This window comes from Macaca mulatta, chromosome 6, assembly GCF_049350105.2.
Source record: "Macaca mulatta isolate MMU2019108-1 chromosome 6, T2T-MMU8v2.0, whole genome shotgun sequence".
NCBI lineage: Eukaryota > Metazoa > Chordata > Mammalia > Primates > Cercopithecidae > Macaca > Macaca mulatta.
Window position 1 is genome coordinate 169,103,774 of NC_133411.1, and position 143,441 is coordinate 169,247,214.

Genomic DNA, 143,441 nt, shown 5'->3' on the forward strand with positions numbered 1-143,441 from the left:
AAGGTCCTAGCTCTTTCTTCACTGACTTACTGTTTCTTACCTTAAAAAATAATTGCAGATGGAAATCAGTTGTGTTTGGCAGAAGACTAAAAATCATTGATTCAGACAGTTTCTGGGGTATATTAAGTGTTCTTAGATTAGTTGAGCCTCTCACTTTGTCCCAATTACAAAAATAGTGGAACAAACAACATAAAACAACAAAACAAAACACAATGGAGTAAAACCTCCCTTGAAGGCCCAGGTCAGTATCTAAGCCCACTAAGACTTAAGATAATCGGGTCTGCCTCTTCAGTGGGTTTGATGATGGCTGGAGGACAGGCGCCCTCTGCTTCCTGCACTACTTTCATCTTTTTGCCCTAGGGCTTTTTATGGAGTGACAATAGCTCCGCCCATAGGAGCTCACAGTCTAGAATCGTTTTAATTCACACACACCCACAGTGCACACTTGTATATTTAAAAGATAGGGAAGAAGCTGTGTGGGTGGCTCATGCCTGTAATCCCAGCACTTTGGGAGGCCGAGGCGGGTGGATCACTTGAGGCCAGGAGCTGGAGACCAGCCTGGCCAACATGGTGAAACCCTGTCTCTGCTAAAAGTACAAAAATTAGCTGGGCATGGTGGCACGCATCGATACTCCCAGCTACCGGAGGTTGACGCAGAATTGCTTGAACCTGGGAGGTGGAGGTTGCAGTGAGCCAAGATTGGACCACTGTACTCCAGCCTGGGCAACAGAGTGAGACCCTGTCTCAAAATAAAAAATAAAAAAAAGGAAGAAATAAAAGATTTGGAATCAGTCTTTAGCAACTTTAATACTTCTTGATTTTTTGCCTAGTTTATTTCATGAGGAGGTCAGCTCATTTGCTCCCATTTGAACCATGCTGCCTCTGAAACTTAATTACATCCAGGAAGGACACTTGTATGCTAGTTGATCCATGGTCAGTTGTGTAATAGGTCTGTTTCTATACGCACATGTAACCCAAATGTCAAATATAAATTGGGTTAGGTGGGAAAAATAATTTAAAAAGTTGGAAAAAGTTCTATTACGTTGACATGCTTAAATATTGGTATATTAAGTATTCTTTCATCAGCATTTCATATTTACTGGCAAATACAGGTACTTTCTGTATACTTTGAGGTAATTCTGTTAAATTCATATAGATGTCAGAAAATACTTTTCAAAATAAACTCGACTAGGTGTAGTGGCTTATACCTGTAATCTCAGCACTTTGGGAGGCCATGGCAGTCAGATTGCTTGAGCTCCGGAGTCTGAGATCAGCCTGGGCAACGTGGTGAAACCTCATCTCTACAAAAAATACCAAAATTAGCTGGGTATGGTGGCAGGTGCCTGTAGTCCCAGCTTCTCAGGAGGCTGAGGTGGGAGGATCCCTTGAGCTCAGAAGGTCAAGGCTGCAGTGAGCTGTGGTTGTGCCACTGCACTCTGGCCTGGGCCACAGAGCGAGACCCTGTCTCAAAATAATAATAATAATAATAATAATAATAATAATAATAATAATAATAAAATTTAAAAAACAAAATAAACTGGGGAGTTATAAAAATACAACTGAGATATAAAAAACAAAGAAATCATAAACCTGAATGACCAAGAAGCTGGCCAAAAGTGCAGATTCCGGGTCCCCACCCCTCCTAGAGAAGGCTCCAGGTCATTCTGCAGCTTGCTTAGGCTTGAAAACCTCTGAATTTAACCCGATGCCAGCCCTGGGAGGAACTTTAAGGCTGTCCTTTGTGCTTTGTAAAGCTTTCATAGCCATCCTCCAGCATGGGAACGAACACAATCTTACATGGAGCACCCAAGGGTGGAAGACAGACAAGTGGCACAGCCTCCCCACCACCCCCAAGAGCTTAGACCCATCCACCAACTTGACCATCTCCATAGTAACAGATGGAGAAATGGAAGCCCAAAGAGGGAGGGATTTGTCCAAAGTGAAGTGGTGCTCTTGGTAAACCCAAGACTTACCTTGTCTCTGAATCCCCAAAACCTAGAGCTTACTGCCTCACCTGGCCTTGCACAAGGCAGGTGGTGAGCACTGCCCTCAGCCCCTGCCTTGGCGGTGTCAAACACACTCCTGGGTCTGGGCTGCAGCCTCAGGCCCTGAGCTCATCTTCCCTTTCCTCCCTTGTCTAATCCAAGGCATCTGCACTTAGCAAATGTCTCAGTCCCACTGTGACACTGGCTCTCTAGGGTGGTTCTGCTGGAAGCTGGGTAGGTAGAGGGCAAGACAGAAGTCTCGAGTGAGACTCCCTTCAAGGAGGAGTGCGAATCTGACATTTTTCATAATAGCTGATGCTATATCCCATCCATTCTACATTTACATATTTTGACATTTAACGCTTCTGAAATAAGAATGCAATATATAATCAATGGTATCTTGAAAACTGCCTAATGATTTAGTTTTCTAAAAAGTCTTAGTGCATAAAATAACAGTGCATCTTACAAAAAGCTGGTCTTATGCTTGAAGAAACATAGTAATTGTCTCCTTTTTTGGAGGTACTGGCCTTGATGTACATTACGTTACTTAATCCTCTTGAGAACCCTATGAGGCAAGGTCTGTTATCACTCCCATTTTAACAGGTGAGAAGACGGAGGCTCAGAGAGAGGTTGGGTCAGCTGCCTTCCAGCGGCTGGTGAGTTGTGCCATTGTTAACTTTATGTGGCAGCTCGGCTAGGCTATGGTGTCTGTTGTCTGGCCAAGTACTAGTCTAGGTGTTGCTGTGAAGGTATTTTTTTAGATGTGATTAACATTTACAATCAGGTGACTTCAAGAAAAGCCTCCATAATGTGGGTGGGCCTCATCCAATTGATAAAAGGTCGTAAGAGCAAAGATTGCGGTCTGCTGGAGAATAAATTTTGTCCCAAGACTGTAACACAGAAATCAACGAGCCTGAGTTTCCCGCCTGTGGGCCTGCCCTACAGATTCTGAACTCTACTGCAACATCAACTCTTACCTGAATTTCCATCCCCCAAATTTCTGGCATGCCCCAGAAATTTTAGACCACAGCCTCCGCAACCATAGCCAATTCCTTAAAATCAATCTCTCTCCATATATATCCTATTGGTTTCTTTGGAAAAACCCTGAGATGGTGTTGGAGCTGGGGTGTCAAGCCTTACACACCCCTCCGCTGGCCTCTGTGTGCCTAGGGAGGCCCAGCTCCCACTCAGAGGGCAGGACTCAGCTCCCGAGGTCTTGCTGCTGCCCCCAACATTCCACCCCCTAGCATAGGGAGATGCCCACCAGGGCTGATCTGAGAGAGGGAAGGAGGGGCCGGCCCAAGAGGGGATGCCTAGGACAAGAGGCGAGAGACCAAGAGCAGGTGACGTGTTTATTGTGGGACACCTCTTTCTGGGTGCCGCGCTGGCCGTGAGGGAACCCTCACGATCCCCAGGCCCCAGAACAGACAGACACAAGAACTTGAATCCAAACTGCTTGCACATAAATAGAAGGGAGGTTGGCAAAGGAAAAAAAGAAAAACAACAAACAAACGTGCAGTCTCCTATGCTAGTGTGACACGGTGGCAGAGTCTTATCCACACCCCGTCTCTTTTCTTACTGTCTCCACGCTGAGATTTTCATTTGCTCTGGAAAGATTCACCATCTTCAGATCTGACTCAGCAGCATGCAGCTGTCTTCCTGGCGGCCCCAGGCACAGTCTCCAGGACTGGCAAGGGGCTAAGAAAACCAAGACAGGTATTCCTCAAACAAAACAAAAATTGCTTCCCCGGTCCTTTGCATCTCCCAGTTCTGATGGGTGAACGATGCGTCCTCCAACCCCAAACTAAACCAAAGAACATGCTAAGCACAAGCTGCGAGTCAGAATAAAAAACATATTGCACGTGGTTACAAGAGTCTTCCTGAGAGCCCCCTCACTGCAGATCCCTAAATACTGGCTTTTGATCCAACCAGTCACTTGCCTATCAACGGTGGTATAATATGCCATGTACATCCCACACCCCAAATCCAGTGGGACTAAGCAAATCTTCCACATTGCTATCCTTTGCTATCAGCCACACTCAAAGCCGAGACTGGGTTAAACTCATGCACTGTTAAGTATGTGGTGGAGAGAGGTGGGAATTGTTTAAATCTTTGTCTTCCTTTCAACGAGCTTCTCCCTCCCTGGGTAGTCATTAAAGTTCTAGAGGTGAACACAGCCTCCAAGACGTGGAATCTTCTGGAACCGAGAGCTGGGAAAGTGGTTCTCTCCAACCATATGCTTTCCAAAAGGAAGCTCTGTGGTTACCTGCCGGTCCGTCACAAGTTGGGTTCAAACTTGGGTTCCAACTTAACAGCCCTCATGTGGGACAGGCAGTGTGGCGATTAAATTTGTTTTTTTCTCCAAAGGAATTTTCAAGTATCACCAAATCCCTGATACAATGTGTAAACAAGACATCTTACGAAACAGAAAGCAAGACCACTTTGGGAAGCAGCAGCACATGAAATTATCTAAAAGGCTGAAAATGGTTTTAGGTTCAAAAACAAAGGCAAGACAGCCACCCACTGTGCCTTGCAAGGCAAATGCTCAGGCATACACACAAACTCAGGCCCCTCTGCACGGAGCCAGAGAAAGAAAAGCACCCAATACGGCATCCTCCGGGGCTCCTGAGAACACGCCAGGCTGCCCCTCCTTTTTCAGCGGTGTAGCTGCCATCAGCAGAGTAGAGAAGTCTTTAATGCTAAAAACTGGACGTCCTTGAGATCAGGGGTCTGTGTCCAGTTCCCACTCTCCTGGCCTCTTACCAAGTCTTTCTTGATTCACTGGCCCCTGCGTGGGGGGATGGCCACCAAGCCATCCTTTTGTACCCCAGTCACACGTGGCAGATGTTTCTCAGAGGAATGCTCTCGGGTGAGGTATGTTATTGAATGTTTTGCTCTGGGTCAGGTTTATTTAAAAGGAGCACAGACCCTCCACATTCCAAGGCTCTTCAGGGATGGCCTCCTGCTGCCTCACTTGGTTGAGCTCTCCTCTTCAGTGTCCTCTTCCTCTGCCCAGATCTCCAAGGCTTCCTCGTGAGGTCTGGAGGTCGCCTATCTGTCAAAGCAGCCAGTGGGGAACATGTGGCTCCCACTGAAGTAGCTGCTTCCGTAGGTGGTGGCGAGGCAGTGCCTGGGCTCAGCTGCAATGGCCATCTGCATGCTAAGGGACGCAGGGATGGGCACGGGACACATATCCAGGGGCTGGAGAGGGAGGTACGGGGTGTGGAGGGATGAGCCTGTGCTCCCCGAGAGCAGGCTCCCCGAACGGTGGGCCTGCAAGGAGTCCCGGTAGGCCAAGCATAGGTCCTGCACGGGGGTCTGGAACTGTGCCAGGGTGGTCGCTGGCTGGCCGAGGGCCGGGTAGGCTGGTGGCTGGAACAGCACTTGGGTGGGGGTGGGGGGTGTGCCGGGCACCATCGCCAAGGCCTGGCTCTTGACGGCTACGGCATCCTTGAGGACGTTGTCATACACTCTGAAACAAGAAGACCTGGGTGAGAACTGGAGACCAAAAGCCACCAGATACCTGTGTGTGCCTCTACCTGCCTTGCTAAGTGGGACTGGAAGAGATGCTGTGTGCCCTGTGTCCACCAGGCCTTACCTGGCTGTGCTCACTGTGTGTGGCACCGCTCCAGCTGTTCACCAACTAGATTCAGGCCTTGGCTCTCAGCTTGGATCTGTTTCCTACAGAAAGCTTCTTCTGGCCCCTCCAGACTAGACTGGCTGTCCCCGCAGCCCCACGCTGACTCTCTCCACAGTCAATACCCCAGAGAGTAACCTGCTCCAGCGGGTAACTTCTAGTTACCTGGCTGCCAGGAGGATCACGCCTGCTTGTGCTCACCAATGCATTCCCTGCGCCTGGCACTGGAGTGTTCCTGGGGCCTGAATGAACCCAATCTCTGCTTTCCAGGCAATTCTGGGCCAGCTCCGTCCCGAGCAGGGTCACTCCTTAGCTAGCTGATACCAACCAAATTGACCCGAGGCCTAGGATTTTTCACCTGAAAAGGGGGCTGGAACAGAGACTTTTGCCATCTCAAAAAAAGCTTCTCATATAGCTTTTTGGGAAAACAAAAAAATTAGAGGCTTATATAAGGCATGCACCGACACTCAGACCAGGCTTTGGGGACCTTCTCAAAAACACAAATTTTAAAACAAGGTCTAGGGAGTAGGACTGACTTTTCAGAGGAATGAGAGAAAGGCAGCCGCCAGCAAAGCTTCCCACATCGGGGAAGGCTCTCTTCAGGGGTCTAAGGGCTTCTGCTCTGCCCACACGGCCCACCCGTCAGTCAGGCCAGCATCCAGGATACGCGGTGCCTGGCAGGTGGAAGGGGAACTGGACAGTGTGTGCCTACTGGGAACGGCTCTGTCCTGTCTGCCTTGCTCCCTGCAGTGACTGGGGCACGTTTGCCTCCAATGTCAGTTTCAGGGTGTTGGGCCCATGATGCCTTTAAATATCTTCTCTGACACACTGAACATTTCCTCCCCGAGATTCCCTGTGGCGCTTAGAGGAAGTCACTCGGAGCTTACCTGGCTAAGAGGTCAGCTTTGTGACCATGTCCGAGGAAAGTAGCTTATAATGGAAGTCCTTCAATGTGATTATCTATAAGATTACACTGGGACTTAGATCAAATAGCCTAGACATTTAAAGGTGCAAGCAACCCTCTTCTCCCTTGATGCCTGACTTTAAAGATGTAAACCCAGCCGGGCGCGGTGGCTCACACCTGTAATCTCAGCACTTTGGGAGGCCGAGATGGGTGGATCATGAGGTCAGGAGTTCAAGACCAGCCTGACCAACATGGTGAAACCCCATCTCTACTAAAAATACAAAAATTAGCTGGGCGTGGTGGCGCACGCCTGTAATCCCAGCTACTCAGGAGGCTGAGGCAAGAGAATCACTTGAACCTGGGTGGCGGAGGTTGCAGCGAGCCGAGATCGTGCCATTGCGTGCCAGCCTGGGCAACAGAGTGAGACTCTGTCTCTAAATAAATAAATAGCAAACCTGAAGCTATCCAAAATAGGAAGAACTAGTTCTTGAAACCCCACTTCCACCAGGAGTCACCATGGCCCACTTTCCCTGAGACCCTGTAGCTGGAAGAACCACCACAAGCTTCAGACTCAGGAAACTGCCTGTGGCCTGAGGCAGGCCTCAAGGCAAGAGGAACCTCACTATTTCAGAAACACAGGATTCAGGGGAGAAACTTACACCAGCAGGATTTCAATACACGTGCTGAGGTGTTCCAGGGAATAGCTTGAGATCCTCTGCAGGTCTCTGGTCCAGTAGGGAGAAAGCTGCAGGCAAATCCTGGAGGCCCCAACACAGGCTGCAGCGACCACAGAAGGCTGGAATTTGTAGAATACGTGATCTGAAAGAAAGCCATGGAGGGAGTCAGCATCCAAATCCTCCCCTTGAAATCCCAGGCCCACCCTGAGAATGGATGGACAAATGAATCATTTTCAAGGCTGTTCATCGCCACCCTATAAATAGGATGGAAAATTAGAAACTGTGAAGTTCCATTTTTGAATCTTAACGTTGGCTCTTGGTTTGGGATTTCTTTTTTGTTGAGACAGGGTCTCACTCTGTCGCCTAGGCTGGAGTGCAGTGGCGAGATCACGGCTCACTGCAGCCTCAACTTCCTGGGCCCAAGAGATCCTACTACCTCAACCTCTTGAGTAGCTGAGACTACAGGTGGGCACAAACACATCTGGCTAATTTTTGTATTTTTTTGAGAGATAGGGTTTCAGCACGTAGTCCAGGCTGGTGTTGAACTCCTGAGTCCAAGCAATCCTCCTGCTTCAGCCTCCCAAAGTGCTGGGATTACAGGTGTGAGCCACCAAACTCCCAAAGTGCTGGGATTACAGGCGTGTGACCAGTCTGGGATTTCTGACAGCAGCCTGGAATAGTGTTTTCAAAATACTGTCCAAGGCTCCCAGGGAGGAGCAAAGAGCTTGCTGATATTCTACAAACAGAACTGCAAAACATTTGTCCGAAATTTCTTTGGTTATTATGAGAGAATGACACACTATTTCAAAGGCTTCTGTTTTGGGGTATGACTAAAAGCTACTTATTAATTGTAACAATGCCTGGCCCATAGTAGGCACTCAGTGAAAATCTAGTGAATGAATGGTTGTAAGACTTTGATATTTATAACTAAAATTGGCACTTAGGTTGGCTGAGGAATCTTAACATCCAACTAAGATATCTGGCCACAAGGCAAAGCTGGTACTAAATATGTGCAAAGGCAAACAGTTGAAATTTCTACAGTTTTCCTGAATACCACTGGATTTTCAGTTTATTACTATGTTATCTTAAATTGTTCATGATTTCTGCTTGGAGCAGTGGCTCACACCTGTAATCCCAGCACTTTGGGAGGCCAAGGCAGGCGGATCACGAGGTCAGGAGTTTGAGATCAGACTGGCCAACATGGTGAAACCCCGTCTCTACTAGATACAAAAAATTAGCCAGGCGTGGTGGCGGGCGCCTGTAATCCCAGCTACTTGGGAGGCTGAGGCAGGAGAATGGCTTGAACCTGGGAGGCGGAGGTTGCAGTGAGCTGAGATCGTGTCATTGCACTCCAGGCTGGGTGATAGGGCACAACTTCATCTCAAAAAAAAAATTTTTTTTGTCATGATTTTCAATTACTTCCACTTTTGCCTTTTAAAGATCAGTTCATAGGGCAGCTAAACAACAACAACAAATTTAAAAAATAAGGTTATCAGTCAGGGTGGTAATACGGTGATAGAAACAATCATTCAGTCAGACTCCCCAGGTTCAAATCCTAGCAATGAGCAGGGCATGGTAGCTCTCGCCTGTAATCCCAGGAGTTTGAGACCAGCCTGAGCAACATGGTGAGATCCTGCCTCTAAAAAATTTTTAAAAATCGGCTGGGCACGGTGGTTCACACCTGTAATCCCAGCACTTTGGGAGGCCGAGGCGGACGGATCATGAGGTCAAGAGATCAAGATCATCCTGGCTAACACGGTGAAACCCCGACTCTACTAAAAATACAAAAAATTACCTGGGTGTGGTGGCACATGCCTGTAATCCCAGCTACTCGGAAGGCTGAGGCAGGAGAATCGCTTGAACCTGGGAGGCAGAGGTTGCAGTGAGCCAAGATTGTGCCACTGCACTCCAGCCTGGGCGATGGAGCAAGACTCCGCCTCCCCCCCAAAAAAAAAAAAAAAAATTAAAAAAATCCTAGCAATAACCTTGGGTAAGTTACAGCATCAGTTTTCTCTTTTGTAAAATATGATTAATGGAGGTGATTTTGGTGTGGGGTTGCTGTGAGGTTCAAATGAGATAATGTGTGCAAAGCACTGAAGCAAGACACTTGGCACGCAGTAAATGCTCAGTTAATGCTTGGGATCACAATCACTGATTTTTTTTTTTTTTTTTTTTTTTTTGAGACGTTTCGCTCTGTCGCCCAGGCTGGAGTGCAGTGGTGGGATCTCGGCTCACTGCAAGCTCCGCCTCCCAGGTTCACACCATTCTCCTGCCTCAGCCTCCCAAGTAGCTGGGACTACAGGCGCCTGCCACCTCGCCTGGCTAGTTTTTTGTATTTTTTAAATAGAGACAGGGTTTCACCATGTTAGCCAGGATGGTCTTGATCTCCTGACCTCATGATCCGCCCGTCTTGGCCTCCCAAAGTGCTGGGATTACAGGCTTGAGTTTTTTTCTTTTTTAGATGGAGTCTTATTCTTGTTGCCCAGGCTGGAGTTCAATGGCACAATCTTGGCTCATTGCAACCTCCACCTCCCGGGTTCAAGTGATTCTCCTGCCTCAGCCTCCCAAGTAGCTGGGACTATAGGCGCCCACCACCATGCCTGGCTAATTTTTGTATTTTAGTAGAGATGGGGTTTCACTATGTTGGCCAGGCTGGTCTTGAACTCCTGACCTCAGGTGATCTGTTTGCCTCAGCCTCCCAAATTGCTGGAATTATAGGCGTGAGCCACCATGCCCAGTCCAATCATTGATCTGGATACTCATGCCCATTTTAGTTTGTGGTAGGTTATGGGATGGTTGTATCAGCAGTATTTTTTTTTTTTTTTAAGATGGAGTCTCACTGGTCAAAATGGCTGGCACGAAGGCTGTTGCAGCATCAGGCAAGTGGCTGGATGGTATTCGAAAATGGTATTACAATGCCGCAGGATTCAATAAACTGGGGTTAACAAGAGATGACACAATATATGAAAATGAAGATGTAAAAGAAGCCATAAGGCGGCTTCCTGAGAACGTTATAATGACAGGATGTTTCACATGTAGAGAGCACTGGACCTGACCATGAAGCATCAGATCTTGCCTAAAGAGCAGTGGACCAAATATGAAGAGAAAAATTTCTACCTTGAACTGTATCTGAAAGAGGTTACTTGGGAAAGAAAAGAAAGAGAAGAATGGGCAAAGAGGTAATCATGTAATTGAAGTCTGTGGATGCAGCTCTTATGAAGATGGTTAAACTTGAAACAATCTTAAGAATTATTTGGTCTGCAGATACTTTCCTTTAAATAAATGTCTATTGTAAAAAACAAACAAACAAAAAAGATGGAGTCTCGCTCTGTCGCCAGGCTGGAGTACAGTGGCGCGATCTCCGCTCACTGCAATCTCCCCCTACTGCAATCTCCGCCTCCTGAGTTCAAGCAATTCCCCTGCCTAGCCTCCCAAATAGCTGGGAATACAGGCACGCACCACCACACCTGGTTAATTTTTTGTATTTTAGTAGAGACGGAGTTTCCCCACGTTGGCCAGGATGGTCTCGATCTTCTGACCTTGTGATCCGCCTGCCTCGGCCTCCCATTACAGGAGTGAGCTACCGCACCTGGCTATATCAGCAGTGTTTTTGACCCAGTTAACATCTAGATTCTAAAACACTGGGAAGAGCGAGTTTCAAGTAAGTTTCAAGTAACAGGGTAACTTTTATTGCTACATACTATCTACATGATGGCAGTATTTGAGAATAACCGATCTGCAAAATCTGTGCTATGTAATTCATTTGCAATGTTCCCGGTTACTGTAAGAAAAATTACCAGGTGATCTGTAAGCTTCTAGATTTCCAGCTGCCTGTACATAAGTTGCTATTTCTCTTTTACGTGTTACTGGTAACACACTGGGCTAATCCTTGCCCTTTCTTTGCTTGTCGCCTGCAAAGTAAGAGTGATCTGGGTGCACAGGCCCCAGTGAGAGGCCTGATCTGGATAGACATGCGTTTGAGAGCTGCCTGACCTTGACCCCTGGGTGGGTGGGGAAGGGGTGGGAGGTTCTGCCTTTGGGTCCCAGCTGTCACCTTGCAGGGTGACCTCTAGGAAGTAATGGGCATACTCCTTGAGGCACTCTTTGGTCTTGCGGGGGCAGGTGGTGGGCCAGGTGTGGCAGTGGTGGTCCTTCTGGCTGACGGAGGCCAAGAGGTAGTAGTCCAGGAAGTGGGCAGGCGTGGGCAGGCAGAGGTTCCAGCTGAAGGCCTCCAGGAGCAGCAGCTCTGTGCCGAGCAGCTCCTTCTTGGTGAGGGTGAAGTTCTGGCTGCTCAGGATCCTCGTGCTGTTTATTTGCTCCAACTTGGGGACATGGTCTTCCCGATCCTCGAACTTACCTGTGGGGGAGCAGGGGAAGCAGGGGTTACTGGAAGACATTTACCTGTACCCAGAAAGCTAACGGCCCACCTTACAGTGCCTGGACAGTGCTGGCAAAGAAGACAGAAAGCAGACAGGCCGGACTGAGGAGGAATAAGAGCACTCATTCCAGATCTGTCAAACCTAGGCTTGAATGTGCAAGCCATCACTTCCCACTGGGGGATCACGGCTAGGTGTCTCAGCCTCTCTGTGACTCAGCTTCCTTGTCTGTAAGATGGAACCTATACTTCCTAAGGCTTCTGTTAGAGTCAATGGGAAAATGCACACCAAATGCTCAGACCAGCCTCTGGAACACAGAAAGCAGGTGACAGTGGTCGGCAGCAGCTGAGGGCTGGGGAATAAGGTGCTCTCTCTGCTCTCCATCTGGCCCTAACCAATCCAACCTCCCGGCTAGAGTCAGCGTGGCCGCGCAAACCCGGCCCTGCCCCTCCACGGGTAGAAAAGCTCTCCAATGGCTTCCTGCTATCCTTGCTGTTGAATTCGAACTGTGTAAACAGGGTCTTAGTTTGGGTTCCCTCTGGTTTCCAGGTCTTGGAAGGTGAGCCCAGGAGAGCTCGGTAGGTGGGGGAAGAGAACAGGAAAGGGAAGAAAGCCCAAAAGGACACAAGGGAGTCACTACTGTGGACAATCCGAGCTTAATCCTACTGAGGAATTCTGAGAAACAGCCTAAGACAGGCCTCAGGTTATCCCACCCATGGGTTAAAGAGCAGAGGCATTTACATAGCAACCCCTGGCAGTCATCAGTTATGGATGCTCTGAGGGGACAATGTGGGGTCCTTGTGCCCTGAGGGTCGAGTCAGGGGCTGGTGAGGGGCATGACAGCTTCCACTGTGTGAGGCTCTGCAGAGTGTGGGCCTCTCCAGCCTCAATGTTCCTCACTCTGGGGAAACCACGCCACAGGTGGCCGTGGATCCCGTCCCTGGCAGTTCTTGCCTATAAGCCTTCATTGACACAGCCCCCCGGGCCCGGAGCACCCTTCCCCATCTCCTCCTCACTCAGCCAACCCTGACATGTCCTTCACCTCGAGTCCCCGCCTCTCACAAGTCATCCTCCACACCAGCCCCCTATACTGTACGACTCCCACATCAGGTGGTGAGGCCTTCAAGGGCCTGGCCTTGGTCTGATCACCCGTGACCCAAAGCCAGCCTCATAGGGTGTGGAGCTGCCACTAAGCAAATGCCAAAAGAGGCAGTGGGGCGACCCAGCTGACCTCAAAGCACACCTCAGTGCTCACGAAGGGAACAGCAAACAACACACGCACGCACCTGCTCCCAGCTGCAGGCGCCTGTGACCCAGTTCCCATCTCTCATGCTGCTTAGGGGAGATAAGGAAGGAACCACCACAGCAGATACAACACACTCCTGAGGATGGCTCAAAAGACGTCACCGCAGAATCAATCAACCGTGTCTCGGCAGGCCAGGGTTGCTCCCTTCTCGGCAAACCTTGCAGCAGCCCACTCAGTGGGTAACGATGACCTGACACAAAGCTCTGGTCTTTGATGCAGAGGAGTGGAAATGTATAAGACAGTGAAGGGCAGAGGCACTACCAGCCCCGCACCATGCAGTTTACAGCAAGCCCACATTCCATCTGGAGCCCAGTCGCTCAGCCTGCAATGGTGCTGTGTCCGAAGTACACACTTTCTTGTCTTGCACACAAGAGCTACTCAGGCAGGCCAATGCGAGGTCAAAGCTGCCCAAAGGGGAAGAGCCTCCTGCATGGCTGGAAATCCCAGGGTTGAGGCTCTGGCCGACTGGCTCCATTGGCTTCAGCAGCGCTGCCCGTCCCCACCCCCCAACACTCCCTCTCCAAGCACAGGATCCAGCCACGTGGGACTCCGACCCCTCCCCGACCCCTCCCCGGGCTGGGAATGCTCTTCCCCTCACCTCCCTTATCTGTGTCCTCCAGAGCTCAGTTTAGAGACCTCCAGGTATTAAAGGGACTTCTACACTCAGATTACTTGCTCAACATCCAAGTATTTTTTTTTTTTTTTTTTTTTTTTTTGAGACGGAGTCTCGCTCTGTCGCCCAGGCTGGAGTGCAGTGGCCGGATCTCAGCTCACTGCAAGCTCTGCCTCCCGGGTTTTTACGCCATTCTCCTGCCTCAGCCTCCCGAGTAGCCGGGACTACAGGCGCCCGCCACCTCGCCCGGCTAGTTTTTTGTATTTTTTAGTAGAGACGGGGTTTCACCGTGTTAGCCAGGATGGTCTCGAACTCCTGACCTCGTGATCCGCCCGTCTCGGCCTCCCAAAGTGCTGGGATTACAGGCTTGAGCCACCGCGCCCGGCCAACATCCAAGTATTAATATTAATGGCTGGCATCTGATTCTAAGCCTCGTAAGAACGGGAACTGAGTCCGACCCATTTGCTGCTGTGCCGGCAGTTCTCAGCACATGCCTGGCACATAGTAGGTACGCAATAAATATTTGTTAAATGAATGAATAGTCCTCTCAGGAAAGAGATATTTTAGGCCATTTGAATTTTTCTCTGATGATCTTGTATTTCCCAGTTTTTCCTCCAATGATCATGTATTCTTTGTGCAGTTTTTAAAAGGAAGAATTTTATTTATTTATTTTTTCCAACAGCTTCCCTGAATCTTGTGCCGAGCCAGTCTTGGTTGCATGCACTCAATAGAAACGAGCTCTCTTTCCCTCCCCAGAGCAGGGTGGCGAGGTGCAGGTGCACTGTACTGGGGTGGCACTAAGACCCTTGCACAGCACTGCTGGCAGCCAGCAATCTCTCAGAACTGGCAGATGTGCTCAGTCAGATTAGTTTCCTCCTCCCCTCCCCGCTTTTCAAACCTTTCAGAGCTCTGCTACCCGGCCCAAGAGGATTATCCTCCAATGGAAGGCACCAAGGATTACTGCAGAATCTGATTTCACCTGCTCCCTCTGCTTCCTGGGGGCGCACCACACGGCAGGCCACAGCCAGGCAGAGCTGGGTCTGAATCCTCAGGAGTTTGCTCTGGACCCACAAGCACTAAACTCCACAGGCTGTTTATTTGCTTATGATGTAGGACCACGTCCCACGTGAAGACAAAACGGTGCTGCAGAACGGAAAGTGCTTCACAAGCCCCCAGTACACAGAATGGGCTGTGCTTCCAGCTGGCCACGCACTGGCTCCTGGCAGGAACCTTCTAGGTAGGTTCTTTACGATCCTCAGAGGCTCAGAGAAGAAGCTGATGGGAGAACTCAGCTTTTACACCCAGAAGCAGACTTCAGAGCCCCTGCTTTAACCGCTGGCCAGGCCAAGCCCAGGTGAGCGACTATCCCGTAGCACAACACATTTTGCAGCCAGAAAAGATTTTATGAGTTTCCTGATGCTGCACGTGCCTGGCAGACATTTCCTCCCCTCCTCCCAGGACTGTGAGTGGGGCTGGCTCGTTGTCCCCAGCGCTGCCACCGCCAAGCACTGTTACTCAGCTGCTTTCTCCTTATCAACAAACTGCACAGGCAACAGATGCCTAGAAGACTTTACGCGAGTCCCCTGGGAGAGGCTGGGAACAGAATTCTGAGTCTTTCTAAGCCAGACAATAGCCACAGATTCTCCGACTCCTTTGATGCACTTTTGATTTTGAAATTTTTCAAATCAGAGAAAAGACGAAAGAGAACAATGAACACATAAAACCCTTCACCAGACTCTGCCCTTGCTGACCCTGATCCGTGTGTGCTCTGTCTAGGTGTATTCTGTCTGTAAATACTGGTTTTGTTGGACCATTTCTAGTCAAGTTGCAGACATGACATGCCGCCCCCGAACACTTCAGCATCTGTTCCTGAGGTCATTTTCCTACAAATCGTAATGCTTATTAGCATTTCTAAGACATGAACATTAATGCAATCACATTTTCTAACATTCAGTCCACATCTGACTTTCTCCAGGGGTCCTAAAAATGCCTTTTATAACCTTTGTTTTGTGTTTTTGGATCCAGAATCCAAACTAGGTTCACACACGGAGTCTATTATCGCTGAAGTCCCCTTGTTTCGTTTGTTTTCCATGACACTGACTCTGGGAGAATCTAGGCCAGTTGTCTTGTAAAATGCTCCACATTCTGGATCTGTCTGATTGTTTCCTCACAATTAGATGCAAGTCAAACAGTACAGGCAAGAAAATGACAGAGACTATTCTGTCCTCACCCACTGGACCACAGCAGGAGTCCTAGGCAACGTCACTTTGTACCAGCCTACGGTAGATCACTTGATTAAGGTGGTGACACAAGACTGCTCCAGTTCAAGGTACCAGCTTCCCTGGGAAATTAATAAGTAATCTGTGAGGGGACACTTTGTGAATATCCTGTTTCTCAACAACCTTTGGCTCAATGGCTTTACATCCATGGATGATCCTTTTCTGAATAAATTATTATACTGGGGGTTGGGGGTTGAAAAGGAAGTTTTAAAAATCCTATCATTCCATCTACATTTTTCTTTTTTGATGTTCACATTGTCCTAAATTGGAACAGCAGGAGCCCTATCAACCTCCTTCTTTTTTTGAGACAGGGTCTCACTCCTGTCGCACAGGCTGGAGTGCAAGTGGCTCAATCTCGGCTCACCGTATCTTCAACTTCCTAGACTCAGGTGACCCTCCCACCTCAGCCTCCTGAGTAGCTAGGTATACAGGCACACGCCACCATGCCTGGCCAATTTTTGTATTTTTAGTAGAGCCCGGACTGGTCGAATTCCTGGGCTCAAGTGATCTGCCCGCCCCGGCCTCCCAAAGTGTTGGGATTACAGGCATTAGCCACTGCGCCTGGTCACTATCAACATACTTAAAAGATTAAAAAGCATTCTAAACCTACAGAAGCACTTCCTCTGGCTCTCGGAGGCCAGGCAGATGCACGTGTACCCTTAGTGTTGGTGGTGCTGGTGGTGCCTGTAAGTGGTGCCTCTTATGTGCCTTCCTTTCTGCACCTGGCTGGCTGATTCCTGACACCACTTCCTGAGGCTGGCACACAGAGCTCCTGGGCAATTCGTGGCAGGTGAGGATGATCATGCGTCCATCCATGTGGCCTACATGCTTAACCACAGATGAGGCCGTGGTGGCAAAATGCTATGGATCCAGCTTATAGACCGGCTTTTTTTTTTTTTTGAATTAGAAAAAACTTGTGAGAACACATAAATATACAGTTTACCATTTTTCACTGTACAGTTCAGTGGCATTATACGGACATTCACAATGATGGGCAGCCATCACCACCATCCCTCTCCAGAAAGTTTTTCATCTTGCTGAAACTCTGTCCCCATTAAACAAGTCCTTAGCAACCACATTCTACTTTCTTTCTCTATGAAGGTGACCACTCTGAAGACTGGCTTATCTTCCACCTACTGTCCTGGCAATCAAGCCTCAAGGTAGACCAAACCGGATTCCTGACTTTTCTGAATTAGGGCCAAGATGAGCAATATTTTTAATTGCTTAAAAAGCCATTTTATTGGCCGGGTACGGTGGCTCAAGCCTGTAATCCCAGCACTTTGGGAAGCCGAGATGGGTGGATCACGAGGTCAGGAGATCGAGACCATCCTGGCTAACAGAGTGAAACCCTGTCTCTACTAAAAAATACAAAAAACTAGCTGGGCGAGGTGGCGGGCGCCTGTAGTCCCAGCTACTCGGGAGGCTGAAGCAGGAGAATGGCGTGAACCCAGGAGGCGGAGCTTGCAGTGAGCTGAGATTCGGCCACTGCACTCCAGCCTGGGCGACAGAGCAAGACTCCATCTCAAAAAAAAAAAAAAGCCATTTTATTTTAGAAAATTTTAAATATACATAAAGAGACAGAGAAACGTTATTATAATGAAGTCCTTTGAATGTTATTACCCAGTTCCAACAATCATTAACATTTACACTGCCTTTAAAAAAAACCGAAAACTTAAACAAAAAGATAACCAGCACAGAACAAGATTCTGTAAAAATTCAGCATTGCCTCATTCCTGTGGCCCAGCCCCGAGTGTGGCCCACCCCCAACTAGACAGACTGTGTTCTGCACTGTGCCCCATGAATCCCCCCAAAAGTCCTTCACGCCTCGCAAGATGCCTACTGACGGACCCATTCAGGGCTACCTGGTGCACCGCACATTCAGGTGCTTAACCCAGGCTCAGGGATGAGGCCAAAGTTTCCTGGCTAAAGAGAAACAGGTTTTAAAGCCACAGCTGGCTACTTTTCTTCCCTAAAGAAATGCAACGCCAGCCAGGCATGGTGGCTCACACCTATAATCCCAGCACTTTGGGAGGCCAAAGTGGGTGGATCACGAGGTCAGAATTTCAAGACCAGCCTGTCCAATACAGTGAAACCCCATGTCTACTAAAAAAATTAAAAAAATTACCCAGGTGTGGTGGCGTGTGTCCCAGCTACTCGGGAGGCTGAGGCAGAATCGCTTGAACCTGGGCGGCAAAGGTTGCAGTAAGCCAAGACCGCGCCACTGCACTCCAGTCTGGGCAACAGAGTGAGACTCCATCTCAAAAGAGAAAGAGAGAGAGAGAGAGAGAGAGAGAAAGAGAGAGAGAGAGACAGAAAGAAAGAAAGAAAGAAAGAAAGAAAGAAAGAAAGAAAGAAAGAAAGAAAGAAAGAAAGAAAGAGAAAGAAAGAAAAGAAAGAAAATAAAAAAGAAAAGAAAAGAAACGCCATGCCCCAGCCTGGCCAACATGGTAAAACACTGTCTCTACTAAAATACAAAAATCAGCTGGGTGTGGTGGTGCATGCCTGTAATCCCAGCTACTCAGGAGGCTGAGGCAGAACTGCTTGAACCCCGGAGGCAGAGGTTGCCATGAGCCAAGATCGCACCACTGCATTCTAGCCTGGGCTACAGAGCGAGACTCTGTCTGGTGGGGCGGGGCGGGGGGAAAGAAATGCAATGCCTTTAAAAACAGGCAAAGTTATTCTTCCACAAGAATGGCCGCTCTCCTATTAAAAAAATCTCTTCCTCATTTTATCCCAGAATGAGAACTATAATTTTATCAGAAGTTGAGACCCCATAGCTATCCCACGCCCCTCCAGCAGCCGCCAGCCTACCCTGCAGGTGCTGGTGATAAAGGAAAGATGGGGCTGACGGCTCAGAGGGATCAAGAACCGCCCAGTGGTGTCCAGGCCTTGCCTTTTCCCAGGTGGGGCCTGACATCTATCTTCCCAGGTGCCTGTGGGGAGTGCTATGCAGTCAGGTGGCAAGGACAGAAGAGGAAAGAGAAAGTTCTGGCTGAAAGGGCTTTTTCCCAGCTTTGCAGCCTTTGCTGGCAACGGAGCATCCCGGGAGTGGAAGCCCAGGCAGGGCCAGGCTCAATAGAGACCTTTCTGATGCTAATGCTTTTCCCCCTCAGATTCTTCCTTCCTGGAGGGGAGAAAAGTAGTCCCAGAAAAGGGAGAACTTCTACCAGCTTTATTTATGGCCTTGGAGCCGGTGTGACGAGGGACAGCCAGGATTCTGGGGGAAGTCCCCACCAGAAACAGGCAGGAATGTCCTGGGGCAGGGGCAGGGCAGGGGCTCAAGTGCCAGTTTCCCATCCTCACTCCTGGTATCATTTGTGTGATCTTGGGCAATCACCTGGAAACCCACACCTCACAGGGCACTAGGGAGGGCGCAAGAAGTGTCCCAGGTAACAGGATGGGCATGTGGGAGGTGCTCTATAAATGGTAGCAGCTGCTCTATTATTTATTGAACATGGTATTCTTTGCACTCCAGACCCCGGATCTTCTCAAGTCCTGTTAGCTAAACATATTTTCTTACAGGTTCTGAAAGGAGCTGAAAAAAGCCCAACAAAAGGCTCCCCTACCCTTACCCAACTCCACAGTCCAGGCTGTGCTGGAATGCATGGAGTGGGCTAGAGTCGTTACAGCTTCCTTTCCCCAGGACTGTGACCTTGAACTCTGACCTCCTGCTGGTGATTTCCAGGCTCACCGTCAGGGAGGAAGAAAGGGGAGTGAGTGTTGCATCCAAGGCCTTTCCCAGATGTCCCCCCTCCCCAGGGTGGGACTTTTCTCAGGTCAACCAGTTGGGTAGCAAGAGGCAGAGAATCCACTGGGTAGCAAGAGGCAGAGAATCCACACACCAGGATGTGATCTCTGGGAGGGCGGAGAGCTTTGTTCGGCACTTGGTTCGCTGCTGCACCCCAGGCCCGACACACAGCAGGCATCAAATGTGCTGGCAGCCCCTGGACCACACCTCTATTTACTGTAGGGTTGGGTGGGCTACGGGGTCCCTGAACTGTTCTTGCTATGCCCTTAACAGATGCTCTCAGTTGATTCTGGCAACAACCCTGGGAGGTTGGGGGTGTTTCCCACATGGAAACAGAAGCTCAGAAAGGTCGAGTTACCTCAATCTCCCAGCTGGTAAAGGACAAAGCAGCATTTAAAAGTCTGTCTGTCTGCTCCATGAGGGTAGGGACCAAATCTGTCTTGTAGAACACCACAGATCCTGTTCACCTAGCACAGCCTCTAGCATAAAATTAATAACAAATAGCTTTTGTGTATTTTAAAAAATGAATGAATAAATGATTCCAAAGTCCCGAGCTTTCTACATTATAGGCAGGAAATCTTATATACAGTCACATATGCAATCCTACAAGCTCCATAATGAGTGTATCTATCTAGGTGGAGGAACTCCTATGGATGTGGGTGTCAGGCTAGTTTCAGCTTCACCCCATCTAACCCTGTTCTCCACAAATACTCTTAATTTTTAAGATTTTAAAAAAATTGTTTACTTGTTGAAGAGATAGCGTCTCACTATGTTGCCCAGGCTGGTCTTGAACTCCTGGGCTCCAGCGATCTTCCTACTTGAGCTTCCCAAAGTGCTGGGATTACAGGCATGCACCACGACGTCTGGCCCTTCCACAAATCCTCTTGACTTCAATCTCCCCTTTGCTTATGCTACTTGGAAATTTAATTCCAGAGACTTTCCACTAAAGAGCTATATGATCAACAGGACTTACTGTTTTCTTCTAATGATAGCATTTAAGTCAAAGGAGTGGCTCTCTTTTTTTTTTTTTTTTTTTTCGAGATGGAGTCTCGCTCTGTCACCCAGGCTGGAGTACAGTGGCGCAATCTCAACTCACTGCAAGCTCCTCCTTCCGGGTTCACACCATTCTCCTGCCTCAGCCTCTCAAGTAGCTGGGACTACAGGCACCCACCACCACGCCCGGCTAATTTTTTGTATTTTTAGTAGAAACGGGGTTTCACCGTGTTAGCCAGGATGATCTCGATCTCCTGACCTCGTGATCTGCCCGCCTCGGCCTCTCAAAGTGCTGGGATTACAGGCGTGAGCCACCGCGCCTGGCCAGGAGTGGCTCTCTAACAGGAAACTTTTTGTACTGTAGGTGCTCCCCAGCCTGACCTTTTTTTAAAAAACAAAAACCCTCTTTGACTTCTTGCAGTTATTGAAAGCAAGAAAGGTGCTTCCTACTCTTTGCAATAAAAGGCACTGCTCATACGCTCAGCAGATAAGTGTCTTTCTGAGAAACCAGGGGAGACAGATTTTGAGCAATTGATGGAGAGGGTGTGAAACTACTCTGAGGACGCCACGCTCTGGCAGGCTATTTTTACTGCGTAAGGCAGTGCAGCGGGCCGGGCACACACTCTGATGACTGTCCTGGATTCTATAGCGTGGCAGCCACTTACTAGCCATATGGTCTGGGATAAGTCACAACTTCTTGGTCCTGTGCTTCCTCATCTGTGAAATGGAAAGAAGACAAGTAGATAGAATTGTGGTGAGGGTGACATGGTGGCTTAGTGTGCTCAGAACAGTGCTCTTTATAAACTTGTGCTCAATTCGGACCCAGCCCTGAAATGACAGTCACAGATACAATGACGGTGGTTTGGTTTCTGGATGAGATTTGGTGTGGGGGAGAGAGAAAGCCAGGGACAAAGCTAGAAATCCTGCATCTGTAAGACAGTGCTTCAGTGGTGCTCAAGGAAGGGAGAAAGCTGTGGGGACCACAAGGGTTGGAGGCCAGGTAGCCTCCCCTTCCCACTCTGCTCTTAAGGACCTGCTGTAGCTGCATCCAAGATTTCTAGCCCCTTTCTGATCTTGTAGTTAGGAAACATCCCGGAGAAACAGGCCTCCAACACCAGCCATTCCTGGGCGTCCAAGGTCCGCTGGGTAGACCTGGCGTGAAGGTGGCTCTGGGTACCCTGCCTGGCTGAGCTGCCTTCCTCCCTCAGGAAATAAAGAAAAAGCTCTCTTCCTCTCCTTCCTCTCTCAAGAGCAGGGCTGCATCTCCAGTCTCTGGCACAGAGTAGGCCTTGATAAATAATCAAGGAATGGATGGAAGGACGGGTGGATGAAAGAATGAAAGCAAGCCCATTTCTAACAGGCTGAATCAATTCCTGGGCCCAATTTTAAAAAAACAGAGACCATGGTGAGGTTGTGGGTGGCTGTTTTCTTTAGAAGGAAATTGTGAAAATGCCTCCCAGGTCAGAGGTGGCATTCAGCCAGCTGGGTCACCCACAGGCTTCCCTTCTTGCTGGGAGGACTTCCCTGTGTCAGGAAGGAGAAACTGCTGTGATGACGTCACACTGCAGCCTCAGGCAATCCCTGGTTCCTTTGTGCTCCGCTTTACACGCAGGGCCTGCGGGGCGGGGGCCATTTGTAACGTGTATAGCTGGCATCTGGGGACGGCGTCCCACAAGTGCTTCTGTCCTCGTATGGAGGATAGGGGTTATGCAGCTCTCTCCTGCCACGAAGGTTTTGGTGTCACTGCTTTAAAGAAAGCTCACTCCTAACTAACCAGGGGCTACCTCTGGTCCAGGGGGCTGCTGTGCTGACTGTGTGGGCCCTGGGGACCCTGATCCTTTGTTTTGACCCCTGCGGGGAGCAGGGGGAAGGAAGAGGAGAGACCATCTTGGGTACCGCCCTTGAGGTTCAGAGGGGAGACGCTTCCAGATACAAGAGCTGGTCCTGAGGGCTGATGTTTCAATCGCCGTCAGCACAAATGCTGCTCTGCTGGCTCAGAAGGAAGCGTGCCCAGGAGTCTCCCAGCAATCTCTCCGTGTTCTGACCTGAGTCTTCCTGGCACAGCCAAGGAAGGACGTGGTCTGGCTGTACAACAAGGGCCATAGTTGTACAGTGGCTCAGAGCCACTGAGTCAACCCCAAGGTGACAACCTGGGTCCCCATTACTAGCTACATCCTAGCTGTATGCTTTTAGGGAAGTGTCCTAACTGACTGGGCCTCGGATTCTTCCTCTGATATTTGGGGAAAATACAACTACAGCCTACCTTATAGAATTGTTTTGAGGATTCAATTGGTAAATCTGTGTAAAAAATTCAGAACACTGTGTGACATATAGGCTGGGCACAGTGACTCATGCCTCTAATACCAGCACTTTGGGAGGCCAGGGCAGGCAGATCACTTGAGGCCAGGAGTTCAAGACCAGCCTGACCAATATGTTGAAACCCTGTCTCTCCTAAAAATACAAAAATTAGCTGGGTGTGGTGGTGGATGCCTGTAGTTCCAGCTACTCGGGAGGCTAAGACAGAAGAATTGTTGGAACCTGGGAGGCGGAGGTTGCGGTGAACCGAGACTGTGCCACTGCACTCCAGCCTGGGCGACAGAGTGAGACAGTGTCTCAAAAAAAAAAAAAAAAAAAAAAAAAAAAAAAAAAAAAAGCAGGGCCAGGTGGTGTGCATGCGCCTGTGGTCCCAGGTACTGGGAGGCTGAGGTGCAAGGAGCTGTGATCATGCTACTGCACTCCAGCCTGAGTGACAGAGTGAGATCCTGCCTCAAAAAGATAAAAATAAACACTCAAGAAACATTAACTATCCCATCACCACTGAGGCTAGGATTTACCCTCTGCCCCCAGGTTCCGATTACAGAAAAGAGGAATGTAGTGAGATTACAAGTGATTTTTATTTTGTTATTTTCAGTTTTTCCCATCTTCTGGTTTTCTACAGGAACAAATGTTACTCTCCTGCTGATAAAAAAACACCTTAAACTCCTCAGAAGGCAAGACCCTGCTGCTGGGAATCTAGAAGCCAGAGCTAGCAGAATAACTGCCAGAGAACGTTCCAGAACGTAGGTCTGCTCCAGTCCAAGAATATCTCAGCATGAACCTGTTGTACAAGAACCTACAAGTCGGGAGGTGTCAGACTTCCCTAGAAAAGTCCCAGAAACCTCACCATGTCGGTGACAAAGAAGAGACTTTTCCTGTCTAGACACCTCAATGCTTGTAATTAAAATTAAGATTTCAGAGGTGGAGGGAGGCAACACACACTCCTTGAAGGAAATCTCAAAAATCGAGGCAAATGCTCCACACATAAAAATAATCTCTAATCTCAGCACCATGGGATAGAACAGGTCGACGTATCTCTTTGGAGTCTGAAACGGATTTCAAAACCAAACAAAGGTGCCCTGCCGGTGCTAGCTATCACAACCGACAAAACTGATAGGTAAATGCCTGGGTGGTGAGGGGTGGGCTGCTGTGATCAGGGGCTCCTGAACACCGCACGTTCAATTAATTCGTGCAGCTTGAAATACAACCCTCACTCCCGGAAAATAAAAATAAAATTAAAATAAAAAAATCCATGCAGAGCCCAGAAAGTTAGGCCCTGGACAAACAGGTCTGGGTGTTAAACTTGCTACGGCAAATTGAACAATTTAAGAGTTTCCGGCCCAGCCAGCTGTCTGACAGGGAGTTTACACAAAATCCCTCCCCTGAAATAGCTCTAAGCCTGCCAGTCTACAGAGATGGGAACAGGAAATGGAAAATCACCATGTCCTCCGCTCACTGTGCTGTGACATTCGAGCCCCGTGCCCAGATTTGCTCAGCATGGCCCTCACTAATGTGACAGACCACCCTTCCCAGTTGCCCCGAGCCGCGTGGCCACCAGCCAAATGGCACTGATTAGAGATGCGCCACTGATGTCATGGCAGTCTTTCGGAAGAAAGATAAGCAATAGTCACTTTAATTGCACACATCAAATGTAAGACCTGTTCTGATTCCTGAAATGTTCAGACACTGAAAGGCTCAAGCATTTCAAATGCTCCCCACGGCAGGGAGGAAATGGAGTTTCCTCCTGGCCACTCTTGCATGAGATGTAGGGAGCTATTAAATTATCTCCTGCAAGGGCGCTGCCACGTTTCCTGCAGATTTAGGTTTAATTCTATCAATACATCTCATGTTTTGTCAGAAATACACCCCTGAGGCTGGGCGCGGTGGCTGAAGCCTGTAATCCCAGCACTTTGGGAGGCCGAGACGGGCAGATCACAAGGTCAGGAGATCGAGACCATCCTGGCTAACACAGTGAAACCCCGTCTCTACTAAAAAATGCAAAAAAACTAGCCGGGTGAGTTGGCAGGCACCTGTAGTCCCCAGCTACTTGGGAGGCTGAGGTAGGAGAATGGCGTAAACCCGGGAGGCGGAGCTTGCAGTGAGCTGAGATCCGGCCACTGCACTCCAGCCTGGGCGACAGAGCGAGACTCCGTCTCAAAAAAAAAAAAAAAAAGAAATACACCCCTGAAAAAGACCACCTGGAAATATTGCCCCATTTGCAGCTGCTGCCTACATTTAGAGCCGTGGAGGCATCTCAAGCATTCCCAGCTTTGGGGAGAGCTGATATGTTTAACTTCTCCAGGCTAGGAAGCAGCATATTCGTTCATCCTTGTCGACCAAAAAGGATTAAGACTGCTCTCAAGTTTCTGAAATCTCTAATGGGGAGACCCCATCCCGCCCCCTGCCTTGTTGTCAAAGAAGTTGCTTTTCAGAAGCAACAGTTGCCAAGTACTCAAAGCAGGGGTGAGTGGGGGATGGAGGATGCAGGGGGAGTGATGCTGGTTTACTGGGAGGAAGACAGGCCTCTCCTAGAATCTCCTGAAGCCCCACTGCAAGTACCTGGCAGGCAACAGCTTTTAGTGGTATCTGCTCTAAGACATGAGGCTTAATAAGCACTAAAAGCAATCAGTCTGGAAAGGATTCCCTGTCTGTGCTTCCTGGACAGGGCAATGGAGAAATGCAGGGCAAAGGCACTCGTGGCTGGCAGCACAGAAGAAAAGCCCCAAGTGGCCACGGGTGAGGGGCCAGGATAGAGAAGAGACACTGCTTGTTCTTTTATAGTTTATTGTTTAGGTACAGAATCAGTCAAATAAATGTTTTTCTAGAAGGCAGCTGTGCTTACCACTATGCCACCGATGTTAACAGTTCCAAAGCCTCCCACAAATAAAGTTAAATTTAGGGAAAACGGATCTCATCAGCTGTTGGTTGAGTTAAAACTTCCGTAAGGCAATTTGGCACAACTTATCAAAATCTTCACTGTACCTACCTGTCGACCAAAACAATTCCACCTCTGGGAATTTATCTTACAGACAGACTCATGTAAGTTTGCAAAGATATAGGGAAAAAGCCAGTCACTGTCATATTGTGTATAGCAGTGAAAAACACAGATGGCAACCTAAATGTCCAAAAAGAGAGAAATCCTTACATAAATGACAGTGTTTATAAAACAAAGAACTTTGCAGTCAGTAAAAAGAGTGAAGTAAATCCACAAGGGCTGATGGAAAAAGAGGGGTTCCCTAACATACTATGAAGAAAGCACCTTTAGCAGTAACCCAGCTGTGGAAATATATCCAGTCAATTTTTGTTATTCATGTCAGTTATGCGCTATAAAGCCATTGTGAACACTGAATTAGTGAATACTGAATCACTGCTCCTAGGGGAAGGTACAAGGTTAGGTTCCTGCAAGCCTCTGATCACATTTCATCAACTGATCAGCCTATAACTTTGTGTTGTGTATTTGTTTAATACATTAATTCATTAATATTGAACTCATGGCCAACAGCGTTATAACTTCTGCCTGAACAAAGCTTCTCTAACAGAGACTTTTTTCTAAAAGGCATATTACAGCCTTCTTGACCTTGGGAGCTCTAGACAGCACTTCAACCCTGTTCTTGGAGACTTGTTGACATCAAAATCACCAACAAAAAGCACAAAAATATGAAAAATGTCACACTAAGTCCACTAAAAACACATTTGTTTGCAGCGTAAGAGGTGAAAGAAGAAGGCAGAGTGCTTCTTACTGGATCTCAGCTTGGAATAAGGGTATGGGTCAATCCACGTGGGACACACGGCTCTGCGCGTGTTTGCAAAGCACCACAAAAGCACTGCCACTGATTCCAGGTTTACAAAAGAATTTTTTTGTTTTTGTTTTTTTTTGAGACAGAGTCTTGCTCTGTCATCCAGGCTGTGGTGCAGTGGTGTGATCTTGGCTCACTGCAACCTCTGCCTCCCGGGTTCACGCCATTCTCCTCCCTCAGCCTCCCGAGTAGCTGGGATTACAGGCGCCCACCACCACACCCGGCTAATTTTTGTTGTATTTTAAGTAGAGATGGGGTTTCCCCATGTTGACCAGGCTGGTCTCAAACTTCTGATCTCAGGTGATCCACTCGCCTCGGCCTCCCAAAGTACTAGGATTACAGGCGTGAGCCACCACGCCCGGCCTACAAAAGAGTTTTAGCAAGTAGGCAAATTCACAATTCAGAATCTGTGAATAATGAGAATCAACTGTGTGTTTGTATAACCATGGAGCAATTCCAAAAAAATACACCAGATCAAAATCAGAAGACACAAGAAACTGTTTCCAGGGGTTACCTCTGGAGAGTGGGATGGGAAAAGGATTTTTACTTTATTCTTTGGATCTCACTTTACAAGTGAGTATAATAACCGTAATTTTAAAAATCTATAGTAAGGGCCTGGTCCGGTGGCTCATGCTTGTAATCCCAGCACTTTGGGAGGCCGAGGCAGGCAGATTGTTTGAGGTCAGGTGTTCAAGACTAGCCTGGCCAACATGGTGAAACCCCGTCTCTACTAAAAATTTAAAAAATGAGCCGGATGTGGTGGTATGTGCCTGTAATCCCGGCTACTGAATCCCCAGCTGAAGCACGAGAATCACTTGAACCCAGGAGGCAGAGCTTGCGATGAGCCAAGATCACGCTGCTGCACTCCAGCCTGGGTGACAGGGTGAGACCTTGCCTCAAAAAAAAAAAAACAATCTATAGTAAGGAGATGGGCCTTTTCACAGGTAAGCTCAGCACAGCATGACTGACTCACAGAGCTAAGGGACCCTGCTCTGCAGGAGGACCAGAGCCAGAGAGGGGGGCTTTCCCACCCCCCCCGAAAGAAAGGCCATGCCCCCACCTCCTGCCAGACACTTCTCTCTCCTCTCTCCTAGGGAGGAGGACAGGGGCCAGCACGAAGGTCGGCACAGGATGTGGCCCCACCTACAGAAACCAGAAGTCAGAACTTTACTGTAAGAGTCAGATCTATCTGCCTCACCTTCCACTGCTTTTCACAGACAACAGGCAGTGGGCCAGGGGCAGGAGGGGCTCAGAGGACAGAGGAAAACCATTCACCAATGAGAAACCTTGTTTTCTCAGGGACAGGCTCAGGCTCAGGGTCTGGAAGTGACAGTGAAAGAAAACAGACGTTTGCAAAGAAAAAGTACGATGGAACTGCAATTAGATGGGGAAGGAAAAGGAAGAATGGAAAAGGAAGGAAGAGAGGGAATCTGGCAGTTTCGTTCACTGAGTAGTGTGTAGGGGTGTAATCTATGATTCATTTCCCCCCATAAATGAAAATAAGTTTATTTTCCCAATTATGAAAACACATCTAGGTTTGGAAGGATTTGTGGTTTTTGATTTTTTGTTTTTTGGGTTTTTTTTTTGAGACAGAGTCTTGCCCTGTCGCCTCGGCTGGAGTGCAGTGGTGCAATCTTGGCTCACTGCAACCTCCGCCTCCCAGGTTCAAGCAATTCTTCCACCTGAGCCTCCTGAGTAGGTGGGATTACAGGTGCGTGCTACCGTGCCTGGCTAACTTTTGGAATTTTTAGTAGAGATGGGTTTTCACCATGTTGGCCAGGCTGGTCTCGAACTTCTGATCTCAAGTGATCCGCCCGCCTCGGCCTCCTAAAGTGCTGGGATTACAGGCGTGAGCCACCGTGCCCAGCCGAGGTCTGGAAGGATTCACACAAAACTGTGGGAGTGGGACTGTGAGCAAAGGGGAGAAACTGATTTTTCGCACTAGGTATTTCTGTACCTTTCAGTTTTTTTGTGTTTGTTTGTTCTGAGATAGAGTCTGTCTCTGTTGCCCAGGCTGGAGTGCAGTGTCAAGATCTCAGCTCACTTCAGCCTCCACCTCCTGGGCTCAAGAGTTCCTCCCACCTCAGCCTCCCAAGGAGCTGGGACTACAAGCATGTGCCACCACATCTGGCTAAATTCTTTCAGGTTTTTAAAAGTAAAAATGTATCTCACACTTCCTGTACAAAATAATAAGGTCTTACAGTTAAGGCCTAGCTACCCTAGCAAAAGGTCACCTCTCGCCCTCCTGGCTTTCTCCCCAACCCTCCCTCACCTCCTCAGGCTGGTCCACGCCCTGGGGCCAAAGACTCAACACTGCAGCCATCTCCAGGCAGCAACCACCAAGCAAAAGCAAAACTCCAAGGTGTTTCAAAAACTCCAACATAAAATTACCACACGACCCGTAATCCAGCCCACAGGCATATACCCAAAAGAATCCGAAACCAGTGTTCAAATATAACTGGTACCCGAATGTTCACTGCAGCACTGTTCACAATAGCCAAAAGGTGAACACAACCTAAACATCCATCAACAGATGGCTGGATAAACACAATGTGGGATATACAATGGAATATTATTCAGTCATAAAAAGAAATGAAGGCCAGGCGCGGTGGCTCACTCCTGTAATCCCAGCGCTTTGTGGGGCCAAGGTGGGTGAATCACCCGAGGTCAGGAGTTCGAGACTAACCTGGCCAACACGGTGAAACCCTGTCTCTATTAAGGATACAAAATTAGCTGGGTGTAGTGGCACACACCTATAGTCTCAGCTACTCGGGGCGGTGGGACCGGGGGTGGGGGGTTGCTGAAGCAGGAGAATTGCTTGAACCTGGGAGGTTGCAATGAGCTGACATCATGCCATTGCACTCTCGCCTGGGCGATAAGAGCGAAACTCCATCTCAAAAAAAAAAAAAAAAGAAAAGTAAAGAAAAAAAAAAAAGGAAGGAAGTACTGATACATGCCGCAAAGTGGATGATCCTTCAAAATTCTATATGAAGTGAACAATGCTAGACACAAATGGTCACATATTGTATAATCCCCTTTATATAAAACAGCCAGAATAGACGAATCCATACAGACAGAAAGCAGATTAGTGGCTGCCAGAACTGGGCGGTAGGAAGAAAAGGCAAGTGACTGCTTAATGAGTACAAAGGTTCCTTTTAAGGTGATAAAAATGTCCTGGAAGTAGAGTGTGAAGGTGTTAAACACCATTCAATTGTACACTTTAAAATGGTTAAAATCCGGAATTTTATGTTGTGGCATGAATTTTCTCTCTCTCTCTTTTTTTTTCTTTTCTGAGACAGGGTCTTGTTCTGTCACCCAGGTGGGAGGGCAGTGGCATGATCTCAGCTCACTGAAACCTCTGCTTCCCGGGCTCAAGCAATTCTCCAGCCTCAGCCTCCCATGTAGCTCGGACTACAGGCACGAGCCACCAACACCCAGCTAATTTTTGTGTTTTTTTTTTTTTTTTAGTAGAGACAGTGTTTCTCCATGTTGGCCAGGCTGGTCTTGAACTGCTGGCCTCAAGGGATCTGCCTGCCGCATAAGCCTCCCAAAGTGCTGGGATTACAGGTATGAGCCACTGCGCCTGGTTGTATTTTTCTTCATTAAACACAAACAAACAAACAAAAAATACACAAAAAAACCACACACACAACCCCACACTACAAGTTGGGCAAGTTTCGTGGCCTCTCTGAACCTATAAAAGAGGCAGGTGACAGCACGACCGCATAGACTGGTCGTGAGGATCCATGTGATGTGTGTAAAGTGCCTGGCATGGGGTCCAGCATGTAGAAAGAGAACAGTAAGGAAGGAAGCCACAGCCGCTGTGATGCCAGTGATTCGGGGGCACTGCCAAAGCCAACTCACCTGAAGTCATGGGATTCCCGTGTTGTCAAATTATCCTTTTAATTAAAAAACAGGAACAACAAAAAGACTTTGCAGGAGGGGTGCTGCATAAGATGAAAGATTAAAGAAGAGGGAGGCTCAACTTCATTTACAGTATGGTGATCTCTATACTATATTTATAGTACAGTTCTATCCTGTGTTAAGACAGGGGACGCAAACAATGAACTCTGAGGGACAGAGAGTGTCTGCCACGCGTCCACCGTGGAATGACGAAATGCTCTCGCTTCTTCTGCCTTCTCCTGTGGCCTGCAGACACGGGCCCCTGGCTAAGCCCTGTTCGACGGGGCAGAAGGGGTTGTAGGTAGGTGAGAAGATCCCATCTCTGCTTCCTGTCTGTTTTTGTTTTTTTTTTTTTTTGAGATGGAGTTTCGCTCTTGTTGCCCAGCCTGGAGTACAGTGGTGCCATCTCGGCTCACTGCAACCTCCCTCTCCCAGGTTCAAGCGATTCTCCTGCCTCAGCCTCCTGAGTAGCTGGGATTATAGGTGCCCATCACGCCTGGCTAATTTTTTTTTTTTGAGATGGAGTTTCGTTCTTGTTGCCCAAGCTGGAATGCAGTGGCGCGATCTCAACTCACCGCAACCTCTGCCTCCCTGGTTCAAACGATTCTCCTGCCTCAGCTTCCTGAGTGGGATTACAGGCATGCGCCACCATGCCCAGCTAATGTTGTATGTTTAGTAGAGATGGGGTTTCTCCATGTTGGTCAGGCTGGTTTCAAACTTCTGACCTCAGGTGATCCACCCAGCCTGGCTAATTTTTTTTGTATTTTTAGGAGAGACAAGGTTTCATCATGTTGGCTGGGCCGATCTCGAACTCATGACCTCAGGTGATCCACCTGCCTCTGCCTCCCAAGGTGTTGGGATTATAGGCGTGAGCCACCACGCCCGGCCTTCCTATCTATCTGGAAGCAGATTTAAAAACCTGAGATTGACAGGTGAGGGGGCAAGAACCCCAGCTCTTCTTATCTCAGAATTTTTGTACCAAATTAGCAGATCTCTAGACTTCGTGAGGCAAGGTGACGCCCCTCGTGGCCCACAATGGCCCGGGGAGAGGGGAGGAGTGAAGAATAGGATTTCAGGCTGTCATGGAAACTTTTCTTCCCTCTGGTCTCTGCAGCATACGGCAGGTGTCCTAAAAAATCGTTCCTGCTGCCCGAGGCTGTGCTGCCCTCAGACACGTGGGTGGGGGCGTCTGCCTCTCCGTCTGAAACACCCCCTCCCTCCGCCAAGGCGGCAGCAGCACAAAGGAGTCTCCAGTGTGTGCCTCACATCCCAGCTCCCCAGACAGACGCTCGGGGAGAGCTTCCATGGCCCCATGGAAATATACGTCCCCTGCCCCCAGCAGGCCTTGATGCAGCCCATAGATCACAGACAGCAGCAGGCCAAAGGCTGTGGCGTGAATTTCTCCTGTGCTGCTTGAAATATGATGCCCGGTGTGCCCTCCACTGCCGGAGGTGTTTCACAAGCCCCACAGATGAAAGGGAGCTGCACGTTGATTTGGGGCGCTGAGACAGGCTGGACACCCAGCAAGACTGGCTCCCATGTGTAACAAGGGAGTCCAGTCGGCCCAAGGTAGAGAAAAATCACCAAATGTGAGGCTGTGAGCCTAAAGCAGCCAATGGGATCATGAACAACAGCAGGTAAAAGATGCCAGCGTGGAGAACGAGACAGAATTCTGAAAACTCTAAATCTGTGCTTCTGGAACTGGGTGATCGTGCCCACGGGGTTTATGGCAGCCTGCCAAAAAGCAGACAAAGCCACAGAAGAAGGTGGGTGCCATAGTCCTGCAGCACCAAGCAGGATGAAGGATGGCGGGGCAGGGAGGGGAAATGAATAATGAAATAGGACAGAAACATATCTCAGAGGAGAATGTAAAATCTGACTGTCAAGGATAAAATACCAGATGTCAAAGAAATGTCCTAATTGTACCTGGCCACTTTGAGCCTGAGGCCTCTGGGGCATTCCATTCCTCTGCATTAGGGCAACCTAGAGAAGTGGAGAGGCCTGGCTCTTGAGGGACCCTTAGCACCATTAGTTTCATTGACTCCACAAATTATTTTTGAGGTCTTACTATGTGCCAAGCTCCTTTCCATCCCTGAAACCTGCTATCCATGGGGGTGGGGGGGTAGCTGTTAATTTAAAGCACATGACGCTGAGGGTCTGCATACTTGGGAGGCCTCACCTGCTGACGGCAGTGGGGGAAGGTTTTCACAGGGATATAGAGCCTGAGTGATGTTTAACCAGAATCAGGTGGGCAGCGGGAAGGCAGGAGCAGCAATCCAGGCAGAGGGAACAGCATGTGCAAAGCTCTATGACAAGAAAGGACTTGGCCAGTGTGGCTGGAACCCAGGAAGTGATGAGGAGAAAGGCACAGGTCAAAGAGGCAGGGACTCAAGGGTTGGTCTTTATCCTGACTGCCAGTAAACCATGGGCTGATGTTAAATGGCAGGGTGGCATGGCAGAACTGTGTTTTAAGGAGATCATCCAAGTAGCAGCGAATTAACACAGTAATCCCTACCAAGGCAGACAGACAGATGGTCAAAGCTATGCTGTGTTTTTAGTGAGGCCTGTTTGGAAGGTGCAAACCCCAAGAGGGCTGTGCCCAGGCCTGGTGACCACACAATGGGTCCTGCTTAGGTCCAAATCAAGCAGCCACATTTCAAAACACCTCTAAGAACAGTGGTTGCTAGGGTTCCCCTCCTAGCACGTTTAGATCCCCCATACCAGGAAGCAGGAGACAGGAGGTTGAGGGCACAGGTTCTGGCACCATGCAGTTCTGGGCTCAAATCTTATCTGCCACATACTACCCAGGCAGCCCCAAACCGGCTTCTTCACCTCTCTGTGCTTCTGCAAAGTGGGGTACACTAACAGTATCTGTCTCCTAGGGCTACTGTGTGGATTAATTGAGACAAGCTGCTAACATCCTTATCACTTGGTCTGGTACATTATAGATGCTAAAAAATGTTGCATCTAAAAATGTTGATGCTAAAAAACGCTCAGTGAAGGATGAACATATAAGATGTGCAAAGATCTTCAAAATGTAAAGTGATCTGGAAGCAGCCAGGCGCACTGAGGGGGAGGAGACCGCACAAGCGCGGAGGAAGATGTAGGTTTTCGCTTACTTGCAAGCAGGAGGCAGGAGACAGCCACGGTGTAGAGCTGCTTGGAGGTGCTGACGTTGTAGCGATCCATGAAGTGGTCCAGCAGGTAGACGGCCAGGTGCCGGGCTGCAGGGCAGAGCTGGCAGTGGCTGCTCAGCAGGGTCAGGATGTCCACGAAGAACCGGCGGCTCTTCAGGAGTGGGGAGTGGGCTCGGAAGGTGGGCAGCTTCAGTTCCTGGAGGACAGGCGGGGCGGAGGGATGACGGTCAGGGCTGCCTCCCGAGAGTCTCGGTCGTCCCAGGAAATGGGACCTTAGGGCCTGCCTGCTGACTGAATGCGAGGCAACGACTCCCTCCATACTCTTATTAAAGTTTTCCTGCAAGTCCCAGGATGGCAGCCCCTCCTGGGCTATCTCCCATCTGCTTTCACTAAGCACAGGCTCATAAAGTATCAGGGCCCTAGAGGATGACAGAGGAAGCCAGTCATTCCTTCCCAGGGGAAAGCTTTGCTATTTGAGATACACAAGGTCATAAAGGAATAAAGGCCTTGGGGTCTGAGGTCTAAGTCCAAATTCCTTTTTTCCCCCAGGGTCTGGTCTGAATTAACACATCCAAATTCTGATTCCACTACTCAGCCAAGTTGTGTGACCCTGGTCACCTGCCATCACCTTTGTTTCCTCCTCAAGAGCTGAGAGCTAAATTTAAAATGTATGCAAAATGCCTAGCACACCTGTGACCTCTCAGGATCTGCATCTAATTCTTTCTGAGGGTAGGATTACGAGGGATGGGTTTTTGAAAAAAATCAACCTAAAAAAGTTGTTGAAATAATGGTACAAGGAACTCCCAAATACCCTTCACCTCAATTCCCTAATTTTTCACATTTGCCTTCTTTCTCTCTACATGCATATACGTGTTTTTTCTAAAAGTAAGTTCAGATATCATGATACTTCCCACGCCCCCAGGAGGTGACTAGGTGACTTTTACTTCTACTTTGCAATTTACATACTGCCACATTACCTCATTTTATTTGTCTAACTCAAGAAAAACCAGTAAAAGATATCAAACCAACAAAGATTTTTACAACATAAAAATGTTCTTATATGCAGTATCTCTCATATTTACCATTTAATTAAAGTAGATTAGACACTGTTTTTTGTTTTTTGTTTTTTCTTGTTTTGTTAGAGAGGAGTCTCCCCCTGTTACCCAGGCTGGAGTACAGTGATGCAATCACAGCTCACAGAAGCCTTGAACTTCTGGACTCAAGCAGTCCTCCCACCGTGGCCTCCCAAGTAGCTAGGACTACAGGCATGCACCACTGCACCCAGCTCATTGTTTCTGTATTTTTTGTAGAGACAGGGGTCTCATTGTGTTGCCTGTGATGGTCTCAAACTCCTGGCCTCAAGTGATCCCTCCCACCTTGGCCTCCTAAAGCGCTGGGATTATAGGCCTGAGCCATCACGCCCAGCCTAGACACTACTTGTTTAGGAAATGTCTTTGCAACATTTTGCCAAAGAAGGAAACTAAAAAGGAGTGACATAGAAGGAAAACAGGAAATAAGTTGGCAGAAAAGGAATGTGAAAGCTCACTTGTGGCAGGCTCACAAGGGGATGAGATTGAAACAAATTGGTGCTTCTCTTCTATAGAATACCTCTCTCTTAACCCTGTGGCTTACTCAACTAGCAGCAGATCCAGGACTAGAAAGGGATATCTGCTCAATCATTCATTCCTTCAAGAGCTATTCATTCATTCATTTCACTCAGTAAGTGAAATGTACGTTCTCTACACTGGGCGTTATCTAGGCACTGGGGATACAATCTGGAATAAGATAGATACAGACCTAAATGTAAGACTTACAACGATAAAACTCTCAGAATAAAACAGGAGGAAATCTTTATGGCCTTAGATTAGGCAATGGTTTCTTAGATATGACACTAAAACAAGATGCAATCAAGGGAAAAATACAGAAGTTGAATTTCAAAACTTAAAGTGTTTGTGCTTCCAAAGACACCATCCAGAAAGTAAAAAGACAATCTGCAAAATGGAGGAAAATATTTGAAAATCACTTGTTAATAAAAGACTGTATCCAGAACATATAAAGAACTCCTACAGTTCAACGATAAAAAGGCAAAACAACCCAATTTAAAAATGGGCAATGAACTGACCAGGCAGTTCTCCAAAGAAAGTGTAAAAATGACCAACACACACATGAAAAGGTGCCCAACATTACTAATCATTAGGGAAATGCAAATTAAAACCTCGGTAAGATACCACCTCACACTCATTAGAAAGGTTGTTGTAAAAAAAAATCAATACAAAACTGAAATGTATATACAAGTGCTGGATAGGGGCAAATGGGAACCCTCATATACTGCTGGTGGGTAAGTAAAATGGTACAGCCACTGTGGGAAACAGTCTGGAAACTCCTTAAAATGTTAAACGTAGAGTTCTCACATGACCCAGCCATTCCAGTCCTTGGTATATTATACCTAAGAGAAATGAAAACATACAGCCACACAAAGACTTGTATATAAATACTCACAGCAGCATCATTCCCAACAGTTCCCAAGTAGAAACAACGCAAACGCTTATCAACTGATGAATGGATAAAGGAAATGTAATGTATCCATATAATAGAATATTACACGTTACAACAGGGATGAATCTTGAAAACATTATGTTAAGTGAAAAAAGCCAGTCGTAAAAGGCCACATATTATATAATTCCGTTTATATGAAATGTCCAGAATAGGCAAATCCATACAAACAGAAAGTAGATTAGTGGTTGCCAGAGGTTAGGAGTAACAGTTAATGGGAAATAACTGCTAATAGGTATATGGGGTTTCTTTTTGGAGTTACAAAGTTCTTCTGTCATTAGACAATGGTGATGGTTGTACAGCTCTGTGAATACACAAACAACTAAACTGCACATTTTAATTTTTTTAATTTTTAATGTTGTGGGTACATGGTAGGTGCATAGATTTGTGGGGTATAGGAGACGTTTTGATACAGGCATGCAATGTGAAGTAATCACATCATGGAGAATGGGGTATCCATCCCCGCAAGCATTTATCCTTTGCGTTACAAATAATCTAATCACACTCTTTTAGTTATTTTGAAATGTACAATTAAGATATTATTGACTATAGTCACCCCGTTGTGCAATAAAATAGTATGTCTTATTTCTTCTATTTTTTTTTTGTACACATTAACCATCCCCACCTCCCCCACAACCCCCACTACCATTCCCAGCCTGTGGTAACCATCCTTCTATTCTCTATGTCCATGAGTTCAATTGTTTTGATTAAGTGAGAACATGTGAAGTTCGTCTTTCTGTGCCTAGTTATTTCACTTAATATAATGATCTCCAGTTCCATCCATGTTGCAAATGACAGGATCTCACTCTTTTTTTATGGTTGAATAGTACCCCACTGTGTGAATGTACCACATTTTCTTTATCCATTTATCTGTTGATGGACATTTAGGTTGCTTAATTGCACATTAAAAAAACTAAATTTTGGCTAGGTGTAGTGGCTCACACCTATAATCCCAGCACTTTGGGAGGCTGAGGCGGGTGGATCGCTTGAGTTCAGGAGTTTGAGACTAGCCTGGGCAACATGGCAAAACCCCATTTCTACAAAAAATAAAAAAATTAGCCTGTGTGGTGGTACGTGCCTGTAGTCCCAGCTACTTGGGAGGCTGAGGTGTGAGGATCATTTGAGCATAGGAAGAGGAGGTTGCAGTGACCTGAGATTATGTCACTGCACTCCAGCCTGGACGAAGGAGCCAGACCCTGTCTCAAAAAAAAAAAAAAAGAAAAAAAAGTGATTTTTATGATATGTGAATTATTATATCTCAATAAAGCTGCTATAAAAAAAAAAAAACAAGCCAGACGTATCACCCACAGTCATGGAGTCCATGGTCCAACAAGGGAGAGAGGTGGCAATCCAGCAACAAGACAGTTGCAGAATTCCAAACTGTGATGAACTAATACTGCAAAGGAAAGCCTCAGATGCTCTGGGAGGCCCCATCATCTCTGGGGGGGAGGGAGGCCTGTGTCCTGAAAGTGAGGCTGGGTTTAGATTTCACACTGATTACTTCTCCTCTGGCCTGATCCTCCAGAGAGCTCAGACGCCAGGACTCAGCTATTTTCGCTGCCCTAGAGCTTTGCTCATGGAAGGCTCTCAAAGCCTGAATAAATTATTTCTTCTCCCTTATGTTTAATGAAGAAATTGAGTTTCAAAAAGTCCCTGAGTCCCTGGGCTTTATCTAACTAGCAACAGATCTGAATTAGAAGACTTTCAAAGTATCCCTTTTTTCAACTTTTTTTTTTTTTAATTGCTTGGGTTTAACAGATAATTTTTGTTGTTGTTGTTGTTAAGTCATGGAGCTTGGCTGGGTGCTGTGGCTCACACCTGTAATCCCAGCACTTTGGGAGGCTGAAGCAGTTGGATCACCCGAGGTCAGGAGTTCAAGACCAGCCTGGGCAACATGGGAAACTCCCGTCTCTACTAAAAATATAAAAATTAGCTGGGTGTGGTGGCGTGTGTCTGTAATCCCAGCTACCCAGAAGGCTGAGGGAGGAGAATCACTTGAACCTGGTAGGGTGGGGGTTGCAGTGAGCTGAGATCATGCCACTGCACTCCAGCTTGGGTGACAGAGCAAGACTCCGTCTCTAAATAAATAAATAAATAAATAAATAAATAAATAAATAAATAAGTCATGGGGAGCTCTTTTAGCCCCAGCTTAATTTCTTTAAGGAAAAGACCTGATGCGTTTGTGTATTCTTCATCTTCAAGGTTTGATGAATTTATGCGGCCACTATGGAGTTCAAACTCCTTGAGGGCAGGTCTGGGTCTCCTTTGCACATCACTGTTACTTCAGCACCCCAGTGTGATGAGAACAGAGTTAAGTGCCTAATAACTAGTTGTTGAAGGAAAGAAGGGGTAGGGAGGGAGAGGCAGTAAAGAAAGCAAGGAAAGAATTGCAGTGGTAGATACAGAAGGTCCTGGCCTACAGAGGCAAGTCGTGACCAGCTCTATAGAGTAGCAAGTCTGTGGGAACTTCAAAGAAGACACATTGAGCCAAGTTGTACAATTTACCTGTTGAAGATGCAGGAAAGGTAAGCATCTCACTAGCAGAAACAACACCTGCAAAGCCACACAAGTATCCCATCTGGGGAACAGTCAGCCAGGCAGGGTGTGCCTGGACACAGGCTGGAAACGTGGGCAGTGGCCCAGCTTTCATGCCCTATTAAGAAAACTGCCTTGCCCTACTCTGAGGGCAACAGAAACTGAAGGGATTAGAGCAGGGCACTGGCCTGGTCTGAGCAGCCTTGCATAGAGATCTTTTGGCCAGCTTCTTCCTAGGGTAAGGCCAGACAGCTGGTAGCAGCAGCCAGTGTGGGGCTGCAGCTCCCCTCAACAGTGTTCCCACCTTCCAGCAGCTCCCACCAGATTGCAGGCTACGTGGGTATTTCCTCTAAACACAGGGCTCTAAGTTCAGGGTCATGACAAGAAGCAGCCACAGTCACAGATCCTTGGTGTCTGGTGGGCTGCAGCTGCCGGAAATTAGCCTTAGCCAAGTGACCTTTGGCCAGGCCACGCTGCCTTCATCAGTGCAGTCCAAAGCCCCAAAACACAAGTCAGATAGGCAACGTCTTGACCTCCCTTCCCACGCAACTGGCCAAGCGCAAAGCCTTCTAGATTTTCCCTTGAGCCAAGTGAGACAAGAGAGCTCAAGGCAACACAAAGAACGTCTTTCCTGTACATGCTCCTGGAAAAAGGGTCCTTCGCCTTGAGCAGATTCTCGAAGAAAGACATTGGTGCATAAAAGAAAAAGTTATGGACCAGGTGCGGTGGCTCATGCCTGTAATCCAAGCACTGCGGGAGGCCAAGGTGGGCGGATCGCTTGAGGCCAGGAGTTCAAGACCAGCCTGGCCATCATGGCAAAACCCCGTCTCTACTAAAAATACAAAAATTAGCTAGGCGTGGTAGTGCACACCTGTGGTCCCAGTTATACGGGAGGCTGAGGCACGAGAATCACTTGAACCTGGGAAGCAGAGGTTGCAGTGAGCCAATACTGTACCACTGCACTCCAGCCTGGGTGACAGGGTGAGACTCTGTCTTAAAAAAAAAAAGGCAAAGAAAAAAACAGGAAAAGTTATGGACCACTGGAATGCACAGCAATACATGTCAAGAAGGGGTTAGTAGGTACAGCGTGCTGGAAGGGGCTGGTCTCAAGAGGGCAGGATTTTGAAGTTAGAACACTGGCTCCCTGGGATGCTCTTTCTCCCCATGTCTGTTTGTCCCTCAAATACTGATTTAAATGTCACTTCCTAAGGCTTCTCTGACCTCTCCATCATTCCAAATCAGGTTCCCCTTACTCTCTTAGTAGTCTCTTTTTTGTGGTCAAAAATTTACTTATTTATGTAGCTGGCACAGATGCAGACATTCAATAAATATGTGTTGAATAAAAAAGAATAAATAGAGTCACTCCCTGTACCAACCACCTCACCTCCCGCCCCCACATACCGGGGATTAGCTTGATACCTACAGAGTGTGAGGTCAGGCAGTTCTGGGTCGGAATCTAATTCCACTATTGACTTAACCTTGGGCATGTGAACTGACCCTCAGTGTCCTTATCTGAGAAATGGGGGTCACGCTGTCGTAAATGTAGAGTACTTGGCGATAACAGCAAGCCTAGTGGCCCTTCCTCTTCCCTCAAGCTGGGGAATCAAGTCTCAGAGAAGTTGAATTTATCTACCTCTGTCAAAGGCTCTTTGGGCTTTCAAAGAAACCTGCTTTGAGAAATGTGTAACAAGGCTTCCTACCTTAGAGCTGAGGCGCCTCCATCAGTGTGTCCTCTGCAGAGCCCCCAAACCAAGCAGAATTAGCAGCTCTGAGCCTCAGCTTGTTCTCCTCACTGGGAAAAGGGAGATTCTTTGGCATAGAAATAACAACATAGGACTGCAGCATGCCTATCCTGTTTAGTTTGAGAATCCAACTGATCACTTCGCTAACCCAATTACAGGGTGCGGGGAAGGCATTCATTACAAGGGCTTTGCTCTAAGGGACTGCATTCCTCCCCAGGCACTCTTGACCTAAGTCCACTTGAAGGCCGCAGCAGCGCACTGCAGGAAGCCAGCCCCTCTGCTGAGTGGCCTGGATTCCAGAAACAAAAGAGCAGCCTGCCCTAGGGCGGCTTCTAAAGCTCTCCCCAGATTAGGCGGGTGCTTGGCAGGCACTCAGCAATCAGGCAGGCGCTGGGCGGGCAGGAACCCGGCCAGGCACGGTGACCTTCCCCTCAGCATGCCTGGCAGGGCCACAGGCGGCGTGAGTGTGGGCAGCAGAAAGGCTGGGGGAGGCTGGAGAAGAAGGGGGCTGAGGTGGGAGGGGAGGGAAGGGCAGAGGCGTCCTGATCACTTTCCCTCCCCAGCTGTTGGCCCTTGATCACCTGACTCCCAGAAGCCCATCTGCCGCAGGAGTAACTAGAGACGAACAGGTGGAGGCACGGACAGATGGCCGTGGTGGAGTTCCGGGAAAAAGAATTCCACCTTACAAAAACCCCTGCTTTTGTCATCACAGTCCTTTATTATTATCATTATTTAACATAATAGCTATGGGCTAGCAAAAACTAAGAAAGAGATAACATCAAAATATTAACAGCAGCTACAGAGGGGAGATTGGGGTGGGCACTGAGATCTTGCATGATTTTCACGATCATGCTTTTCAAAAGCCTGAATTTTTCAAAAATGCTCAACGCATAACCACTTTATTACTTCAGTTACTATGTGTTCAGTTTGGAAACAAACAAAAAGACTAGACATCCACTGTATGAAGGCCCAGTTCAAAATTTATCCCCAAGGATTTCCTAGCAACCCCACATCATCCCTTTAACAAAATCAGCCCTGTCATAGTAACTCCCCACGCCCAGTAAGTGTCCCACTTCATCTCCCTACAATGCAAAGCCCCTTTCAGAGGAATTTGCCATTTTTTTCCTTTCTTTTTATTTTTACTAATTATGAATTATATGTTCACTGATGAATCTTAAAAAGAATAACCAACATCATTCATAATCCCTCACTTAGAAGGATTCAGAGAGAAGTACTACTAGGTTCTACCTGGATTCTTCAGATAGTTCTTTGTGCAAACTCACATAAAATGCCATAGCAATCTACAACTGCTCCCCACTCCCCACTCAGAGAGCATGGGGAACAATGTTTGCAATGGCTGCCTAGTTTTTCACTGTAAGGTTGTGCCATGATGTCATCAAATCCAGATTTGGGGCATGCAGGCTGTTTCTCTTCCTTAGGGTCCCTGTTCAGACCATTCCTCAGAGGCCATCCCTGATCTCCCTCCTACCCAGCAGCCTCCTGTGGACTTCCCACCGCCAACAGTCACAGCACACTGAAGTGTGTTTAGGAACTGTCCCCTGCCCCCCACAGAAGGGGGTCTCCGTGAGGGAGGGAGCTGCTTTTCTCTCCTGCCCTTGGCCATACCCTTGGTCCCTGGCACAGAGTAAGGGCTAATGCGTAGCGGTTGGCTGAGTGAATGGATGTCTGAATAAATGGAGAGTGTTTTGAGGAATTTTCCCTCTGCCTGTGGCCCTCTATGCCCTCCCTTCCCCTCGGGGCTCCCTTATCCACCCTGGCTTCCCTCTTTAGGGTAACCCATGGTGGGGGTCACTGCCCCCCGCAAGTGGGAAGCCCCAATGTGACATGTGAGCCAGCATTTCTGAGACCAGAGGAGCCATTCTGGGGGAAGAAGAGGTAGCTGCCCCTTTAGAAACCACTCTCCTTGCTGCCCAAGAGTTTTGCCTGGGGGTTCTCAAGCAGAAAGAGGATTATCTGAGAGGGAAAGTGCCCTGGGAAAGGCTAAGGACTCATGAATCGCAGCCCATCTAAAACCCCAAACTGAGCTACACAAGAGAGACAGAGAGGCAGCAGGGCTGCCTGGACAGGTCTCTGAAGATTCCAGGCAAGTGTCTGGTCCTCGGCTGCTCTTCCTAACCCCTGTCCCCAGGTGCTGACCTTGGCAGAGTGGCAAACACTTCCCGTACCTGTGCTAGGCTTAGAAGTGCCCAAGAGTGCAGGTGAGGCCAGGTGAAATGCAGTCACTCAAGACCCTGGGCCCACAGCCAGATGTGCAGGGCAGAGACTGCCCCCAAGAGACCCACACCTCTCCCTGCTGCATAGCCGGGGAGGGGAGGGGGAGGAGAAAATTCAGCACGTGCTCTTCATATGCAGACTTTGAAGGCATTTTGAGGCTAACCTCAGAGGGGTTAGAAGGTGACATGTACTATGAAAGTTCCGCCAAGCACCCCTGGTTTCTTCTATTAGGGGAGGAAATGAAGTCCTCAGTTTAACCTTTAGTGTCCTGCACTGCATTATTTTCTTCTAATTGCCTTGAGGTTTTACTTCTCATTATTAATCTACTCTTCCTTCAGATCTCAGCTTAAAAGTCACTTTTTTTTTTTTTTGAGACAAGAGTCTTGCTCTGTTGCCCAGGCTGGAGTACAGTGGCACGATCTCAGTTCACTGCAACCTCCACCTCCCGGGTTCAAGCGATTCTCCTGCCTCAGCTTCCCAAGTAGCTGGGATTACAGGTGCGCACCACCACACCCAGCTAATTTTTGTAATTTTTAGTAGAGACGGGGTTTTCACCATGTTGGCCAGGCTGGTCTCGAACTCCTGACCTCAACTGATCTGCCCGCCTTGGCCTCCCGAAGTGCTGAGATTATAGACGTGAGCTACCGTGCCTGGCCTAAAAGTCACTTCTGAAAAAGGTGTTTCAGGCTCATGCTTCTGTGAGATGCTCCCCAAGCACTGAGGACTTTTTATCTACTCATTCATTCGCTCTTACTGTCCTCCTGCCTGCTAGACTATAACCACCATGAGGGCAGGGACTGGGCTTGTCTTGTCCAGCTCTGTGACCCCAATACCTGATACAAAAGGAACACTTGATAATTACCAAAACCTCCAGATTTCAGGAATGGCAAATACTTGAACAGGTAAGAAAAAAAATTATTTGTTCCTGGTCTTAGGTTGTATAAACCTATTTATCATAATGAGCAATTCCCAGTACTCATGAAGACCAGTGAGGAGGCACAAGAAACGGGGCGGGGGCTGGGTGCGGTGACTCACACCAGTAATGGCAACACTCTGGGAGGCTGAGACAGGAGGATCGCTTGAGGAGACCAGCCTGGGCAACACGGAAACACCCCGTCTTTACAAAAAAAAGAAAGAAAGAAACTGAGGGAGTTGGATTCCAGCAGAAAGAGAAAGCTCTGTCCTTGCTTTGGGGTGACATGTGCCTCAGTCCACCCAAAACCAACAGTGGGTTTCCACGGAGGAAGCGGGTCAGTGTTTATGGAGAAGTGGAAGCTTCAAAAATTAGAAACTATGCATCTAGCAGTCATTTTGCAAAGGCAATGTTTCCCAATGTGTGTTCTGTGGCACACCAGTCCCAAGTTATGCTCCCTGAGCAAAAGGGTTCTGTGGGCCACAGTTTGGCGAACCATTGCATACTACATTCCTCCCTAAAGGAAGCCTATAGCCCAGTAGAGGTCCTGAAACATTTGTTCGGCAAAAAAACTAATATAACTTTGGAAAACTCTAGGTTGAATTTATCCACAGGACATTCCTCCTGCCCTCCTCCTTCTTGAGGGGCAGAGTAACAATATCCCAGAAAGCTGACTCTGGGAAAAGGTGCTTGAGGGTGCTGGCTGCGGGGCACTGGTATGCTGGAGAAAACGAAACTCCGCTGCATCCACGAGACGAGACTCGCAAAAATCCCTGGCGTGATGCCTAATCATCTGATGATTCTAAGCCTAGACATTTACTGAAAAGCTTGCTGAGATGAAGAACCACATCTTTCACCTGCAGAAATGCCCCGGTAAGAACGTGCACATGGCCATGGCATCAGGAGCCTAGGAGAGGCTTACAAAAAGCACATGTCAGCTCACAGAAGCCCCAGGCAGCCAAGTGCCGGGTGTCCTGCCTTGGGAGGTCCAGGCGCCCATCTCTTATATATTATGTATATAATATAGTGACTTCCCAGGGGTGGGGAACCAGCAGGTTGTTTAAGGAGGGGTGAACTGGCCCAACTTGGAAATGGAGCAGGTCAAACTCCCATGCTGATCACTACTGGGATCACACCTCTGAAGAGTCACTGCACTCAAGCCCGGGCATCACAGTAAGACCCCTGTCTCTTTACAAAACAAAACAAAACAAAACAAAACAAAACAAAAACGCTAAACTGCTTCCGCCTTGGAAACCCTCTGTTGCTACTTGGTAGACCGAGGCATGTGCCATCCTAGGGCAGGAAGGACACAGTCTTCTCTTCCCCCTGAAATTGAGCTCCTCCAGCTTCTCATACCTTCCCGCAAGTCTTCATGAGTATTTGGAATTGCTCATTATGATGAATAGTTTTATAGAGCTTTTTGAGAAGTATAGATATATCTACATATACAGATAGATATACATTAAAAATATATAACTTGAGGCCAAGCATGGTGGCTCATGCTTATAATTCCAGCACTTTGGGAGATTGAGGTGGGAGGATCACTTGAGGCCAGGAGTGAAACCCTGTCTCTACTACAAATACAAAAAAATTAGCTGGGCATGGTGGTGCACGCCTGCAATCTCAGCCTCAGCTACTCCGGAGGCTGAAATAAGAGAATTGCTTGAACCTGGGAGGTGGAGGTTAGAGTGAGCTACATTCCAGCCTGGGTGACAGACTGAGACTCCATCTAGAAAACAATAATAATAATAATGTTTTATTTAACCAATAATACTTAATCACTATAGGAATTTTAGAAAATACAGAGGAGCACAAAGAAAATTAAAGTCTCTAGCAATTCCACCAGCAGGAAAACACCGGGAGTACGTACACATGTCGGCATAAGCACGTCCAGTCCTGTTTCTCTGTGGGCACGCATGCCCACTTTTTTCTCTCTCATGGGACTATCTTCTCCCTTACAACTAGAATCTAAATGCTGTGTGCATTTGCTATGTCCCCACGCCCACCCTCCGAGGTGGAACCAGCACTAGCCTTAGTAGCCAGGAAACTGAGGCACAGAAGTATAACTGCCAAGGCCACACTGCAGGTGAGTGGTAAATCCTGGGCTTGGACATCAGAGGAGCTGGCCAGGGCTTGGGGTATGACACTACTTGGAGGGTGACAACCACTTCGTAAACAGCTCAAGGTGCAGTAAAGTACGGCTGAGCTGCTCTCAAACATCAGCCACCCAAAAGAAACCACTCTGCTCTCCTCCTCCAATCTCCCTACCACGCCTATCCCCACTGCTGCCAACAAGAGCCCGGGCTTCCAGGTCTTGGGCTGGGACAACAGCTAGCGGGGTCTTGTCTAAGAACAAAGAGCTGCAGAGAGGTGAAGAAACACCATGTGTAACCAAGGTGACCAACAGGAAGTGGAGACTTGCACATGTAAAGGGGCAAAGAAAGGGGGAGAAAGGCTGGCTCTTCAGAGGCCTCAGTACATAGCATGACCTGAGAGGCCCAGCAAGGTGGGAGGCTCACCCTCCTTCCTCTCTCTGCCCCGATTGCTTCATAAGACTCAAGGAGGCATTTTCCGTAAAGCACCAACATCTCTGTGGGAACACTATTTCAACATTCTTGAGAGGTTGGCCCATGTCACATGAGGCCAATAATGCCTGTAACGTCCCCTCCTGCTGAAGTCCAGCCTTCCTTCCAGCAGAGTGAAAGGTAACCCAGGCACCACATCCGCAGCCGGCGTCTGTACTACTCCTGGGCAGATGGCAGGCGGGCCAGCTCCAAGCACACCTCCTCATTCCCGGGAGCCAGAGCCACTGCCCTTCCAGGCATACTCTGTACCGGGCCCGGCCACAGCTGCTAGGGCATCCACAGTGACCACACACATGCCTGCGCAACCCTCACTGGCGCCCCCCCATCCAACCCATGGCTCTGGGGCCTCCAAACACCCCCACAGACCTGACCCCCCATCCAATCCACGGCTCTGGGGCCTCCAAACACCCCCACAGACAACATTCATGGCCTTTTTAAAAGACACCACACCCCCCAACTGAATTCTTTACTTCTGCCGGTTTCCTACAGGACCGCATCCCCCATACCTTCTGGAGCGGAGGACTGGGGTGCCCCTCATCCTCCCACGCCCTCTGTTATCCGGGGAAAGAGGTCCCGACGTGCCCCTCCATGCTGGTTCTCTGTCACAGGTCCAATTCTTGGATCTCTCCGCTTTCCTCCTGGATCACTCTGTGGAGTGGCTCCAAAGCTCTTCCCTCCACACCTCCAGCTCCTGTCCCCGATTTCCAGATTCCTTTTGTGGATTCTCCTGGGAGCTTCGACCCTAATGAGAAGCCCAAAACGGGACAGTAGGGTGACTGCACCACTACCCCCTCACTGAGACTTTACTTCCCTACCCATCTACTATCCAAGGTTTCTCAAACGGGTTGCCAGTTGACCACATGCATTCAAATGCCCTGGGGACCTATATAAAAAGGGGGTTCCCCCCTGTATTGGGATGAATAGTGTTTCCCTGACAACTCTTGTCTACTCGAAACCTCAGAATATGACCTTATTTGAAAATAGTCGGCCTGGTGCAGTGGCTCACACCTGTAATCCCAGCACTTTGGGAGGCTGAGGAGGGCGGTTCACAAGGTCAAGAGATCGAGAACATCCTGGCCAACACGGTGAAACCCTGTCTCTACTAAAAATGCAAAAATTAGCTGGGCGTGATGGTGCGCGCCTGTAGTCCCAGCTACTCAGGAGGCTGAGGCAGGAGATCTCTTGAACTTGGGAGGCGGAGGTTGCAGTGAGCCGAGATCGTGCCACCGCACTCCAGCTTGGCCACAGAGCGATCTGTCTCAAATAAATAAATAAATAAGAGTCCTTACAGATGCAATCAAGTTAAAACGAGGTCATATTAGATCAGGATGGGTGCTAATCCAGTGTCTTATGTTCTTATAGGAAGAGCAAACAGAGACAGAGACACACAGAGGGAAGACGAGGTGAAGACAGACAAGGAGGATAAGGCCTTGTGAAGATGGAGGCGGAAACTGGAATGATGTGGCTACAAGCCAAGGAAGACCACAGATAAAATGCCAGCTGCCGCCAAATGCTAGAAGAGCAAGGAAGGATCTTCCCCTAGAGCCTTCAGAGGGAGCTGTGGCCTGCTGACCTCCTGATGTCAGACTTGTGGTCTCCACAACTGTGAGAGAATAAAGCCCAAAGTGTGTGGCACATAGTCACAGCAGCCCTAGGGACCTGACACAGCCTCTATTTCCTGTCTCACCAAATCAGAATTCCTGGGGATGGAGCTGAGTATCTATCTATGCTTTACGAGTTCTCCACTTGAGCCTGATGCTCAACTATAAGCTCCATGACACAATTTTTGTTCATCCCCAATTGTGTACACAACTTTTGTTCATCCCTTACGTGGTGGTTAGCACAGTGTGTAGCACGCAGTTGGCTGCTAAAAACAGTGTGTTAAATGCAGGAATAAACATGCACAGATATTCAAGAACCACCAGTGCCTTGGTCAGTACATTTAGCTCATCCTTTTTCTTTCTGAAGCAACTTTAGTAATTAAACCAGATAACACACACAAGGCATTTAACAGTTGCTGGCCCTCTGCAGGCGCCCAGTGAACATCAATTCCCTTCACTTAGTGGGCAGTGGGAGTCCCTCAATTGACAGTTTCCAGAAGGGGAAACAAGAATAATGTTTACTATGAAAAAGGTTGAACAAGCTCAGCTAAGGAAAGTTACTTTGTTCCAACTAGCAAGAAACTTGAAATCTTCCCCGCTTTTGGTTCGCTGGTCCTTTTGACCCTATTGTCTAAAACCTGTCAAGTCTCCTCACTTCCTCCCCTAAGTTCAGCTGCCATCGCTTCGGGGCGGCTGCAATAACTGTAATAACTAGTCTCCGAGGCCAGGGTGCATTTCCAGGGAGCTTGCCCTCCCCTCCCCACCCCACCCTTCTCATTGCCCTCCATGGGTTCTCAGGATAAGGTTCAAACATCTAGGAAGACCCACATCCTCAAAGCCAGTGTTTCTGGCGCATCTCCTAGTCCTCCCCGCAACTGACCAGGCCACCCCTTGCAGGCCACTAATGCTTGACTCTCACCAGCTGCCCTGGACCCTGCAGAGAGATGAACTTCACACCTGTCTCTGCCTGGCAAACTTCTACTCATCCTTCAAACCCAAATCAAACAGCACCTCCTCCTTGAAGCTTTTCAAGACTTCCTTGGGCAATTGGACCCGTCTTTGGTATAGAAGTAGGTGTGAGCTTTGGAGCCAGGTTGTCTACTAGCTGTGTGGTAGACAACAGCCAGTAGGGCTTGGGTAAGTTACGTAACTCTCTAAACTTTGCATGTCCCATCTGTAAAATGGGGATCATTATGGGCCCTACTGGAAGGAGTTTCCTGAGGACTTAGCTAATGGAGGCGATCTCAAGCTTTCAGCACACGGTAAGCACCCATTAAAACTGGACTATCATTACTAACATTGAATGGCTATGGCTGTAAGTGGTGTGATGTGACTATATCTTCAGCTATGCTAAGGGCCTCAGGGCAGGGTTTGGGTCATGGTTTCTCCTGGTAGAGCCTCCCACAGGTCTTGCAGGTTACACATGAGGCTTGCTAAATGACCACTGGATAAAGAGGCTGCTTTCGTGGGCACTGTGTGACAACGAAGCCAAGGAGATGGCCCCAGGAAATCAGCCAGAGCGCTGCCTTCCCCACAGCTGAGGCCAGCAAAGCCCACCAGCGACTGCCTGGCTTCTTCCTTCCTAACCAGAATGCTGAATCCCCTCTTCCTGAAACACGGCTCTGGGGAGGTCCTGGATACCTGGGAAGATGTCCCTAGTGGTCTGACAAAAATTCCTGCAGAAACCACTTCATAGCCAATCTTAAAAGTAACCATGGCTGGGTGCAGTGGTTCACGCCTGTAATCCCAACACTTTGGGAGGCCGAGGTGGGAGGACTGCTTGAGCCTAAGAGTTTGAGACCAACCTGGCAACACAGTGAGATCTTGTCTCTATTAAAAAAAGAGAGAAATGAACACTGAAGTATTAAGGGATAATGTGGCATTAGTTTTGCAACTTGGGTGAAGAAAAGAAATATAAACAGAGAAAAAGAATGATAGGACAAATGTGTTAAAATGTTCACAAAACTGCATATTATGCTTGCAAATCTTCTCTGAGTTTGAAATGATTTCAAAACCAAAAGTTAACACAAAAGGAGAGACTAAAGAGAAATGTCAACGCCAAGTCAACAGCTTTGCTCTACTAACCGCCACCTTCTCACCTAGCTTGGTGGCTGCCCAGGGTGTCAGCGCTGCTTGAGGGGAAGTCCATATTACACCATCATCAACTTGGAGGCTGCATTGCAAGTCCTCTGCTTCATGTGTGCCTTATCTAAGTTCAGGTGGGGACAGCAGATCCACAAAATATTAAGGCTTTAACTACCTTGCTTAAAAGGGGGACTCTGGTCAAATACTTAACCCCTCAGATGCCATTTTTCTACTAGTATACGGTGGAGTTACTGGTAGACGTGCTACCTACCCCACAAGACTATGTTGAGGCCGGGCATGGTGGTGTGCACCTGTAATCCCAGCTACTCAGAAGTCTAAGGCACGAGAATCGCTTGAATCCAGGAGGCAGAGGTTGCAGTGAGATTGCGTCGCTGCACTCTAGTGTGGGCAACAGAGACTGTTTCAAAAAAAAAAAAGACGGTTTCAACAGTGAAGTCCAGGAAGGCAATTTGTGGGCTGCAGAGCACAGCCTTCAGTCAGATAAGGTGTCAGTGATGAGCATATCCTGATGGAGGGACTCTTAGGCAACACACACTCTGCTGAGAGCTGGAGAGATCCAGCGCCTGCTCCCCTGGGCCTGCAGTCTGGAGAGGGAGCTAGCTTTACATCAGATAGGTGGCGAAATAGGTGTATAATTACAAATTGTGCTAAGTGCTGAAGGAATCACCAAGGGTGCTCTGAGAACAAACAAAGGCCCAGCCTGTCCTTGTCTGGGAGTCAAGGACGGCTTCTCTTCAGGAAGTGATGCTTGAGTCTACAGCTAGATAACAGGTAGGTTAAAGCATATTATAATCCCACAGGAGTAGGGAAGTGTATAAACCGATCTGTTAACAAGGAATTCAAGTTAAATGACTGCGTGAGGAGGTAATAGGTCAAATCCAGAATACAGGACATTTATCTGGACAAATGAAACTGTTTTCTCTGAAAATCAATGGCATGAAAAAAATATTTTCAGGCAGGGGAGGGGACCATTGGAAAATAAAAGACTTGAGAACATTTTTTGTATTCTATATTTATTTATTTATTCATTTGTTTATTTGTTTTTTGAGACAGAGTCTTGGTCTGTCGCCCAGGCTAGAGTGTAGTGGCATAAACACGGCTCACCGCAGCCCCGACCTCCCATGCTCAAGCAATCCTCCCACCACAGCCTTCCAAGTAGTTGGGATTACAGGTGTGTGTTACCACGCCTAGCTAATTTATTAATTTTTTTTTTTTTTTTGAGACTGAGTTTCACTCTTGTTGCCCAGGCTGGAGTGCAATGGCGCGACCTCGGCTCACTGCAACCTCTGCCTCCCGGGTTCAAGTGATTCTCCTGCCTCAGCCTCCCGAGTAACTGGGATTACAGGCACCTGCCACCAGGCCCAGCTAATTTTGTTCGTATTGTTAGTACAGACAGGGTTTCACTATGTTGGCCAGGCTGGACTGGAATTCCTGACCTCAGGTGATCCACCCACCTTGGCCTCCCAAAGTGCTGGGATTACAGGCATGAGCCACCGTGCCCGGCCAATTTTTAAATTTTTTGTGGAGACAGCGGCTTGCCATGTTGCTCAGGCTGGTCTCAAACTCTTGAGCTCAAGTGATCCAACCGCCTCGGCCTCCCAAAATGCTGGGATTATAGGAGTGATCCACCACACCCAGCTTAAGAGACACTAAAAAAAAATGTAAGCATGGACTTTATCTGAATTATGATGTGAACAAACCAACTACAAAATCCATTTCCAAGACAACAGAGAAATGGACAACAGAAGATATTAATGAAATATTGGTAATTATTTTAGGTGTGAAAATGGCATAGTTGTTAAAAAAAAAAAAGCCATTATCTGGTAGTGCCATTTATGGGTAAAATGACACACTGTCTGGGGAACAGATGAAACAGGTGAGGAAGCTGGGTGGAGGGTATGTGAGGACTCATTCTACTGTTCTCTCCACATTTGTGTATCTTTTTATATTTCCATAATAAAAAGTTAAGGAAAAAACAACGGTTCACTCCAAAGAGTCAGAAGTGCTCTGAATTGCTTGGATTTTTTTTTTGTTTGTTTTACAATAATCAGAAAAGTCCACTGCATACCAACACTGTCTACTATGTCGCATCTAATGACTGCACCATATTTTCATGCATGGATGGACCACAGTGTGGCCAATTTCCTTCTGATGCCATTGAAGTTCTCTAAAACTTTCCCTTACAATAACAGAATCTATCCAATTCCCGATGCTTCTGTTCTGAATGACCTCCTCTCCTTCCTCGTGTCCCCCCAACCCTTCCGCTCAAATCACGTGATGACCACTTCCAGACTTAGCAGCTGGTGGCATGGCGTGTGTATCCCTATCACAAGAATGCCCAGGGCCTGGAACCATCTGCTCCAGGGACCTACAAGGCACTCAGTGCCTCAGGATGATTCAAGTTCTGCCTCTGAAGGATCCAGTTACCAGGGGCAGCACACACTGGGATGCATGGGCTAAGACGGAGCTGGAGGAGTTTTCCAGCCAGGTCACCTTAACAGCCCTCATCCAGCCCTTGATGCAGGTCTCAGGCCAGTTCCGGGCTGCAAATGGGGTTCCATGCAGCCTAGAAAGGATTCAGAGTTCCCTTCCTCTTGCCTTGCCATCTTCTAGCACAAGCTTTTCCAACCCACAGCCCATGGGCCCCATGCTGCCCAGGACAGCTTTGAACGTGGCAAACACAAATTCATACTTTCTTAAAACATTAGGAGATTTTTTTGTGTTTTTTTTTTGTGTGTGTGTTTTTTTTTTTAGCTCATTAGTTATTATTAGTGTTAGTGTATTCCACGTGTGGCCCAAGGCAATTCTTCTTCCAATGTGGCCAAGGAAAGCCAAAAGATTGGACACCCTGGCTCTAGTTGTTTTCCCACTCTGGGTTCCCACTCTTTTTTTAAAAAAAAAAGAGATAGGGGTCTCACTCTGGCATGATCATAGCGCACTGCAGCCTCAAACTCCTGGGCCCAAGTGATCCTCCCACTTCAACTTCTCAAGGAGGTGGGACTACAGGTGCACGCCACCATGTCCGGCTCCTGCTCCTTTTAAACACAGCTATTCAGACACCTTTTTTAACCCCTCCAAATGGTACTAATTTTTTTTTAAAGGGTAATATCCAGGGTTAGCAAAGTTGCTGGGAAGCAAGCATTCTTCCATACCACCAGTGGAAGTATACTAGTGCAGTCCTGTGGGAATTTATTACCTGGTGATATGCAAGGTTCTTAAAATCAGACCCTGTAACTGGCGCTTCCATTTTAGGAACTTATTCCTGAGCATACTTACAGATATAAATCAAGGATCACCACAGCAGTGCTATATAAAATCAAATGGTACACTAGAAGCAACTCAAAAAGGTATTTGTGGGGAAATGGATGAACAAAATTTTATAGACATAAAATGGAATACTAATCAGCAATAAAAAGAAAAACTCCTGATAGACACAACGACACGGATGAATCTCAAAAGCATGACATTAAGTAAAAAAGAGCAGGCAGAAAGGAGTCCATGCATATAATTCCATTTATATGAAACTCTAGAAAAGACAAATCTAATTTACAAGGACAAAAAGCAGATCAGTGATTGCCTAAGGCTGGGGGCAGGATGGGACTGATGAGGAACTTTCTAGGTTGATGGTAATGTCCTGTGTTTTTTTTTTTTTTTTTTTTTTTTTTTTGGAGATGGAGTCTTACTCTGTCACCCAGGCTGGAGTACAGTGGCACAATCTCAGCTCACTGCAACCTCTGCCTGCCGGGTTCAAGCAATTCTTCTGCCTCAGCCTCCTGAGTAGCTGGGACTACAGCCGCCTGCCACCATGCCCAGCTAATTTTTTGTATTTTTAGTAGAAATGGCGTTTCACCACGTTGGCCAGGTTGGTCTTGAACTCCTGACCTCGTGATCTGCCCGCCTCAGCCTCCCAAAGTGCTGGGATTACAGGTGTGAGCCACTGTGCCCAGCCATCTTTTTTTTTTTTTGAAACAGAGTCTCTCTCTGTCACCCAGACTGGAATGCAGTGGCACAATCTCAGCTCACTGCAACCTCTGCCTCCCAGGTTCAAGTGATTCTCCTGTCTCAGCCTCCCGAGTAGCTGGGACCACGCCCAGCTAATTTTTGTATTTTTAGTAGAGATGGGGTTTCACCATGTTGGCCAGGCTGTTCTCAAACTCCTGGCCTCAGGTGATCCACTCCCCCTTGGCCTACCAAAGTGCTGGGATTACAGGCATGAGCCACCGTGCCTGACCTTATGTCTTGATTATGGTGGTGGTTACATGAGTATATACATTTGTAAAAACTCACTGTACACTATAAACTGTATATTCATTTAAGATATGTATATTGTGCTGTAAATTATACCTCAATTTTTAAAAAATGAATAAGCAGTCCCCTAAATATCCAACAATGCAATGAGTTAGTGAAATCATGATGCATCCATAAAACATTATGCATGGGACTGCAGAAGGATAGAAAATGACATAGAAGGTTATTTAGCATGTGCAGTTAAGGAAAAAAGTTATGAAACTGTGATATAGTTGATAGTATTTTTGTAAAATAAAATGTATATACTTGAATAGAAAATGACCAAAAGGAAATCGTCTATTCATTTGTTCAATACAAATTTCCTAAGTGCCCACCATATATCATTATTGCTCCAATTAGCAAAATATACAAAAAAAACCCTTCTGTTCATGGTTTCATAAAAGTTATTTAGATTATTAAAATCTAAACATTAAAATAATGAGGCCAGGCACTGTGGCTCATGCCTGTAATCCCAGCATTTTGGGAGGCTGAGACGGGCGGATCACTTGAGGTCAGGAGTTTGAGACCAGACTGGCCAACGTGATGAAACCCCATCTCTACTAAAAATACAAAAATTAGCCGGGCGTCATGGCATGTGCCTGTAATCCCAGCTACTCAGGAGGCTGAGGCAGGAGAATCACTTGTACCTGGGAGGTGGAGGTTGCAGTGAGCCGAGATCATGCCATTGCACTTCAGCCTGGGCAACAGAGTGAGACTCCGTCTCAATAATAAAAATAAATAAATAAATAATAATAATAATAATAATAAAATAAACATCAAAATAATGAAATGGTAAAGGAAAGTGTGTAATTCATACTACCTCGTGTCAAAGCACACATAATTTATGTTTTCTTATGGACAGAATAGGATTCACGAGAAATCGGGATCAGTGGTACCTTTTGCAGAGGGAAATTCGGGGACAAGGGTAGCAGGAAGCCTTTCCACCATCTACTCTTTTGTATAGTGTGGTTTTTCAAAATCACATTCATGTGTTACCTATTCTAAACAAACAACTGATTGTTTCTAATTCTTTGCTAGTGTCCGATAATCAGGAATTGGGTGGAAAAGAATGATATGGAAAGATGTATGTAGGAAATAGACAAAGTGTTTTACAACAAGATATTTTCCTTTTTTTTTTCTTTGAGATGGAGTTTCGCTCTTGTTGCCCAAGCTGGGGTACAATGGTACAATCTCGGCTCACTGCAACCTCTGCCTCCCAGGTTCAAGCGATTCTCCTGCCTCAGCCTCCCCAGTAGCTGGGATTACAGGCACTCACCACCACACCCTGCTCATTTGTGTAGTTTTAGTAGAGACAGGGTTTCTCCATGTTGGCCAGGCTGTTCTCAAACTCCTGACCTCAAGTGAGCCATCTGCCTTAGCCTCCCAAAGTGCTGGGATTACAGGCGTAAGCCACTGCACTTGGTCGGCATTTTCCATTTTTACTACCAAAAAAAAAAAGGTATTGCGATGACATGCACAGAAAAGAACACACACCAAAATGTCAACCGAGATTGTTTCCAAGTGGTAGGATTGTGAGGGGAATTTTACTTTCTTCTATTTGCTTGTATTCATTTTTGCCATTTCCTAAACAAATGCTGTGTGTGTGTGTGTGTGTGTGTGTGTGTGTGTATAATAACTCAAAAAGAAAAAGAGAGAACAGCAGAGTCGCAGTGTCACCTCTTTCTGCCAGGTGCTCAGACATACCAGAGAACTGTTGGCTGCACTCCCTTTACCCGAGGGACTGTGTGATTTAGGAAGACAAAGAAGTCAAGGGCAAGGGCACAGGGCCAGCTCCAAGTCTTGAATGTCCTCCACTCCCTTAGACAGCACAGGCTTCCCCAGCCAACCAGGGTGCCCAGCCAAGTCCCTTACCTATTTCATGATCTGGAGGCCCTGGAGATTGATGGGGTCCACACACACCCATTTTCTCCCTGGGACACCTGGGTGGCAGGTGGGGCAGGGACTGCTGTCGTGGTTTTGCAGAGGCAAGGAAGCCTTCAAAGGTAATTTGCTTCTGCCACAGATAAGGCGCGCTGAGACCGTGTCTTGACTGGGTATTGTGCACACATTGAGCATTTTGGTATTCTAAGACCTAAAAGACTCAAGCGACAACGTCAAGTGCTGGTTCAGTTTTGTCACCAGCTTCCTCCAGAATACGGGTGAAACACTGCAGTCAGTCTCAAAGCTAGACACTATCTTGAATGGCAGCCCATCTTGTCCCCCAACCTCGTTTGCGGTTTTCAATTCTTCCCAGTCCATCTTCCATCCTCTGTATACAACTTCTAAGGCAGCTTGAATCACCTCTGCAGGTCAGACTGCAGGAAATTTCTCCTTATTCTATAAGCCCCCACACCTTCATCTCCAGGAAGGGGTCATGAGGGCAGACTGCTTAGGGTCTCACTGGAAGAACACTGCCATAAGACAGCCTTGCTATTAGAGGAGGGAAGAGCTTGTCAAAGCCAGCATTTGAGTTTGAAAGGCCTGAATGACACATTGCTCTAACTAAGTCGGGCAGACACATCCCACTGCCAGAGTTTGGAACACTTTCTTTTTGGTAGATCTGGGAGCATCTTGTGATTTGGGGAGGACTTCCCCTTGAGGGATGCAGAAGCTCAGAAGGAGGGGAAGGGAATGGAAAAAACCAAGTGGAGGATGACCCACCCAAATCCATGAGCCCTTTGTTGAGTATGGACCTTGGTCACTACTTTTTATTTTTTTAGAGGAAATCTCACTCTGTCGCCAGGCTGGAATGCAGGGGCGCGATCTCAGCTCACTGCAACATCCGCCTCCCGGGTTCAAGCCATGCTCCTGCCTCAGCTTCCCGAGTAGCTGGGACTACAGGTGCATGCCACCACGCCCGGCTAATTTTTTTTTTGTATTTTTAGTAGAGAACGGGTTTCACCTTGTTGTTCAAGATGGTCTCAATCTCTTGACCTCCTGATCCACCCACCTCGGCCTCCCAAAGTGCTGGGATTACAGGCATGAGCCACCGTCCCCGGCCAGGTCACTACTTTCTATAAGGACACAGATGTTCAGTCTTGAAGTGGGGAAATTTGAGGGATTTAGGGGAAAGAGTGAGAAAAAATACCGATGTTGGAAGAGATAAATAAAAGGGTGTGCAAGCTTCAGGAGTCACTAAAAAATGGTGCAGTTTTGACACAGGGGCTGAGGATGAGCTGGGATGAATTTCTACCACTTATCCAGCTGTCAGATTTGGCAAGAGCAGGGAGCCCTGAGGTGTCCTTTTCCCTGGCAAGTTAGGGACAGGCAATGGCAGAGGCCAAATCACTTGAGGGGAGAGGCACCACACACAGGTGAGGCCCAGGCATAGCCACCCACCAGTGCCAAATAAAGGCGACCCTGGCCTAGGCATTAGCCCTTTCCAATGCCCAGAGAAAGGCCCGTGCCCATAGCAGCCAGCTTTCCAGGGTGGTTTAGGGAGAGCACATCCCTTGGAGAGTGCCATAAAACAAACTAAAACACAAGAGCCTATAGTGTCATGGAGGACAGAACCTCAATTTTCCCCTGCTTTGTATTTCCATTTTTTGTTAAATTGGATACTTTTAAAATGAATTTACGTTCAAGCTTTGATACAATCTGCGGTTTCATCTCAGACACTTATTCTCTGAGCCTTGCAGTTTCTTGTCTGTAAACTGGGGTTAATCCCAACACTAGAGCCGAAGTGAGGAGTAAATGAGGTAATATATGTGAGCATGCTGGCACACTGCCTGAAATCTAGAAAGTGCTCAATAAACAGTAGCTACTAGCATAACCATCACTAAACGAAATGTTTGCTGTTCATGTTTTGGAAGATCTTTGCATAGATTCAGTCGCAAATCCAACATCTTTTATCTGTCCACTGGTTTAAGAAATGTGGCTGGGAGCAGTGGCTCATGCCCGTGATCCCAGCACTCTGAGAGGCCGAGGTGGGTGGATCACCTGAGGTCAGGAGTTAGAGACCAGCCTGGCCAACATGGTGAAACCCCATCTCTACTAAAAATAGAAAAATTAGCTGGGTGTGGTGCGCACCTATAATCCTAGCTACTCGGGAGGCTGAGGCAGGGGAATCACTTGAACCCAGGAGGTGGTGGTTGCAGTAAGCCAAAATCACACCACTGCTCTCCAGCCTGGGCGACAGAGCAAGACTCCGCCTTAAAAAAAAAAAAAAAGTGGTTGCACAGAGCTGAAGTCCTCTAAACGTGCAATGAAGTAAGCTTCAGGAAGGGGAAAAAACGCATTAGGTGGCTGGTTGCTCTGCAGATCTCAAGTCTGGAGCAGGACGAGAAGACCCCTAAGGTATCACATGACTCCCATCCTGGGAGAAGGTAAAACACCCAGTGGAGGAGAAGGGGGGAGTCCCTAGAGCCTGGATCCCTGGAGCCCAGGGAGATAAAGTTACCAGCTCATGTCAAGCAGAGCTTATCAACATGGCTTTGGGAGGGAGATTTTTACCCTTAAGAACTCCAGAGCCGGGCGTGGTGGCTCACGCCTGTAATCCCAGCACTTTGGGAGGCCGAGGCGGGCGGATCACAAGGTCAGGAGATCGAGACCACGGTGAAACCCCGTCTCTACTAAAAATACAAAAAATTAGCCGGGCGCGGTTGTGGGCGCCTGTAGTCCCAGCTACTCGGGAGGCTGAGGCAGGAGAATGGCGTGAACCCGGGAGGCGGAGCTTGCAGTGAGCCGAGATCGCGCCACTGCACTCCAGCCTGGGCTGGGCGACAGAGCGAGACTCCGTCTCAAAAAAAAAAAAAAAAAAAAAAAAAAAGAACTCCAGAAATCCCTATATTCAGAAAGTCTTCTACACACTCAAGAAGCCTTAAGTCACAGTGGTGTCTCTGCTTACTAACATAACTACTTCCTTCTAATTAGAGAGTGAAGATTATGTGGAAAATGGGCATAAATCAAAAGGAGAAGAGTGCAAGTTATATCTACTCTGCTGCTCAGAAAATTCAGGAAGAGAAATGGGACCTCCTGTTAGAAGTCTGGGAGGAATTATCTACATTTCTGTTATCTGGGCTCGACCTGCAGTTAATTTCCTAAGATCCTTAAGCTGTACTTTGGTCCAGGCCAGTAAACCTGCCTCGTGGGTAATTGCTTTTCTAACTTCCTGTCCCACGTTACCTGACAGGAGAACATGCAGGTCTGTAGGAACCTGGGGCGGCATCCTCCAGCAACCAGATCCTATGCTGGACACCACAGCCAATGCTGTGGCCAGACACACAAAGACTCTACGGGACAGGCCAGGGGCATCTCCTGGCAGATGCGGAAGACGAGATGAAGGACTCCCAGGAAGCATCCCTGCACACAAGCATTCATTCAGCATTTCCCAGAAGAGTCCATTTGGGGCTGTCTCACTCTTTTGTGCACTCACAATGCCTGTGCCTGCATCAGGTGAGGCGAGGGACACCCTGAGGTCCCTCTCTGACTCAGATACTGGTCTGGGAATGCCAAGGTAACAAGGCACACCTCATACCTGCAAGGAGCTCATAGTCTAGTGGGTAGGACAAGTCACTATGCAGGGTGACAAAGATGGTGAAAGAAGCAAGGATGAGGGTGGGGCCAGGACACATGACAAAGGAGAGGCTTGGGGGACAAGGAACGTGGCCCTCAAGCTGCGTACCATCTAATGCTCTCATTCCATCATGTGTAACCAGCACTCACCAAAATCTATTAGAACGTGGCCCTCAAGCTGCGTACCATCTAATGCTCTCATTCCATCATTGTAACCAGCACTCACCAAAATCTGTTAGTTCTTGCATTCAACATTCTATTAATTTTAAACTTAGGTAGATGCATCTTTCAAGAAAAAAACAAGTGGCCCCGAGTTTTAATCTGGACAGACCTGGCATAGACTTGGTTACCAGAAAAACATCACTAGCAGCCTCCTCACTGGTGACACCAGCCTGGTGACAATCTGCTCCTCCTTTTGGTTCAGGGAAGTGGGTCAAGGGGCACACACGTAGCAGGTAAGAAACCCCACATCCCTGTACTGGCTGGCACTCCCACCCCCAGCAGAAAGGTCAGAGGAGAGGAGCTGAAGGGAGCGGGCTTCTAGGTGGGCTTCTGCAGATGCAACAGGAACAGGAAGAAGGATCCAAGGAGGAATTTAAGGGCTGAGCATGGGATAAAGGTGGCTGGCTGACAGAAAGCGGAGGGAGAGATTTCTCCTGAGAAATTTGGGCTGGAAGAGGGTTCAACTCCCCGCATTCACCCATCAGGATGCCAGGCTGGTTAGAGGGTCTTACTGATGGGGTCTCACCCCTGGGTCCCAGCCCTCAGCAGATACATGATTTTTGGCAAACTGGTCCCTTTCCCGGCTTCAACACCATCACAGGACCAATGGTCCAACTGGCTAACAGTGCCTTTCTCACAAGGATTACCTATCACGTGTGTGGACCCCTTGGAGGGTGGTCACAAACCCTAAGCCTTACTCTGAACAGCACTATGGGAACGGGCTATCAGTGTCTCACAGCAACCCTAAGCGGAGAGGACAATGCCTGCCAAGTACCCACCCTGCACCTCACACTGTTCTTAAGTTCACTCACTTAATTCTAACATTGCTGTAAAACATTTCTCCCAGCTTACAGAAGACAAAAGCGAAGACTGACTTATTCATCCTCCTTGTCATTCCATACACATTAGGAGGCTGTGTTCCAGGCACTGAGGTCCCCACACGGAACAAGACAGACACAGACCTCTTCTTGTGTAGCATGTATTCTAGTGTGGGAAGAAAGGCAGCAAACAAATGAAAAATAACTTCAGGCCAGGCGTGGTGGCTCACGCCTGCAATCCCAGCAGTTTGGGAGGCCGAGGCCGGCAGATCACGAGGTCAGAGTTTGAGACCAGCCTGATCAACATGGTGAAACCCTGTCTCTACTAAAAGTACAAAAATTAGTTGGGCGTGGTGGCACGCACCTGTAATCCCAGCTACTCAGGAGGCTGAGGCAGGAGAATGGCATGAACCTGGGAGGCGGAGGTTGCAGTGAGCTAAGATCGCGCCACTGCACTCTAGCCTGGGCAACAGAGTGAGACTCCATCTCAAAAAAATAAACAAACAAAAAAACCAAAAAAAAAAAAAAACCAAAAAAACCCAAAAAAACAAAAAAAAAAAACACTTCAGATCCTGGTAAATGTTTAATAGAGTGACATGGAGAGGCGGCAATAGATTAAGGGAGACAAGCAACCATGTGACAGTCTGAGAAACACAGAATCCAAAGAGAGGAAAGAGCCAGTGCAAAGGCCCTGAGACATGAACAAGTTTGACTTGTTCCAGGAACAGAAAGGAGGTCAGTGTGGCTCAAGAGCAATGGAATGGAGGGTAGGGAGCGGGTAGGAGACAAGGTCAGAGAGCAGGCCAGAGCCAGGCTGTGCTGGGTATTCCACACAGTGGTAAGAACCGGGAATTGTAAGTGCAGTGGGATGACATTGGAGGTCTTTAAGCAGAGAATGACACAATCTAAATTCTGGCTATTCTGGGAAGAATGGAAGATGGGGCCAGATTTAGAGAGGTTAAACGAGCAGATCAGGGTTTTGCTTCCATCACTAGTGTGCATGCAATACGAAGACTTGTTTCCACGGTGTCAAGTTTTTGATACCCTGTAGTGTGATGCTAGACTGGAATCTCATATCTGACAAAGTGGGGCTCCCACTGTCTCAGTGATCTCAGCTTCGCCTCCTGTGTGGGTCACGTGAGGATAACTGCTTGTGGTTGTATGGTAACAGTTACGCAGCATATATGTAAACATGCTCTTTATTCATCTGGCAACATTCAACAAAGAGTGAGCGTCTCCTGTGTGTCAGGCACTTGTAAAGTTGTTCTACAGTGTTAGAAACATTATCAGAGTAGACTTTTGAGGAAAAACAATTACCCTATCTGGGAAAAACAAAAGGCCAGCCCTCATTCCTCGAGGAAGGCGAAGCTAGTATGGCTACTAGGTTCCCCTAGTCTTCACTCTTCTTGCCAAACTCCATGAAGCCAAATTTTTGAAGAAGCATTTTCTTCTTTGAAGAGGGAGAGGAAATAAAGGAGAACAATAGCAGTATTTTGAGGAGATGGGACATTATAACCAAAGGAACTTGGGATTTGCCCTAATAAGTCCAGCTTTAAGTCAAGGTTGACCTTGGCCATCAGTCCTTGGGTGAATTTTCTACTTCTAACCTGCAAAACTGGGACAAACCCATCTTCTCTCCAAGGTGGGGAGCCCAATAGTAAACTCATATGGCACTATGACATGACTATAGCAGTTCATGGAGAATTGATTTTCTTGTTTCTTTGAGCAGCTAAAGGAACATTTAGGACATCCTCCCTTATGTATAAAAGGTTGGGCATTCTCAGGTAACTAAACAAATGGCATTTATTGCTCTTAGAAATCCTTCTCTCTAGAAAGGGGCAAATCAGGTCGAAGTCGTTCCTCAGAAGCTATGAGCAAATATGACAACCACTTGAGTCTATGATAAACAAAGAAGCCCAATTTCCACAGCAGTCCTCACTAGCTCCATTCAGCCACCACCTCCAGAAAAGGGCCAGGACCATACCCCTACCACTTTCCTTCCTTTTCAACCGAACCAACAAGACCTGGATTTTTTCTTGTCCAGATGCCTGGAATGTGCTACAGCTTGGCCACTCTGTTCTGGGAAGAAGACCAAGGGAACAGAGGAAAGCTACAGCCTTGCCGAGCAACGCAGGACAGAGACAGGTCAGCAGGTACAGAAAGAAAAGAAAAAAGCATTAATTGGACTGGAAGACAGCTACTCAATGAGGACAAAACACTAAGTAGCTGGTGACCCTTTAAGCAGAGCTCCTCCAGACACTCGAACAAATGCACTGACTGTGAAACCTGTGTGGGGACTCAGGTACCACACTAGGAAGACCTTTTCCTCCCTGTATTGGGTGCAATAGTGTCCCCCCAAATGTCATGTCAATCTGGAACTTCCTTCAGAATGCGACCTTACTTGGTCTTTTCAGACGTAATTAAATTATCATGACATCACTTCGGGTTAGGGTGGGTTCTACTCCAATGATTGGGTATCCTTGTAAGAAGAGAAAACAGACAGACACAGATAGAACCATATGACAGGCATCTGGAGGCAGAGACTGGAATGATGTACCTACAAGCTGAGGAATGCCAAGGATGACCAAGCACCAGCAAATTTAAAAGGAAGAAGGAAAGATCCTCCTCTAGAGCCTTTTGAGAGTCATGGTCCTGCTAACACTTTGATCCGGGACCTTCAGCTTCCAGAGCTGAAATAAATTTCTGTTGCTTTAAGTCCTCCAGTTTGTGTGGTCCTTTGTAATGGCAGCCCTAGGAAACCAATCCATTCACTACCTCACACCTGTTCCCCAAGTCACCCCTTGCCAGTCTCAGCCCAGGGGCTGGAGGCAAGACACACACAGGCCATGCCTCCAGCCCACCTGGACTCTTCCACCTTCCCAATGCCCCTCAGCCCTTCTCTCCTTGAGGGGAGGGGTGTGCAGGGATCACATTTCAGCTGCTCCCAACCACCTTCTGCCACCAGAGGCAAACTGGCAGGGGAGTTTTTGTTTTCTTCCCTCAGCCTCCCAGGTTTGTAGCCTCTTTCAACTACACTGGTGTTCCTTAAATTTCATTCGGTCCCATTCTAGATATACACATAGATACATGTGTTTGGCCATAATATTCCTTGTACTACCACTTACCTTTATATAGCGTCACTACTTTTATGTAAATAAATTTGCTCTAAAATAAACTGCTATATTATTATTACAATAAATGGAAAATCGCAAATGCAGAGCTTGCTAGATATATACACATTCTTAAATTACACATTAGAATGAATACACAATATTTTTTAAAGACCCCTTCACGTACGGTTTAAAATAACCTAGGGTGGCAATACTATAGGAAGTACTGCCTTAGTGGTACAGTGGCTATCTCCGACTAGTTGGCCCAGAGTTCTGAGCTCCTTATCAGAAAAACCAACTTCAATCTCTCCAATCTCCAGTCTCTAACCCCCGCCCCCCAATTCCGCTCAGACACTCCGGGAGAAGGCAAAGGGTAGGAGGAAAGAAAGGCACCCAGGAGTTCTGAGTTCTCACGCAGGCGACCTGAGAACACGAAGTCGAGACCGAAGAAGACTGTACCCAGAGTGACAAGGGCAGGGAGGGACTGACCTTCTCGCGCAGGGTGCAGTGGACGTCCGAGGCGACGCGCCCTTCCCACCACGGCTCATCCATCATCGCGTACGCAGCGCCGCTATCCGAGGCTACCCGGCTCTCAGGGCGCACCCTGCGTGGACACGGGCAACTTCAGCGGCCAGAGCGTGCCCCCAGCTCTGACCCCCGGTGTCCCTATCCTCGCTCGCCCCTGACCCCGCGTCCAGGCGGGCGCCCCCTCCTGCGCCGCTCAGAGGAGCTGGCGGTCGCCTCCCGTCCGGGGAAGGCTGCGGCGCCCCCTCCCCTCTGCTCACCGGACACAGGGCGATATGGAGCTGTGCAACAACTTGCAGAATTTTTATCTTCCCTTTTGCAAAAGTTGCAGAGAAAGTTGTCGACTCCGCTAGCTCGCTCGAGGCTGGGGCTCTGGCGGCGGCCACCGGCTCGCCGTCCCCAACTCCTCCCCCGCCGCCCAGCCTTTGTCCTGCTCCCACATCCTGCCCTCGAGCCGGGGCGAAACTCACGCATCCTCTCTGGGCGTGGGGGGCTGCGGGCGCCGGGCCCCTCCCAGTGCCGAGCCAGCGGTGCCCTCTGGTGCCTGCTGGCGGCTGGACCCTCGCCCGGGGCGCCCCGCACTCCCGACGGCGACCTCCGAAGCCCGGCTAGCCCCGGCCGTCGCCGCGCCCCTGCGTGCGCTCGGGTCCCGCCGCGGCTCGCAGGCTCCCGGCCGCCGGGGGCCTCCCTCCCTCGCTGGGGGAATTGGGGGCCGGGCCTCGCGCATGCGCTGCCGGCGCCCCCGCGCCCCGCGGGGCGGGGGGCTGGGAATTGGAGCCTTTCTTTGCCAGCTCTGGCTCCGCTTCCTGCCCGCCCTCCTCCCTCGCTTCGGCGGAAAGCTTCCCTCTCACCTTCGCTGAAGCTAGTGGTGGCCTTCTGGGCACCTCGCCGACTTGCGCGGGGAGCAAAGGGACCGCGGCGCCACCTGCGCGCATCGCGCGTGAAACGTGCGGGCAGGACGCCCTCAGAAAGTTCTGCCTTCCGCGCGCACTGCTCTAGCCATCCTTACGTCGGTTCCACCTGTTCTTCTGTTTCTCTTTTTTTTTCTGTTTTTTTTTTTGGTCGTTGTTGTTGTTTTGTTTTTGCTTTTTTGTTTGTTTTCCTCTTCTTTTAAACCTGCCTTGCCATGGGGAGGTAGATTTCCAAACGGACAATTCCTGTTAAAGCTGCAGAAAAATCACCCTTGTTCACCCCCGAGTCCCTAATTCTAAAGGAGCCTAAGTCACTGGTATTTACTGTGCTCCTGCCGAATATTTCTCCACACCTCACGCTGGAGGAAAACCAGGCTTTTTTGCCGGTTCCGGTGGATGGAAAACATTGTCTTTTTAGTTCAGTTGATTGTTTTTGGAAAGTCATTCTTTTGAGTCAGGCCATCTGATGGCATAGCATTGAGCTATCCTTCTTGGCTGATTGATATTTGTGATAGTTTTGATCCACCTACCAACTGGGTGATTTTTGTCAAGTTCCTCAAACTCAGAACCTCGTGTGTAAAATGGGAATAAAAGTTGCACCAACCTGCTGAAAATTAAATGAGATAATGCGTGTAAAGGGATAATCACTACACCAGGTATAAAGTGAACACTCAATAAATAACTCCGACTGAAGAGCCTTTAGTTTCTGACTGCTTTCCTGCACATGAAGACCCACCTGGAAAAAATTAAATCAACTTTGATAAGCTTCAACTGGACCTTGAAGAGTAGTTTTAATGTAAAGCAAACAAACAAAAAGAACTATTTTGAAAGTGTAAGATACCTAAACATAAACTGACTAAATGTGCAGGCTCTTAAGACGTTACAAAGGGTGAAACACAATAAGGCTTGAACGAATAGAGGTACAAACACCAACTTAACCCAAATTACCCTATTTAATAAAATTTTAATGGTTGTGCATAGATTGGTGGAGGGGGCATTTAACATGTTTTCTAACATTCAAATGGGAGAATATCTGCAAGAAAAGCTAAGAAATTTATCTTTTAAAAACGGGGGGGATGGCGGGGCGTAGTGGCTCACACCTGCAATCCCAACACTTTGGGAGGCCGAGGGCGAGCAGATCACCTGCAGTCAGGAGTTTGAGACAAAACTGGCTAACATGGTGAAACCCTGTTTCTACTAAAAATACAAAAAATTAGCCAGGCATGGTGGTGCACGCCTATAATCCCAGCTACCCAGTAGGCTGAGGCAGGAGAATCACTTGAATCCAGGAGGTGGAGGTTGCAGTGAGCCGAGATCGTGCCATTGCACTCCAGCTTGGGCAACAAGAGCAAAACTCCATCTCAATAAACAAACAAACAAAAACCTGGGGAGATAGACCTGTATTATCAAATCTTAAAGCGTATTGCAACACTATAGTTAGAACAGTGTAGTGTTGACACAAGAATGGATGGATTAAGCATCAGTGGAATAACTGGAAGGCTAGGAACACTTAATATACCTAAAAATTCACTGAATGATAAATGTGGCATTTCACTTTGTTGGGACAAGTATAAATAGCTAAATTATTTAATAAATTATGTTGGGGAAAAAAGTAAAACTAAGGGCTTGTTTAAATATCACCAAAATAAATACAAGAACTTAGAGAACTACGAACAAGCAAATCACAAGAGAAGAAGAAGAAAACATACACAAATTATACGGAGGGGAAGGCCTAGATATTAAGGCATAGGAAGAACCCAAAGGGCAAGGTGAGTAGACATATTTGAATAAATGTACAAGATTTAGATACATCAATTATCATTACCAAAAAGGCAAATGATGAATTTGAGAAAATGTTTTTAACAAATGTGACAAAAGGTTGGTGTTACTTTCCAGACCTCTGATAAATCGGTATGTAAAACATTAACACCCTACATGCAGAAATGGATGCAGGACATGAATAGGTATGTCGTCAAAGAAGGAATTCATATGGATAGATGTTATTTTTTAAATGCTCATACTCCCTAGCACACAAATTAAAAGCTTTTTTTAAAAAAAACTGGGGCACTTTTTTGTTAAGGACTTTCGGTAAATACACAGTGCTGTTGGGAATATAAACTAATACCATCTTTCTGAAAGACAACATAAATCAAAACATTTTAAACTGTATTAGACAACACAAATCAAAACATTTTAAACTGTGTTACTTGATCAAACTCTTCCACCTATAGAAATTTATTCTTTTTAAAAAAGCAGATTTATTTCAAAGGTGTTTCACCAAAAATGCTTTTTCATTATAGTGAACCATTAGAACAGGGAACTGGTTTAATAATTATTTGTCTCGTAAAAACTTTTTTAAAGTGATGCAAAATGAATTGGAGAAAATGTTTATAATTTATTAAATAAAAAGGATAAACTGGGCTGGGCACGGTGGCTCATGCCCGCAATCCTAGCACATTGGGAGGCTGAGGTGGGAGAATTACATGAGGCCAGGAGTTCAAGACCAGCTTGGGCAACATAGCAAGGCCCCCTGCCCCAAAACACACACACGCTAGCCAGGTGTGGTGGTATACACCTGTAGTCTTAGCTGCTCGGAAAGTTGAAATAGAAGAACCGCTTGAGCACCAAAGGTTGAGGCAGCAGTGAGCCATGATTGTGCCACTGCACACCAGCCTGGGCAACAGAGCAAGACGATGCCTCTGAAAACAAAAACAAGAGAAAGAATAAGCTGTCTTTAAGGGGATGAATAAAAACAAAAAAAGATTAGAGTACGATCCCAGTTAAACTACATTCATGCATACACACATATGCAAAAATATTAACTGTGTAATCAGAGTGGTAGGATTATGGTACATTTTAATTTACTTTTTTTCCTAATATTTCTGTATTTTCTAGATTTTCAACAAGAAATATGCATTATTTCATAACCAGAAAAAAAGAGTGAATGTTACTTTAAAATAATCCCCTGACATATCAAAATGTACTAGAGGGTTCCTCCATTCAACAACAATGAACAGCGTTGATGTTTTGTTTTGTTTTTCATAGCAGTATTATTCCTTTCCCAATCTTTCTATGCTGGGTACATTGAAGGAAGATAGGCCTTTATTATTCACTAATTTGTACTGCCCTTTTCCTAAACTTTAGCTATCAATTATCAGGAGTTTGGATAACTGAGAGGGAAAGCAAAAACTTTGGGCTTTTCTCCAGGGGCTATTCCAGTAAGATTCTAAGCATAGTCATTCCACACCACTTTGTGTATCATTCTCCAGAGTCCCTCATTTTCTCAGTATTTCTGAAGAGTAAATATACATTGCACCAGTAAACTGATGGTTTTGTGCTGAGTCACAGTCCACAGGTGCCTTTAGCAGAGAAGGCTTCCTGTGCCGGGCAGCAGGAAGTACCAACGCAACTGGAATCACTTCTCCCATCCACCCCCAACCAAGCCAAGAAGAAGTATTCATTAAGCCATTCAAAAACTAAACATTTATTAAGTGCTTACCATGAGTCAGTTACCATCCTTCCACCCTCAACCTCTGAAACTCACAGGTTGGGAACGACAGATTTAGAGCAAGTGCATTCTACTTATCTTCAGCTTTCTTATGTATCCCTAAAAAAAAAAAAAAAAGAAAAATCTGCTCTTTTCAATCTTCCTTAGAGGACAAATTGGTCTAATATTTTCACTGTAATATTATCAACTGCCCAGTTTGCACTGAACTTTCCTTTTGCTTTTCATATGATACAAACTCTCAAATGTGGCAAAATGTACATGTTCTCCCCCTGTCCCCAGGCCTTGTTCTCCTCCTCCCCAACAATAACCAGAGTCTTACGTTTCCTTGGGAAGTGATTTATGCATTCACATAGACATTCATGCCTTTTCCTCCTTTTACATGAATGGTAGCATACTCTACACATCCTCGTGTGCCTTGCTGTTTTCTGTTTTGTTGTTTCATGGCAGTGCCCAAAGAACTGCATGGCATCCCGTAGTCCCATAGTATGGATCCATCATAATGTATGGACATTTAGCCTGGGAATGTCCATACATTTCTAGCCTTCTGCTTCCGTATAACCACATCGCAGTGAATATTTGCTTCCATGTAACCATACTGCAGTGAATATCCTGACAGGGTCAAGCATATAAATTCCTCACATACTCAGCTGTCCAGGGGAAGTTGAGGCATATACTTTGAATAGTGTTTCCTCGTGGTGTTAATGGTTTGCACTGCTCCATTCAGGACCAAAAGCATGAAGTTTGGCTTGGTTTATAGAGACAGACGGAAGACATCTGCCTTATTACCACTTTGATCTTTAACCAAAAACCAATCCAATGCCTTTAAACGAGTTTTAATTGTGTGCTCTACTTAGTCAAGAGAACATCTGCCAAATCCTTTATGATCCTTGACTACAAGTTCTTGAGATATGAGTCGGCAGATTAGGTCTGAGAACCAGGCAGGAAGAATAAAAAAGCAGCATTTTGCAAATAGAACTCAAAACCTAGGACATTTATAAAGCTGGTCCACATTACTTTTTTAAATTTAAAAAGGCACAGACGGAATAAGTGAAAAATAAACCTACCTCTCACCCAGGGCCAGCTCCATGCATATAGAAAATTTTATCGTTGAACCTGTGTTTTGTAAATGAAGTCCTTCAGGACAGTGGAGCATGCAGGGAGCAGAGGAGACAAGCGTCTGCCATTCCATTCTCTGTTTGCATGTGCTATTCCCCATGCCTCATGAGCACAGAATTCCAGTGGACCTGTGATGCATGGAGTTTGATGACATTCAAAGGGAGCAGAAGGTCAGTGGATCGTGTGTACAAGTGGGCATGGGGCAGGGGGAATACCTGAGAGGCTATGCTTTCTATTTGAACTAGAAGTTGCTTTGGAACACAGAAAGAAGGTGTTGTCAGTTTCTAGGGCTGCCATAACAAAGTACAACAATGGGAGGGCATGAAACAACAGAACTTTCTTCTTTCACAACTCTGGATACTAGAAGTCCCAAATCAGTGTGTCAGTAGGGCCACACTCCCTCTGAAAACTCTAAGGAAAAATTCTTTCTTCCTCTTCCTGGTTTTTGGGGTTGGCCAGGGATTACAACTGGAGTACCTTGTTCTTCCTTGGCTTATAGCTACAGCACTCCAAACTCTGCCTGTGTCTTCACGCGGGCTTCTTCTCTCTCTCTTCATGTAGCCTTCTTCTTTTTCTTCTTCTTCTTCTTCTTCTTTTTTTTTTTTTTTTTTTTTTGAGACGGTGTCTCACTCTGTTGCCAGGCTGGAGTGCAGTGGCACAATCTCAGCTCACTGCAACCTGTGCCTCCAGGGTTCAAGCAATTCCCCCGCCTCAGCCTCCCCAGTAGCTGGGATTACAGGCGTGCACCACCGTGCCTGGCTAATTTTTGTATTTTTAGTAGAGACAGGGTTTCACCATGTTGACCAGACTGGTCTTAAACTCCTGACCTCAGGTGATCTACCCACCTTGGCCTCCCAAAGTGCTGGAATTACAGGCTTGAGCCACCGCGCCTGGCCATGTTTTCTTACAAGGACACCGGTCATATTGGACTAAGGGTTCACCCTACTCAATATGACCTCATCTGAACTAATGACATCTGCAATGAACCACTTCCTAATAAGGTCACATTCTGAGCTATTGAGGGTTAAGACTTCAACCTATCTTTTGTGGACGTATACCATTCAACCCATAACAGAAGGCAGTAGTATTCTAGGAAACATGAATGACCAGGGAACCCTATCATATGCTTTCTTAGGGGTGTTACTTTTCTGTGTTAGGCAACCGTGTATTACAACATAGATAGAAAGGGAAAAATGGGGCAACCCATAGTTCCTCTTCCTTCAGCTCTTCCTTACTTATTGGTATTATGCCTGAGGTAGAGAGTATTGATTGGCTGTGCATGTATCAAGAGTGAAATAAAAATAGTTAACTTAATTTTGTGCAGTGTTTTCACCGCTAAGGAAAGAATGAAATATATATGCATGTTCAAGCTACAAAATACAAATTGTGTAATTTCAGTGATTTTGCATGTGAGTTGTGTTCTTATTTTTGCATTTAAAACTGGCATTGCATAATATAAAGATAAATGATAAAAATTCATGCTAATACTTTAAGTTTTGAATTTTTCTTTACTGAAAATGACATTAAATAGCATATTTTAAAAATACCTCAATAAAAAATTTTTAAAAAGAACTCACAACAAGTTGAGAAAGAGCTCTATAAACTGTCCACAAACTATCTCACACTACTCCCAACCTGTCCCACCTGACTGCCATCCCAGAAGAAATTGATTTATGTTTCCTACTAAAGATATTCTCTCTTTCTCTTTTGTTTTAAGAGACGGAGTTTTGCTCTGTCGTCCAGGCTGGAGTGCAGTAGTATGATCATAGCTCACTGCAGCCTGGAACTCCTGGGCTCAACAAGGGATCCTCCTGCCTCAGCCTCCTGGGTAGCTGGGACTACAAGCAAGGGTCACCTCGCCCAGCCCATGCTGTTTTTAACCTGAAGTCACCCATCCCCCTTTGTGAGTAATCCTTGTGGCAAAGTTTTCCCCCTTGCTAGTAGTGTATTTTTGTTGATAAATATGAGAAAATTTATCATTTGTGGCATGCTTAGCATATGCCAGGCACTGTAATACATGTCCAAGCAATCACTGAGAGCAGGCTTCCCTACTTCCCAAATAATTGTCCATTGCCTTCCTTCCTGCTCTCCCACACCTACATCTATTTACCCCACACACTTCAAGTTCCTTGAAGACAAGACTTGTTTCTTTTCCGTATTTGTATCCCCAACATCTAGCCCAGTGCCTGCAGTAAAGGACGTGGTCAATATAGGTTTACCAAAATAATAAACAATGGGTCAGGCACAGTGACTCAAGTCTGGAATCCCAGTACATTGGGAGGTTGAGGTGGGAGGATCACCTGAGTCAAGTAGCTTAAGATGAGCCCAGGAAACGTAGTGAGACCCTGTTTCTACCATTTTTTTTGTTTGTGTTTGATTTAGCCAGGCGTGGTGTTGTGCGAGTCTGTTAGTACCAGCTACTTGGGAGGTTGAGGTAGAGAGATGGTGGCTACAGTAAGCCCTGATCTCGCCACTGCAGTCCAGCCTGAGCAACAGAGCAAGACCCTGTCTCAATAAATAAATAAATAAATAAATAAATAAATAAATAAATAAACGATGGACACATGGATAGTGGAGCTAATGGGGGCCTATGAGAATCACCTGGCCTAGACTTCAGACTGGTCAGGAGTTACTGTCCTCACTTTTCAAATGAGATCTAGAAAGTGTGTGACCCTCTATGGGCCGCTTATGCTCTTTGGATCTCCTTGTCCATATTAGTAAAATGAGAAAACTACTTTTTCCTTAAAGGACTGTTGTATGACATGAAGAATCATGAAGTATAAATTGCTCTCTAATATTTTGTCATCCATAATAATAACAGAGCAGGCCAGAACCTTCTGATGACATTGCTCTTTGGAGCCTGAAGCAAGCTCTGTGAACCCACGGTGAGGCTTGAGTGAGTAGCCTTCCTTCCGTGGGCCTCAGTTTCTCCTTCTGTGAAAGGAGGGGCTGGGATTTGATCCCAGAGGACACAAACCCGGGGGAATAAGAGGGTCAGGAAGACAACATAAACAAGAAGATGACTTACAGCCCTCCTGGTCTAACTTCCCCCACTCCCCAACCTTTGGAAGAAACTTGGAGGGAGAGAAGTATTCCTCTTTGTGAGGAAAAAAAAAAGCCTGAGTTTGACAGTCAGTGTCCACACCAGCCACAGTGCCAGGAAGCATTGTGGAGCGATGAGGACTGTGGTCGACCAGTGGGCATGTGCTGCATCCAGGGTGGGAGCACCTTCTGCATCCCCTCAGATTGTTATAGCTTGGGAATTGGTGCCCACTATTGGCAGATTGTTTGACTTCAAAAGAAAGAGGAAATTGAGGCTGGGCGCGGTGGCTCAAGCCTGTAATCCCAGCACTTTGGGAGACTGAGACGGGCGGATCATGAGGTCAGGAGATGGAAACCATCCTGGTTAACACAGTGAAACCCCATCTCTACTAAAAATACAAAAAGAAATTAGTCGGGCGTGGTGGGGGGCACCTGTAGTCCCAGCTACTCGGGAGGCTGAGGCAGGAGAATGGCGTGAACCCGGGAGGTGGAGCTTGCGGTGAGCTGAGATTGCACCACTGCACTCAAGCCTGGGAGACAGAGCAAGACTCCGTCTCAAAAAACAAACACACGAAAAAAAGACAGAGGAAATGGAGATATCTCCTGATTTTAAAAATACTGGCTTGACTTTGCCTTGCCTTGCTTTTCCTTCCTTCCTTCCTTCCTTCCTTCCTTCCTTCCTTCCTTCCTTCCTTCCTTCCTTCCTTCCTTCCTTCCTTCCTTCCTTCTCTTTCTTTTTCTTCTTTCTTCTTTATTCTTTCTCCCTTCCCTTCCATTCCCTCCCCTCCCCCTCCCCTCCCCTCCCCCTCCCCTCCCCTCCCCTCCCCTCCCCTCCCCCCCTCCCCTCCCCTCCCCCCCTCCCCTCCCCTCCCCTCCCCTCCCCTCCCCTCCCCTCCTTCTTTCTTTCTCTCTTTTTTTTTTTTTTTGGCCATATGGGCGACACACCGTATCAGCCCTGGCTTGGGAACCCTGGCGTAGGTGCATGATAGGAGCCCTCCAGCCTTGCAGGGATTCTGCAGGGAATAACAGGATAAGAGCTTTCCAGACTCCAGGAGGAGGAAGTAAAAGGCACCATTAACTTCAAAGCCCCTGAGCCTGACAGCCCGCTTCTCCAACAGACAATAAACAGGAAGGAGACTGAGACTGTACAGCGAAAGGTGACCAGACAAGCCTGCCGGGGGAAGTTCGCGCCTAGAAATTCCTCACTGCCAGCAGCAGGGCGCTGCTTTCCTGGGGCCACCTGGATGCCACAAAGCTACCTTCTATGCGGGGCTTCCATAACTTCCAGGGCTGCAAAGACCCAAAGTCCGAGAGCCAAGGACTTGGTAGCAGCCGCTCAGCTGAGGGGACTCAGGCTGCAGGTGGAGAAGGGTTGGGAAATCTATGAAAAAATGTATTGGTTACACAAGTATCATTCTCCTTGTACCACTATTAAAGCATGATTAAAATATTATTAAGATCCTGGCCGGGCACGGTGGCTCATGCCTGTAATCCCAGCACTTTGGGAGGATGAGGTGGGTGGATCAGGAGTTCGAGACCAGCCTTGCCTACATGGTGAAACTCTGTCTCCACTAAAAAAATACAACAAAAAAATTAGTCGGGCATGGACCCGAGATGGTGCCACTGCACTCCAGGCTGGGCGACAGAGTGAGACTCCGTCTCGAAAAATATGTATGTTATTAAGATTCTGAACAACACCATCCCCCACCCCGCCCCCTACCAGCAGGTAACCACTGTGATATCGATGGAATGGTCTTTGGCCAGGCACATAGGCAGTGGGGGTGAGGGAAGGCAGACCAGGTCAGAGCCTACTGTAATAATCCGGCTGAGATATGGGGTTGGCTTGGGTAGGGGGAAGAGGTGAAGGGAGTGAGGAGGGGCCAGATCCTGAGCATAGTTAGAAAGAGGAGCCTATAGGATCTGCTGATGGACTAGATGTGTGGTGTAAGAGAAAGAAATCAGATGACTCCAGGTTTTAGCTCTGAGCACCTAAAGGGTGAAGTTCCCATTTACTGAGATGTGGAACTTAATCACGTCTCCCAGGACATTGTTGATATATTGCCCTCTTCCCTCTTTTCCCAACCCAGCCTGCTGCCACCAGCTGAGTAGTTACAGCTAAGGCTCTAAGACTGCCCCAGACTTCAATGTTGGCTTTGATTTTTTTCTAGTTAATGATCTCAAGCAAGTTAGTTAACCCCAGATTCTTTCTTTCCAAAATGGGGATAATAATAGTACTGCCTTTATAGGGTTATATGAAGGTCAAATGATATGATGCCTGGTATATAAAGGGTGTTGAATAAGTGTGAGCCAAAATTACTGTGTAATCATTAAGTTGTTATTGTATGTATACATAGTTTCCTAGCCTGCAACTTCTAAGCCCAAAATGATCTCATGAGCATTTTTCATGAGATACCTTTAAAAATGTCCCTTGGCTGGGCGCGGTGGCTCACCCCTGTAATCCCAGCACTTTGGGAGGCTGAGTCAGGTGGATCACAAGGTCAAGAGCTTGAGACCAGCCTGGCCAATATGGTGAAACCCCATCTCTACTAAAACTACAAAAATTAGCCAGGCGTGGTTGCGCAGCGTGCCTGTAGTCCCACCTACTTGGGAGGCTGAGGCAGAGGACTCGCTTGAAACAGGCAGGCAGAGGGAGGTTGCAGTGAGCTGAGATTGCGCTACTGCACTCCAGCCTGGGAGACAGAGCGACACTCTGTCTCAAATAAAATAAAATAAAATAAAATAATAAAATAAAACATCCCTCAAGGTCGGTTGCGGTGGCTCACGCCTGTAATCCCAGCACTTTGGGAGGCTGAGGCAGGTGGATCACAAGGTCAGGAGCTTGAGACCAGCCTGGCCAATATGGTGAAACCCTGTCTTTACTAAAAACATACAAAAATTAGCTGGCTGTGGTGGCAGGTGCCTGTCATCCCAGCTACTCGGGAGGCTAAGGCAGGAGAATTGCTTGAACCCGGGAGGCAGAGATTGCAGTGAGCTGAGATCGTGACGCTGCACTCCAGCCTGGGCGACAGAGCGAGACTCCATCTCAAAAAAAAAAAAAATGTCCCTCAAAAGTGTGTTTGTTTGTTTAGAAGCAGGGTCTCACTATGTTGCCCAGGCTGGTCTCGAACTCCTGGCCTCTAGCAAACCTCCCACCTCAGCCTCTCAAGTAGCTGGAATTATGGGTGTAAGCCACCATGGCGGGCTCAAAAAATATTTTTACCAGCTACATAATATTCTATCATATAGGCAATTCATTTATGTAACCAGTCTTTCATTTTAGGTATTTTAAATATGACTAAGAGCTTATTGGCAAGTCATGTTGTTTCTGGCTTTTCTCTGCGCGTTATAAACAACACTGAGATGAAAATCCTAAAAGCATCCTTTCTTTATGTTTCTCCAATATCTGAGGATACACTCCTAGAAGCGACATTGTTGTGACGAAGGCTGTGACAGTTAATTTTGTGCCTCCACTTGACTGGGCCAGGGGGTGCCCACATATTTAGTTAAACACTGATCTGGGTATGTCTGTGGGGGTTTCTAGAGTATATTTGAATTAGTGGCCTGAGGGAGGCTGACTGTCCTCCCCAGTGTGGTGGGCCTCACCCAGTCAGTTGAAGACCTGAATAAAATAAAAAGGTTGAGTAAAACAGAATTTCTTTTTCTGCCTGTCTTTGAGTTGGGACATTGATTTTTCCCACCTTAGGACTCAGATTGAAACATTGGCTGTCCCTGGGTTTCAAGCTCACCAGCATTCCGACGGGCACTGTCCCCAAGATTCTTCTGGTACTCAGGCCTGTGGGCTTGGGCTGGAGCTACACCCTCAGACCTCATGGGTGTCCAGCTTGCCAACTACAGATCTTGGGACCTGTCAGCCTCCATGAACATATTAATCAATTCCTTATAACCAATCAATCCATTCGTCTTCTATTGGTTCTGGTTCTCTAGAAAACCTTGACTTATACAAAGTGTGTGAATAGTTTTAAGATTTCCAAAATAGATTATGAATTGACCTCCAGAAGGCTATACTAAAACACATCCCCATCAATAATGTTAAAAAGTGGACTCTCACCAAGACTAAGTCATTGCTAAATCTATCTATCTGGCTGGGTGCGGTGGCTCACGCCTGTAATCCCAGCACTTTGGGAGGTAGAGGCAGGCGGATCACCTGAGGTCAGGAGTTCTAGACCAGCCTGGCCAACATGGTGAAACCTTGTCTCTATTAAAAATACAAAAATGAGCCAGGCGTGGTGGCAGGCGCCTATAATTCCTGCTACTAACGAGGCTGAAGCAGGAGAATTGCTTGAACCCAGGAGGCGAAAGTTGCAGTGAGCTGAAATTGTGCCATTGCACTCCAACCTGGGCAACGAGAGCAAAACTCGGTCTCCAGAAAACAAAAACAAAGAACAAAAACAAGAAAACACACACCAAAAACTGTCTATCTATCTATCTATAATAAATATATATTTAGAATCAGTGTTTCCTCAAATTGATTATGAAATTGAATATATCATTGTAGTTCACATTTCTTTGCTCTCCAGTAAGACTGGTGTTTTCTGAATGTGAATATCTGTCATATGTATTTCTTCTTCTACAAACTGTCCTTTACCAATCTTTCTGTTGGTGTTTTAGAGTTTTGCTAAAGGAAGAATTAGTTATGCATTAAAACGAATGATCCTTGGTCTGTTGAATTTGTTACACACGTTTTTACTGCTGTCTTTACATTTTGTGTTGGGCTTTTACGACCTACACTATAGAATACACGCAGACAGACCTTTTCTCCCTTTGCAAGAGTATATGCTTCCAAGGCACTTGGTGTGTGTGCTCATGGTAACCGGGTTCCAGGCCTGCCTCTGCCCTAGCTTGCTCTGTGGCCGTGGGCAAGTGACATCTCCCAGGTCGCAGCCTCCCCATCTGTCAATGGCGGCAGAGGTGGTCAGACCTCTGAGCTTCCTCCTAGCTCTGGCATCCTATGATTTTAGTTTTTCAGCTAGTGGGCATGTTGGCTCTGAGTTAAGAGCTCATTTCAAGAAATAGTTACTGCCTAGTACAACAGTCTGTTAACTAGTCTCCCTGTTTTTGATTGCTCTATGCCCAGTTGTTAATGGGCATTGCTAATGCCAGCTTCCCTACAGTGCAGTTTTGAGCAGTCCATAAACCAGACTCCAGCCCCCTCAGCAGTCATTGGTCTCCCTTCCTGCTTGCCCAGTCTTACTGCCTGCTGCTCCCTGTCAAAATGAGTATTTGTGGTTCCTCAGATATTTTTGCTCATACTATTGCTTTTGCTGGGAATGTTACCACATCGTAAATTTTGTATGGAAAAACTTTGCCTAACTTTTAAATCCCAGCTAAGCACCATCTCCTGCATTAAGCCATTAGTGATTATTGCCCGTTCCAGGGGAATTTGTCACTCTTTTGAATTACAGTATTTTCCACATGCCATGGGTATTATGGTTGTTGACATTTATGTCCTATTTACTGAACAAAAGCATACACATATTTCAGGCAATATAAGCAAGCAGACTGGCAGCCCATACTGTATTTTCAGAATTGGGAAATTTTTTCACATAAAAATCCCGATTTTCATCTTCTCTTGAAAGGTCAGAAGATCTAGCTTACATCCTCAAAGACAGGTCAGCAAGCCACAGCCTGTGGGCCAAATCTGACCTGGCCTCTGTTTTTAGAAATAAAGTTTGATTGGAACACAGCCCCACCCGTTTATTTATATATTCACAGTGGATGCTTTCCTTTTACTGTGGCAGGGGTGAGTAGTTGAGACAGAGACTCTATGGCCTAGAAAGCCTATTTACTATCCAGCCCTTTACAAAAAAGTTTGCCAACTCCTGCTATAAGGCACCAACTGTGGAGCATGCACGTGCCCCAGGACCTCTTCCTATTCTCTATCAGACCTGGCCAGTTGCAAGTATTTATCCTGTCTCCTAAGGCCTTTAAAACATTAGTCTTTCATTCTTCTTAATCCTCTTGATCATATCCTAACACAGTATGAAAGCCATTATGCCAGGTGTGGTGTGGGGGCCCATGCCTGCAATCCAAACACTTTAGGAGGCTGAGGCAGGTGGATCATCTGAGGTCAGGAGTTTGAGATTAGCCTGGCCAACATGGTGAAACCCTGTCTCTACTAAAAATACAAAAATCAGCCAGGCATGGTGGCACGCGTCTGTAACTCTAGCTACTTGGGTGGCTGAGGCAGAAGAATCACTTGAATCCAGGAGGTGAAGGTTGCAGTGAGCCGAGATTGCCCCACTGCATTCTAACCTGGGCGACAGAGCTAGACTCTGTCACCAAAAAAAAATAAATAAATAAATAAATAAATAAATAAATAAAAAGCCATTATGTCACATAGGCAAGGCAATCTCTAAAATAAATATTCAAAACCATTACACTGCCAATATAAATTAAATGATCAACTCTAATAACAGTCCTCAGTAACTATAGCTACTGATAAAGTAGGTTCTTAGAGTTAAAAGCTTGAAATCAGTGTGTAGGTGTGCTCTTTGTGGAATTCCACCATGGCATACCGCAGCCAGGGCCAGAAAGTGCAGAAGGCTATGGTGTAGCCGTCAATCTCATCTTCAGATACTTACAAAACAGATCGCGGATTCAGGTGTGGCTCTATGAGCAAGTGAATACGCGGATAGAAGGCTGTATCATTAGTTTTGATGAGTATGTGAAACTTGTATTAGATAATGCAGAAGAGATTTATTCTAAAACAAAGTCAAGAATGCAAGTGGGTCGGATCATGCTAAAAGGACATAATATTACTCTGCTACAAAGTTTCTCCAACTAGAAATGACCAATGAAGTAAGAAATTGTTGAAATGGATACAGTTTGCTTTTAGATATCCTTTGTCCAATATGAACATTTATTCGTATTGTTTTCATTACTCTTATGGTATTACAAGATGGCAATACATGCTATGGGATTGTTTGTATTTTAACAAACAAACAAACAAAAAGCTCGAAGTCTAAAGTCAGATTGCCTGGACTCATATTCCAGCGGTGCCACCTATGTGAGCAGGGTGAGTCTTTGTTTCCTCATCTGAAAATGAGGATAACAGCAGTGCCTACCCTTGGATTGATGAAAGGAGTCCATTCAACTAATATTTAGTGACAGCTACTTTGAGTCAGGCACTGTGCTAGGCTCTTGGGATACAACAGTGAGCAGAAACGGCCACATTTCCACTTAGGAAGAGCTTAACTTAGGAAGTGGTTGAGGGAAATGGAGCAGGCAGCAGATACCACTGGTGCATGTTGTTGAGTCATTTGGGCCACCGCTGAGTTCAGCCACAGTAGGGGGTGAAAGTTCTGACTCTTCTCTGGCTGCCAAAGCCTTCTCCAGTGCAGCAACGTAGCTGGAACCAGTTTGGCTGTCAGGCAAGCACAACCTAGAAGGGAGGAATTAATGCCCAGAGGCAACCCCCAACAAGGTGGACCGGGAGTCCGCAATAGAGGATATGGCCCCTGTTCTTCAGAAGAACAACTCTGGGCGGCATTCTGTATGACCCTCGTCAGAGGTCCTGGCAGGATAAAGCTCCAGAGTAAGGAGAGAGGCTAGTAACACCCTCACATTGACTTTGCACTTTTCCTGTCTCACCTTCCCTGCTTTCTGGCAACATTATCCAGATAAACTATCTGCATCCAAACCTTTGTTTCAGTCTCTGCTTCCGAGGAAATCCAAAGTAGAACAAATCGTAAACAAACAAAAACAAGAAAATACAAAAGAGTAGTAAGTGCCATGCAGAGAATGAAAACAGGTGTGAACAAAGTGGGGCCATGGAAGGCCTCCATTGAGAGCTGAGTGACAGGAGGAATCCAGCCACGCCCCGGGTAGAGGACGAATACTCTGCAGAGGGAGCAGCTGGTGCAGAGGCTCACAGCAGGAGTGTGCGTGGCATGTTAAATGAGAGAAAGGGCAGCGAACCTGGAATTTAGTGGCTGAGGAAGTGAGGTGAAGAGGAAGGCCAGATTGTGAGGGTCTTTGCTATAACCCAGGTATATTGATGTGGGACTTTATTCTAAATGCCATGGATGAGAAGTCATGGGAAGATTTTAAACACAGGAGGAACAGGGATTAATCTTCAGTTTCAAAATATCACCCGGGCTGCAGCGTGAGAGTGAGTGAGAGTAGACAGGGAGTAGAAACAGGACACCCGTTAAGGAAGCTACTGCACGACTCCAGGCAAGTGATGCTGGTGGCTTGGACTGGTGTTGGAATAATGTGGATGAAGAGAAATAGACGATTTGGGATATGTTTTGTAAATAATAATGGTGGGCTGGGCATGGTGGCTCAAGCCTGTAATCCCAGCACTTTGGGATGTCAAGGCAGTAAGATCGTTTGAGCTCAGGAGTTCAAGACCAGCCTGGCCAATATGGTGAAACTCTGTCTCTACTAAAAATACAAAAAAAAAAAAAAAAAAAAAAAAAAAAAAAAAGCCAGGCGGGGTGGTGTGTGCCTGTAGTCTCAACTATTCGGGAGGCTGAGGGAGAAGACTTGCTTGAATCCAGGAGGCAGAGGTTGCAGTGAGCTGAGAGCATGCCACTACACTCCAGCCTGGGTGACAGAGCAAGACCGTCTCAAAAAAAAAAAAAAAAAAAAAAAGAAAAGAAAAAATGAATAATGGCAACACACTAGGCCCTAGTATATGCACAGAAATATTGAGTAACTTATCCAAGGTTGCCCGGGGCAGAGATTTGAACCAAGATCATCTGATTCCACAGTCTGTACTCTTACCACTAGGCTCCCCTGCCTCACTAGAATCCACCCCTTGGCTGAGGAATCCGACATGGAGGTAAAGGGAAGAGGAAGCTAGGAATCAAGCCACAGCCCCAGAAGTCCAGGTGTTAAAAACAATTTACGAGACAAAAAAACATTGTTTTGGACTGAGCCCCTATGCTAGTCCAGATCAAACCAAATGGATTCCCTCATGCTAGGTGCCATGTAGTCAAACTAAACTTAGAAACAGGAGAGTTTCTTGAAAAACAAGAGATTCACAGCAACCAACCCAGAGGGGCTCATCAACCTGAGCCAGTATGATAAGGAGGTCTTCTCCGCTTTAACCCTCTAAGGAAAGTAACATGGAAATGACCCATCTGCTTTTCGATCCTTGTTTCTGCTTTCTTCAGCCTTTTTCTGCCTATAAAGCCCACCACCTCTGCTCAGCTCATTGGAACACCTTTCTATTTTGCAGATAGGGTCTGCCCAATTCATGAATTGCTAATAAAAGCCAATTAAATCTTTGAAACTCAATTTGTTGACATTTCGTTCTTTGAGATAGGTATTGTTGTTAGGACACCCCTCCGCTGCCCTCCACAACACCACTGTGGTTATGGAGAGAGACCACCACCCTCTCTGTGCTCCTGCTGAGACCCCCACCCCTGCCTCTTTCCAACACAGCCTCTTCACTATGATCTGCCTTGAGACCACAGTGAGGCACCTGAGCCTTCTTCCTATCCCGTTACCATAGAAGCTCAGGTCTCCCCTTGCTCCTCCAGACTTGAACCCTCATGCCCCGCCTGGCCATTGTCCCCAGTTCTGACCCTGTCTCCTGAAACCTGCCACTCTGTTCTGGACCCTGGTCCAGACTCACAGGGTGCTTTTGATCTTCTTACTCTCATTCCCAGGCTGCACATTCATATCACCTCAAGGACTTAAAAACATTCTGAAGCCCACGCTCCTCACCAGACCAATTAAATAAAATTTCAGATTGTGGCATCCAGGTACTGGCATGTTCTCAAAATTTCCTGGGTGTTTCTAATTTGTGGCTGGGTCAAGAATCACAGATGGAACAGACCCTGGCTCTCCTTGAGAGCTCAGCTGCCTTAAGTGGTGGCTGTGTTCACTTCCTGTTGCCTCCGAACCATGGGCCTGAAGGTGCCGTGGGCTCCTCTCTCCTCTCTGCTCCCCCTTGTCACTGCCACTCTCTTCTCCATCATTGTTTCTGTAAAACCTTCAGGCTTTGAACCTCATGTCTTCAAAGTGCACCTCCTGGCTACCAGGTCACCCCTCATTGCTTAAGGATTTTAGCTCCTGGCTCACTGTCACTCTCTAACACTGCTCCTGGTTTTTTGTTTTTTTTTTTTTTTTGTTTTGTTTTGTTTTGTTTTAGATAGAGTCTCCCTCTGTCACCCAGGCTGGAGTGCAGTGGTACAGTCTCAGTTCACTGCAACCTCCACCTCCTGGGTTCAAGCAGTTCTCCCGCCTCAGCCTCCCAAGTAGCTGAGATTACAGGCATGTGCTCCCATGCCTGGCTAATTTTTGGATTTTTAGTAGAGGTGCTGTTTCACCATGTTGGCCAGGCAAATCTCGAACTCCTGACCTCAACTAATCTGCCTGCCTTAGCCTCCCAAAGTGCTGGGATTACAGGCGTGAGCCACCGCGCCCGGCCCACTGCTCCTGTCTTAATTCTCAGTGTTTCCAATATCCAAACAGATAGATGGACCTTCTGAGACTCTGATCTGTCCTCTAATCCCTGTCTTTCACCTCACCTCGGCCGTTCCTTGTGATGGTCTCGCACCATCCACGGTCACAGTCTCCAATAACTCCTTGACCACTCACCACTTATCACTTGCCATCTTTCCAGCTCACCTTCACTAGGACCCAGACCCCAGTTATCCTTGAAGCCCTGAATCTTATCTCCTCTCTGCTGTCTCACCTCCTCTCACCTCCTCCCTTCTCGCCTTGTCCAGATTCCATTCCAAAGTCAATCAGTGGAATCAATCCTTTGCATCTATCCATAACCCTCTTGACTTTCTCATAACTTGCAGCATCCACTCAGCCAACCTTCAACCCAGGTTCAATCCAGCTGCCTGTTCTGCACCAGATCCTGTGCACTGACCGTGATGGGACAGAAACATAGCCATGCTGATGGCCTTCCAATGAATTCACCATCATTAAGCACAAATGGGTTTTCTATTTGGCCGAGCAAGCCTTCTGTATTTCTCTTGTCTCATGGGTCTTGAGGATGGTCCCTGAACCAGCGGCATCAGCATCATCTGGGAACTTGTTAGAAATGCAAATTCTCAGACCCCATGTCAGATGTACTCAATCAAATACTCTGGGGGCGGGCCCAGCACTCTACTTTAACCAAGCCTCTAGGTGAGTTTGATGCATGGACCCCAGTATATACCACTGCTAGAGTCTGTTTCCCCTCCCTCTCTCCAAGATGAATATTTCATGCCATCTCTTCTCCCTGCTCACATCTAATACTTCCTCACCCCTCCTCACATTCAGCTAGCTTCCTTATACACTAAGAAAATAGGAAAAATCAGAGGAACTTCCACAAGTTCCCACACCACATCTCTGCCTCCTGTGCCCATACATGCTGCCTGCTGTCTTTTATTGAGGACACGCTGGCCATCCGGTCTTAAAACCAGGCCCCATGACTTCCCTGGTCCAATCTGCCACCAACTTTCCACTGGATAATGGCAAAAGCTCCCTAACCAGTCTCCTTACGTCTGCCTTTGCCCCCCACTTTGCCCAACCAGAATGACTCCATCAAAATGCAATTCGCATCCTTCCTTTGCCCAAAACCCCTCAATGATTCTTCATCTCGCTCAGAGTAAAGGCCTATACCTACAGGGCCCTATGTGATCTGCCTACATCTTTGTTCCCCTGTCTGACCTCATCTTCTCCCACACTCCCCGCCCTGTCCACCTACTCCCACCACGCTGGCCTCTTGCTTGTCCTCAGACATTCTGGGCACGCTCCCACCTCAGGGTCTCCACACTTGCCGTTCCTCCCACCCCCACATATCTATACAGCCAGCTCTCCAATATCCTTCAAGTTTTTACTCCATGTCATCTTATCAGGGGGGCTTTTCCCAGCCACCTATTATAGTTTCAGCTACTGATCCTTCCATCTGCCTTCTCTGCTTTCTTTTTTTCTCCTAGTCCTTAACACTATCTAATAGATTACATATTTGGCTTTTAAAATATTGTTTACTCTCTGTCTCCTGCGTGGAGCATTAAGTCCATGATGGAAGAAATACCTTACTTTTTTCTTCTCCATCGCAGTGCCCAGCTGAGTGCCAGGCATAGAAGTGGATCAGTGAATTAAGACTATCAGTCTCATCAATGATTCTCTTCCTCCGCTGGGCATGGTGGCTCACACCTGTAATCCCAGCACTTTGGAAAGCTAAAGCAGCAGGATTGCTTAAGCTCAGGAGTTTGAGATTGGCTGGGCCAACATATGACTACCCAGTCTCTATAAAATTTTTTAATTTTAATTTTATTTTATTTTTAGACAGAGTCTTGCTCTATCGCCCAGGCTGGAGTGCAGTGCCACGATCTCAGCTCACTGCAAGCTCCACCTCCCAGGTTCATGCCATTCTCCTGCCTCAGCCTCCCGAGTAGCTGGGACTACATCTCAGCTCACTGCAAGCTCCGCCTCCCAGGTTCATGCCATTCTTCTGCCTCAGCCTCCCGAGTAGCTGGGACTACAGGTGCCCACCACCATGCCCGGCTAATTTTTTTTGTATTTTTTAGTAGAGACGGGGTTTCACTGGGATAGCCAGGATGGTCTTGATCTCCTGACCTTGTGATCCACCCACCTTGGCCTCCCAAAGTGCTGGGACTACAGGCGTGAGCCACTGCGCCTGGCCCCACATTTTTAAAAAAAATGTAGCCAGGCATGGCAGTGTGCACCTGTAGTCCAAGCTACTCAGAAGGCTGAGGTAGGAGGATGATTTGAGCCAAGGAGGTCAAGGCTGCAGTCACCCATGATCATGCCACTGCACTCCAGCCTGGGTAACAGAGTGAGACCTTGTCAAAAAAAAAAAAAAATCCCTTTCTATTTTCCCTCTAGCTAAAACTTGGTTCTCTTCTGAGAACGAGCTTCCACTATAACCCCCTTAGGTGGAGCCATTTTCTGTCCCTCTCCCCTTGTACCAAGCGGCCTGAGCGGAAGATGGTGACCCCTGCTCCCCATCACCACACCCAAGCCACTCTCCTTCCCTTCTCTATACCCCCTAGCTTAGAAATTCATATCATCAGACCAGTCCATCTTGCCCCTGTCTCCTGTGGACCCCCAGGGTTTTCCCCTCACTCCTGGAAGAGCTGAGTCGGTGCCTTGCTGTTGCAATTCCAACACTGCCTCATGAGAATTCTTGGTGATTTTGGTATCTTGGTCGATGATTCATCCAAGACCCAGGTTTTTCAGTTCCTTGAAGTCCTCTCTAACAATCTTATTCTCCACCCTGACTCAGCCACTTGCTCTGTGGCCAAAACCCAAACTCTGTTGTTACTAATAATTGCAAATCATCCATTTCAGGAATCGCATGCTGTGACCAACAAGCCTGTCTTGCCAGCTCACCCCTCAGGCACTCCGACTTCAGCAACCACCCTACTCCATTGGGTCCTCCAGCCATTGATCCCTCCGCCTTTTCACTGCCTCGCCCACCGCTGTCATGCCTATGCTATACACAGTGCAGATTCCATGGCTCACCATTAAATCCTTTGGTTGTACACATGCTCCACTAGGCTGCCTACTCTCAACTCAAAATTTTTACACCGCAAAAACCCAGCCCTTATCAAAGGCAACATTCCACCTACTCAGCACCTCCACAACCAGAGGGCACAATAAAATGATCAAATCCATGCTCGTGGCCTCACTTTAAATCAATCACAATAGCTATTCTCATAGTGCTTTCCATGGGCAAGGTACCATTATAGGTGCTTGACATGTAGTAAGTCACTTAATCCTCACAACAACCTTATGAGATACTACTATTACCATCCTCATTTCAAGATGAGAAAACTGAAGCACAGAAAGGTTAAGAGACTTGCTCAAGATCACATAGCTGGGTGGAGGAATTAGAACTGGCAATTCAGCCCCAGAATTGATACTCAGGACCACTACACTGGCCTCTCGAGATCCATGAACTTCACACACTGCTGTTGTCAAGCATTTCTCCCACAATTCCTTTGGCCAGCCTTCTCACATGAGACCCGGCATCAGAACCACCTGGAGGGTTTGTTAAGAACAGGTGGCTGGACCTCATTCCCTGGGCTTCCGAATCCATGACAAGAAAGTGTGGGCTAATGGTCAGCCTTTCCAACCACTGCCCAGGCAATGCTGCTGTACCATTCAGTGACATTAATCACATTCACACTGTTGTGCAACCATCACCACTGCGTCCTAATATTTTATATCTAGAATATACATTTTAGCCGGGCCCAGTGGCTCACGCCTCTAATCTCAGCACTTTGGGAGGCTGAGGTGGGTGGATCACTTGAGGTCAGAAGTTCGAGACCAGCCTGGCCAACATGATGAAACTCCGTTTCTACTAAAAATACGACAATTAGTCAGGTGTGGTGGCATGCGCCTATAATCTCAGCTACTGGGGAGGCTGAGGCAGGAGAATCACTTGAACCTGGCAGGCAGAGGTTGTAGTGAGCTGAGATCATGCCACCGCACTCCAGCCTGGGCAACAGAGTGAGACTCCATCTAATAGAAAAATTACATTTTAATATATCTGTTTACGTATAATATGGACAATATAGTTTTTATATCTATCTATCTATCTATCTATCTATCTATCTATCTATCTATCTATATATCTATATTTTTTGAGACAGAGTCTCGCTCTGTCGCCCAGGCTAGAGTGCGGTGGCTGGATCTCAGCTCACTGCAAGCTCCACCTCCCAGGTTTACGCCATTCTCCTGCCTCAGCCTCCCGAGTAGCTGGGACTACAGGCGCCCGCCACCTCGCCTTGTTTGTATTTTTTAGTAGAGACGGAGTTTCACCATGTTAGCCAGGATGGTCTCAATCTCCTAACCTCATGATCCGCCCGTCTCGGCCTCCCAAAGTGTTGGGATTACAGGCTTAAGCCACCATGCCCGGCCTATAAATCTATATTTTTATATACCTAGATATATAGAATTTATATATTTTTATATACAGAAAATCCCAAAGAATCCACAAGAAAGTTGCTAGAGTACAGCCTCATATTGTCTCTTGACCCTTCTCTGGGCATGTTTCACCTCCATTCCTCCACCCAAAATGCTCTTTCAAAGTCTCCTCTGATCTCCATCTTGCTAAAGTCAATGGCCAACACTTAGTCTGCATCATCTGATATGGTTGATCATTACTTCCTCTTTCTCGCTTTCTCTTTTTTTTTTGAGATGGGGTCTCTGTTGCCCAAGCTGGAGTACAGTGGCATGATCATAGCTCACTGCAGCCTTTGAACCCCTGGGCTCAAGGGATCCTCCTGCCTCAGCCTCTCAGATAGCTTGGACTATAGGCAAATGCCATCATGTCTAATTATTTTTTTGAATTTTTTTTTTTTTTTTTTTTTTTTTTTTAGAAACGAGGTTTTGCTTTGTTGTCCAAGCCAGTCTCAAATTCCAGGCTTCAAGTGATCCTCCCGCTTCAGCTTCCCAAAGTGCTAGAATTACAGGCATGAGCCACTACACCCAGCCCCTTGCTCTTTTTAATAGTATCTTTGGTTTCCAGCATCACAGTCTCTTGATTCTCTTCTAGCTCTGTAGCAAACCACTTATTTTTCAGTCTCCCTTGCTGGATCCTCCTCATCGTCCACACTCCAAATACCAGAGTGTCCCAGGGCTCAGTCTTCAGACTCTCCCCTTCTTTATCTGCATTCTTTCCCCTTGTGGTCTCTCTAGAACCATGGCTTAAAAGCCATCTATAGACTGAGGACTTCTAAATTTATATCGTCAGTCCAGACCTCTTCTCTGAACTCCAGACTTGCACATTCAACTACCCATTTACCATCTCAACTTAGATGTTGATGACGGTCCTCAAAAGAACATGTCCACATCAAACATCTGGAACCTGTGAATGTGGCCTTATTTGGAAAAAGGGTCTTTGCAGATGTAATTAAGGATCTTGAGATGAGAAGATCTCTAAGTGGGGGGCCCTAAATCAAATAGAAGTGTTCTTATAAGACACATAGGGAGGAGAACCACTCAGGAGAGGAGAAGGCTGTGTGACCAAGGAGGCAGAGATTGCAGCAATGCAGCCACAAGTCAAGGAACCCTGATGGCCACCAAAAGCTGGAAGAGGCAAGGAACAGAGTCCATCCAAGACCCTTGAGAGTAAGCACGGCCCTGCTGCTGACATGTAGATGTCAGACTCTGGTTTCCAGAACTGTGCAAGAATCCATTTCTGTTGTTTTAAGCTACAGTTTGTGGTAATCTGTTATGGCAGCTCTAGGAAACTTACACAGATGTTTTATAGACATCTCTGACACAACATTTCTCAAAACAAACTCTGTTTACTCACCTCCTGCTCCCATCCACAGAGCCTGCTCCTCCACTCCTCCCAGGAGCAGTGTTTCCCATCCCGGCAAAGGCAATTCCAGCCTGAAAGTTGCTCAGGCCAAAACCTTTATGCCAGTGTTGACCCTTCACTTTCCATCACAGCCCACATCCAAATCCTCAGTGAAACCTGGTGGCTCTATCTCCAAAGATGACCAAAATTATATCATTTCTTACCTCTTTCCTGCAACCACTTGGGGCCAAGCTCCCATCCTTGCTGGGATCTCTCTCCTTTCTTTCTTTCTTTTCTCTTTCTTTCTTTCTTTCTCTTTCTTTCTTTCTTTCTTTCTTTCTTTCTTTCTTTCTTTCTTTCTTTCTTTCTTTCTTTCTTTCTTTTTCTTTCTCTCTCTCTCTTTCTTTCTCTCTCTCTCTTTCTCTCTCTCTCTCCCTTTCTCTCTTTCTCTCTTTCTTTCTCTCTTTCTCTCTTTCTTTCCTTCTTTCTCTCTTTCTCCATTTCTTTTTTTTTTTTGACAGGGTCTAGCTCTGTTGCCTAGCTTGGACAGCAGCAGCACAATCATGGATTACTGCAGCCTCTGCCTCCTGGGCTCAAGAGATCCTCCCACCTCAGCCTTCTGAGTAGCTGGGACTACAGGCATGTACCACCATGCCTGGCTAATTTTTTATTTTGTTTTTTTGCGGGGGCGGTGGTAGAGACAGGTTTTCACCATGTTGCCCAGGCGGCTCTTGAACTCCTGGGCTGAAAAGATCCTTCAGTCTCGCCTCGCCTCCCAAAGCCCCTCCCAAAGCTGGGATTATAGGTGTGAGCCACCACACTCGGCTGCTGGGATTATTAAACTCATCTATCTCTCGCCTTTGTCCTCGCCCCTCACAGTCTATTCTCAAATAGTAGCTGGAGTAATGCTGTTATAATTGAAATCAGACTTCATCACGCATCTGCTCAAAGCCCTCCAATTATTTCACATCTCACTCAGCATAAAAGCCAAGTTACCATGTTCTGCAGGCCGCTACATGATCTGGGTGCTTGTAACCTTTCTGAGGTCATCACCTGCCACTCTCTTCCTCTGTTACTCTGCTCCTTGAGCCAACCATGTTGACTCCCACCTCAGGGACGTTTCACTGAGAATGTTGGGGGTTGGCAAGGAGCTGGTAGAGTTGCTAGGCTACATTTTGTGCCATTGGAGATTTGTAGGCATGAATTGAAAGTGGGACCAATCAGCACAGTTGGAAGTGAGTGAATTGTGAACAAACGTAAACCTGAAAGAACCAATCCTTCAAGATAGATCCTGAGTGGCTAACTGGGCCTAAATTTAAAATAGAGCCAAATGGCCACTTGCTGACTACAGGTCACACACATACTCTGAGTTCCCCAAACGCCCCTCACCTCTGTTTAATTTTGGGACTTTCAGGGCTCACCTCAAGCAACCAGAGCTCACCTACCTCAGCCAATCAGGGCTCAGCTGTATCAACCAAGCAGAACTCAGCTACATCAATAATTCAGAAGTAAGCAAGTTTGAATCCTTCACTTGCATAAACAGATTTGATTGGAAACCTACGTAGAAAGTTTTTCTATAAAAGCTAAACCCGGCTCACTCATGTAGTCCCAGCACTTTGGGAAGCCAAGGTGGGCGGGTCACTTGAGCCCAGATGTTGGAGGCCACCACCCTGGGTAACATGGTGAAACCCCATCTCCACAAAAAAATACAAAAAAGAAACTAGCCTGGTGTGGTGGCATGGGCTGTAGTCTCAGCTATTTGGGAGGCTGAGGTGGGAAAATCTTGAGCCCAGAGAAGGTTGCAGTGAGCTGAGATTGCACCACTGCACTCCAACCTGGGTGACAGAGTGAGATCCTGTTCCCCCAACCCCCCCATCCCCCCGCCCCCCCAAAAAAAGCCAAACCTTCTCTTTGTCTTTGGAACGTATCTTCATTTTACACTAAAGTGTGAGTCCCCTTGGTTTGTAAACTGTTCACTGAAATAAAGCCTCTTTCCTCCAAATTCCTTTTTAGAGGACTTTTATTCACAGAATGAAGAAAGACAAGGATTAGGTTTGGCTGGATTAAGGTTTTGCTAGGAAAGAATGATGAGAGAAAAGGGCAAGGATGTAAGGGCTATTTGTATAAGGGAATGATTATAATCTTGGCCCCATGAAATCTCAGATGGGTAAGAAGGACTTAAGTTAGGTAATGCATATAAAGCGCTTACCATAGGGCCTGGCACATTGTAAAAGCTCACTAACTGCATTCATCCTATGTATACTACAACTACTCTTCTTCTTCTTCTTCTTTTTTTTTTTTTTTTTTTTTTTTTTGAGACGATATCTGGCTCTGCCACCCAGGCTGGAGTGCGGTGGCGCGATCTCAGCTCATTGCCACTTCCACCTCCGGGTCCAAGTGATTCTCATGCCTCAGTCTCCTGAGTAGCTGGGATTACAGGCACCTGCCGCCATGCCCGGTGAATTTTTGTATTTTTAGTAGAGATGGGGTTTCACCCTGTTGGCCAGGCCGGTCTCAAACTCCTGACCTCAGGTGATCCACCCACCTCGGCCTCCCAAAGTGTTGGGATTCCAGGCATGATCCATCGTACCCGGCCTAAAACTACTCTTAAACCTAAAAACGACCTGGCAAAATTAACCACAGTGCCATCCTCTAGCCTAGCACTTGCAATTAAACCTCAATCTCTATAAACAAGAGATGGCTTTGAAGATAGAGCAATAAAATCCAAGACATGGATAATACTTAAGAAATGTGCATATATATATATGCACACATATATATATGGTATAAATAAATCAAAGGTGTAATTGCCAGAGTGAAAGTGATTATCGCTTTGTAACTCTATATAATGAGCAACACGCAAAACAAAACAAAAAAAAACCCAAAAAATCCCCCAAACCCCAAAACACATCCAAACATGTTCTTCAATTTAAATACGTTAAGATTTACTTACTCCTCCAAGTGTTTGTAATGTTTCAGTATTATTTCAGCGTGATAATATTGTGGTTTTCTTTTACAAATCTTTGTCGACTTGCTTTCAGTTATCCATTAGTGCTGACACAGAAAGTGTTTTTTCATCTGTTACTCATATCTGCCAAGTTGCAAGCTGTGGTTGAGTAATTGGAAACATACAACCAAATGGATCAACTTTATCAGCGTGTTCCAGGTACTCAAGGCCATGGCCTATTTTCCTCAAGCTTTAATATTATTCAAAGATTTGGCTGAGAAAAACATTTTATTTTTATGTTCATACAAATAGAGATGTTAGTAAGGAGGATGTCAAAATCACATATATTCGAAAGATTAAAACACATCAGCAAAATTCACGAGCTGGGCCATGGATCAAGAAATCAACAGATGGGAGTTATAGTAGGAGGCGCCATCTGCCAATTCAAGGTCCCACTAATTTAGGACTAAGACAAACCCTCTGTGACAACAGTGTGGTGGAGGGAATTATTTCTACATTTTTGAGTCGAGCACCTGGGTGGATGGAGTTGCCAGTTATTAAAATGAGGGAGTTGGGGCTGGAACACACAGTTTCAGGTTCAAGGCCCTGATGGTTTAATTCCAACTGCAGAAGCCTCAATTTCATTATCTGTGAAATGGATGTCCATTCCAAATTTCCTCAATCCTATTAGTGATTTTTTGGCATTTCTGCTATTGAGAACGTGTCTTAATTAATAAATTAATCCATTTGAAGGAGTAGTGCTTGTCTTTTAACAGATAAATTTTAAAATTGAGAGCGTTTCTTTTACATGGTGTTAATGTAAAATGTAACAAAGAAGGCAGGACCTGGCTCATGAGGTTGCTGTGAGGATTAAATTCCTTAAAGTGTGGTGTTGTTTGTAAAGCATTTAGGAGCGTCTGGACGCCGGGGCCGATGAGGGAAGGTGAGGGCTGCAGCCTGAGCGAGGATGTCCGAGTTCCCAGTCCCGTGTGTTGATAAGATCTCCATCATCACCTCATCGAACCTCAGCAGAAAAAGGCCAGGAAAAGCATCCCCATCCTACTCTGGGGGATTATTTCTTATTTATAATTTGTTCAGGGATATGCATTTCTCTTAAGCTGTTTCCTACCCTGCCCGCCTTTTCTTGTTACTCACTATGAAACCTACTTCAGGACAATGTCAGATTCTGACCCACACAATCAGCATCTCTGCAGGGGGATCCTGAGTTCACATTTATTTCCTGTTTACATGTGAGTCTTTTACTGTTCAAAACACTCCAGGGGGTTGGGTGAAGTGGCTCATGCCCTGTAATCCCAGCACTTTGGGAGGCTGAGGCGGGTGGATCACTTGAGGTCTGGAGTTCCAAACCTGCCTGGGCAACATGGCAAAACCCCTTCTTCACAAAAAGGACAAAAATTATCTGGGCCTGGTGGCGGGTGCCTGTAATCCCAGTTACTCAGGAGGCTGAGGCAGGAGAATTGCTTGAACCTGGGAGGCAGAGGTTGAGTGAGCCAAGATCACTGCACTCTAGCCTGGGTGACAGAACAAGACTCCATTTAAAATAAAAAATAAAATAAAATAAAAAGACAACCACAAAACTCCAGGGGCCACTGTCAGGTCAATGGTCCATAAATGCCATCCATGATCTCTCTGACTAAGGACTCTAGCCATGGTGGCCTCTTGGCTATTCCTTCAACCCGCCAGACTTCCTCTTGTTTCAGGTTCTTGCATTTGATATTTCCACTGTCTGAAATGCTCCCTGCTACCCTCCACTCCTATCCTCAGATAGCCTCATCTCACTTTCTAAAAAGTCTGTACTCAAACGTCGCCTTTGCAGTAACGACTTCCCTGACCACCCCCATAAAGCTGTAATCCACCCTTAACCAGCACCCCCATTTTCTCCCCTACTTTATTTTCTCTCTGTAGCACTTTGACCATCTAACCCCATTTTATTTTATGTTTACTTGGTTTATTGCCAGTCTCTGTATTAGAATGCAAGTTCCACAAAGCCAGGAATCTTTCTCTGTCTTCTTCACTGCTTTATCCCCAGTGTCCAGAACAGAGCCTGGCATATAAGGGTCCTCAGCGAGTTCTGTGAAATAAAATGTGTAGGAGGCCATTGGTTTAGACTGAGCTCCTGCATTAGGCCCAACTGAATAAACCAAAATGGGATCAGTCATGCTGAAGTTCCATGTCACCCAGCCAAAACTAAGTTGTTTATTTGACCTTCCCAGAAATCAGGAGAGACAACAGCCAAATTTCTAAACAAGCTGGTTTTAGCTGGTATGATAAGGAAGTCCCCTCTTCTTTCACCTTCACAAGGAAAGCAACTTTGAAGCAGCCCATCCGCTTTTTGCTTTCTGTTTCTGCTTTCCTCAGCCCTTTTCGGTCTGTAAAACCAACCTTCTCTGCTCCGATTATAGGAACACTCATTCTGTTTTACGGAGTATGAGGTATTGCCTGATTCTAGAATTGCAAATAAAAGCCAATTAAGAGCTTTAAATTTGTCGAAATTTTGTCTTTTGACAGCCTTTATTTCAATAACCAGTCTTTTATGTATTTAGCATTTCCCTTCTTCAAGTTGGGATTCGGGGCCAAAAGGGATGACTACTTTTTATAGTTTTTCATGTAGGTTGTTTCAGTGTATCAATAGTTTGTTCCTTTTCATTGCTGAGTAGTATTTCATGGTATGGATGCATCACAGTTTGTTCAACCAGCAAGTGCAAAGGCCTGGAGTGGGGAATGAACTTGTCACCCCTTCAAGTGACAGGAGACTAGGTGGCTAAAGAGAATGAGGTTATTTATCACTTTAGGCTCTGAGCAGCAGAACCCCAAGCAGCTAAGGAGCCATAGAGGGCAGGTGAAGGATGTTCCCTGAGGTTTTTTTCATAACTCAGCTCTCAAGTTCAGTCTCATCTGACCTCTACGGGAACTTGGCCTTGGGATGAATTCCCCGCCCCCCCACACACCTTCCACAGCTCCTGACACTCTCAAAGGAGTGGATCAGATCCTGGCCAACAGCCAGCAGCATTCAGTCCTGGCAGTGTCAACTCTGGGTCAGCTGACTTCATTTCTTCTTCTCCTCTCACTGGTCTGCAGGCTTCGTCTGGGTCAGAGGGAAGATGGTGGGCAGGCTGTGGAGATGCACCCTTGAAGACTCTGCTCTCCCTGACCGGTCGTTGGAGCTGACACAGTATGACCAAGGTCCTTCAGCCTCCATCCGTCAGTTCCAGAAATTCAGTCACCTTGGAGAAAGGCTTCTGGCAGCAGAATTGGTGAATCATAAAATCAAAAAAACTATCCAAGCTAGAAGGGAACTCAGAGATCACTGAGTTCAGCCAGAGAGATGGCTCTTCCTGCGACAGCTCTCTCAAGTGTTTTACGAGCTATCTGCCCATGGGTCTCAACCTGGCTGCACCACAGACTCAGCTGCGGAGTTTCCAAAAATTCCCAATGTCCAGGCTGTACTCCAGACTAATTGCATTAGAGTCACTTAGCGGGTGGGAGACAGGGTTAGGAGTTTTAACACTCCACTCCAACCAGAGCTGTGGTCGCTTGCAGCCTGGCTGTCAGGGGACTACAGTCATTATGACCATGACCTCTGAGGTCTGAAGGACTTGGATTTGAGCTCCTGCTCTGCAGCTTCTCCAACTGGGTAATCTCAGTCAACTTTCTGAACCTCTTCTAGCCTCTATTTCTTCATCTGTGAAAAGTGGATCATCATAATACACCTACCTTACATGTTGTTTTCAAGGCCAAATGTATTAATCCATGAAAAGCACACAGTGTTTCATTCCTAGTAAGAACTCAGTAAATGTTAGCTTTCATTGTTATTACTTTCCCAAGGTCTAGCATTCTATCAGAAAGCTCCTCTGAGCCAAGCGATGTGGCTCATGCCTGTAATCCCAGCACTGTGGGAGGCCCAGGTGGGTGGATCACCTGAGGTCAGGAGTTCGAGACCAGCCTGGTCAACATGGTGAAACCCCATCTCTACTAAAAATACAAAAATTCGCTGGGTGTGGTGGCAGGTGCCTGTAATTTCAGCTACTCCGGAGGCTGACGCAGGAGAATCGCTTGAACCCGGGAGGCAGAAGTTGCAGTGAGCCCAGATGGCATCACTGTATTCCAGCCTGGGCGAAAGAACAAGACTCTATCTCAAAGCAAGCAAGCAAGCAAACAAACAAACAAACAAAATGAAAGCTCTTCTATAGGGTAAGTTGAAATATTTCTCCTTTAGCTGCAAGAGTGGTCTTCTCAAAACCCAAGTCTGCTTATGTCACTTGCCCACTTAAAATCATTCTGTGGTTTCCTGTTATTCTCATGGTCAAGACAGACATCTTTAGTTTGACCTATCAGCCTTCAAGGTCTGGGCCCTGCCCCCTCATCTTCTCCCCTTGCACACTTTGCCCCCAAGACCTGGGGAGGGGCTTCTTTGATTCTTCCCCTCTGCCATGCTTTGCCCCACCATGGGGCCTTTGCCTGCCATGCCCCTCCCTGGAAAGCCTTCTCCACCCAGCCTGCCTTGCCAACTCCCACTTGCCCTTCAGCTCTGCTGTTACTCCACCAGTGCTACTCCCTGACAGTCTCACCAGGACAAATCCTCACCTTGCCATTCTCATGGCATCATGCCACAGCTGGCATCTTACATTTATTGGTGTGGTCATTTTTGCAAAGTCTGTCACCTGTGTTAGACTCTAAGCTCCAGGAGAACAGAGACCATATCTGTTTTGCTGGTCTCGTGATTCCTCTGTGCCTAAGCACTGCTTGGCACATAGCTGAAGTTCAATAAATATGTGGTGCATAAACAAACTGGCCCCAATTGGCCTCTTGATAAAGTCCACCGGTTGCTTCAGTTCTGCCGTCTGCAACTCTTCAAAGCAGTCAGCGCCTTCTACCCTGAGACCACCTTGCAGGGGTGGGCGGGTGCCTTCAGGACTCCCAGTCTTCTCTCCTCAAGGCTGAACAGCCAACACTCCTATAGCAGGTGGCACTTCTAGACCCTCTACACCCTCCTTGGGTTCAGGTTGTAGGATGCCTAGAACCAGACTCAACACCAGGGAATGAGGAGCTTTTCAAAAGTGATTTGCCCATACAGTTCTGCCAAGTGACAGGAAACGGTGATGAGGTTGAGGATTAATACCCCGTTAGCCTTTCACCCTGAGGCCCTTGATCTCCATGTCCTGAAGCTCACACCTTAAGTGTGTTTTATGGGATAAGAGAGCCCCAAATAGAATATGGACATTTCACATGAGGAAGCCATTTCGGATCTCTGTCAGGATCAGCTTGAAAACCACTTGGGGTGGGGATAAATGAGTGGTGGAAGCTTGCAAGGGCGTCAGCAAAAATAAACACCTGTGATGAAGTTGAACTCTTCATTATTGTTTTTAAATCAGGGCCAATCTGAGGCAAAAGTATAAAGTAGATGGAGAATGTTTAAAAAATAAAAAATAAAAAAACAAACCCCACCATTTTCCAGAGCCATCTTTGGGCTCTTTCTGAGAAATTCTTCTTTTATTTGAAACGGAGTCTCACTCTGTTGCCTAGGCTGGAGTTCAGTGGCACAATCTCAGTTCACCATAACTTCTGCCTCCCGGGTTCAAACAATTCTCGTGCCTTAGCCTCCCGAGTAGCTGGGATTACAGGCAGTTGTCAACATGCCCGGCGAATATATATATATATGTTTTTCGTATTTTTCGTAGAGACGGGGTTTCCACCATGGTGGCCAACCTGGTCTCGAACTCGTGACCTCAAGTGATCCACCCGCCTCGACTTCCCAAAGTGCTGGAATTACAGGCGTGAACCACCGCGCCCGGCCTCCTCCTGAGAAATTCTTTTTGGGTCTCTGCCTCTGGAGCAGGGAGAGAAGAGTGTCGGGGAGCCACAGAGCTCGTCGGGACCACCCTCAGATGATGTGGTTGAGGAGCTGGGCCTGCAAGGTGACCTTCAAACCCACACTCTGCTCCATTCTCAACGCCACCCCGGCCTGAGGTCAGCTGTGGAAGCGACACCAGGACAAGGCAGGCACACACAGTGTCCTCCCTTGAAGGGCAGAACTGGAGTCTTTCCTGTGTTAGTTTTCCCCTCAGCCCGGCCCAGGGCTTGGCAAAGCTGGCTGCGGGTTAGAATCGGCTGAGGAGCTTTTATGAAAGCGCATGGCAGCTGTCCCCGCAGGAGGTTCTGTTGCTGAATGAGGTTGTGGTGCCAGATAGATCTGACTCCCCACCTGGTTTGGGGACCCCGGGTGCATTCTCCAGCCGTGCCTCAGTGAGTGCTCAGGACATGTCTGCTGAATTGAAATAGATTTTCAACGGACTGAACAACAACCTGCTTTGTGACAGGGAATCTAGAAAACAGCCTGAGACGAGGGTGGATCTCCCAGCCTCCATGCCGCAGGCCTGGAGGTTTGTATAGTCGACGTTCTCCCCCTAGTGGCACGACTGAAGATGACAGGCAGGAGGGAAAAAAAGCCTTTCCACCTGCGAGGCCTGGCTGCCAAAGGCTCCAGAGATGCGGACTGACACCAGGATCCAGCTGCTCTTGCCTGACTCGCCCTCCCTTACCTCGCCCTGATCCCGGCCTTGTCAGATCTCATCTTTACTTAACATTTTGATATTTTATCATAGTTTTTTGGTTAATTTTGATTCATTAAAATATTGTATTAAAATATTATTTCTGGCTGGGGGTAGTGGCTCATGCCTATAATCCCAAAACTTTGGGAGGCTGAGACGGGTGGATCTTTTGAGGTCAAGAGTTCGAGACCAGCCTGGCCAACATGGTGAAACCCCGTGTCTACTAAAAATAAAAAAAAAATTAGCCAGCCATGGTGGTGGGCACCTGTAATCCCAGCTACTCAGGAGGCTGAGGCACAAGAATCGTTTGAACCAGGGAGGCGGAGGTTGCAGTGAATTGAGATTGCACCACTGCACTCCAGCCTGGGTGACAGAGCAATATTCCATCTTGAAAAAAAAAATTATTTCTGCCAGATGCGCTAGCTCATATCTGTAATCCCAGCACTTTGGGAGGCTGAGGCGGGAGGATCACTTGAGACTAGGAGTTTGAGACTAGCCTGGGCAACATAGCAAGACCCCCATCTCTACAAATAATTTAAAAATTAGCTGTGTATGGTGGCACAGGCCTATAGTTCCGGCTTCTCAGAAGGCTGAGGTGGGAGGATCAATTGAGCCCAAGAGGTTGAGGCTGCAGTGAGCTGTGATCGTGCCACTGCACTCCAGCCTTGGACAGAACAAGACCCTGTCTCAAAAATATATATACATATATTTCTATTGATTACTGAGGTTTTTGTCACTCTCTTACATTTTGTGCATGAGGTGAGTGCCTCAATTGCCCTCCCCCACCCTCATCATAGTCCTGATGCAGAAGTCAGCCCACGAAGCCCCCCTAGATACACAGAGTGCGACCCCCATCATTTGTCAGGTGAGCCCTGAGGTTCCACCCAGGGTGGGGCTGGCCTGTGAGGGCCTTGTGTGTCTAGTGCTCTTTGCACTGTAATCATGGGAGCTGCAGATTCTCCAGGCTTTCTCCAGAAGGGGAATGGCTGCCTTTCAAAGTGTGTTCTAAATGAGAAAATACCTCTGGATCAAGGGCGATTCGAGAGCACAAAGATGCACTGGGTTCTGTGGTGCTTACATACGTGGAGACCTACAGGTAGGCCCTGGTTGCTGAAGCCCATGGCAATCAGCCATAGCTAGGAAGAAGGGCTGGGGCCCAGTGCATCTGGGAAGGCCACCGCCTTGGAGCCCCTTCCTCATCTGGGCCACCATTCCGCATCATCAGCCTGAGACCTCCAAGTGGCTCACCAAGGAGGCAGCCATCCTCAGAAGAGTCAGGGGATAAAGGAGAGCTCATCCTTGACATCACTAGCTACCAGAGACCTGCCTCAACTGCATCATCTGCTTCTGCCCCCTGCCCCGCCACAAACCCACCATCTGCAGCAACCCTAGACCACATCCAAGGAAGACAAGACCCCAGCCCTGGGCCCTGGAAGGTCTCTGCTATCATCTGCCCCACCCTCTACAAAAGAGTGCCGAGTCTTCCCCCATCATTCCCACACTCTCCCTGAGGAGTCCCTGGCCAAGGGGACATCGGTTCAGTATGGGCCAAAAAGTGGCAACCACAGAGCTCTGGGGTCCAGCCCATCTTGCTGAGTTTGGATTTATTACCTGGGCTACAAAGGGTTAAGTCAAATGCCTTCAAATACCTATATCCCTGGGGGAAGGAAGAGGAAGAAGCAAAAGCCTCTTCTAAAAGTTGTATTTGTAAGAAAAAGAAAAGGAAAAAAGAACTGTTCACTGGCCAAAGCTGACCCCTTCCCACAGGGTTGCTGCAGGGGACCCCAAACCACACGTCAATCTGATTGGGTCAGAAAGCCTTTCCTGAATTTTTCAGACCCACCCCAATCCCAAACCATTTATGGCCCAGAGAAAATGGAGTTATTTTAAATAAACCCCATTTTACTTATGGAGATGGCCACTCCTTCCAGAACCATCCCGTGCAGCCATCGAAGTCCCTGAGTATCTCTCTAGGCGGGCAGCCAGAGAAAGCTGCTAGGGAGCTGTGGCTTCAACTGAAAATTCTCTCCAGCAAATTGTTTCATGGGGCTTTCACTACCTGCCTTTTTTTTTTGGAGACAGTCTTATTCTGTTGCCCAGGCTGCAGTGCAGTGGCACGATCTCAGCTAACTGCAACCTCCACCTCCCAGGTTCAAGCAATTCTTCCACCTCAGCCTCCCCAGTATCTGGGATTACAGGTGCCCACCACCACGCCTGTCTAATTTTTGTATTTTTTGAGATAACATTTCGCCATGTTGGCCAAGCTGGTCTTGAACTCTTGACCTCAAGTGATCCATCTGCCTCAGCCTCCCAAAGTCCTGGGATTACAGGCGTTGAGCCACCACATCCCGCCAGCACCTGGCACTTTTACTGCGGCTTCTTAAGCCCTCAGACCCCTGCATACTGGAAACACCTGGGCTTGGGGTGAGATTCATTTGCGTGGGATCCATTCCTGCCATCTTAGAGCAGCGGTTCTCAGGCGTACGTGCATACCCTGGTGTATCTCATTCATTGAGAAGCGGACCTGAAAAAGATTAACTAATAACAAAGTGCTCAAGTCTGTGGCCGACTTGACTCATGCATTGAGCAGATTCAAGATGATCCGCTTATCAGTGTCGTGCTCACTTTGCATTCTGATAAGCCTTTGTGAGTGGAACGAGCTCTGCCATGGCCTGGGAGGTTCTGTATTATCTTCCAGCCTCACGCCTCATGCCTCGCTTCTCAGTTCTGACGTTGGCCCCTCCCTCTTTTCCGTCAAAGTCTTTGCACTTGCAGAGTCTTTTGCTGGGAGACCTCTTTTCCGAGGCCTTTGCATTGCTCTATTTCCTTCTTTGGAACTCAGCTCAAAAATGGAACTTTTCCAGGTACTGACCTAGAGGGGTCTTAAGAGAGCCTTTGGGGAAGGGAGGTGAGAGGCTGGAAATAGCTTGTTCTTCGATCTACATGGAGGTTTCAGGGTGTGCACATAAGTAAAAAGTATTCACTGAGCTGTCAACTTAAAATTTGGAGAGTCACTGTATGTAAGTAAACCTAAAAAGGCAAACAAACAAACAAAAAGAAACAAATTTCCACCTCTTCCCTGTCTCCTGTTATTCCTATTACTGTCAACCATGGCATGTTCATTTCTATCCTGGCATAATATTATGTTATTTGCCTGGTTATCTGTAAATTGTGTCGTCTGCTAGAATGTAAGCCGCATGAGGACAGATGCTCTGTCTTGTCCACTGCTGCGCCTTTCAGAGAATAGCATAGTGCCTGTTACATAGTAGATACTTTAAAAAGAAGTGAATCAATAGATGGTCGGATGAATAAAAAGGTTTGGATTTAATGATGGGGAAAAAAAGAGGCAGAGGAGGTCAGCCTGAGGCTAGAACTGCTCACTGGACCCCCCACCCCCAGCCTACAGTTGAGGGGTCTTGCTCTGTAAGCCCAAGTCCAGAAGCTTGCTCCCTGCCTGGCGGACCACACTGGCATGTCTATACCTCGTTGGGGTCATCCTGGTCGGCGTAGATTAGGAAGCCCGTAAAGAGGCTGTCTGTCCAGTAAGGGTCGTAGAAGAGCCCATTCTGCTCTGAGTAGAAGATCTGCAGCCAGACTTCGTCACCCTGCTTGAGAGCCAGGATGGTGGAGCCTGAGGCCACATCATGGTTGCCGGTGTTGGCATCAAAGGTCCGGATGCGGTACTGGCCGTTGTGCACCAGGCCGATGGCTAGGTGCTTGTTGGCCAGCGTGATGTCGTAGGTGAAGTAGTAGATCCCAGGCACGCCGCAGACGAACTTGCCGCTGGAAGCATTGTAGTGACCACCCTCGTTCATCAGAATCTTGTCAAACTTGATGGGCAGCCGCTCCCGTGGGTAGCTCTTGGTCACTGCCACCGAGAAAGCTGACTTGGTATGGCCACTGCCGCAGCTGCAGGGGCCTGGGAGGCCTGGCTCCCCCTTCTTGCCCTTAGGCCCCTTCTTGCCTGGCGTGCCATGCTTCCCGGGGGTGCCGTTGACCCCCTTGGGGCCACGGGGGCCAGCCCGCCCAATGGCCCCGGCTTTGCCCTTTGGTCCTGGCTTTCCCCGGTTACCTGTCCGGCCAGGTGGACCTGGAAGACAGAGCAGCTGATGTTATGGACGGTCCTCACAGACCTAGGCAGAGGGGTGCGCCTTGGTTTTCCAACCTTGGAGAAGGAGTGCTTGGGTAATGGAAAGAACAAGAAGGCTTTGGAGACACATAGAAGTGGGCGTAAATCCTAACGCTAGCTATCTGGAAAATGGAAATGATGATACTTACCTTCAAAAATCACTGTGGATCAGGGCAAAAAGTTCACACCCTTTCCTTTTCCTGCCTTCTAAGGAAGGGTCTGGTCTGTCTGCCAGATCAATCCTTCCACGGGCTGTGCTGGTAATGGGTTGAGAAGAGAACTAGAAAAAGCCCCTTGATTTCAACACATTGATCTTAGTAAAATCCCTGCCTAGTGCATACAAGCCCTGCCCACGTGTACAAGGATTTTATTGCGGCATTGCTTACAATAGCAAAAAATAGGAACAACTAAATGCCCATCCAAAGGAAAATGATAAAAAAAAATTATGGTCCATTCATACTGTGGATTTCTATGCAGGAGTTAAAAAAAAAGAAAAGTAGAGTTATGTGTGCTCTATGAAACCTTCTCTAACATATACTAAGAGGAAACAGCAGGTGGCCAGAGCCTTTATGTTAAAAGGAAGCCAGGCTGGGCATGGTGGCTCATGTCTGTAATCCCAGCACTTTGGGAAGCTGGGACTGGAGGATCGCTTGAGGCCAGGAGTTTGAGACCAGCCTGGGCAATGTAGCCAGACACTATCCCTACAAAAAATATAAAAATTAGTCAGGCATGGTGGCGTGCGCCTGTAGCCTTATCTACCTGGGAGGCTGAGGTGAGAGGAACCCTTGAGCCCACGAGTTCCAGGTTACAGTGAGCTCTGATTGTGTCACTGCATTCCAGCCTGGGCAACAGAGTGAGACCTTGCCTCTAAAAAATAAAAATTAGGAAAACAAAAGGAATCCACAATGCTAAATATTTCTACACCCATTTAAACGCATAGAAGAGTGCCTGGCCTATAGCAAACATTCCCTAGATACTAGCTGGCATTCCTTGCAGAACAATTCCCCCAATTGTGTTTTCCTTTAGAACGCTTTTTGATGTTTCATACTCATATTTCATAAAATACACATTTCTCTCAATACAACATTTTTGGCTACTGATTGTATAAAATCAATTTAGTTTATGTCCCTTCAACTCAACATTTTAAACAAAACCTATGTGGATAATGACTTGAGTTCACTGACACAAGGTTATGTCACCCATACGAATTGGGTGGTCAAGGAAGTAATGTTTCAGGCATTTTCCATCCTAACAAGTTACTTTGTTTCTTATACGTCTGTATGTAGGCATTTCACTGTGTTTTAGAGTTCTGAGTTAATCTGTAATGCATCTGAATTTTTCCTATTTTACGTAATTCGGAAATAGGTTTCCAAATTGCATTTTGTTACTGAACACTTGATTTTCAGCAACAGAGTGCTTATGTTAAATGCCTGACAATGCCCAGTATTATTAAACACATATGTAAATACACAGAGAAAGGCCAGAAAACACACACACCTAACCAATTAATAGTGGTTACCTCTGGAGGGTGAGGGGAGGATGAGAAGGGGTAGTAAGTAAGGAGGACTTTTGCTTTATGTGTATTGTTTGAATATATTACAGTGAGACTGTATTTGTATATTACTCATATAATTAAAAAGAAACAGAATGGGAAAAAATAAAACTAAGAAAAGTCACAAAACTCTTGAAAAAATGAAAATAAACAAAAGGTGGGAAAAGGGGCCAAGAGAAGAGGAGTAGAGACTGAACCTTTTTTTTTTTTTTTTTTTTTTTTTTTTAGAGATAGAGTCTCACATTGTTACCCGGGCTGGAGTGCAGTGGTGTGATCATAGCTCACTGTAACCTCAAACTCTTGGGCTTGAGTCATCCTCCTGCCTCAGCCTCCTGAGTAGCTGGAATTTCAGGCACACACCACCACGCTTGGTTAATTTTAAAATTTTTTGTAGAGATGGTGCCTCCCTATGTTGCCCAGGCTGGTCTCAAACTCCTGGCCTCCCAGTACTCCTGCCTCGGCCTCCCAAAGTGCTGAAATCACAGGCATGAGCCACCATGCAGCCCCCAAGTCATTTTGACTTGGGGTTTTTGGTGGGAGACAAATAGGTAAGAAAGCTTACCGGGAAGTCCTACCATGAATATATGACGTGCTTTCCTCTTCAATTTTTTTTTTTTTTTTTTTTTTTTTTTTTTTTTTTTGAGACGGAGTCTCGCTCTGTCGCCCAGGCTGGAGTGCAGTGGCGCGATCTGGGCTCACTGCAAGCTCCGCCTCCCGGGTTCACGCCATTCTCCTGCCTCAGCCTCCCGAGTAGCTGGGACTACAGGTGCCCGCCACCTCGCCCGGCTCGTTTTTTGTATTCTTTTTAGTAGAGACGGGGTTTCACCGTGTTAGCCAGGATGGTCTCGATCTCCTGACCTCGTGATCCGCCCGTCTCGGCCTCCCAAAGTGCTGGGATTACAGGCGTGAGCCACCGCGCCCGGCCTCCTCTTCATTACCTTTTTTGAGAGACTTCAGGAAAAGCTGACTTTACTCTTGAAAGACTTTTCTGGGGGTGAATTTGTGTGTGTGGTGATGGGGGGCGGTTGGATGTTATCCTGAATTGGCCCCAGGGTGACAAGCTTCGTCTGGGTTACATGTGCTGGGTTCCCAGCACCGCCTTCCTTGGTGTGGTGGCTTCCTTCTCTGCAGAGACTCAACACATAGCAGAAGAGATGGCCAAAGGCAGCCCCAGTACACGGTAGAACTTCCTGGTAAGCTTTATCTATTTGGGGAAAAAGTCAACAGCAGGGACTCTGTCCCTCAGGATCCATAGGCAAACCTCAGGGAAATCTCTAGCTGGCCTGCTTGGAGCTCATGTCCAGACCTCAGTCTGCCGCTGTGGTCAGGAAATTGGATATCATGACACCAGTGCCCAGCACGCTGGAAGACCCGCCCCCCCCCCCCCCCACATACCGCCAGTCAAAGCTATGATGGTTACTTTTATACTAATCTCCTGGAGAGGAGGTACTTTTGAAGGAATTAGTTTGGTGTACTAGGAAAAGACCTGGATTTGCAGTCAACTATCTGTGTGTTATGTGAGCTCAATAAGTCCATTACAGGGTGCCTAACATTTATTGTATGTCTACGCTGAGACAGGTGCTTCATACACTGTTTTATTTCATCTTTACCACAACCCTGTGAGACAAGTGCTATTATTATCCACATTTTAGAGATGAGGAAACCATGGTTTGGAGAGAGGTTAAATAGTTTGCCAAAATCAGTGTCCAGGTTTGTTTCCAAAGTTCATGTTCTTGCAGGGATGATATTTTGCTCTCAACTGAATCACTCTGACTCTCAGTATCCTCATCTGCAACATGGCGAAAATAAGAATCCCTCCGGCACAGGATATGGATGGTCAGATGGGCAACATGCTCAAAAGTGCTTTGTCAACATGAAAATGCCATACAAATAAAAATTATTATGTTTCTCTACTGCTTAAAATGTAGGCTTAGGGATGCTGCTGACACTGAAAAGTGCTTGGTTGCTAGGGTGAAAGTTTGGAGATATAAGGAATGTCACAGCGGAAAGGTCTGTAGAGTATATCCATTCTGCTTGCTGTCTGCCTGGCATCCCTTCCTTTGGGGAGCTGCCGTTCACCATTTCATTTCATATGGTCCTAGCAGGGCTGTCAGTCACAATGACTCACACACACTCACACACACACACACACACACGCACGCAGGGGTGGCCCCATGAGCCTGCCCTGCAAACGGCGGCACCTCACCTCCTTGGTCAAGGGAATTGGTCCAGGATACATATGTGGCCAAGGAGAATTGGCTGTTCTGAGATTTGCTCTGTGGATGAAGCCAGGAAGATGTGGGCCTGAGCCCAGCAGTTGCTATTTCAGAACTTCCAGCCTTTGTGAGGATGCAACAAACACAGAGAGAAGCAGAGCCCTGACAATGATATTTGAGCTCCCGGACTCAGCTATTCCTGGAGCTCGGCTCTTGGATGTCTCTGTTTTGTTTTGTTTTGTGTTTTGTTTTTGTTTTGTTTTGTTTTGTTTTGTTTTGGAGACAGGATCCCGCTCTGTTGCCCAGGCTGAAGTGCAGTGGTGCAATCTCAACTCACTCTAACCTCGGCCTCCCGGCTTCAAGCAATTCTCCTACCTCAGCCTCCAGAGTAGCTGGGATTATAGGCATGCGCCACTAGGCCTGGCTAATTTTTTGTATTTTTAGTAGAGATGGGGTTTTGCCATGTTGGCTGGGCTGGTCTTGAACTCCTGGCCTCAAGTGATCCGCCCACCTCAGCCTCCCAAAGTGCTGAGATTACAGGTGTGAGCCACTGCACCTAGCCTGATGTCTCAGTTTTATGAGCTAATACATTCCATTTGGGACTGTAAGTTGGGTTTCTGTCACTTTCAATCGTCAAGAGTTCTGAGTAATATTTTGGGAGACTTTTCCAAAGTCACTTAGCAACCCAAAGGTGCACCAGGGGCAGGAACACAAAATTCAATACCCATGTTCCTTTCAGTATAAACTGCTCTGAGGCTGGGCACAGTGGCCCATGCCTGTAATCCCAGCACTTTGGAAGGGCAAGGTAGATGGATCACTTGAGATCAGGAGTTTGAGACCAGCCTGGCCAACATGGTGAAACCCTATCTCTACTAAAAAAACCTCAAAAATTAGCCAGGTATAGTGACATGCGTCTGTAGCCCCAGCTACTCAGGAGGCTGAGGCAGGAGAATTGCTTGATCCCAGGAGGCAGAGGTTGCAGTGAGCTGAGATCACACCACTGCACTCCAGCCTGGGCAACAGAGCAAGCCTCTGTCTCAAGGTGGGGGGGAATATATATATATATATCTGTTTATAAGTAAACAGTAATCTGATTTATAATGAAGAGGATTAATACTAGTTTTATCAACTTCATGACGTCCCTTGCATGCCGGATGCTGTCAGCCCGGTGGGAACGAGAGGGGCAGGTGTAGGCCTCTTACCTTCCTCTCCGCTGTCCCCCCTGTCGCCGTCCTGTCCATCTTGGCCGTCTTTGCCAGGAAAGCCCATTCGTCCCATCATTCCTGAGGGCCCTGGGGCTCCTGGGGGGCCGGGTGGGCCCTGGGGGCCAGGCAGGCTGCAGACCAGTTGAGGGGAGCCTTTCCGGAAGTCCCTGCGAGCAAAGGCGCCAAGCAGTGGGTCAGCAGCGCAGGGGAGGGCACAGGCCAAGAGCACCCAGGGGATCATGGTGGTCACCTGTGGGAGGCAAGAGAGCTGTGACAGGTGAGTGTGGCCACCAAGCTGGCCTGGGTCTGGTCAGAGGGGATGCACAGGAGGAGGCAGTTGGGATACACTCAACTGGATTTCTGTCTCTTGCTCTTTCCTGCATCACATTCAAGTAGATGTGATGTGGACAGAGTCGTCATATCTTGAGGAAGTATTTGGGTGAGTGGAGTCATTACCCAGAATACACTTTGAAGGGGTCTCGGGGGTGAGGCACTCATCATCAGACCATCATCCCCCAGAGTGGCTGAAATGGATGCAGACCTTATGACCCAGAGACTGGTGACTGGGAGGAGCTGTGAATGGAGAGAAATGATTCATGGTTTCATCCAAATCTATGGCATGAATAGAAAGTTACAGTTCTACAAGGGTAGAAATGTTTGAATTGTAGGTGACTTTGCAAGTAGTCTGCTTCTCACGGGAGACTCAGGGTTGCGCATGAGGAGGGCTGAGGATTCAGTTACTGAGTGGAGGTCAACCATCACCTGAGCGACCTTGGCAGGCCGGTAGCAGCTCCTCCCCCAGGTGCTTCCTGTGCGCCAGGCATGTGCTAAGAGCTTTCCATTCATTACTTGATCTTCACAATACCCTTATAGGATATATAGGAGAGGAAGCGGAGGCTCAGAGAAGTTGAGCAATGTTGTCTACATCACACTTTTCCAACCCGGGGCCTGTGGGCCGCATGCACCCCAGGATGGCTTTGAATGCAGCCCAACACAAGTTTTGTAAACTTTCTTAAAACATCATGAGATATTTTTTGCGATTATTTAAAGTTCATCACTTTAAAATTTTTTGCGATTTTTTAAAGTTTAATGTTATAAACTTTTTTTAAAGTTCATAACATTAAAGTTAATGTTAGTGTATTTTATGTGTGGCCGAAGACAATTCTTCTTCCGATGTGGCACAGGGAAGCCAACAGACTGGATGCTCCTGGTCTACATCACGCGATGAGTAGATGGCAGGGCTAAGGTTTGAACCAGGCCATCCAGATCCAGAGCCTGTGCCCTCCCGTCCCAGGCTAGACCGTGTCCTTAAGGCTGATGGCAGCAATAGCACGATCCCACTGGAGATCAGTGTGCTATACACCCAGAGGTATTTACTCCCTGCCCTCACTATGCATTCGCAGAAACTGAGACCCAGAGCAGAAATAAGCAACTTGCCCAAGATCTCTCAACAAATCAGTTCCATTGCTTTGCAATTAACAGCCTCTCTCTCAAGAATGAAACCAGGAGTGGGAACATCCCAGGCATGGCTTCCTGCCATGGAGATAAACTATGAAATGGTAACTTGCTTTGTGACCTTAGGAAAACCCTTTTCCCTCTCTGGGCCTCAGTTTCCTCACCTGAACAACAGGGGCTGGATTAGAGCAGTGGTTCCTAAACTTCAGTGCGCATCACACTCACCTCGAGGGCTTGTTAACACACAGGTTGTTGGGCCTTATCCCTAAAGTTTCTGATTCATTAGTTCTGGGGTGAAGCTGGATTGTTTGCATTTCTAATAAGTTTCCAAATGTTGCTGCTGATGGAGGTCCAGAGACCTTGTTTTGGGAACCACTAAAGTAGATGGTCTCTAGGGTCCCTTCTAGCTGCAATGCTGAGCCTTTCAGACTTCAATCTGTTCTCTTTCCAGATACAAAGCACTGTGGGCTTCATAGTCCTCACTCAGCCTGTGGCTATCCAATCAGAGCATTTGAGTATTAGGGGCATCCTCGGCAGCTGTGGTCCTGGTTGCACGGCAGGCGCATTGCTCAGGCATTCAACTTTGGAACTCATTTTTCCTTCTAGGCCTTCAATCTCCTTTCCCTTCAGACTCTGCTTGGCCCCTGGCTCTTGGAGAGCCTGTCCAGGACTTTTGGCTGCCTCTGGCTGTTCCCCTCAGAAACAGGCTGACTATACCTCTCCTCCTGCCCCCTCCAGGATCTTTAACCCTGGAAACAGATGCTGAGGGGAAGGCCTGGGCTTGCAGAGAAAGGAAAATGTTCATTGCCCACATCCCAGCAGTGTGACAATCACAGGGCCCAAAATTGTAACTCCCAAAGAGCCTGCAAAAGGCCCTCATGGAAAAGATAGCTTTAAATGTCTGCCAGGCACAGAGATGCAGAGTAGTCTAGGCCCGCCCCAGTCATGAAACATCTAGAAATCCTCCTCTTGTCCTTGTACCTCGCCTCCCTTCAACTTGGAAAGAGGTGAGCTGACAAGGGGAGCAGATGGCCTTGCCCGTTTCACACCTTCACTCAGGGAGCAGGAAGAAATCTCACCTTGGAATGGAAGGGTTGCCAGGGAGTGGAGACTTCAACCAGGGGGAGGAGGAGCTCCCCTCACTGACTAAATTATAAGTAGGGAGGGGTAGGAAAAAATAAGGATGCAGTTTGATTGTATTTCTGATGTTGCACTTGCTCAACCTAGGTTACATAAATAATAGTAGAGGTGGTAGGCAGATACGGCAAACATCGTGGAAGCGTTACATAAATGACAGGTGCTTTTGGAAAACTATGGCCTAGACACTCCCCAGGCCCTGCGAATCACCATTTCTTTCCCTTGTCTACATGATGAGGGTCTTGGAAAACTGGTTAGCCTTATTTGTGAGCTGCAGCACATCTGGGACCCCCAGAATAGAAACTGAATTTTTAAAGCAGGTTCGAAATGATTTGGAAAGTTGCAGTCTACAAACATTTTGCAGTAGGGAGAGAGGGAGGAAGGAAGTGGAAGCCAGTCTTCAAGGCAGATGAGAATCCTGCAAACAGCTAGCTGAAGACAGGCAGAAAAGAGAGCCAGCCGGACGAGAGAGAGGCAGAGAAAGGGAACCATCTGTCACAGTTGACAGCTCCCCTCTCTCTTCTGACCTCCATGCCCAGCCACACAGGCTCCACAAGAGGAAGGTGGATTTGCTCTCTTGACCACAATGGCCTTGCACCAGCTTCTCCGGACAAAGAGGGAATGCCTCTCTGCAAAAGGTGGTTCCGGGTAGGCCCCAGTGCCTGGGCGGAGGGGTGTGTGTCTGAGACACACAGGGAGGAAGGGTTTTCTGAGCTGGAGCCTGAAGGCTCCTAGAGTCCCAGAGGAGTGCTGGCAGCTACAGCCAGGAAATGTTTTGGAAATAAAGGCGGGGAGACTAGATTCTAGTTCCAAACCTAGAGGAAGGGAGGGAGAGGAGAGTCTCCTCGCCTCCACAGCACCTCCAAGAAAAACAAGGCTCCAAATAGCCCTGCTCCCAGCTTGTGCCCTGCGCCACACTCACCCCATTCTCTACACAATGGTGTTGAGAAAGCCTGGGGGCAGGGTGCTTAGAGGGGCACTAAGGCCCCAAGGAATCCAGGCAGATTAACTCTTCCAGGGCCTTTCTTTATTTTTCTTTTCTCTTTAGGGATGGGGGTCTTGCTCTGTTGCCCAGGCTGGAGTGCATGGTGCAAGAGCTCACTGCAGCCTTGAACTCCTGGGCTCAAGTGATCCTCCTGCCTCAGCCTTCTGTCCCAAGTAGTTGGACCTACAGGAGTGTGCCACCACTGTCAGCTTGCACCTTTTAAATACATTTAGAATCACGAACTTGGAAAGGGCCTCAGGGAACCATCTAATCCAACCTCTTCAGTTACAGATGGGGAAACCAAGGCAGAAGCAAACCCACCTTATTACACACCTACAATGTTCCAGGCACTGTGTGAAGCCCTGTATCTACAATTTTTTTTTTCCTCACTTTGTCGCCCAGGCTGGGGTGCAGTGGCATGATCTCAGCTCACTGCAACCTCCACCTCTCGGGCTCAAGTGTTCCTTCCTCCCCAGCCTCCCGGGGAGCTGGGACTATAGGAGCATGCCACCATGCCCAGCTAATTTTTGTATTTTTTGTAGAAATGGGGTCTTGTCATGTCACCTGCTGGTCTTGAACTCCTGGACTCCAGTGATCCACCCGTCTCGGCCTCCGAAAGTGCTGAGATCACAGGCGTGAGCCACCGCATCCAGCCTGCTGTATTGTTTTATATGAAGCTTACCTAAGTCCTATGAAGCTTACTTGAGCCCTTATTGTCCCATTTTTTTTTTCAGAGGAAAAAACAGATACTCCAAGAAGTGAAGTTATCTACTCAGAGTCACACCATCAGAGATTAATGGAGATGGCGTTCAAACCCATGTCGTATGCCTCTGAAGACTGTGCTTAATCCATGCCCCTTGCTTCCTGCCCCCGCTATTTCCCCCCCATTTTATAGAAGACACTGAAACTCAGAGAGGCTAATTTACTTATGTTTACACAACTAGCTGGTGGCAGAAGTTATATTTGAACTTGGGTTTGGCTGACCCTAGTACCCAAATGCTTTCCATTATTTCAGCATTTCTTATATCTTTCCTCCTAAATATCCCACATTACAGAAAAGACCTTGAAGCATATGCCAAAACCACACACAGCCATAGAGAAATCTCTCTGATGCCCTGTATTTTATTTTACAATTTTTACACACACACTACATGACTTTGAAAATGTACAAGTGATGCTTTTTTTCTCTCTCGGGGTGCTGGAGTAAATCAGTGTTTGAGCAAGACCTCCTGTCCTTCGAGAGGCCCACACTTGGATTAGACAAGGTGATGAGAGGCGTGGAGGGGACAGCCTCCCGGACCCTGGGTCCCCACTATAAGCCCCTTTGTTTTTTTTTTTTTTTTTTTTTTGAGACGGAGTCTAGCTCTGTTGCCCAGGCTGGAGTGCAGTGGCCGGATCTCAGCTCACTGCAAGCCCCGCCTCCCGGGTTCACGCCATTCTCCTGCCTCAGCCTCCCGAGTAGCTGGGAGTACAGGCGCCCGCCACCTCGCCCGGCTAATTTTTTTTGTATTTTAGTAGAGACGGGGTTTCACCGGGTTAGCCAGGATGGTCTCGATCTCCTGAACTCGTGATCCGCCCGTCTCGGCCTCCCAAAGTGCTGGGATTACAGGCTTGAGCCACCGCGCCCGGCCAACCCCTTTGGTTTGTTAATGGGGGGTGTTTCCAAGGCCTGAGCCAAAAGATCAGGGTTTCACTCCCCAAGACCCTCCAGTAGGTGCTGGCTTAAATAGCAAACATCAGAACCCCAGCCACGGCTTACGAGGCCCCAAATGAGCTGGCTCCAGCCTCCGCCCCAACTTCAGCTCCTCCCTGGCTCCCTTGGCTCCTCTGGCCCAGCACCCCCCTCCCACCCCCACTACCTTTTCCAGGCCAAGCTCCATTCAGCCCCAAGGCGCCAGCCACTCTGCCAGTAACCTCACGGCTCCACCCTCTTGCTTTGCTGGCTCTTTATCTGCTGTATTTCAGTTTAAATGTCACTTCCTCCAGGCATTCCCTGACGTGACCTCTCAGCCAGCGCCCCCCTTCTGCAAGCTCCCTTTCCCCAGCTCTTTCCACTCACCCATATTCACTTTACTTGGTTGCCTCCCCCATGTGTCTCCACTAAAATGTAAGCTCCATGAGTACAGGGACCCCAGCTGGCCCCCTGGCTTCAAACTTCCTCACACACAGTGGATGTTCAAGAAATATTTGCTTAATTAGTAAGTGTTGTAGCTGCGGACTCTGCCTTCAAGAAAATCCCCAGCGAAGAGAAAACCAGGCAGTGGCTGAAATCTAGAAGAGAGAGCACTGACACCCCTTGATACAAATCAGTTCTTTTTTCCTCTGCTTTTCTAACCCAGATCAGATCAAATCCCTCCTTGCTTTTGACCCCTTACAGTACAGGGGCTAGGTCTTTCCCTCTCTGGCCTGTAGGGTGGGGCCAGCCTTGCAGAATGCCTTACATATAGCAGGTGCTCCACAGAGAGCTGTCCGATTAACCAGAAGAGAGGTAAGTATTAGTCCTTTCTCACCTTTAAAAAAACAATCTCAGTTCCTAAATTGTCCTTTCTGGGGGTGGGAAGGTGTTAGTTGAATAGGGACACCTTCATTAGAGCCTTCCTGCTAAAGGGATAAAAAATATTAGTTGGCTAAACCCCAGAAATAGACTCATGGGTTGCTAAACTCGGACGAGTTCTTTTTATTTTTATTTATTTCTTATTTTTTTGAGATGGAGTCTCGCTCTGTTGCCAGGCTGGAGTGCAGTGGCACAATCTCGGCTCACTGCAACCTCCGCCTGCCAGGTTCAAGCAATTCTTCTGCCCCAGTCTCCCGAGTAGCTGGGACTACAGGCGCATGCCACCATGCCCGGCTAATTTTTCGTATTTTTAGTAGAGACTGGGTTTCACTATGCTGGCCAGGCTGGTCTCGAACTCCTGACCTCGTGATCTGCCTGCCTCACCTCAAAGTACTGGGATTACAGGCGTGAGCCACCGAGCCTGGCTGAACATGGATGAGTTCTTAAATCTGGCTTCTCATCTCTCTGCTAAGTAGCTAATGATTCATCAATACACATGTTCTAGAAAAGCACTAGGAGCTAAAGTGCCACTGCCTGAGTCTACTGTCAGGGAAGTCTTCCTCCTGGCCACAGGACATGGCCCCCTGGTTTATTCCCAAGGGCCCTCTGACCAGACTGGGATGTGAGAAGGGCCAGAAGTGGGGACGTGGCCTCTCACTGATCCTTCCTGAATGTGTCTGCCAGTAGAAGTTCCAGGAATACTTGTCTTGAGCAAGCCTGCTAGGCCTGGGTGCTGAACAATCTCCCCTTGCAGATTGGAAGGTGTAAATTACGCTCAAATAAATCTGACCTGTTGGTTATCAGGTTTTGACACACTGATAGGTAGGAGTGGCATTTAACTCCGTGGTTAAGAGCCACGGAACACCCAGCACTTGGTTCCCTCAACTATGCAATGAAAATGATAGTATACCTACCTCAGGGAGTTTGTGTGAGAAATGAGTGAAGGAATGCGTTCAAAGATTCTATCTAGTCCAGTGTTTGACACTGTAAAAGCTCCACGGTTGGAAAAAACTGTGCCTAAAATGCCCCCAATCCTTCACCTCCTCCGGGAAGCCCTCAGGTAGCTGCCAGCCTCATCCTTCAAGTCTCAGGTCTCATGTCATCTCCTCAGAGGGGCCTGCCCTGATCATGTGATCCAAAGCATTCCACCCACCCTGCATATGCTCTTATCCCATCCTGTTCTTTCAAGGCATCTGGCCCAATTTGTGATTATGCATTTGTTTGTTTCTTGACTTGTTAACTGTCTGGCTCTTTCCCTGGAATGGAAGGTCCGGGAAAGTATGGGCCCTGCATGTTGTTCTCAGTTGGGCTGCCGGAGCCTAGCGCAGCAACTGCATAGAGTAAATACTCAACACACAGCTGTTGAACAACCTTGAATGAACTGGCCACTCTTACAGAGACAGGAATAATCCAGGGTGGTCACAGGAGGAAAATTCCAGGCAGCAGTTTGACATGACTAGAAGCTGTATAGGCCGATAAGACCCTGAAAAACAGGGTGTGGACCAAGCTGGCTAAGACCCACTGGATCCAACATGGTGATGAATTTGATCGAGATTTCACCCAGGACCTCTTTATACACTCGTTCATGTACTCAATCACACACCCACCAGTGCCACGACAGCTCCGAGAACACCCATATTTGGTGTAGAAATAGGTGGCACCACAGTTCTGGGAAATCTCCACCTTTTTCCAGGAATTTTCATGAATATTCTACCTGTTGGTTAAAGAAACCCATAAAGATAGAAACCCCAAACCCCTCTGCCCAACTCCCTCTTGAGAACGCCCACAGCCCCCTTTCCTGAGTGTGTACTTTCCCCCTTGCAATAAGTCACCATAATTTCACAATTTTCTAACTCATCCTTGAATTCCTTCTTGAGATGGTGTCAAGAGCCTGGACACTGGCTGGGGTTGAGGTCCCACTGGCGTTTGAGGACCTCCCCAGCCCACCGGTATTATTACAATTTATAAAGCAAGGGGATCACAAGGGTCTCAATAAAAGTGTGGATGACAAAGCCTCACTTGGCCACTGAGGAAAACTCAATGCTATGACTGGGCTTGGATTCTGAAGACCGGGGTCCCAGTCCTAGTTTTGTAACTTACTAATCATGTGACTGTGAAAAAGTCATTTCATCTTATCTGGGCCTTCATTTCCTCACCTGTAAAATGGACATATTAACATTTGCCCAGTCTGCCTTACAGGGTTATTCAGAGAATCAAAAAAGATAGTGGATTTGAAAACAAAACATGATACAGAAGTTAGAGCCGTATTTAAAATTGTAATTGTCACTAGTTGCAACTGAACTAAGGGATCATAGTCCTGAACTCCCACTGGGAGCCCCTGGAGTGTTTCAGGGGAGACCTTATCCTGGGTGGAGGAGGACACCCAAATCTCACCCAGCAGGGCAATTCTCCCGGTGTTTGGTGTTAAAAGGGACAAGGCTTGCTTGCGGATGAAGCTTGCTGAAAATCCGCTTTGATGGGAGAATAGAATACTATAATAAAAAACATTCCACGCCCTCCCCGAATTCCAGGAAGTAAATTGGAAACAGTCCTCTCCAGCTTCTCTGAAAAGCTAAAGAGATCCTTGGAGGGAAAAAGCGGCTGGCTGCCGCTCCTCACACAGTGCTCACGAAATGTCCCCTCTCTCCAGATCTCAGGATCAGTGTCCATTTGGAAACTGTTCAGAATCCACAGTCTAAATACAGAGGCTGCGAAGTCGTGGGGCCCACTTGCCAGGATGCCTCAGAAAATATTCATCTGCTATTTTCTCTCTTTCTCTCTCCTCATTTCTGGCTCAGCCTAGAAAATGAGATCCAAGGACACATCATGATCTAACAAGGCCTCGGAAGCCAGGGGTTTGTCTCAGCAAGAATTCTTGAAAGCACAGAGGAAATCAGCCCGTGTGTTAAAGCTGAAGACTTATACCTTCTAATATATACACTCCCAGCCTTTACGAACGTGGTACATAACCGGGGCCCTGGCCTGCTGCACCTCTGAGCCTCAGCTGCCTCCTCTGCACGATGAGGGCAAGAGTCAGGCTCTGGAGTGGCCGAAGACAAAGCCATCAAGCTTTGGCATTGTCTACAGCTGTTTTCTGCCGCGTGGAGACCAAGGACTGCCGTGGGAGAGAAGAATGCAGCAGCTGTGAGAGATGTGAGGGGGAGAGAAGGCGGCTGAGGGTGTTCACATTCCCGTATCGCATCCCCAGGGCCCGTCTCCACGTGCCTGACCACAGCAGTGGGGGAGTGGGTGTGAGCAGCTCGGCTCAATAGGAAAACGATGCAAGTCACACGTGTCAGTTTGTCTTGTAGTCACATTAAAAAAGTACAAAAGAAGCAAGTGAAATTAATTTCAATGCTATTTAGCCCATTATTTCCCAACTATGATCATTTCAACATGTAATCACCATAAAAATTATTAATGAGACATTGTACATTCTTAGTACTAAGTCTTTGAAGCCTAGTGATGTATTTCACACTTGCAGCGGATCTCAAATCAGACTGGAGCATTTCAAGTCTTCAATAGCCGCGTGCTGGCTTCTACAACAGCTCCAGCATAGCTGTGTGGGTTCAGATGCCATGAACTAGCTGTAGTACCTTCACACGTTATTTAATCTCTCCCCTTCAGTCTCCTCCTCTCCAACATGAACACGATTATAATAGAACCTACCTTAGACAGTTGTTATGAGAATTTAATGTTTCTAGAATAAGACCTGGCATATGGCAAGAGGTATAAAAGCATTAGCTTCTATTATTTTATTATTTCTTGCCATTCCAAAAATCAAACAAGATAATGGATATTGAATGTGACAATACAAATTTTAAGACCTTGTTTAAAATTGCAATTGCCACTAACTGCAGTTGAACTAACAAAAGCCAGTCCTCATCTGCCACCCTGAGTCCTGCATACATTTCAGGTAGAGACTCCGGTAGCTTCCATAAACTCCCATTTTCACTTGTTAGTTTGAATTATGGCTCTGTCAGGTGCTACCAAAAAAAAAAAAAAGTCCTAGGGAGGCCGAGCCTTTGTTCCTGCCCTGCTGTTTCTGCTCTGAGGGAAGGATGGGGTGTTGTCTTGGCTTCACAACTTTGAGCCACCTGGCGTGTCCATGCTCCATAATCCAGAGACCAGGGAAGAAGCGGGATGGTGCTTATCTCATCAAGTGACAGGGCCAAATGGGATTATCAGGTGTGCATGTGTGCATGATACGGTGGCCTGGCACATGGCTACCCAATAAATAGTATGGTTTATTATTATTGCCTTTGAGGCTGGACACTGGGGATTCGGAGGTGAAAAGATGTAGTTGCTGCTCCTGTAGGGCCCACTCTGATCCCTAGAACTACCTGGGCAGGTTATAATGATCTGCTTACCTGAGCATCCAGCCGGCACACCTGTGTGACCAGGAAAAAAGAGCCTCACTCTCCTTTTCCTTTGTAATAGGCGCCCAACGGCATCTAGATGTAACAGCATCCAACACCAGGCAGGCGGCAGGGGAAGGAAATTTTGGGGTTAGACAACAATCCCTGGGAATGACATAAAAGGGACTACAAGATCTAAGAACTGAGGGAGAGAAATTCTGAACTTTGAAGAGGTCAGGGAGAAAAGGCTAAGTTTTCCTTGACTTTTCTGGGTGAGCCCAAGAACTTTCATGGAGTCATTTCTGGTCAGGCCTTAATGGGCGTTCAGAGTAACCCTAAACTTCTGATACAGGGCCGGGCACAATGGCTCACATCTAGAATGCTGGTACTTTGGGAGGCTGAGGTGGGGGATCACTTGAAGACAGGAGTTCGAGACCAGTCTGGCCAACAAAGTGAGACCATCTGGGCAACAAAGTGAGATCCCCCCTCCCCTCGCCCCACCAGCTCTACAAAGAAAAAAAAAATCAGATACAGGTCTACCCTTTTTTTTTTTTTTTTTTTTTGAGACAGAGTCTCGCTCTGTCACCCAGGTTGGAGTGCAGTGGCCGGATCTCAGCTCACTGCAAGCTCCTCCTCTCGGGTTCACGCCATTCTCCTGCCTCAGCCTCCCGAGTAGCTGGGACTACAGGCACCCGCCACTTCGCCCGGCTAGTTTTTTGTATTTTTAGTAGAGACGGGGTTTCACCGTGTTAACCAGGATGGTCTCGATCTCCTGACCTCGTGATCCGCCCGTCTCGGCCTCCCAAAGTGCTGGGATTACAGGCTTGAGCCACCGCGCCCGGCCACAGGTCTACCCTTAGAGAAGCATGAGCTGGTCTGGTGGTGAAGTCATTTTCCAGCTGTTTGACCTTGGGCAAGTTATTTAATCTCTCTAGGTCTCAGTTTCTTTGTCCGTAAAATGAGAAAGATAATAATGTATGGTCTTATTTGAATCTGAATATTTATTGTTTCACTTTATGTGTGAAATCTGAAATAACCCCAATTTTCCCAAGTTAAAAGTTGTCAAGAATCTTGTAAGGCAGTGTGGATTGTAAATTGTAAACTGTGTTTATGCTAGAGCCACATAACAGCACTGTCCTAATAGGTAATCAGAAATAGCTACCATTCTTCAGCAGGTGAGCTATTTTTTTTTTAACTTTTTAAAAATTTCCATAGTTTATTGGGGAACAGGTGGTGTTTGGTTACATGAGTACGTTCTTTAGTGGTGATTTGTGAGATTTTGGTGCACCCATCACCCGAGCAGTATACACTGTACCCTATTTGTAGTCTTTCATCCCTCACCCCCCTTTCACCCTTTCCCCTGAAGTCCCCAAAGTCCACTGTGTCATTCTCATGCCTTTGCATCCTCATAGCTTAGCTCCCACTTATGAGTGAGAACATAGGATGTTTGGTTTTCCATTCAGCAGGTGAGCTTTTAATGACACCAGTTTTGAATTATTTGAGGTCTTTAGGGATGCCTCCCTCAAGTAATTTGACTGCTCACACCTCCCTTATAGAGTAATTATGAATATTGAATGAGATAATGCAGCAACTAGCCCACAGTAAGCACTCAGTAACAGTCGTGATTTTTGATACAATAATCATTCCTGAGAACAAAGAGAGAGAGGATGTCATGGGAGAAGATTGTCACACTCATGAAAATAAACAAGCAGACCTGGGTAGACCTGGGTCTGCTGTTTTCCCATCCGTAAAGTGGCTGTAATAGCGACCCTGTGAGGAGCTGAACATTTGCAAACTTTGGCATCAATGGCTATGAAGGCAGTTATAATGGCTAATGCGATTTTATAGCTTGGCATGAAAGCAAAGAGGTACAGGATTTCTACAGGTGTGCCCTACTTTCAACAAGATTGTAAAAATTCAAATTGAGTCATTCAATGATTAGCTTTTAACTTTTTGTTAATATTACAATGTGTAGGCTGAGTGCAGCGGCTCATGCCTGTAATCCCAGCACTTTCGTAGACCAACGCAGGTGGATTGCCTGAGCCCAGGAGTTCGAGACCAGCCTGGACAACATGGCGAAACCTCGTCTCTACAAAAACTACGAAAATTAGCTGGGCGTCGTGGTGCCTGCCTGTAGTCCCAGTTACTTGGGAGGCTGAGGGGGAAAAATCGCTTGAGCCCAGGAGGCAGAGGCTGCAGTGAGCAGAGATAGTGCCACTGCACTTCAACCGGGGCAACAGAGCAAGACATTGTCAAAAAAAAAAAAAAAAGAGAGAGAGAGAGAGAGAATAAACAACGTGCAAAGACTGGCTGAGAAGGATTAAAAAGCTATGGAACATGCCCCTGCCACTGAGGAAATTAGAGCCTAGACAAACAGGGACCGATTGGCGTATCAGTGGCCTCACGTGGATCACAGACTACTCTGTACTTTTTGTTTTGGGTTTTTAATTGGAAATTGTTGCCAATGTAAAACTTGGGAGGTTTTATATTAACATCGACGTTTGCAGCTTTTCTTGAGCAGCAGAAGGATCTGGGCAGCACTGAGCCTGCATTTACGCAGGTCACCAGGTAGCTGCCCCTTGAGCCAAGGTATTACAGGCTGACTTGTGTCTCCCCAGAATTCGCACACTGAAGTCCTAACTCTCAGATTCTCAGAATGGGACTGCATTTAGAGATAGAACCTTAAAAATGGTAACCAAGGTAAAATGAGTCATATGGGTAGGCCCTAATCCAGTATGAGTGGTGTCGTTATATGAAGAGGAGATCAGGACACAGACATACACAGAGTGACAACCATGTGAAGACACAGCAGATCATGGCCACCTGCAAGCCACGGAGAGAGGACTCAGAAGAAACCAACACTCAGACACCTTGATGACGGGCTTCCAGCCTCTAGGGATCGTGAGAAATAAATGTCTATTGTTGCATGTCCCCAGACTGTGTTATTGTCATGGTGCCCCACGCTGACTAGGACAGACAGCCTGTGTTCTAGAGTGTTCACAGTCCTCACCACTCCCAAATATCATGCATCCCATTCCCATACACATTGTGCACAGCCCCTGTCAGTATCTGGGTTTGCAACCCCTAACCTAGAGGAAAAGAGTAATGATTCTCCATGTATGTTGTGTGTTCTTATTTCAAAGTTTTGATGTTCATATCTCCCTTAATTCTCCCCACACTTCTAAGAGGCTGATACTGTCATCTCCACTTGGCAGAAGAGAAAACAGAGCTCAGAAAAGGGAAAAATTACTTTTCCTAGGTCAAAGTTTGGGTGGAACTCAGTCCTGCTGGCTAGGAGCCCAGAGCTCAAGTTCCACTACCATGGCCCCTCAGCTAACAGGGGAGTTACTAACAGGGCAGTGATGTGTATGCGCATGTGTATGTGTGTTACAGGAGTAAGCCACTTAATAGAAGTGAACAAATCCATGGGAAGGTTATTTGCTTGGATAAATATTTGGCACATAATTCCTTTCAAAAGAAAAGCTAGAATGGGACGGGCGCGGTGGCTCATGCCTGTAATCCCAGCTCTTTGGGAGGCCGAGGCGGGCGGATCACGAGGTCAGGAGTTCGAGACCAGTCTGGCCAATATGGTGAAACCCCGTCTCTACTAAAAATACAAAAATTAACTGGTTGTGGTGGCGTGCACCTGTAGTCCCAGCTACTCAGGAGGCTGAGGCAGAAGAATTGCTTGAACCCAGGAGGCGGAGATGGCAGTGAGCTGAGATCGTGCCACTGCACTCCAGCCTGGGCGACAGAGCAAGACTCCATCTAAAAAAAAAAAAAAAAGAAAGAAAAGCTAAAATAGAATGTAACTAATAGAAGTTTGATTTATGCAGGAGTTCATCTCATAGAGGCAAATTAAGGTTGGCAGGCCTTTGACCTGGAAGAAGGAGTGGGTGAAGCTGTGGGTGTGGAGAGGGACTCTGTTACCCCACAGTGAACATTCAGGAGTAGGACGCATCAGTGATTGAGACAGCAAGAGAGACTGTCTGATTAGCAGGGTCAGGATAAGAGAAGGAATAGAGAGACGGGAGAAGAATAGGGAGATTTGCAGAGAAAAAAGTGACATCTTGGAGAACTTGCTGAATATTCGATGAAGACAGAGTGGCTTCAAAGATGACTCCAGCCTTGTGAAAAATATCTCAGTTCATCCATACAATGACACACTATGACACCATTAGAAGAACAAAGTAGGCCTGTATATGTAGATATGTAAACAAGGCGAAGACACACTGTTAAGTGAAAAAAGCAAGTTGTACCATGGAATGTAAAGTATGCTTCTTTTTGAGTTAAAAAAAAAAAAAAGCACAAATATAGAGTATATATATGTACAGAAGGGTTGGGGAAATACTTTCTGAAAAGACGCAAAATCTTGTTAAAGGGGTTACCTTTCAGAATTGGGAGGGAGTATGTAGGCTTTTACTTTTCTCTTTCTAACTTTTGAACTGTTCGAATTTCCTGTGATGAGCATCGTTACTTTTATAACATTTAAAACAAAAGGTAACCCTAAGGTTTAAGGATTGGAAGACAGGTAAGTGTGGTATCCCTGCTAGGAGATGGGGAGAAGTCAGACATTTGGGAGGAAACAAATTCTGCAGTGAATCTGATGTGTTACAATGAAGGGCTGTAGTGATGCTTGGAAATGTGTGTGGAGAGTCTGAGGATCCGGCAGTTGAAAGCAGGAGTAATTGATATAATTACTCCAGATGACAGAATAAATTAGAGAATGGTGCAGAGGGAAGGCAAAAATAAGGATGTGAGAGGACAGATTTTTAACAATGCTAACTGAGTACCAGCCTTGGGTTGCCCTATGTAGGACATTGTCTTTCTATTACTGCTACTTCAGCATGGTGGAAACACAGGGTCTCTGAGAAATGGCCAGTCTAAGGAAGGGACCGCTGCAGGCTTCCAAGCAGGGCAGTTTTGTGGTCAAGGAGCAGAGGAGGATCACAATGAGGTAGTGCAAGGGACTCATGGTGTCACAGGAGAGACCTGGGCTGGGAGAGTATTAGGGCCCATTGCAATTGTTTAGCTGAAAAGCGAGGTCCTAGAACGCGGCAGCAGCAGTGGGGATGGAGAAGTAAGGACAAAGCATATTAAGACAAGTAGTTTAGGCAGGGAAGGAGAGTGAAGAGAGTCAAGAAGCATTGGGTACAAATCTCTGCCTGCCGTTCAATACTTTCTGAGCTCAGTTTGCCAGTCTGTATCATATATTTAAATAAATATGAAGATTAAATGAAATAATGCATTCAGTACATGTGAACTGTGATTGTTAGCTCGGGTATTGGACTCAGATTTACCAGACTCCAAGTCCCTTTTTCATCAGTTACTAGCTGTGCAACCCTGTCCAAATCATTAATGTCTCTGAGCCCAGTTCCTCTTTTGTAGACAGGGATAATCCGTTGTCATGAAAATGAAAGAGCACAAGTAAAGTGCTGGCAGGACTTGGCACAAAGTAGGCGCTCAATAAATGGCAGAGCTACGGGTATTACTATTGTAACGGGTAAACCACAGGGCACAGAGCCTGGCACACAGTATGGACTCAAAACATGTTAATTTGTGTTATAATACAGAAGGCAGAAGTCGAGAGGCAGGAATGCGCGAGCTGCCCAACCCGCAATAAAGGCGCGCTGGCAGCTCTCCCGCCTTCCGCATCCTGCCCCGCCCGCAGCAGTGCAAGTCCTCCTCCTCCCCGCGCGCACTTGCCGCCCCCGCCCGACCGCGGTGCGGGCCACTCACCCTCGCGGCTGTCCGCCACGTCCAGGGGCGTCCGGAGCAAAGAAGCTCTCGGCGGGGCTCCGCGTCCCGGCTTTCCTCGGCTGCAGCAGCCGGGCCGAGCGTCGGCCCCAGGCATAGTTTTCCCATCCCGTCATGGGCGGGAGAGCCTTCCTCCCGGTCACGTGGGCTGGCCCGCAGTGCAGCATTCTCTTTTTAGCAGCTGTTTGGAAAAAACTTGCAGTGCTGATGACAACTCGGGTGTGTCGATGCATCTCTGCGTGGGTAGAGCCTGTTAGTGCATTTGGAGGTTGTGTGCACCAGAGTGATCAGAGTGATTGTTTCCCACACGTTTGCAAAGGTGTGCATGGACTTGAGTGTGATGATAAATCATATGGATGTGTTTAGTTGTGTGTGCGCAAAAGTGCGTTTATCCAAATTTTTCATCAGGGCTGTTTGGTGTATGTACATGTGCATGCACATGTCCAAGACGGCAGCTTGGTGTACAACTGGAGTGCACATCAGCGGCTGGATGTACAGGATAGTGGCTAGACATCTGTATGTGGGGTGCATGTTTAAATGTGTGTATGACTGTGCAGTGGCTCATTCTGTGTTGATTTGTATGCATGCCTTGGTGTGGATTTTGTCCAGATGTGAGTGTGCACATACACACTACTGTGGGTGAGTGCCCTGTGTCCCAGCTCTCATTTCTCTCCTCCCCAGAAGGTGAGGATTCACTGGCCTCACTAGCTCTCTGGCCCAACCTCAAGTCATTGAGAGACTTATGGAGGGTCTCAACTCCCAGGATAGACAAAGCAATCCTGTGTAGGAATCAAGCAGGCACTGGAGGAAAGGAAATCCTCCAAGGCCTGGCTTTCGCTTCTCCCTGTTCTTTCCACTGCTCTCTTCCACTAGCTACCCATATTTCGCTCCACGGCAAGAGCATCTGGTTAACAGCTGGTAACTGACACAAAATTTATAGTCAGAATTTTAATACAGCTATGCATTTGAATTCTAACGTTGGAACCACTGCCTTAATCAAGTCAGATAACCTCATAGATCGTGTTTTATTTTCTAAAAAATTGGGAGAGTATTACTTGCACTGCCTTTACCCCAAAGTTGGGATACTAACTCATAAAGATGTTTGGTAAGCCATTTAACTATGTAGGAAATTATTACTAATACTACATAAACACCATTTGAGAATGAAAGTTTGTAGGCTCAACAAACATTCATTCAACAAATATTTGATAAGCATCCATTATGTGTCAGTCCCCAAGCAAGGTGCTGGGGATATAGAGGGAAACAAATAGGCTTGATACCTACCCTCATGAAACTTAGAGTCCTCCAGTTGGGGATGAAACAAGTGGTTACAAGTGAAATGAGTGTTATAGAAAACAAAAAGTATAAACTGGGCAGTAAGGGGAAGGCCTGGGAAAGTGATGTTTCAGGTGAACCCTGAGAGATCAGTGAGACTTGTCTGAATGTAGGGGAAGTGTGACCTTAGAAAATGAAAGAATGATAACATGTGGAGTTTAGGGTGTTGATACACAGATGGCTGGAAAGGAAACTTCCATCCACTGCCCCTTGGGTCAGATGTGTCAGCAATCAGAAAGGTGAGGAAACTGCTTAGAATGCCTGGAGGTCATTCAGAATCTAAAGGGCTCAGGAAAGCCCCTCTCCTAGGGGAGAGTGGTAATATCTGTGTGTTATCCATGTGGCTCCATTATGACAGAGGTTGAAATCACTGGTATGCTCTCATTGGTTAGAAAAAAAAAAAAAAAGGTTAATGAAAAGTATAAGAAAGGCAGTGGTGCTATACCTGGCAGTGTGAAACATTTAGTAAACACTACTGACTGAATCAATGGGGGCAAATGTTTTCCCAACTTTTGAAGGATACCTGGAACCTAGGTTTCCTAAAGCCTAGCAGAGTTCCTGGGTCCTTGTCCTATGGTTCCTTGCAGTGCTGATGGTTTCATGTAGCAGGCAATGCAAAATACTTCTGAAGTGGCAGTTCTACGAGCTGTGGGAACTGTGTCAAGCTAGAATGGGGCTTAGAACTTCCTCTCCCTAGCCTCTGTCTTTACTCTCTGTCTTGAATTCAGTCTACGAACATTTGTGTTTGAGATGGAGTCTCGCTCTGTTGCCTAGGCTGGAGTGCAGTGGTGCAATCTCAGCTACCGCAATCTCCACCTCCCAGGTTCTAAAGATTCTCCTGTCTCAGCCTGCTGAGTAGCTGGGACCACAGGCACGCACCACCACACCCGCCTAATTTTTGTACTTTTAGTAGACATGGGTTTTCACTATGTTGCCCAGGCTGGTCTTGAATTCCTGGCCTCAGGTCGTCTACCTGCCTTGGCCTCCCAAAGTGCTAGGATTAGAGGCGTGAGCCACCGCACCGGCCACAGTCTATAAACATTTATTACCTATTATGAGTATGGGGACAAAGAGATGAACTTCTGAATGAGAACACAAATTACACTAGGAGGCAAAATATAATTAAGTGCCATAGGAAAGGTGCAAAGTGTGAACATGAAAGAGGATTTTCCCCTTCGATTTCATTCAATTCATTTCACATCTACTCACATCTAGAGAACATGCTAGTATCCATCTAGAGAAGATGAATGATATGACATTGATGGCCACAGAGTGGGGCAGCCATGAGGCAGATGTGGCAGATTGGCTTGTTCCACAATTGTCCAAACTCTTCTTGGTGTGCCCTCCTATACAACAGAGACTAGAAAGCTAAAAATCCATTTCTTAGACTCCTTGCTGTTGGGGCTCCCATTATAATTTAGGTTTAGCTAGTCCTGTGCACCTGGGAAAGACCTGAATTCAAAATTGTGTTAAGAAAAACAAAAAACCAAACACAAAAACAGTTACGTGAAGAGGAGGCAGCAGCCTGGGAGGAATCCACTTTGCTGGTGGTAACCTGGAAGGTGCAGTGTGACTCTGGAGTTCTGCCAGTTCCTGATCCCCAGATTACACCTAAGATGTTGCGTTCCTGTAGTCAGACTGGGCCAGTCGCTGGCCTGCTGACTGTGGCAGAAGTAACTGTTCCCTTGGGGTTGTGGGGTTAGTACGACGGTGGGCTTTGGGTTTTGGGACTCATTCCTGCAAGCCCAAGCCAGAACTTGTTCTGCAATGGTTCTGAGTTTATTTGATTCTTTTTATTAAATTCATGTCTGCTTAAAATCCTGACATGTCATATTGTGAACTATAGGTGCTGTGAAAGTCAGGGAAAGGAGATGAGTGTGGATCAGAACAAGCAGAGAAGAAATCTAGAGGACTGCCTTCTTTCCTCTTTCTATCCACCTCCTATGCTCAACACCATTTCAATCCTACTATCAACCTTCAGATTAATCAGTTGATTAAATATCAGCAACAATGCACCAGGCACTCTGCTTGATGTTGGGGTCACAGTGATGAACGAATAAGGAAGGTCTCTGCTTCCACAGAGCTTACCAGACAAATGTGAAACCAGCAACCAAATAAACATATAATTCAAAATTGTGGTGCAAATAAGAGGAAAACATGGGAAAGAATAATGGTATGAAGTCTGTGAGATAACCTATTTTGATTGAAAAGTCTAGATGATCTCTTCAGTAGGTGATATTTAAGCTGAGTCCCAAAGGACAAAAAAGGACTAGTCGGCCGGCAGACGCGGTGGCTCACGCCTGTAATCCCAGCACTTTGGGAGGCCGAGGTGGGCGGATCACGAGGTCAGGAGATCGAAACCATCCTGGCCAACATGGTGAAACCCCGTCTCTACTAAAAATACAAAAAAATTAGCCAGGCATGGTGGGGGGTGCCTGTAGTCCTAGCTACTCGGGAGGCTGAGGCAGGAGAATGGTGTGAACCTGGGAGGCGGAGTTTGCAGTGAGTGGAGATTGTGCCACTGCACTCCAGCCTTGGCAACACAGCAAGACTCCATCTCCAAAAAAAAAAAAAAAAAAGGGCTAGTTATACAAAGGTGGCCAAGGTGAGGAGGGGTGCCAGGCAGAAGAAGCAGAGTATGTACAAGCTACCTTAGTCTTTCTAAACATCTTTCTAATGCTTCCCTGTGTAACAGAGGATAAAGCCTAAACTCACCCTTTTTTTTTGTTGTTGAGGGGACTGTCCTATGCATTGTAGGATTATCAGGATCTCTGGCCTCTACCCACTAGATACTACCTGATAGTAGCAGCCCCCCTCAACCCCAGCTGGCACAACCAAAAATGTCTTCAGACTTTGCCAAATCTTTCCAGAGGGGCAAAATTGCCCTCTATTGCAAAGCACTGTCTTATAGGTAAGCTCTGCTTTGGTCAGGGTGGTTTTCTCACTGACTCCCAAATGCACCATCAATGTTTACATTTCTGTACCTACATATGCCGTTCCCTCTAATTACTATATCTTCTTCTGCCTCTCCACAAAGCCTTACCCATATTTCTACCACAAATCCATGGCTTTTTCCATTGGGGAACTCTGTTTGGATGACTCTCATGTGTTTCGGGTGGTAGGGGAAGAAAGGTCCGTCCTAGTGCTCTATCTGCTCTCTGGCTACAGCAGCAGGGGCATGTGAATTACATACCCTTTCCTTTTCTGCCCAGTTAGGAGTTGAATTGGTGGGCATGAGATCCAAGTGAGCCAATCAGAGTCTTTCCACGTGATCTCCATAAGAGTGCATTGCTTTTCTTTTGAATTGTTGACTGCAAAGAGGTAGCCCCTGGACTGCCACTAGCCGTGTTTTTCTTGGCACTTGGAGAGAGCCTGCTTATGGCAGGAGACAATGACATCAATACACAAATAGAAGTAGATCCAAGAAGAACTGAAAGGTGGAGCAAGTGCCATGACTACATTATTAAAGCCCTTTTTCCAGATACTTGTGCTAAAACAGTCTCATTCGCGTATTCTTTTTCTCTTTAAGCTAGTTTGAATTGCTTCTGTCAGTTACCATGGAAAGTCCTAATCAATATCCTTCAATGCCTAGTCCAAATCTTTCCTCTTTTATGAAGTCCTCTCAGCATGAAGAAAATGCCTTCTTTGCATTCTTAACTGGTGGTTTGGTGGATCCCAGCAGCCATGCATCTCTTCCCAACTCTGAGTTTAGTGATGTCATGTTGGTAATGTGAAAGTAATCACACCATGAAATCAACAAATTCTACAAATCAGAGCAGTTCCCTCTACTGCAGCCCCCAGCCTGTTCACCAGCACATCACTGTCTAAATCCCTTCACAATTGTATCACCCATTTGGATAGTAATCATGTAGTGATTTGTGACACTTCTTGCATTTTGAAAATGGTGAGATTGGGAGGACAAGTACCATTTATGCTGCATCTGAATCTTCAGAATCTCAAAGAAGGAAAGGTCCTGAGAAATAATTTGCTCCACAGTCTTCATTTCATACCCAAAGACAAAGAGGTCCAGAGATCTTCAGTGACTTAATGGTTGTGGAGCCAAGAAGAAAGTCTTCTGACTTACACTCATTATTTAAATGTAGGCTTTTTTTTTTTTTTTTTTTTTTGCCATTTTCAGCCTTTTATTTTCTCCAATTTTGGTATAAAATAGTATTTTAAAACTATTGTTGAATCATTCCAAACAGCTGATAGCCAAGATCCAAGTTCTCAGATGCTTACTTTTAATAAGGGTCTGTGAGGTTCTCCAGAATGAGATAATTCCAGATGGTGCTCACCAGTGTGGCAGTACTGGGGAGACAGCTATTCATAGAGAGGACTTGCTGCCATTCCACAGACTTCTAAGCCCTCAAGCCTGGAGAACTGTACTCACTGTTGTAATGCCATATGAGGGAAAAGATCAAAATAGCCCAGGTTTAAAAGACCATGTCGAAGTGAATGTTGGCTGCTCTGTGTATCGTCACTTAGAATGAAACAAGATCAACCCAAATGAAAGCTTGCTGATTTATAAAAAATTAAAAATACACAATTTATTTTTTGATATAGCCATTCTGTTTCCAGGAACTTATTCTGGAAATGTGCATATGGATATTCATTGCAACCTTGTTTAATAAAGGATTGGAAACCATCTAAATGCCCAGTAATAGGGAGCTGATTAAATAAATCACTATACATATCCACACAGAGGCAGAATTCTGTATCTTATATGGAATGATCTCTGAGATATACTGTTTAGTGAGAAAAATAAGGAGTAGAACAATGTACATAGTTTGCTACTATATACTCAATAAAAGAAAGGCAAGGAAAACACACATGGGTATAAAAACAATTATTTTTGGAAGGATATACAAGAAATTGTAACCCATGAAGTTGTCTCTGGAGGTGGGAACTGGAAAACAGTTGTCAGAGGGAAGCTTATTCACTGCTTGTCTTTTGGAATGATTTGATTTTTAAAACCATGGGAATATGTTACTTATTCAACATCCCTCCCTACAGGAAAATAAAAAATAAAGTCTATGCTGTGTTGTAGTTTTTGGAAATTCTTCTTTTGCTCTTATGGATGAGCTGGATCTGGGGATGTGCCAGAGTTTGGATAGTTAATAATAGTAATCCCTCTACAATGATATACTTTCTTTAAAAAAATTTTAAAATAGCTTTTTGTTCCATCTTTCAAATTCGGGACAAGTATTTCCCTCATTATACATCTGAAGGAACTGAGTGAGGCACAGAGGCAAGTCATCTTCCCAAGGTTACACATTGAATGAGGGTCGGAGTTGGGATAACCAAAATCTTGTACCCAGCCATAAGTTCTTTCTACTAGACTATATTTAGCTGGGCAGAGGGTATCAACAAGTGAGTAGTTTTCATGGGAAGGAAAAGAAGAACCAGAGAGTTCTCAGAGGCTCTTCTTGCTTTAGGGTTTTGTTTTGTTTTGTTTTGAGATGGAGTTTTGCTCTTGTTGCCCAGGCTGGAGTGCAGTGGCGTGATCTTGGCTCACCGCAACCTCCGCCTCCCAGGTTCAAGCGATTCTCCTGCCTCAGTCTTTTGAGTAGCTGGGATTACAGGCATGTGCCATCATGCCCAGCTAATTTTTGTATTTTTAGTAGAGACAGGGTTTCACCATGTTGGTCAGGCTGGTCTCGAATTTCTGACTTCAGGTGATCCACCCACCTTGGCCTCCCAAAGTGCTGGGATTACAGGTGTGAGCCACCACGCCCGGCCCCGTTTCAGGTTTTAAGAAAGTTAAAGCTCTGACAGGGCGTGGTGGCTCACGCCTGTAATCCCAGCACTTTGGGAGGCCGAGGTGGGTGGATCACCTGAGGTCGGGAGTTCAAGACCAGCCTGGCCAACATGGAGAAACCCTGTCTCTACTAAAAAAGATACAAAAAAATTAGCTGGGCGTGGTGGCGCATGCCTGTAGTTCCAGCTACTCAGGAGGCCGATGAAGGAGATTCGCTTGAACCCGGGAGGCAGAGGTTGCGGTGAGATTGCACTCCAGTAGCCTAGGTAACAAAAGCGAAATTCCGTTTCAAAAAAAAAAAAAAAAAAGTTAAAGCTCTGAGACAGAGTCCTAGTGCAGATGAAATCAGACCAAAATAGGTATCACTTACATTCAACAAGAATTGACCCAGAAAAGCTCCAATCAGTTTCCAGATGTAACTCGAAGGACCTCAGCTGGAAAGACTTCATTTTGGAATCTGATGCAAAAAGCTCTTGATGAGGTTTCTCAACTCAGTGTGTGGATCTGAAATGAACTAATATTTGATTTGAGAAAATGCCCTGCTAAGTTCTAGAGGCTTCTGCTTTGTAGAATCAGGTTCTGAGGAAAGTAGCCTATGAATGAGTCCAGAAACAGACTTTGCCACATTTTGCCAGCATGATTTTAGGAGGGAATATAAGAAATAAAGGATCCATCTTTGCCTTTTGGCTGGGAAGAAAAGTAAGAGTACCACATTAAGGAAATGAGACATGATTAAACTATATAAATGAGATATTGCTAGCGGCTGAAAAGGGGTATTTTATATGTTAGCTGTTCTGAAGTAGAAGGAGACTAATTTCTCTAAATCTTGTATTTCAAAAGACTTCTACAGATGTCCTTTAAATAACACTCAGAAGACTATGTCTCATCCACTTAATTTACATCCAGTAAATTTATTTTATTGACAGTAAATTAAAAATCTTGAAGTATTCAAGAGTGTCTAGCGTGCTACTACTTGTGAAGCAAAAAAGGTTATACACACACACACACACAGACACACAATGTACCCAGGCACCCATGCACATACTTGTTTATTAATAACTATCTCTTTAAAGATCCATAATCTGGTAACAATAGCTGCCTCTGGGGAGATTCCAGGATAGGATGGGAGTCACAGCTTTCACTGTACTGTTGCAATTTACCATATGCATGTATTACATATTAAAAATAAGACACTCTAATAAAAGCTCAAAGGGAAAAACAGAGATTTGGTGGCTACTCTGTAACCAATTAAGTAAATTTAGCACTACCAAGGATGCAACAATTTGGCATTATATACCTACTAACCTGAATCAAATGATACTAACCTGAATTGAATAAAGCCTTTCGACATAACCTGTGATTTGCAGAAAACCTAGAATAATTAGTTAAATGGCATACAAGATAATCAAATCAAGTAAGTGGGATATTCTTCAAAATTTCAATGTCATGAAAAAATAAAAACGTGGTTCAGAAATATAAGATAATAAAATCAGAAATAAAAGATATTGGGGGACTTTGAATATGGTCTGAGTATTAGGTAATATTAAAGAATTATTAATTTTTCTCAGGTGTGAAGAATGATTTTGTACTTATAAAGGATAATGTCAGCTGGGCGTGGTGGCTTATACCTGTAATCCCAACACTTTGGGAGGCCGAGGTGGGTGGATTGACTGAGGTCAAAAGTTTGAGACCAGCCTGGCCAACATGGTGAAACTCCATCTCTACTAAAAATACAAAAATTAGCTGGGCGTGGTGGTGCATGCCTGTAATCTCAGCTACTCGGGAGGCTGAGGCATGAGAATCACTTGAACCCAGGAGGCAGAGGTTGCGGTGAGCTGAGGTCGTGCCATTGCACTCCAGCCTGAGCAAAATGAGCAAAACACTGTTTCAAAAAGAAAGAAAGAAAAAAAAGGATGTCCTTATTTTTAGGAGATGCATGCTGAAGTATGTAGGGGTAAAGACACATGATGAACTCACTTTAAAATGGTTCAGAAAACACACATGAACACACATGCAAGTGTACACATGCATATACAGACACACACACTATTGGTTATTAAGCTATAGTCTCTCAGTTCCAAACTTAGCTACGTGATGCCAGGGCTGGGACATTGCAAATCACATTTCTTCTTTACCAGCCGGCCTTCTGACAGCCTGCAAACAGGGAATACTAGAAGAAGACTGGAAGTCTAGATGAGTGGCAAGGAACTTGGTCCTTTCTGTTTTGTTCTTGTTACTGTCATTGTCACTAAGCAACAGTTCCTTACCTTGGCAATGACAGTTATTTCCCGTAGGAGCAGCTGGTTCAAGTTTGCATTTTTTTCCACAATCTCAGTCTCATTATGCTTCTTCAGACAGCCGGTATCAGATGGCAGATGCTCTCTCAGTCCCAGCTCTGTGGGGCCCTCCATCAAAGCTTCTGCATTTTAATAATTCCAAATTACTCTCCATGTTCTCCCAGCTGTAGGGCTGGTGGCTGCTCTCTGCATTTACGATAGTATTCCTTTTGCCCCTCCAGTTCTCCAATACCTGGTTAACACTTCTTTATGTTAAACTGTCCCTGTGAAAGTAACTGGTATAGCTTATGTATCCTGACTGAACCCTGATGATTCAGAAATTGGGATCAGGAGTCCCACGAAACAGACTCTCAAAGATGGAATTTTTGAGGTGTTCGGGTTTGTCTTTAAACTTGAACGAAATGTTGAGCTCTTTGTCATGAAATGGGATGCTGGTAATCCATGGGATGGAATGGCACTGATATTCAAATTATTTATTGTAATAAAGAACCCCCTGAAGCAGGTGCCTTGGGGGCCCACGTGGTTGCTTGGAATGAAGATGACTATAAACATTGTGAGGTGGGATGCCTGCTTCTGAGTGCATGGAGTGCTTACAGGAAGAAAATGTCATACTCAGCTCTTTCAAATCTTAGCTCAAGTCTTTGTCAGAGAACTAGAGAGCATCTGTGGCAGTCCTAAAAGTATCTAAATGAGATTTAGATACATTTGATAGCCTACATTTCCCAGCGAAAGTTAGAGTGAGAATTTGGAAAGTGTCCCCAATACTTGGAATGAGGACATCTTCATGGACTTGGATGAAGCTGAAAATCTTCCATGTCTGAGATTAGCTATCTTTTGCTTGAAGACCTTGTAATAACCTCACCTGAGGCAAGTGCCTTTCAAGGAGGTGCCTATATTCTCTAAGACATAGCCTAACTACTCCTTGTTGCCACGAGACCATAACTAGGGTCGAACCCAGCATATTCCAATGGAACAAGTACAAAGTCTGATTCTGAAGGAAAGATTTTATAATCCAAAATAACTGCAAGATTTTTCTAATTTCTATAGGCAGAAACCTGGTCAATATATATTGGAATTGGATTCTAAGAGTGTTACACCAAAGAAGGTGGAATATAACAGGCCAAATTTACTGATATGAGAGTACTTATCAGGGATTCTGGGTGTTAGATTATATTAAGAATTTACTTACTTAGATGACAGAAACTTGGACTAAACACTGACCTACATATAATGAGTTTGAGGTCTCGGAACTTTCTGTTATAATGCAGAGAAAAGAATCCAAAGTCTTAAGAAGCTCTTAGTGATACGGCAAATGGTTTTTTCTCTGTACCAATTTGCAATGAACACCAGAAACAGTTTGTCTTTACCTGACAGAGCCAAGAGATCACCTTCATAGACTTGCCTTACGAATATATTAACTTACCTATAATATAGTCTGCACAGATTTTGATCATCTTGACATTCCACAGAGTAACTGATCTGATAAGAAGGTAGTAGCAAGTACTTTAGATGTCTTAGCAAAATGCATGTGGGTCAGAGAATGGGAGACAAACACCATAAAAACAGAGGGACTCATGACCTTAGCAGAGTTTCTGATGTGCTAATAGTCTGGAGTATATTGCAATATCCCCTTCAAGGTGAACAAGAAGTTGCTGTGCCTTGCATGACCTACCACTACAGCAGAGGAACAGTACTTGATGAGCTTTTTTTAAAATCTGGAGGCAACATATACCACATGAGTGATGTTGCTCTGACCCATTTACCAAGTAATCCACAAGACTGCCAGTTTGGAGTGGAGACCAGAGCCCGAAAAGGCTCTGCAGCAAGTCCATGCTGTAGTGCTAGCTACTCTGCCATGTGGAGCTTAACAGCCAGCAGATCCAATGACACTTGAATGTGGCAAGTAGGAATTCTTTATGGAGGCTTTGGCAAATACCAATAGGAGAACTGAAGCATTGACCTCTGGGGTGGTAGAGAAAATCCACACCCTCTTCTGTAGATAACTACTTTTCTTTTGAGAAATAGTCACTGGTTTGCTACTAGGCATCTAACCATGGGACTGGGTGCTATTTGATTCAGCAAGTCATAAACTGGAGTGAGCATAGCAGCAATCTATCCTCAAGTGGAAAGAAGTACAGAAGAAACAAAGATTAAGCCGATTTGGAAGGCACAAGCAAGTTGCCTGAGTAAATGGCTTAACTCCTTTGATACCTACTTGTGTTGCAAACCTTCTTTTTTTCTCAATCTATAATTTGGGCTACATGGGGAGTTCCTTACGACCAGCTGACTAGCAGGAAGAAATTTAGAACTGGTTTATAATTTATTCTGACCAATAAGCTGGTACAAGCTGGTTGCTGCAAAATCTATTGCAGCATTACAACCCCAATCAGGTATGTCTTGGAAAAATCCTAATGAAGGGAAAAGTTCCTAGAGAAAATTTTGAGCAGTACATTTGGTTCTCTATGTCTGAACTGAACAATATCCAAAAGTATGGATCTAAACTGCAGTAGTCAAGGGAAGTTACTAATGGTTTGATGGGTGATCAGGGACTTGGGAAAAACAGATTGAGAAGATAAGTGACAGGAAGATGTGGTGGAGACGTGTATGAATGGACCTCTCAGAACAGGCAGAGAATTAAAGCTAATTGTGCTCCAGAGGAATATTTACCAAAGGATGCTGTGTGCCCATGAGAATGCACTTTGCAGCTGTCAGCTACAGGCAACATAACTAACCAGGGGCCCCAGATGCTGAAATTAATGCACTCTGAATTTCATCACTGCACTTGTGCAGGTTCAAGCTTCCTGGGAGCTCTCCCCAGCAAATGTCTGAGTGTGGCAGGAATACTTAGCCACGCCTATTCCTGGGATATATGTGTCTCTTGTGACAGCTGACTTTGGCTTGAGTTCTTCCGGACTGCCTTGCTGAACCTAAACTAACACAGACATCCATCCACCGCAGAGGAAGCTCTCAATAAACAGTAAGACAAGATGACACTCTTTCACATAGACTAATGGAAAAGATAAAATAACCCAGAAATGAATCTACACATTTATAGCCAACTCATTTTTGACAAAGGCACCAAGAACATAAACTTAGGAAAGGGTGGTCTCTTTAATTAGTGGTGCTGGGAAAACTGGATATCCACATGCAGAAGAATGAAATGAGATCTCTTTTACAACATATAAAAATCAACTAAAAATGGATTAAAGACTTAAACCTAAGTCCAACAACTATGAAATTACTAGACAAAAACAGAGAAAACACTACAGGATATTGGTCTGAGAAGAATCTTTTGAATAAGACCTCAAAAGCACAGGCAACAAAAGCAAAAATAGACAAATGGGATTACCTTAAATGAATAAGCCTCTGCACAGTAAAGGAAACAACAGAGTGAAAAGACAACCTACAGAATGGGGGAAAATACCTACAACTATCAATTTGACAAGAGATTAATAGCCAGAATATATAAAGAACTCAAGCAACTCAAAAGCAGAAACTAAATAATCCAATTTAAAAATGGGCAAAAGTTCTGAATAGATAATTCTCAAAAGAAGACACACGAATGGCCAACAGGTATATGACAAAATGTTCAACATCACTAATCATCAGGGAGATGCAAATCAAAACCACAATGAGATATCATCTACCCCAGTTAAAATGCCTATTGCCAAAAAAGACAAAAAGTAATAAATGCTAGTGAGGGTGCAGAGAAGGAGAATGCCCATACACTGTTGGTAGGGATGTAAAGTGGTCCAGTGAATATGGAGAATAATGTGGAGGGTCCTCAAAAAAACTAAAAATAGAACCACTATATGATCCAGCAATCCCACTGCTAAGTATGTATCCAGAATAAAGGAAATCAGTGTATCAAAGAGATACACTCCTATGTTTACTGCAGCACTATTCACAACAGCAAACGTATGGAACCAACCTAAGTCTCCATCAATGGATGAATGGATAAAGATGTGGTATATATACACAATGGAATATTATTTGGCCTTAAAAAAAGAATGAAATCCTGTCATTTGCAGCAACATGAATGAGACTGGAGGTCATTATGTTCAGTGAAATAAGTCAGGCCTAGAAAGACAAATATCACATGTTCTCAGTCATATGTGGAAGCTAAAAACATGGATCTCATGGAGATAGAAAGTAAAATGGTGGTTAGCAGAGGCTGCAAAGAGTAGGGTGGTGGTGGTGGTGGGCGGGGGAGGATGCAGAGAAGTTGGTTAATTAATTAAAAAAATACAGTTATACAGAAGGAATATGGGGCCGGGCGTGGTGGCTCACAGCTGTAATCCCAGCACTTTGGGAGGCCGAGGTAGGTGGATCACTTGAGGTCAGGAGTTCAACCAGCCTGGCCAACATGGTGAAACCCTGTCTCTACTAAAAATACAAAAATTATCCAGGCGTGGTGGCAGGTGCCTGTAATCCCAGCTACTTGGGAGGCTGAGGCAGGAGAATGGCATGAACCAGGAGGTGGAGGTTGCAGTGAGCTGAGATCTCGCCATCACACTCCAGCTTATACAACAAGAGCAAAACTATGTCCACCTCCGCAAAAAAAAAAAAAAAAAAAAAAAAAAAAAAAAAAAAAAAAAAAAAGAATATGTTATAGTATTCAATAATACAGTAGGGAGACTATAGTTAACAGTAATTTATTGTATACTTCAAAATAGCTAGAAAAATTGTAATGTTCCCAACACAAAGAAAAATGTTTGAGGTGATGAATATTACAATATCGATTTGATCATTACACATTGTATACATGTATAAAACTATCACATGTACACCCCAAATATGTATAACTCTCAAATATCAACTTAAAAAAAGAAAAAAAAAGATGACATACTCTGTGGGTATCAGATGGCCTCTTTTCCCAGCCTTCCCAATGACTGCCCAATGGGTCCAAGTACAAGAGAGGCCATGCTGGCAAGGATGGAAACTTACATTTAGGCTCAACGACATGGACTTCCCCTCACCAAGTTTGATATGCTGAGTGCCTGACCTGCCAACAGCAGGGACCAACACTGAGCACCTAACATAGGTACTTGGTGACAGGTTGATTACAGTGGGTACTTTCTATTTACTGTCACTAGAAAATATATATATTCTGGATATGACTTTGCCTTTATTATCTCTGCCAGCCTCATTAACTGTCAAGGTATCATGCACCACATTACTTCTTATCAAAGATTAGCAAAGGGGTATGTATTAGTCTGCTTGGGCTGCCACAACAAAATGCCACAGACTAGGTGAATTAAACAACATAAATGTATTCTTTACAGTGGAGGGTGTGAAGTCCAAGATCAAGGTACTGGCAAGGTAGGTTTCATTCTAAGGCCTCTTCTCTTGGCTTTGTGGGCAGCTGCTGTCTTGCACAAATCTCTTGGCATCTCTTCTTATCTTCTTATAAGGGCACTAATCTCACTGGACCAGGGTCCTGCCCTCATGACCTCACCTAATCCTAAGGACCTCCCAAAGGCCCCATCTCCAAATACTGTCATATTGATGGGGGGTTAGGCCTTCAACATATGAATTTGGAGGAGAAACATTCAGTCCTTAACAGAGTGTGGCAATAGACTGATGCCCACGGAATTTATTGGTTTTGTCATGTACTTCATCACCCAGAAGCATCTGCTTTGTTAGAATGATAGAATGATTTACTTAAGACTCAGTTACTTGCAACTGAGAGAAAATAACCTAAAAGGATTAGGGTCTATTTCACAGGATGCAGTATGTGCTTTGAATTGATAACCAAAGATAGGTAACCCTAACTTCCAAGGTCAAAATATGAGCCCAGAAATCAAGAAGTGAACATGAGAGTGGCTCATTTCACTATTGCACCTAATAATCCACTCACAGAATTTGTGCTTCCCATTGCTGCATCTGTGAACTCTGTTATTTTGGAAGTCTTGTTTCCCAAGAGAGGAATGCTTCCACCAGGGGACATAACAGTGGTTCTACTGAATTGTAAGTTGAGACTGTCACTGCTCATTTTGGGGTTGTGCTGTGAGGATGAATTCCAGTGGGCCTGAAATTGGCCTCAGCTGTTTGCATAGCACCAAATCCTGGTCAAGGCATAATATATCCTGATTAATAATGTTGTTTTGTAACCTTATGTATGAAGAGTTTCAGGGTAGTTTGTATCAGTTTGTCAACACTGTTTATTGTAATAGTGAGATGAATGATTTACACCTAGAGACCTCTGCCCCTCCCCGTTCTCCTTCCTCCAAAGGACACAAAAACTTGGTTGCTGGGGCTGGTTATGTACCAGAAATATGATTGTGCGAACAGCAGTGTGTAAGAAACCCCAGCTGAGGCTCCATTTTGAGCCCTCTGGTTCTGAGGTGTTCCATGCTCATACTGTTGGTCAGATCCAAGAGTGTGTCCCTACTGCCCTCATTAGTTTCCTATTGCTGCTCTAACACTTTACCACAAAATCAGTAGCTCAAAACGACATAAATTTATTATCCTACATTCTATAGGTCAGAAGTCCAAAATCAGTCTTATGAACTAAGATAAAGTTGTCAGTCAATAGGCTGATTCCTTCTGGAAATTCAAGTGGAGGATCTGTTGTTACCTTTTCCAAATTCTAGAGGCTGCCTGTATTCCTTGGCTGGTGGCCCCTTCTTCCATCTTCAAAGCTGGCAGAGTAGCATTTTCAAAACTCTGACTCCCTGACCTTTGCGTTTATCCTCACATCTCCTTCTTTGACTCTCCTGCCTCCTTATGAAAGGGACCCTTGTGACTTCAATGGGCCCACTGGATAATCCAGGACAATCTTCCTATCTCGAGATATTTCACTTAATCACAATTGTGAAGTCCTTTTTTTCCATGTAAAGTTACATATGCACAGGTTTCAGGGATAAGTATGCAGACACCTTTGAAGGATCATTTTTTTGCTTACCACAGGCCCTGACACTTAGTGCTCAAAATTGTCCTCTCCAGATCTCTTCTTAAGAGGCAGCCTTTGGGTATGATGCATATCTGTACTTTAATGCTGATACTATACTATGTCCTTTTGCTGTAATAAATTACAGATTTGTCATTTTGGGTCCCATTATCTGGCAAATGAATTCTGTCCATCACCATTAGTACTGGGCTCATGTCTCTGAACCAATAGGCAAACAATGGGAATATTTTGCTGGCTAGGGCAAGCAATAATGATTACCAAGGAGAAATTGGGTTGCTGCTACACAATGGCAGCAAGAAAGACTATGTCTGGGACACCAGTGGATGCTCTGAGTACACCTCTTAAAGCTTCCATGTCCAATAACAAATGTTAATAAAAAGTAATCTTCTTTTTATTGCCTAATTGCCCTAGTTAGAACCTCCAAGTACAATGTTAAATAAAAGTGGTGGCTGGGAGCAGTGGCTCACATCTGTTATACTAGCACTCTGGGAGGCCTAGGCAGGCAGAATGCTTGAGCTCAGGAGTTTGAGATCAGCCTGGGTAACATGGCAAAATCCCATCTCTACAAACAACACAAAAAATTAGCCTGCCATGGTGGCATGTGCTTGTGATTACAGCTACTCAGGAGGCTAGGGCAGGCAGGAGGATCATTTGAGCCTGGGAGGCAGAGGCTACAGTGAGCCATGATTGTGCCACTGCACTCTAGCCTGAGCAATAGAGTGAGGCCTTGTCTCAAAAAAAACAAACAAGTGTGTGAGAGTAGACAGTTTTGACTTTTCCTGACCTTATGGGGAAGGCTTTTTTTCACGACTAAGTATGTTAGTTGTGGTTTTTTCATATTTTCATAAATGCTCACCAAGTTGAGGATGTTTCCTTCTATTTCTAGTGTTTTTTTTTTTTTTTTTTTTAATTAAAGGATATTGGATTTGTTAAGTGTTTTTTTTTTTTTTTTTTAATTAAAGGATATTGGATTTGTTAAGTGTTTTTTTTTTTTTTTTTAATTAAAGGATATTGGATTTGTTAAGTGTTTTTTTTTTTTTTTTTCCTATGTCTGCTGAAATGATCATGTGGTTTCTTTTACTATATTAGTTTGATGTATCGTACTGGTTGACTTTCACATTGAACCAACCTTGCATTCTTGGAATAAATCTCACTTGGTCATAATGCAATTTTTGTTATACGTTGCCGGATTGAGTTTGTAGTATTTTATGGAGGATTTTTATAAGCATATTCATAAGGAATACTGGTCTGTAGTTTTCTTGTGATGTTATTTGTCCGGTTTGATATCATGGAATGAGGTAAGTGTTCCTTCCTTTTCATTTTTTTGGAAGAATTTGTGAAGGATTGGTGTTCTTTTAATATTCGGTAGAACTCATCAGATGACAGTGAAACCATCTGGTCCTGAGCCTTTCTCTGATTCCTTGGATTGTTTTGGATTACTGACCCAATCTTTTCACTTGTTATGGGTCTATTCAGGTTTTCTAGTTTTTCCTGAGTCAGTTTTGGGAGTTTGTGCCTTTCTATTAATTTTTCCATTTCATCTAGGTTATCAAATTTGTTGGTATGCAATTGTTCATATTTCCTTCTTTGATTCTGTAAGGTTGTTAGTAATGTCCCCTCTTTCATTCCTGTTTTTTCTAGGTCTAACTTAAGGTTTGTCAATTTTGTTAATATTTTCAGAAGACCAACTGTTGATTTCTATGATTTTCTCTATTGTTGGTCAGTTTCATTTATTTCCACTTTAATCTTTATTATTTCCTTCCTTCTGCTTGCTTTGGGTTTAGTTTGCTCTTATTTCTCTAGTTTCTTTAGGTGGAAGTTTAGGTTATTGACTTTTTGTTTTTTTTTTGGAGACAGAGTCTTGCCCTGTACCCTAGGCTGGAGTGCAACGGTGCGATCTCGGCTCACTGCAACCCCCGCCTCCTGGGTTCAAATGATTCTCCTGCCTCAGCCTCCCAAGTAGCTGGGATTACAGGTGCCCACCACCACGCGCCAGTTAATTTTTTAATTTTTAGTACAGACGGGTTTTCACCATGTTGGCCAGGCTGGTCTCAAACTCCTGACCTTGTGATCCACCTGCCTCGGCCTCCAAAATGTTGGGATTACAGGCGTGAGCCACCATGCTCAGCTGACTTTTCTTTTTAATGTAAGCATTTACAGCTTACATTTGTTCTCTGGTAGAACAAAGCAGGCAGAAGGCAGAATAGCTTTTGCTTGCTGGGTCTCCTGGTTTCCTTCTTTTTCCCATGCTGGATGCATCCTCCTGCTCCTTCCGCCCTTGGACATCAGACTCCAGCTTCTTCAGCCTTTGGACTCTTGGATTTACACCAGTGGATTGCCAGGGGCTATAGGGCCTTCAGCCACAGACTGAAGGCTGCATTGTTGGCTTCCCTAGTTTTGAGGCTTTCAGATTGAATCCCTACTGGCTTCTCTCATCCTCAGCTTGCAGATGGCCTATCATGGGACTTTGCCTTGTGCATCATGTGAGCCAGTTCTAATAAAATCCCTTTCACATATACATATATCCTATTCATTCTGTCCTTCTGGAGAACCCTAATACAGGTAGCAAAACTGACCACTGGAAGTCCAGACACATCCTATTAGTTTAGCATGTATAGTATCTTTCCCATTAATTCCAGCAAAAGTACTAGAGCTAACTAATTAGCCAGGAGGGGGTAATATGGACTGATAGTGGGGGGGGAAAACAGTTCCTCAAGAAAAATCAGGGTGTTATTATTAAAAGAAGGAAGTGAATGAATTAATGGTGAGCAGGTCAAAACAAGATGATCAGACTGTCAGATCTCTTGATTCCTATATGCCAAGAACTACAAAGTTTATACAGCTAGTAAGTAGCTGAGACAGGACTCAATCCATTGCTGAATTATAATAAGATTTACAGCAAATTTGTAAAACAAAAGTAAAATAACCTGAGGTCTCTCTTTATTCTTAGAAGTACAAATTACAACAGACAATAACCTTACACTGCCCCTCAAATTAAGGTAGACTTTGAAAGCTTCAAATTCGATGTTTCTAA

General features: G+C 46.4%; 2 protein-coding genes and 2 pseudogenes across 10 annotated transcripts; 2 read left to right on the top strand and 2 right to left on the bottom strand.

Moving 5' to 3' along the window:
• Positions 1–3,323: 3,323 nt before the first annotated feature.
• On the bottom strand, positions 3,324–65,679 carry CCNJL (cyclin J like). 3 transcript variants are annotated; one of them, XM_028849883.2, is made up of 6 exons: positions 65,269–65,679; positions 64,382–64,496; positions 33,654–33,867; positions 11,258–11,560; positions 7,186–7,345; positions 3,324–5,457 (listed from the first exon to the last, which is right to left on the bottom strand). In XM_028849883.2, the coding sequence occupies exons 2-6, from the start codon at positions 64,445–64,447 to the stop codon at positions 5,037–5,039; spliced, it is 1,164 nt and encodes a 387-aa protein (XP_028705716.1). In that variant the 5' UTR covers positions 64,448–64,496; positions 65,269–65,679; the 3' UTR covers positions 3,324–5,036. The 3 variants fall into 3 exon arrangements, with proteins under 3 accessions (XP_028705716.1, XP_001084076.4, XP_028705717.1); XM_001084076.5 differs by lacking the exon at positions 65,269–65,679 and adding an exon at positions 64,888–65,145; XM_028849884.2 differs by lacking the exon at positions 65,269–65,679 and adding an exon at positions 64,678–65,119.
• LOC695669 (cytochrome b-c1 complex subunit 7 pseudogene) lies at positions 10,043–10,520 on the top strand (annotated as a pseudogene).
• A 13,842-nt stretch (positions 65,680–79,521) lies between the features above and the next one.
• Positions 79,522–79,799, top strand: LOC114678960 (small nuclear ribonucleoprotein E pseudogene; annotated as a pseudogene).
• Positions 79,800–100,443: 20,644 nt separating this feature from the next.
• On the bottom strand, positions 100,444–128,018 carry C1QTNF2 (C1q and TNF related 2). 7 transcript variants are annotated; one of them, XM_077937414.1, is made up of 5 exons: positions 124,087–124,231; positions 118,360–118,443; positions 107,856–108,108; positions 102,239–102,846; positions 100,444–101,786 (listed from the first exon to the last, which is right to left on the bottom strand). In XM_077937414.1, exons 3-5 carry the CDS (start codon positions 108,097–108,099, stop codon positions 101,748–101,750), a joined length of 891 nt encoding a protein of 296 aa, XP_077793540.1. In that variant the 5' UTR covers positions 108,100–108,108; positions 118,360–118,443; positions 124,087–124,231; the 3' UTR covers positions 100,444–101,747. The 7 variants fall into 7 exon arrangements, with proteins under 7 accessions (XP_077793540.1, XP_028705721.1, XP_077793541.1 ...); XM_077937415.1 differs by lacking the exon at positions 118,360–118,443 and having other exon boundaries at positions 101,605–101,786; positions 102,239–102,624; positions 102,829–102,846; positions 107,856–108,025; positions 124,087–128,018; XM_028849888.2 differs by lacking the exon at positions 118,360–118,443.
• Positions 128,019–143,441: the final 15,423 nt, after the last annotated feature.

Coding starts and splice junctions, on each gene's coding strand:
- CCNJL (XM_001084076.5), bottom strand. CDS start 65,144: ATGCGCGAGGCCCGGCCCCCAATTCCCCCAGCGAGGGAGGGAGGCCCC. Junction 7,346..11,257: donor CCTAGAGGTCACCCTGCAAG/GTGACAGCTGGG, acceptor GCTTTCTTTCAG/ATCACGTATTCTACAAATTC. Junction 5,458..7,185: donor TGTATTGAAATCCTGCTGGT/GTAAGTTTCTCC, acceptor TTCTTGTTTCAG/AGTGTATGACAACGTCCTCA.
- C1QTNF2 (XM_028849887.2), bottom strand. CDS start 124,337: ATGCATCGACACACCCGAGTTGTCATCAGCACTGCAAGTTTTTTCCAA. Junction 102,847..107,855: donor GGGGGACAGCGGAGAGGAAG/GTAAGAGGCCTA, acceptor TCTGTCTTCCAG/GTCCACCTGGCCGGACAGGT. Junction 101,787..102,238: donor ACCAGGATGACCCCAACGAG/GTATAGACATGC, acceptor TTGCCTTTTTAG/GTTTACTTACATACAGTGAC.